General features: G+C 44.8%; 3 protein-coding genes and 1 long non-coding RNA gene across 9 annotated transcripts; 3 read left to right on the top strand and 1 right to left on the bottom strand.

The window, feature by feature from the left end:
* The first annotated feature begins 1,297 nt into the window (after positions 1-1,297).
* DDX19B (DEAD-box helicase 19B) lies at positions 1,298-22,942 on the top strand. 4 transcript variants are annotated; one of them, XM_027076193.2, is made up of 14 exons: positions 1,298-1,387; positions 1,907-2,030; positions 3,295-3,610; positions 10,878-10,926; positions 11,826-11,879; positions 12,599-12,734; positions 13,051-13,143; positions 16,836-16,938; positions 17,714-17,828; positions 20,082-20,259; positions 20,619-20,856; positions 21,408-21,570; positions 22,057-22,248; positions 22,633-22,942. In XM_027076193.2, exons 3-14 carry the CDS (start codon positions 3,437-3,439, stop codon positions 22,692-22,694), a joined length of 1,557 nt encoding a protein of 518 aa, XP_026931994.1. In that variant the 5' UTR covers positions 1,298-1,387; positions 1,907-2,030; positions 3,295-3,436; the 3' UTR covers positions 22,695-22,942. The 4 variants fall into 4 exon arrangements, with proteins under 4 accessions (XP_026931994.1, XP_026931995.1, XP_014940474.3 ...); XM_027076194.2 differs by lacking the exon at positions 3,295-3,610 and having other exon boundaries at positions 1,302-1,387; XM_015084988.3 differs by lacking the exons at positions 1,907-2,030; positions 3,295-3,610 and having other exon boundaries at positions 1,309-1,387.
* A 12,299-nt stretch (positions 22,943-35,241) lies between these two features.
* On the top strand, positions 35,242-62,564 carry LOC106986777 (ATP-dependent RNA helicase DDX19A). 2 transcript variants are annotated; one of them, XM_027076195.2, is made up of 12 exons: positions 35,242-35,401; positions 41,059-41,107; positions 43,654-43,704; positions 44,943-45,078; positions 47,426-47,518; positions 49,104-49,206; positions 49,791-49,905; positions 54,246-54,423; positions 54,804-55,041; positions 55,593-55,755; positions 56,242-56,433; positions 56,820-62,564. In XM_027076195.2, exons 1-12 carry the CDS (start codon positions 35,345-35,347, stop codon positions 56,879-56,881), a joined length of 1,437 nt encoding a protein of 478 aa, XP_026931996.1. In that variant the 5' UTR covers positions 35,242-35,344; the 3' UTR covers positions 56,882-62,564. The 2 variants fall into 2 exon arrangements, with proteins under 2 accessions (XP_026931996.1, XP_026931997.1); XM_027076196.2 differs by lacking the exons at positions 35,242-35,401; positions 41,059-41,107; positions 43,654-43,704 and adding an exon at positions 45,376-45,436 and having other exon boundaries at positions 44,954-45,078.
* Positions 62,565-68,916: 6,352 nt separating this feature from the next.
* ST3GAL2 (ST3 beta-galactoside alpha-2,3-sialyltransferase 2) lies at positions 68,917-117,660 on the bottom strand. 2 transcript variants are annotated; one of them, XM_027076188.2, is made up of 7 exons: positions 117,412-117,660; positions 83,889-85,285; positions 80,803-80,996; positions 75,016-75,195; positions 72,750-72,795; positions 72,338-72,457; positions 68,917-71,467 (listed from the first exon to the last, which is right to left on the bottom strand). In XM_027076188.2, the coding sequence occupies exons 2-7, from the start codon at positions 84,225-84,227 to the stop codon at positions 71,294-71,296; spliced, it is 1,053 nt and encodes a 350-aa protein (XP_026931989.1). In that variant the 5' UTR covers positions 84,228-85,285; positions 117,412-117,660; the 3' UTR covers positions 68,917-71,293. The 2 variants fall into 2 exon arrangements, with proteins under 2 accessions (XP_026931989.1, XP_026931990.1); XM_027076189.2 differs by lacking the exon at positions 117,412-117,660 and adding an exon at positions 113,575-114,083.
* Positions 85,454-87,891, top strand: LOC128313235 (uncharacterized). The gene is made up of 3 exons (XR_008293630.1): positions 85,454-85,740; positions 86,963-87,199; positions 87,546-87,891. It is a non-coding gene; the product is annotated as an uncharacterized LOC128313235 (long non-coding RNA).
* Positions 117,661-127,011: the final 9,351 nt, after the last annotated feature.

The following is a 127,011-nucleotide window of genomic DNA, read 5'->3' on the forward strand; positions in this document are numbered from 1 at the left end:
AAAGCTATCTCAATACAACATCCAAATTGTGTATTTTAAGAAACCTTTTATTCTGGGCTGAGCAAATAGGCCTGCAGGTAAGAATAAGTACTACACACACACTGCAGTAGAACACGGGTTGACCCTCTTGGGACATGACAAAGCTAACAGAGCTCAAGAGAGTACAACTAAAATACTTCATTTTGGAAATATATAGTCCTAGATTCTAATTCTCCCATAGCACCTAAAATATTTTATCATCGGGGTGCCTGGGTAGCTCAGTTGGTTGAGCTTCCGACTTCAGCTCAGGTCATGATCTCACAGTTTGTGGATTCGAGCCCCACATCGGGCTCTGTGCTGACAGCCGGGAGCCTGGAGCCTACTTTGGATTCTGTGTCTCCCTCTCTCTCTCTCTCTCCCCCTCCCCCATTTGTGCTCTCTCTCTCTCAAAAATAAATAAAGTGTAATATATATTAATATATATTAATGTTTTTATATATTTATTTAATATATATTAATATTTTATATATTTATTTAATATATATTTATTTAATATATATTATATAATATATATTTATTTATATATCATATAATTATATATAATATAATATATAATATATAATATATTATATATAATTTATAGGTACTTATGTAATATATATTTATATTATTTATATATAATATATATTAAAATATATATAATCTATAAAAACGGATTTAGATTTTTCATTTATTTACTATCAGGACAAATGGGAATGACTGAATAGTTTTCAAAGTGTAAGTTGTTAAGGAATCACCTGGTATCTTAAAATGCAGATCCTGATTTAGTAGGTCTAGGAGTGAGGCCTGAGATTCTGAATACTAAAGGGCTGATATCTACACTGCTGCAGGGAGATCACACTTGCAGTGGCAAGGACATAAACGAGAGAAAGAGCTTCTTCACCTATTCAGACATAAAGATTTAAAAGTTTGATCTATGTGGGGGATGGGCATTCCTCATCTATTCATTCACCAAATGAAGGTCTGTTATGCATTAGTCCCTGAAGGTCAACATTAAGGAAAGCAGACACTGCCCTGCACTCATGGAGTTTCCAGCCTAGCGAAGGAAGGAGCTGGATATTCAGCAAAAAAAAAATGACAAAGTTCAATACACAAAGGACCCTTTGCTGGAACCTAGACTCTCTGTCTTTCGCTCCTAGGGCCCCTAGGTACCCGGGCACGCTTGCCCGACGCTGGGCCGTCCCCTCCGCTGATTGGCTGGCTGGACCAGACCTCAGCCAATGAGGCTAGGGCAGTGAGTGGCCGTTGACCGAGGTAACCGCCCTGCTGAGCGGCGATGGCGGGGGCTGCTGGCCGCATCCGAGGCCGCGCCCTGGGGCGCTTTCAGCCCGCCCTATCCGTGGGCGATGTGAGTATCTTTGAGGTTAGAAATGAGACCCTTTTTAACACATTTAGGCTTGTTCCTCACTCTCACCTCTGGAGGGGCAGCAATAGTAATTATAGCTAATATGTGTCAAGCTTTCGCCATAAGCCAGCCACTGGGCCAAAAGCCTTAGTTGAATAATTGAACCGTGCAGTGGGTACTTACCATAATTTCGGAGGAGTTGGAGGCTGCCTGAGGTCACATGGGAGTAAATGCCAGGATGCTGAATTCAAATCCAGCTGCTCTTATGACCCTGGGTCCTCTATGCACCAGTTTGGAAACCAGTTTGCTTCTTAGTAGTTGTCTCCCATTGTGCTGGTGTGTGGGATGGTGACAGAGTCTAGAATCCTGACGCTAAGTTTGGGGGTTGTTTCTTAATAGAGAAAAGCAACCCATGCTAATAGCATTTATGGGAAAGATAAGCACCAAATTTAGGAGAGCTGCGGTCTCTTGGATGGCTATACAGGGGGCTTCAATCGAATGTTAACTGTTTTACTTATTAAGCCCTAGGTGGGAATCTAGATGTTTATTGTATTATTCCCCTTCTTGCCTGAAATACTCACAACTTTAAAAAGAAAATATGCACATGGAAAATGAATTTCAGAGGATAAAGTGTACACAACGAAAAGTAAGTCTTCTCCCACCCCAGATTTCTAGAGCCCCTCACTAGAAGCAGGCACTGTTAGCAGTTTTGTATCTCATTCTCTATAGTATGTACAAGCATATATGAGGTAATTTTTTTGCACAAGTGTATCCTATTATATACAGTCCTACACTTTGGATTTGTTTTTAATCTCATTATACTTTAAAACAATTTGTTAACCTCCTTTAGCCCTGTGATCAATTTAATTTTGCTGGCAAAATTTTCTCAAGATTGCTTCTGACATGATGAGATGTAGGTCATGTCTTCCCTGGATGTGTTTGCCTTTTTCTTTTTGCACATCCTCACCTATAGATTTCCAAAAAAACTTCACCAAATTAACCCTAAAGGGTGCAGAAGAAAAAGAATCATGGCAAATAGGGTATTGCCTAGAAATACTTTACTATTTCCTGAACATTCTTACTCATACTCTACAAGTAAAATTCTACAGCCTGCTACTGCTTGAAATTAATTTACTGAAGTGGAATATTGGCAAAGAGAGAGAAATGGGGATTCGTTTTCTCAGGTTGCAGGAAAATGCCAGCTTCTTTCTAGTGAAGTAATAAGGGAAGAGGACCTTGTTTGTTTCCAGTTAGGGGAAAAAGTGTGTGTCACACTTAATCCTTATTTTACCTCTTCTAAAAGCCCAAGATATTTTTTTCTTTAAAAAATTCTCCCAATCATTCAACTCTTAAACGGGAGAGCTGGGATTCCAACCAGGCACAGCTAACTCCAAAAGTCATGCCAGATAGGGAAGAGTTTCCTGGAATGAACTCATTTGCTCCTCAAGCTGCTTTGCGTGGCCCTTTGCATCTACCTCCTACCAATTTCATCCCTGGCTCTTGTCAGTACTCACAGAAATGGAAAGAAATTGTGTCCTTCAGACACAAACCTCCTTGCTCTTTCTTGTTTCAATTCTCTACCTGGAACACATTTCCCTAGCACCTTCCTTGAGTCTCTTTGAAGGTGTAATTCTTTTAGTCTGCCAAATTTTTAACCAAATGGCGTTTGATATGGCTGATTCCTAACACCTGGGCACTGAAATGACAACCTGAAGATCTCCTTGTTTCAATATGCATTTTGGTGACTACTGTATCTGTAATGGCTGTTTTGATACATTCAATCTATGTGAGCTGCTGTGGCAGCGTGCTGGGCGGGAATGTGGTTTTGCTCGTGGGTTGGACAGCCAGTTGGCAGAAGTGTAGGTGTTTTCAGACAACTACCTACCTCAGTCTGTGTTTCTGGACATTAGATAAGAAAACGTGAGCTAAGCAGAGGTAAGGGTGGGGGTCCGAAAGCGACGGAAGCTGCAGCTGGAAGTGGGCGAGGGGAGAGCCGGCGCGGACTCCGACGTCACTGTGGCGCGCCGCTTCCGGTCTCCAGCGCCAAAGCGAATGACTTCCCCCTCTGTGGGGCCGGAGCGGGGCTTGCTGCGACCCCACGGAGCCCACGATCGCGCTTCCCCAGACAGCGAGTCCGCCAGCACCAGCGTCCCACCGGCGCCTGGGACCATGGCCACCGACTCATGGGCCCTGGCGGTGGATGAACAGGAGGCAGCGGCCGAGTCGGTGAGTTGGCTTCAGCCATAAAAGGGTTAGGGGTCAGTTTTGACTGACGATCAGTTCCCTTGGAAAGACAGTTGCTACTTTGGTCAGGATGGGTATAGAGTGCGTGTGGGAATGAAGCCTGGACTTTGAGCGGCTTTGTTTATCCATCCGCCTCCTGGGTTACATAAGAGCAGGTGAGTGCTCCCAGGGATGAAGAGCTCAGCCGCCTGCCCGTCTTCCCTGAATCAAGACTGATTGTAGACTGCACTCCCCACATCCCACTCCCAACCTTGGATTGTAATCACCTTTGTGTCATTCTCCATCTCTGGATTCTGAACTTCCTGGACTCTGGGACCGTGGCTTACTCATCTTTGTGTGCTTCCTCAGCATGCTTAGTGATAATGAATGATCGACTTACTAGGCCCAGCAGTCAGTAAATCCTCTTCTGATCACCTTAACTTTTGTTCTGGGCCTCATGCACAGTAAACAAGATAGGAGTTAAACGTGACTATGTAGAATTCATTCTTCCCACCTAAACACTCTAAGTTCTGATAGTGCTTTGAACCTACTTGTTAGTACTTATTTCTGTGAATCTCTTGAGAAAAAGGACTTTGTCTTATTTTTATAACTGATAATAATTTATAAGCACATAATTCAGAGTCAAATAGTTTTAAAAACTGGTTCCACCACCACCAATTTTTTCCTCCCCAGAGACAACTAATAGTTCTCTTGAAACTGATTTATATCATTGACCTCCTTGTTCCCTTTAGGGAACACATTTGTTTTGCTAGTTCTTGAGTTTTCAGTTTTAGGTATTTACTGATTTTGATTCTTTCCTCCATCCTCCTTTCTCCACCACACATGCACACTTTCCCATTCCCTACCTTTTCATTATATTGTAATTTTAGTTAGATCAGTATTTCATGTTTCTATAATTAGTAACTTATCAATACTTTTACTTTCCTCTAAAACTTTCTGTTTTTCCTTGGAATTTATAATTGCCTTGCAGTTTTTCTGCATGTTCTTTGTATTTATCACCAATTCAACCCCAAGCTCTTTGCTAATTGTCTAAGATTATCTCAGGATGTTCAGACACATTATTCTGTTAATTTAATTTCCCCCACATCTTTTAGCCTCCTTCATTTTGGACTAGTTCTCCCTGTGTTCAGAACAGAACTCATTTTGGGGTCTGGAGGAAAACAGGGCAGATTTCCCTTCAGCTTCATTCTGGGGATTCACTCCTCTTGTATCCCCTCTCTTCATCTTTCTTTTTTTTTAATGTTTATTTTATTATTTTTGAGAGAGAGGGAGAGAGACAAAGAGTGGGGGGGGGGGGGAGAGGTAGAGAGTGAGAGGAAGACACAGAATCTCAAGCAGGCTCTAGGCTCTGAGCTGTCAGCACAGAGCCTGACACGGGGCTTGAACTCGGTAATAGCCAGATTGTGACCTGAGCCTAAGTCAGACACTTGACTGACTGAGACACTCAGGTGCCTCTCATCTTTCTTGATTTGGTGGAGCCATCCATCAGCTTTCTGGAGGTGTATGGGAAGTAAGTATTTTTAAGATACTACTGAATTTCTGGAACTATCTTATTTTGCCCTATCATTTGGATAATATGGCTGGATGTAGAACTGTAGGTTGGAAATTAATTTCCTACCAAATTTTAAAGGCATTGTGTCATTGCCTTTTAGATTTCTTTATTGGTTATAGAGATGTCTGAGACCATTCTGATTCCTGATGTGACCTGTTTTTCCCTTTGTAAGCTTGAAGAATCTTGTTTGTCTCCATTATTCAGCAAATTCATGCTAATAAGTCTTGGTATGGATCTATTTGCATCCATTTTGCTGGGCACTGGGTGGGTCCTTTCAATCTGGAAAATCTTGTCCTTAAGTTAATGAGAAATTTTCTCGAAAATTTTCATTGTTGATTTCTCTCCCTTATTTTTCTTCATTTCCTCTTTCATGAATTCTTACTAGTTGACTAGTTGGATCTCTTGGACTGGCCTTCTATAAAGTTTTTGCTTGTTTAAGAAAATTTTTTTATGTTTATTTTTGAGAGAAAGAGAGAGACAGAGCGTGAACAGGGGAGGGAGGGGCAGAGAGAGAGGGAGACACAGAATTTGAAGCAGGCTCCGGGCTCCAGTTGTCAGCACAGAGCCTGATGCGGGGCTCTAATTCACAACTGTGAGATCATGACCTCATCTGAAGTTGGACGTTTAACTGACTAAGCCACCCAGACGCCCTGGCCCTCTAAAGTTTTTAAGTCAAGTTTACTGAGATACAATTTACGTATAGTAAAACTCACCCATATTCTGTGAATTTTGACAAAGGCATCCACTTGTGTAACCATCACCACAATCAGGATGTGGAACATTTCCACCACCTCCAAAAAGTTCCCTCAAACTTTAGTCACTCCGTTCTCCCCACCCTTCTCTGGCAACTGCTGACTTGTTTTCTGTCTCTTTAGATTTGTCTATTCTGGACATTTTATATAAGTGGTATCATACAATAGATGGTCTGTTGTGTCTGGCTGTTTTCACTTAGCATAATGTTTTCAAGGTCCATTCATATTGCAGCAGGTGTCAGTACTTCATTCCTTTTTATTGCCAAAAAATATTACGTTGTCTAGATATATCCCATTCTGTTTATCCCTTCATCAATGTCCATTGATGAGCATTTGGATTGTTTCTACTTTTTGGTTATTTTGAATAATGCTGGCTATGATCATTCATGTACAAGTTTTTCTGTGAACATGTATTTTCATTTCTCTTGGGTGTACACCTAGAAGTGGCATTGTTGGATTATATAATAACTCTATGTTTAACTTTTGAGGAACTGTCAGCATTTTTTCCAAAGTGGCTGCACCATTGTATCATCCTTAAAATGATTCTTCTCTTTTTTTCTTTAGTTTATTTATTTATTTTGGGAGAGTGAGCAAGTGCATACAGGAGAGGGGCAGAGAGAGAGGAAGAGAATCCCAGGCAGGCTCTGTGCTGTCAGTGCAGAGTGCGACGCAGAGCTCGATCTCACAAACTGTGAGATCATGACTTGAGCTGGAAGAGTCAGATGCATAACTGACTGAGCCACCCAGCTGCCCCTAAAATGATTATTTCCTATGAGAATAGTATTATCTATGAGAGGCACCATTGTGTAGAGGTTAAAACCTTAGCTTTTGGGGTGCCCGTGTGGCTAAGTCGGTTAACCAGCCAACTCTTGATTTCAGCTCAGGTCATGATCTCCCAGTTTGTGGGTTTGAGCCCTAAATGGGCTCTGTGCTGACATCGCAGAGCCTGATTGGGATTCTGTCTGTGTCTCTCTCCCTCTCTCTCTCTCTCTCTGCCCCTACCCCACTCACTATCTGTCACTCTCTAAATAAAATAAACTTAAAAAAACAAACCAAACCCTTAGCCTTTGTAGCCAGACAGACTTGGATTTGTATTCTGGGTCCATCATTTACTAGTTATGTGACCTTGGGCAAATGGCTTAACCTTTCTGTGCCTCAGTTTCCACATCTGTAAAATGAAGATAATCAGGTTACCTCATTGGGTTATGGACATGCCTATTACAAGTCCTACATGCGTAATAGCCATTATTATCATTATCTATAATGCACAGTTTCTTTGCAGGAATCTTTTAAATTACTTGCCCATATTGTATGGTTTAGTTAGTTGAGCCTGGATAAGGTTTGTGAATCTACTTAACCGTGCACAGGTAAATTAGATCACAGTATTCTAACACTGAGCAAATGAGTAAAGACACCTCTGTTACCCTCTGCCTTATGGAACTGCTACTGAGGATCACCACAGGTACTGTGTGACATAGGTGACAGTGATGTGTATAGTACAAGGTTACTGTATTTTAAATATTCATTAAGCTTCATTCCTTATTCATCTTAGATAAGAAAAATTAGATTCTATTTATATTTATTTCCTTGTTCTTCAGTGGCTCCACTCTGTTCCCCTCTGTTCCGTTGGAGACTTCTTTTCAATTTAGAGGAGGGCAAACAGATTAGAAAACTGATGAGTATGACTCAAGTCCTCGACTTCACCATTTTGCCGAAGACAATCTCTATTCAGTATAGTTCATTTGACATTAAATCTTCCTTCTTCTGTCTCAAGAATCCTTTCTCAAGTGCTTTTGAATAAAATGCAATGTGTAACTGTACAATTTTCAATTATTTTAACACATCTTAAAAACAAATAATAAAGGCATTGAAAGAATGTGGATCTTACAAAATGGATGTTTTTGTTCTTTTGCTTTTTGGTTAATTTCAAAATGGTTTGTGATGAAGTTGCATCAGAAAATCGTTTCTCCTTTTTGGTCCAAGTAAATAGGGCAAAGGAAGGTATCTAAACTAACTGTATTTTTTTATTGTATTAAAAAAATCGTTTTTAATGTTGATTTATTAAATCAGTCAGAGAGAGATAGAATGCGAGCAGGGGAGGACTAGAGAGAGAGGGAGACATAGAATCTGAAGCAGGCTCCAGGCTCTGAGCTTTCAGCACAGAGCCTGATGCAGGGCTCGAACTCATGAACTGCGAGATCATGACCTGAGCTGAAGTCGGCCGCTTAATCAACTGAGCCATCCAGATGCCCCTAAACTAACTGTATTTTTAATATAAATTTCACCGTTCAGTTCACTGACACTGTACTGGGTAATCCATCCTTCACGGTCTTGCTTTATAGGCTTTGAGGTCCTTATAGCCAAGTGAGGGCTGAGGTTTTTTGTTTGTTTGTTTATTTACTTTTTAAAAAAATTTTTTTGAATGTTTATTTATTTTGGAGAGAGAGAGAGACAGAGCATGAACGGGGAAGGGGCAGAGAGCGGGAAACACAGAATTTGAAGCAGGCTCCAGGCTCCGAGCTGTCAGCACAGAGCCCTACGGGGCTCGAACTCACAAACCGTGAGATCATGACCTGAGCCAAAGTCGGACGCTCAACCGACTGAGCCACCCAGGCGCCCCTATTTGTTTACTTTTTGAGAGAGCATACAAGCAGGAGAGGGGCAGAGAGAGAGGGTGAGTAAAAATCCTGATGTGGGACTCAGTCTCACGAAATGTGAGATGATGACTTAAGCGAAATCAAGAGTGGGATGCTTAACCAACTGAGCCACCCAGGCTCCCCCTGGGTATGTTTTTAGATTCTGCTGGAACCTCTCCAGAATCCTGATACATCTGTTAATTTCACTTACATTGTTGCTACCAACTTTTCCTGCATTTCAGTTATTTTAACTATTTACTCTGTTAACTTCCATTTGAACAATATATTAGCAAGAGAATGGTTTGTTCTTTTTATCATTGATAATTAAAATGCTTTAGGGTAATAGATGTTTCTAATACTTAAATCATTTGTACCTCAGCCCTATCATTTGTTGTAGCTAGCAGTTATCACCCTAGGAGTGAGTGCTATTAACTGTTTAAATATTGCCAGTAAGTCAGGCAGTCTGTCTCTGTGCCCCTGCCCCCCAATCTCTATCCCTCTCCCTCTCCACAGCCCTGAATACTACACTTGAACTAGATTTGTTGGCAGGGTGTGGAGGAGTGCTTTAGAGAAGACTCAGATACATTGAACGGTGCCATATGTCATATGCTGCACTGGTTGCTTCATATTGACTGTTGGTGTGTTTGCTGTCATGTGGAATTAATGAAGGATTTTTACTGCTTTATGACAATTTCCTTTCTTGCCAGCCTCTCCAGTGTGTCCCTCCCACCACCCCCCCCCCCACTTCTCCATCCCCTAACAGTAAAGCATACAGAGACACCAAAAACTCCCTTTTCAGTTAGCAACAATAGAGAAGTGAGGTTCCTCCGTCCCAACTAACCACCCATCAAAATAAACAACAGTTTCATTCCTCTCTTGCCTTTCCCCTTTCTTGGACTTAGAGGAAAGACAGAATGAACCTCAAAACATAAAGAATTGCTGGTATAGGTGGCACTTTAAGAAATAGCCATTTTCGGGGCACCTGGGTGGCTCAGTCAGTTGAGCATCTGAATTCAGCTCAAGTCATGATCTCATGGTTCGTGAGTTGGAGCCCTGCGTTGAGCTCTGTGCTGACAGCTTGGAGCCTGGAGCCTGATTCGGATTCTGTGTCTGTCTGTCCCTCTCTCTGCCCGTCCCCCATCACACTTTGTCTCTCTCTCTCTTTCAAATATAAATAAACATTAAACAAATTCTTAAAAAGTAGCCATTTTCATTCTTTCACCCTTCACTAGATGATGTCCTAAGCCCCCTTAATATTTTGTGGTTAGAGCACCTGCTTTTTGCTAGATCCAAAGATCAAGTAAAAATAAAAACATTCCTGTCTTTAAGGTATTTTCTTTTCCACCCAGCTTTTACTGAGGTTTAATTGACAAATAAAAGTGTATTTTCATTCTAATAGAGGAGATAAGTCCTGCCTAATTTATAGTGTTTGATCAAAGTCCTAATAATTCTTTTTTTGAATTCTTTGCTTTCCCACTTCAGATTGCTAGGTATTTTGATTATACAGTGTGCTATGACGCCCCAGACTGTTTTCTGTTTAAAATATCAGACTTCCAGGGGCACCTGGGTGGCTCAGTTAAGCATCCAACTTTGGCTCAGGTCACGATCTCGTGGTTCGTGGGTTCAAGCCCCTTGTTGGGCTCTGTACTGACAGCTCAGAGTCTGGAGCCTGCTTTGGATTTTGTGTCTCCCTCTCTCTGCCCCTCCCCCACTCACACTCTGCTCTCTTTCTCTCTCTCTCTCAAAAATAAATAAACACTAAAAAATAGACATATATCAGACTTCCATCACAAGGAAATCTTGAATATGAGGATGCATATTGGCATGTTGTGGTCCTGTGGCTCAAACATATCTTGCAACATAACTGATGCCTACCCACAGATGCTTTTCATTGCAGCCCTCCCACCTGATATTCTCTGTCTGAAGTGTGACTGCATCTCCCAGTATCTTTTAAAATTTCCTGTTTGTAATACAAGAGAATGACAACTCAAGTGGTATTCTACTGAGAGAGTCTTTGTAATAAGGGCCTTACGCAAACCCACAAATTATAATTCTCTCTAGGGATTATAATTAGGAGGTGTGGATTTTGAGCTGTTGTGTAACCAGGTTTTTTCTATTGCTGTATTTATGGGACATTTTGTTTATTCTCACTCATTTAGTCAACAAAAGGAGCCCAGCAGAACAACCTAATGAAAAGGTCTTGAGTGTGGCTCATTTCTCCCTACCTTCATTGGGGAGGCTCTGTTGATTCACAATCTTTTAAGTGATTTTCCTGACACTTTCCCCCCCTCTCCGTATTCTCCATTTAGTTGAGCAACTTGCATCTTAAGGAAGAGAAAATCAAACCAGATGCCAATGGTGAGTAAAAGCTAGTTTGAAAGCACATGTGATTTCCTTTAGTATTTCTGCTGTGACATAACAACTGTCTGGAAAAAAAATTATATATGTACCAGGAAGGGGGCTGACAGATACTGGCAGTTGTTTGATTTGGGAATTAAACGGGACTGTTTTGCTTTGTATTGTCCTTGATATAAGCATGAGGATGCCTAATTGACTTATAAATGATCAAATTGATTGCTGTCCATGAGAATATACTGCCAAAGATTATTTGTTGTTTTTTCAAAATATTCCTCAATTTGAGATGAGAGAGGCAAAGTATGAGCAACCTGAGAATTAAACTATTGTCATTATCTAAAACCATATCTACCAAAAATCCATTAAATTTTTGTTGATGTACTTAAAATTACTGGCGGGGTGGAGGGAATAGGAACATTAACCTCATTCCAAATTTACTTACAATCTTTTTCTGTATATTTTTTGATAACGACAACATTGTTTGAACATGCATTTCTATTAATCAATAGTTTATATACATAGAATCCTAATGGCATTATAGCGTGTATACATTGATGAAATATGATTTCCTCTGTTGAACATCAAGGTGGTTTGTGATCATTGCCTGCTGTGATCATCTTTCTATAACATTTCAGAAATATTGATGATATGAGGGAAAGTCACATTTGTTTGAGGTATAGTGAGAGGACTTGGAATAGGAAAGAATTGAAATGTTAGAAACATTGTTTCATACCTTTATTTATTTAGGAACAATAAAATGTTTTTATCTGTGGCTTGGTTTCCTCATTTATTTTTCTGCTCCCCAGGCCTTTACATTTCTAGTGTCTCATAGAATTTGAATTGTCTCAGCTGTTGGGTATGGGATGTGATACTGAATGACGGCCACTTTGTGTCTGATAAAGGTGCTGTTGTCAAGACCAATGCTAATTCAGAGAAGGCAGATGAAGAAGAGAAAGGTAACACAACCTAGAGCTATACCCACAAGGTTCTACAGTCTTAAGAGAATAGATTGTTACATGGCTTTGTTTTTATGCCCAACTTGGTTTGACTTTAATGGGAGTCACAGTGCTAATAAAAGTTCAACATAGTTGTTGAAAGAATTTTCATTGTTTACATTTTAGGGAAATTTTGTTTTGAACCACTGATGGACTCCAGCAGCAGGAAATATTCCCTGAATGAGTATCTTGTACAGGGTATTATAAAAGAAATTTTAAGTTGCATCCCCACTGTCTAATAAAGTTAATGATATTTGGACATATTAAACATAGATAACAAGATAGAAATAGCTTATATGATATCAAAATATAAACTTTGTTAATTTCTGGGGTTTTTTTCCTATTGCTGTGATGTGTTTGTTAAGCTAATAATTTTTAATTTTCTCTTGAGCATAGATTGGGGAGTAAATACTTAGGTACACATAGGAAGAATAGATAACCTCCAGAAAGGAGAGTTGTTTGGAATAGATCCTGGAGAGGGATATGAGGCCAAATTGCATGATAAAGTCCTAGCACAAATACATGTTACTGCTTAAAATGCCAATGGCAAGTAAATTCAGATGAATTCATGGTGGATTTCATGGCCTTTTAAAATTCTTTGCTCTCAAAACAATGAAAATTAAAAATAAAATAAATAATAAAAAATAAAATAAAATTCTTTGCTCTTTTTTTCCTGACAGAAGACAGAGCTGCCCAGTCTTTACTCAACAAGCTGATCAGAAGCAACCTTGTCGATAACACTAACCAAGTGGAAGTCCTGCAGCGGGACCCAAATTCCCCGCTCTACTCTGTGAAGTCCTTTGAGGAGCTTCGGCTGTGAGTATTTGTTTACTTTCTGACTCTCCCCTTTGTGTTTAGATAGAGATCCTAGTTCTATTATATATGTATTTTTCATCACAGCAGAACATTTTTAGCTAATACAAGTTTAATAAAAGAATTTAGCTGCTTTGGGCTATTAAGTAAAATTGCCAGGTAATGTGAATTGTGCTCAGTTTCACATAATTCAAGTATTGTTAGTTGTAAATAAAATGTGTGTAACAACAGTAAGAAAGAGAAAAAGAAATCCCTTAGATATTTGGCTTCTTTCCTCAACCAAAGAGACAGTGACTTTCATCTTTAACTGTTTTCCTAGGAAACCACAGCTTCTCCAGGGAGTCTATGCCATGGGCTTCAACCGTCCATCCAAGATACAAGAGAATGCATTGCCTTTGATGCTTGCTGAGCCGTATGTGTCCTGATACAACTCTATCCCATTTTTAATATTCCATTTTTTAAAAATCATATTATTTTTTAAAACTATACTAGTAATACATGCTTATTTGAGAAAAGCTAGAAAACAAGGAAAAATAAAAATCATTTGTAGTCTCCACCCCTCACTAACATTTAGAGACTTCTAGACTTTTTTATGTAAACTTACATATCTATAGCTATACCTTTTTTTTAATAACGTTTATTTATTTGAGAGAGAGAGTGCACGAGCAGGGGAGGGGCAGAGGTGGGGGGGGAGAGAGAATCCCTAGCAGGCTCCACGCTGTCAGCGCAGAGCCTGATGTGGGACTCAATCTCATGAACCGTGAGATCGTGACCTGAGTTTAGATCAAGAGCCAGACGCTTAAGCGACCAAGCCACCAAGGTGTCCCATACCTTTTTTTTTTTTTATAGCTAGTTTATTTTTTATTTTATCATGTGTGCAGTTGGGTAAGGGGTAAAGGGGGAGAAGAGAGAGAATCCCAAGTCCCAAGCAGGCTTCACACCTAGTGCAAAACCTGACAGGGGCTTGATCCTGTGACCATGAGATCGTGACATGAGCTGAAATCAACAGACACTCAATTAACTGAGCCACCAGGTGCCCCTATACCTTTTTTAAAAAATGGAACCATGGGGCGCCTGGGTGGCGCAGTCGGTTAAGCGTCCGACTTCAGTCAGGTCACGATCTCGCGGTCTGTGAGTTCGAGCCCCACGTCGGGCTCTGGGCTGATGGCTCAGAGCCTAGAGCCTGTTTCCGATTCTGTGTCTCCCTCTTTCTCTGCCCCTCACCCGTTCATGCTCTGTCTCTCTCTGTCCCAAAAATAAATAAACGTTGAAAAAAAAAAAATGGAACCATATAAAATCTTCAAATGCTTTTTAAAAACTTAATTAGGGGCACCTGGGTGGCTCAGTTGGTTAAGCGTCTAACTCTTGATTTGGGCTCAGGTAATGATCTTAGGGTCATGAGATCAAGCTCCGCATCAGGCTCTGCACTGACAGCTCAGGGCCTGGAGCCTGCTTTGGACTCTCTGTCTCCCTGTCTCTCTTTGCCCCTCCCCAGCTTGTGCTGTGTCCCTCTTTCTCTCAAAAATAAATAAACATTAAAAAAATTTTTTTAGAAACACACAATAAAAAAAGAAAACTTAGATGATCATCTTTCTGTGTTGATAAATAAACATTTATCATTCATATACACTATGATTTCATTAGATGGATATATAAAATTTATTGTGTCAAATATAACAGGCAAAAACCAGTGTTCTGAAAGACCAGAATAGGGTAATTACCAAGGTTGTTTTCTGGTGCAGTGCTTTTCACTCTTGCATAGGCATATGAATCTCATAGGAATTTATTAAAATACAGATTCTCATTTCAGTCTCCATCTGAGGTGGGGACTAAAGTTCATCTTTTCTAATAAGCTTCTAAGTGATTATGATGATGCTAGTTTCAGGCCACATTTTGAGAAACAAGGTTCGAGAGCATGAGGAACTCTTTATAAAAATAAATCCCTACATTATATATGATTATGTAAAATTATGCTGCATATAATTTAAATCCTGAAACTCCTTTTCCTATGGTCTAAAAGTACATATTTTGGGGGTGTGCCTGGGTGGCTCAGTTGGTTAAGCGTCCGATTTTTTTTTTTTTTTAATTTTTTTCTAATGTTTATTTTTGAGAGAGAGACAGAGAGACAGAGTGTGAGCAGGGGAGGGGCAGAGAGAGAGGGAGACACAGAATCGGAAGCAGGCTCCAGGCTCCGAGCTGTCAGCACAGAGCCTGACGTGGGGCCCAAACCCACAAACTGCAAGATCATGACCTGAGCCAAGATCATGACCTGACTTTAACCAACTGAGCCACCCAGGTACCCCAGACATCCAACTCTTGATCTCAGCTCAGGTCACGAAGTCAGCGTTGTGAGTTCAGTCCTGCATTGGGCTCTGCACTGGGCATGAAGCCTACTTAAAAAATAATAAAATATAAGTAAATTAAAAAAAGATATTTTAGGTCTGTATTTTCTTAACATTTTCTTTGTTCCATGTCATAATAGTGACTTTTTTCATGATGAATAATGTTGCTTTTTAGCTTGACACTTTGAACATAGAGATGAATAAATGGAATATTTGTTTCATATTGGTCATTTGTGTTTAGAGATCTTTTTTTTTTTTTAAGTTTATTTATTTATTTAGAGATCAGGGGAGGGGAAGAGACAGGAGAGAATCCCAGCAGGCTCTGCAATGTCAGGTCAGAGCCCAATGTGGAGCTCAAACTCATGAACCGTAAAATCATGATCTGAGCCGAAGTCAGACACTTAACTGACTGAGCCACCCAGGTGCCCCTAGAGATCTTAATGCTTTCATAGATGCTCAATTTTTAAATCATCAATGTTAGAAGAGACCTAAGAGAACTATCTAGTACTATTCTTCATTAACAAATATGTATTGAGTACAGGTATGTAACAGATATTATTGTAGATCCTTGGATACATTAGTAAACAAAGCAGACAAAAATTCCTGCCCTATATAAGGAGCTTACTCTGGAGTATAGATCATTTATTTTTATTAAAAATAAATAAAATATACAGTATATAGCATGTTAAAAGATATAAGTTTTAAATGTAATTAATGCCACTGAATTGTACATTTACAAGCTGTTTTTAAAAAAAGGTGATAGGGCGCCTGAGTGGCTCAGTTGGTTAAGTGTCTGACTTCGGCTCAGGTCATGATCTTATGGTTCATGAGTTTGAGCCCTGCATTGAGCTCTCTGCTGTCAGCATAGAGCCTGCTTAGGATCTTCTGTCCCCCCACTCGTTTGCTGGCTCTCTCTCTCTCTCTCTTGCTCTCTCTCAGTAAATAAACGTACTAAAATAAATAAAAGTTAAAACGGTGACAAATGCTAAAGAGAAAAACAGAGCATAGTAGGGGAGATGAGGAATACCAAGGAAATGAATTGCAGTTTCCCCCAACTTTATATTATGAAAATTGTCGAACTTACAACAAAATTGAAAGGATTTTATAGTGAACACCCATATGCCATCATCTAGATTCTGTCACTAACATTTTATTATACTTCATCACATATCTATCCACCAATACATCATTCTTTAAGGTATTTCAAAGTAGGTTACAATTCTAATCAAGTGTTAGGGTCGGATCTCATCAAGTAGATGATGTGCGAGCAAAGCCTTGAAGGAGAGGAGAGTTGACATGTTGTCACCTGGAACAGTTGCCCCAGGCAGAGTATAGCCAGTGCAGAAACCTTGAGATGGGGGCATGGCTGGCATGCTTTTGGGGCAGTACTGAGGCCTTTGTGGTGGAGTAGGTGATTAAGGGAGCAGGTAGCAGGAGCTGAGAACAGAGAACCACTAGGGAGCCAGATTGTAACACAGAAGCGTTTTCACTTTTATTCTGAATGAAATGAGGAGTGACATAAGCGGTCTCACGTTTTAAAAGAATCACTCACTGGCTGCTGTGTCAAGAATAAAAGATACAGAGTGTGCTTTGAATCCCACCATAGTCTTCTCTCTGTGGTGCTTTGTTTGTGGAGCTAGGATGTGTAACTCCACTGCAGAAATCAAAGCCTCCTTCTGTAAACTAAGCCTTATTCTTCATTGTGCTTAACTAAGAGAATACTTGAGATTTACACTCCTAAACAGTTTGTTTTCTTGTGCAGCCCACAGAACTTAATTGCCCAGTCTCAGTCTGGCACTGGTAAAACAGCTGCCTTCGTGTTGGCCATGCTCAGCCAAGTAGAACCTGCAAATAGATACCCCCAGGTAAGGGCTTGGTAAATTTGGATTTTCTGCTAACATGTAGCTAGAAATTACATTTGATGGAATAAAAGCCAAGGTGCTTATTACTTTTTTTTTTTTAATTTTTTTTTCAACGTTTATTTATTTTTGGGACAGAGAGAGACAGAGCATGAACAGGGGAGGGGCAGAGAGAGAGGGAGACACAGAATCGGAAACAGGCTCCAGGCTCTGAGCCATCAGCCCAGAGCCTGACGCGGGGCTCGAACTCCCGGACCGCAAGATCGTGACCTGGCTGAAGTCGGACGCTTAACCGACTGCGCCACCCAGGCGCCCCGGTGCTTATTACTTTTTACATAAACCAGAGCCCCTTGTGGAGCACAAGCAATATGGTTGATTTTCTAGTAGCCACATACATCCTGTTCTTTCTCCGTGGTTTGCCAGTTCTGGGATACTTTTGACAGACTTGGCACCTCTACTTGCAGGAAAGTATCATCCTTTGGAAAGTTCTGAGAACTTTCTGAGTAAGTGAAAAGGAAGCTAATCTCCAACTGGAATTTCAGATCCTTGCTCATATGGGGGTTTTTATATTCCTGTGGCCAATAGCTATTTTCAACGGTCTTTACCCAGCCAGAGTTCTGACCCTTCAGAATTCTAGCTTATGACTTTGCAGCTTAAAAAATCAAATGGTGTGCACTTTAATTTACATACCCTTCTTCAGCGTCAGCTGGAGGAATAACTAAGTCCTGACGGTAGTTCCCCACTGCCCTTGAGATCTCACTGTACACTCTTTCCCTGCCAGTGTCTGTGCCTCTCCCCAACTTATGAGCTCGCCCTGCAAACAGGAAAAGTGATTGAACAGATGGGCAAATTTTACCCTGAACTGAAGCTAGCTTATGCTGTCCGAGGCAATAAATGTGAGTATGAATATGTGATTCTAATTCTTTAGGCTAACCACTTCTATTTTATTTAAAAGTTTATTTATTTTGAGAGAAAGAGCGTGCACAAAAGTGAGGGGGGTGGGCAGGGAGCGAGAAAGAGGGAGAGAATCCCAAGCAGGCTCTGAGCTGACACGGGGTTGAAACTCATGAACTGTGAGATCATGACCTGAGCTGAAGTCGGACACTTAACTGACTGAGCTACCTAGGCTCCCCTAACAACTTCCATTTTAAAAATTTCAAATCATACACAGTAGGTGAAATAATAAGGATAACACACATGCCTTTACGTACATTCAAAAACTCATCACTTTGCCATATTTACTTTATCTGTATGTGTGTGTGTGGTGGGGGGAACCATTTGAAAGTATATTGCAGATGTTGTGGATCTTTATTCCTAAATACTTGAGCATGCATCTCATAATAAGGACATTCTTCAGCATACCCACAAAACCCTTATCACAAGAGAGTTAGCAGATTCTCTAAGAACTGGTATCTAGTCCATTTTATTTTTCCCCAAAAGTGTTTCTTTGTGGCTGCTTTGTTTTTGAACCAAGATCAAATTAGTGGATATGCACTCTTTCAATCTAGAATAGTTCCTGCATCTTCTCCCCCAGTACATTTGACTTTTTGAACAGGCCAGACCAGTTGCTTATAAAATGTTGCACATTTTGGATTTAATTGCCTAGTTTCTTTTTAATGTCATTAGAAGAACGAAAAATGTTCTAGAATATGAACAATTAACTGTGGCATTTCATTTTTTTTTAATTGATTGTAATTAACGTACAGTGCTATTAGTTTCAGGTATACAATATAAGGATTCAACAATTCTTTTTTTTTTTTTTAAGTTTATTTTTGAGAGAGAGCACACAAGTGAGGGAGAGGCAGAGAGAAAGAGAGAGAGAAAATCCCAAGCAGGCTTTGCATTGTCAGTGCAGAGCCCAATGTGGGGCTCGAACTCACAAACCCTGGGATCATGACCTGAGCCGAAGTCAGACGTTTAGCCAACCAAACCACCCAGGCACCCCTGTGATTCAACAATTCTCTATTTTTCTCAATGCTTATCAAGATAAGTGGATTAAATGTAAAAGATAACCCCTCTATCTATTTCACCTTCCCTCACTCACCACCTCCCCTCCACCAGCAAACACCAGTTTGTTCTCTGTATTTAAGAGTTTTTTTTGGTTTGGAGCTTTTTTTTTCCCCCTTATTCAGGTTTCCTACTTTTATTATATAACAAATTAACAATATTTATGTAATTAAAAAAAGTCTTGTTGAAAGTTTGGCTAAGTCCTGTGAATCTTTATCACTAACCTGTAACTGTGACTGCAGAAATCTACTCAGTGTACAATGTCCTAATACCAACTTAAAATCGTTTCTAAAAAGTAAATAAGATTATAAAATTTAGTTAAAGATGATAAGACATTTAAAATTTTTCATTTTGGGTTAGAATGGCAGAGGAGTCTGAATACCTTTTGTGGGGGGCTGTAATTGGTTTGTTTAACAGAAGTAAGAAGGGGCATTTGTTGGCTTTGAATTCACTCAACATTCACATTAGGGCAAAATTTTGGCTGTTTAGAGGAAGCTTGCATGTGTCTGGTCAAGACTGTAATCAAAGGGCTAAAAATTGTAAGTGCCATCTAATTCAAAATGAAGAGCCATATCTTCTAAGTTCCAGACTGCACACACAGTCAAGAACATGCTACGGTCCACCAGGCCTTGTCTGGGGAAGCACTTTATCTAATAGAGGCATTTTGTGTTTCTTTGGGAAAGCAAAGCCTTTCATGATGAATCCTGTTTACTGACCCGGACAGACAGTGCGTAGAGGCAACCGGCTTGTTTGACGTAGATGCTAAGGTAGCTGAGGGACAGAGTGCACTGAAGAGAGTGCTGTGAAAGTCTGCTTGGGAGAAGTGCCGTCCTGGGCTGGGGGAATGATGTTGACAGAGAAGAAATAAAGATAACGGCAGAGCCTCCTTGAAAGAGAACTGGATGACTACAGAGAACGGAAAAGAACACTACTGGAGAGGCTTTCATCTTTTCACTGTGTATATCCTTACCTTATCTGTTCAGCATTATTAAATACTGTAGTGATATCATAACCTTTCCTTAAAACAGTAAGGCAAACATAAAAACAGTTGCATTAAAATACATCATAGCTTTACATTTTTCTCAGAGAGGAAAGCAGACTTTTTCATGGAAATACCCATGGAAAACATCTTGTCTCCACAGTGGAAAGAGGTCAGAAGATCAGTGAACACATTGTCATTGGCACCCCTGGGACTGTTCTGGACTGGTGCTCCAAGCTCAAGTTCATTGACCCTAAGAAGATCAAGGTGTTTGTTCTGGATGAGGCTGACGTGATGATAGCTACTCAGGGCCACCAAGACCAGAGCATCCGCATCCAGAGGTAGGAACTCTTGAGCCAAGAGGAACGTCTCAGCCTCCTGATCTACAACATCTTCTCCTTTTACTTCAAACACTTCTTCTTGCTCCTATCAGGTTCTTTACTGTAGTGCTTCCAGAAGCATTTGTTTGATAGGCCATTTGCTCGCCAGCACTGATCACGGGTTGAGGAAGGAGACTTAGGGAATCTAACACCAGCCCCCTCCCTGCCCCATGGCTGCTCTTGCCTCCTCCCTGCTGTTCTCCTCCCCCCTTTTGCCTCTTTCCCCGGCGTGTAGAGCATCCAAGCCTGGGGTGGCTGTCTTCTGTTCCTTCCAGGGAAAGACTCGGGGTCATGCCACATACCTGGGTCTTCCCTTGCAGGATGCTGCCCAGGAACTGCCAGATGCTGCTTTTCTCTGCCACCTTTGAAGACTCTGTATGGAAATTTGCCCAGAAAGTGGTCCCAGACCCAAACATTATCAAACTGAAGCGTGAGGAGGAGACGTTGGACACCATCAAGCAGTATTACGTCCTGTGCAATAACAGAGATGAGAAGTTCCAGGCCTTGTGTAACCTCTACGGGGCCATCACCATTGCTCAGGCCATGATCTTCTGCCACGTGAGTAGCAGTGGCAGCAGCAGGCCTGCCGGGGGAGGAGCTCCACTGGAGGGTGTGCCTGGCCCTCCCTTCAGCCAGCTCCACCTCAGTGCTGAGGAGGACTGGGTGTCCTCTGTGTGGCCAGAAAGGAAATGATGGAGCGCCTCCACCTGCCCCAGGGCATATTCTCCTCAGACTATAATGAGTTATGAGGGAAAGACTGTGAAGAATTGAACTTTTCTTTGGTCCCACCTCTTAGACATACCTTGGGAAAAACTCCAGATAACATCCAATGAAATGATTATATAACATTAAGAATGTAGACTATTTGAGAATGAAGATATTGGCTCCTACCACACTCTTCCTAGCTGAACACTAAGATGATTTAAGTAATGCATCCAAAAAAAATTCACATGGCTAAAATTGTCTTTGTAAAATTGGTAAGCCTACCCTGGTGGCTGAACTCAGCAGGCTTTCACGTATTTTAATGGAAACAAGCCACTTTTTTGCAGGTTTGTTTTTGTTTTTATTTTTCCAGGCATCTCCATTTAAAACCATTCTTTTCCCTCCAGACCCGCAAAACGGCTAGTTGGCTGGCAGCAGAGCTCTCCAAAGAAGGCCACCAGGTGGCTCTGCTGAGCGGCGAGATGATGGTGGAGCAGAGGGCTGCGGTGATCGAGCGCTTCCGAGAGGGCAAAGAGAAGGTGCTGGTGACCACCAACGTGTGTGCCCGCGGTGAGCAGAGAATGTGCCTGTTCGCCAGGCTCCGGATGGCGAGAGCAGGGCTCCCGTACGGGACGCTCAGATGGTTCGGGGGAGTCCAGCTGGGGTTGGTGCTGACTTTGTTTTCTGGGAGAGGCTGGATTCCCCCAGCAGATGGGAACTTTCACAGAAGCCAGGAGTCCTGATGTGGCGGAAGGAAACAGGCAGTGACTGGTTTAGAGTGAATGGTGCCTGCTCTCCTGGGGCCCCCTAGTGAAGTTTCGGCCGCATCTCCAGATTCTTGTATCTAGCAGAGGCTCTTCTAGCGATGTCATAATTTTGTTAGCACCTGCCCGAGTTCTGTTTTTCCCTCTGGATTCTGCTGCGTGCCCCCAGTCCCCGAATCCCAGAGCTGGCCTGCCCCAGACTCTTCCTCCACCTGATGCTGGCGTGTGGCAGCCTCGCCTGGTGGGTGGTGGTTTTTGTTTCCCGTCCTGACTCCACCCCTCTTTCGTGCAGGTATTGATGTTGAACAGGTATCTGTCGTCATCAACTTTGACCTTCCCGTGGACAAGGATGGGAACCCGGACAACGAGACCTACCTGCACCGGATCGGGCGCACGGGCCGCTTTGGCAAGAGGGGCCTGGCAGTGAACATGGTCGACAGCAAGCACAGCATGAACATCCTGAACAGAATCCAGGAGCATTTTAGTGAGTGCCTGGGAGTGTCCCCTGCCAGGGCCCTTTCCTTAGAGGGGCAGGTTCTCCTGGGGCCTCCTCCAGAGGCCTTTGTCCTTGTCACATTCCCCTCCTTTCCTACAATATGGAAGTTCTCGAAGAGCACACCTGGTGAGTTCGGGTCAGGAACTCGAACAACAGCGCCCCCTTGGCCAGGCTTGAAGGGCCTAGGGCTCTGTCCCGTGCTCAGGCACCAGGAGCCCGTGGGGTTTCATGAAAGTGTGCTGTGGCCAGAGGCTTGGCATGGGGGCAGAAACCTGTCTGCCTCCTCCCTCCCTGCTGTGCTGTCCCTTCCCTAGGTGTGTGTCTCCATGATAGCCCCGTGTTGATGTCTCTGTGAATTCTTTTTTTCCCCAGATAAGAAAATAGAAAGATTGGACACAGATGATTTGGATGAGATTGAGAAAATAGCCAACTGAGAAGCTCCGTCAGTCACCAGTGCCCACCCCTGGTGCTCCCCCTGCACGGGAGACTGGTGCTTTCACGGCACAGGCCTCGACAGTCGCCACAAAGAAGAGGAGGCAGAGGAGAGAGAAACTACCTACCTCATTTTAAATTACGTTTGGACTAGACAAAAATTGTGCAAATGATGGGGGAAGGTAGAAAAAAATTGTTTACACAACTCTTGAAGATTAGGCGTGAATACACAGAAATTTACCTTTTGAAATTCTGTCTTTTTTTTTGGCCAGCATTTTCTCCATCTAGATGCTGTGGCTAATCACTTGTTCAAGATCTTTGCAGCAGCCCCTGCCTATTCTCTGGCCAGGAGCGTTAAGACCAGCCTCCAGACAGAATAGAGATGAAGAGGGACACAGATAGGGGCGCCTGGATGGCTCGGTCGGTTAAGTGTCCGACTTCAGCTCAGGTCATGATCTCAGTTTGTGGGTTCGGGCCCCGCATCAGGCTCTGTGCTGACAGCTCAGAGCCTGGGGCCTGCTTTGGATTCTGTCTCTCTCTGCCCCTCTCCTGCGTGCACTCTGCCTTTCTCTCAAAAATAAATAAATGTTAAAAAAAAAAAAGAGACACAGAGACAGACAGACAGAGATCCCAAGTAGGATAGGTGATAAGCCAGCCATCATGTTTGGAGTATGGCATGAGGCCTGTGAGCTGGGGGTGGGGCACCTTATCTGAGTGTTGTCAGCCCCGCCTGCCCTGTTGCTCACAGCATGGACCAAAATGCCAACCTGGGGCTTTTGGTGTATGCAGGTTTGTGTTGCAGGACCACGACCTCGTGGTTTTCATCAGCAGGTACAGTCTGTATATAGTGCACATCTGATTACCAGTGGGTCCATTGCCTGTGCTTGAGTAAGGCCTGTGGTGAAGTCATAGTGGAGAGTTGGTGGTGGCCCTAGCTTGCCACACAGCCTGGGCTTACAGGCACTTGCAGCATCTTTTTTACATCCCAGGTGTCACCTTGACCCCTTCACAGTCCCAGGCAAATAAAAGGTGATCTAAGGTTTGGATCCTCAGTGAAAATTATGGCTTCAAATTGCTAATGACCAGCCTCAAGGCAGTTCCACAAGTGATCAACAATAGTGTGACAAATACTGGCTTTGTCTCCAGATCCCAGAAGGCAAATTTCTCAGAGCTGGGAATGATTTCAGATATTTGGGGTCTTGATTTTAAAGGGATTCTGAAAGTCTGAGCTCACAGTTCTTGGAATACAAACAATGCAATAAGGGACTAGATGGACTAGCCATTTACCTGTGTAAGGCAGGAGTAACTGCCAAGGACTTGGCTTCCTTCTTACTGAGCATCTTTGTGTAGAACATTTAGAGCAAATACTAGTAATCGACATTTCCTACCTGGCCAAGGCTGATGGTACCCACAGAGTTACAGAGCAAAGATGAGATGAAACTGAAACTCCAGTGAAAAGGATTTCTCTCCAGTTCTTTGACCTTGATACAGAACTAGGCCCAGGCTTGGAAGAAGGATTTTCTGTGATGAGAACTGCTCCAATCCCAGATTATCCTTTTAAGTGTTCCTGTGTTTTAGGACCAGATTGGTTACCTGGGAAGGGAAGGGGCCAATGCCAGCCTCCAGATGGTTCCCTTAATCTGACATTACAGATACTGCAGAGACCAACAGACTGCTAATCCTACTACATTTCCCCAGTAGGCATTTGACTATAGAGTCTTCTCTGTGCTTCTGGCCAACTCTGACCCACCTTGGGAGTCTTCTTGTAAGAAGAAATTTTATGTCTCCCGCCTCCTGCAGTGCTGTGGACCAATCCTGAAACAATTAAAAACAAAGGCAATAATTAAAGGAGTATAGACTCCTCACAAGGCTGCAGGCTGATTCCCCTCCCACCTTCTCACAACATGTATAACCAGTCTACTGTGTAGCCCTAAATCTAAACAAAATGGGAAGGGATATGGTTCAGATTCAAGAGTAGGAGTAACTAGTTATCTGGTAGAAATCTAGGTCAACAGTTCTTAATTGGTCCAAACCCCTAAGAATTCACTGGATGGGTTTCATGGAATCTATGAAGCGTTTAAATGCATTTTCCTGCAGAGAGGTCTCCCAAAGAAGTGTCTTTTAAAAAGGTAAGACTCACTGTTATGGATTCCTTCACAATCCATATTCATCCCTGCCAGAGCTTGGCTTCCAGGGCTCAGTGGCCAACAGCTGCCTCTGTGACCATGTGCTATCTTGAGCCATCAATGATCTGTTGAAAATGTACTGAGCCCATGGTAAGCTTCAGTCCAGAGAGTTTCTTTTACTCATTTTAGTACTCATGTATGGAATGATATGTCCTACAATAGAGAAACAACCTTAGCAGAAAGAGATTTTTGGCCCAATGGAAAATTCTGGATATGTTCATCATCCATAAACAATGGATTTTATTGCTTTTTTTTTTTTTTTGAGTGTCATTCTTTGTATGCATAAGAATTAGTCAATTGTTGATGTATTTGTTATTGATGTTAATTGAACTTAATTATGAAGTACATGTTACTAGGACAACATTAATGAGTATAAGAAGACATTATGTTTTTGGTTGCTGGTATTAATGATCATGTCTAAGTGGAGACAACTATGATTTCATAGGCTAGTCATCACCTGATACTACTGTTCCATTTCAGAGTTGACACTGCTCCAGCACAAACAGTTGCAATGTCTCCATAGGCCAGGGGCCCTACTCAGTTGCCAGAGGGCTCCTCACATTCCTTTTTTTCCTGCTGGTAAACCAGGGAACACTGGCTACCTAATTAGAAAGAAAGCAGCAGCCGATACAAAGTCCTTACATAAATTTTTCTCGTCCTAGGGAAGAAATACAAATAGGTCTTGGAAGCAGGTATTCTCCCTTTGTTCCATCTTGTTTATTATTTAACATGAAGGCAGTTTCAGTGTCATTAGTATTCAGAAGGTAAGGAATTCTGAGGCCAGAAAAGATTTCATAAAGGAGTGGGGTTTGCTTCTGAGAGAAAAGTGACAGAGTGCCCTAGGCAGGGTAAGGTAATATTAAAACTAAGTTTCTCCAGAATAAACCTAGCATACTGGAAAGACAGTATGGACAGCAGACTTGCCACATAAGCAGAGAAAAGTCTTGATACAAAATGAAAACTTGATTGAACAGTATTTGAGTTTAGTAGTGAATTAAAGGTTGTTAAATCACAGAAAGGCAGTTATGAAATTGGTGGGGTTGGGAGGAGTGTCCAGCACATGTACATAGGATACATTGGAGCTGGAAAAGGCGGGCATCTGAGAACACAGTTTGAAGAGGATTTCATCAGTCCCATCACACAGCAAGTGCCAGGATACCATTGATTGTACTGAAAAAGCACAAAAGAAGAAATGGGACTGGAGGGATATCACAGAGGAAGAATGATAGGGTTTCATGCCTACTTGTTATTCCAAAAAGGATTGTGGCTCTAAAAGATCCACTGTACAAAATAACTCTGGGGAGAAACCCAAAGGGAAGGTCTGGAAAGAACAGATGCATCAGGGTTGAGTCTCATACACAGCATGTAGGATTTCAGGCCTGTCGCCTTTGCAAGCAGGGACTTGGCCCCTCTTCATCAACTTGTAGATTTCAGGGGTCTTCAGGTTTTTCTTGGTCTTAGACATAGATGTCAGGTTCTTAGGAACTCCCTGTAGTTTTACCTAATTTTGCCTTTTTTTTTTTTTGCTTGAGAATAAATGTTCTTTATTCTGTTGATTGACTCAGATTGTAGCATCTCCTAAAAATGAGCTGAGGGAACCTGAGGGGCTGATGCTAGGAGGCTCCAGTCCCTTGCCTTCCTAATCCTGAATCTGGGACAGGGCTTTCCCAGAATAGCTTCAAACACCTAGTTGCAAGTCAGGCCAAGTGGGGATCTGCTTGGAGGATATTTGTCACACCCCTACATTATGTCTTCTCATTCTCCAGCCCCTGTTGCTAGATGCTTCTGCCTTGGCTTAGAAACTGTCCCACTGTTGAGTATTCATTGGAGCAAGGGGCTTCTCCATGGTAGTTCTAGTAAGATGGGGGATAGGAGTAGGTGGAGGAAAACATTAGATGAGGTCTGAGATAGGTGGCTGTTTGGGGGATCAGCGGTTCAGAACAATGTCATTTCTGCTTTAGTGATATCTCTCAGGCAGGGGTAGCAGATCTTTTGTTCATGCAGATCTATAACCCAGGGCTACAGTTGGCTTCTCTCATAAGAAGGGGTGTTTGTGTGTGTCGGGGGTGGGGGTGGGGTGTTTAGACAGAACTCTTCTGGAAGTACCAGTACACATTTTGTGAGTCTTTGCAACTAACTGTACTGTTCTATCCTCATCCATAGGCTTCCACTATCCTGGAATTGTCCAAGTGGAGAAAAGCCAAGTAGTCTCATTCTTATCCCTGAGAGCACACATCCCCATGCTTAGTCTTGAAAGGACTTGAATCTTGAATCAGCCCTGGTCGGGCATTCGGTCAAGTGTGCTAGGTGTGTTGTCCTCTGGTCTTTGTTCCCCTCAGACACCAACAGCTTCTAAATTTGCACAAAAATTGTCCTGATAAACCAATGTCATTTGAGTCCAGGTTTAACAACAGAACAGGTCCCAGTGTTCTGGCATTGCTTTAATTTCTAAAGCAAGTAGGATTATGCTACATTGTTTGATTCACCTGATTTCATATTTAACGTCCATGGAGGGAACTTCAGAAACAGCAGCAGTACCTCTAACCTCATGGTTCATTAGTCTTTTCTAGTTAACTCTTCCACTCTGTCCAGTGACCATTTTAAGACTTCCACTCACCTCAAACTTCCAACCCCATTATCTCCCTACTCAAGAGTAAACAACAGAAAACTGCCCTCAGCCCTCTGCCACCAGACCTTCCCCCAATCATACCTATCCTTCCCTCTCCCTCCTGTTACAATGGGAGAAGTCCCTATTGTCTAAATTTCTCTGCCAGTGCACCAAATTCCCTCTCCTGTGACTGTTTAAGGACCTGCTCCATCTACGCCCTCTCATATTTTCAACCTCTCCCACCCCCATTAGCTGGTTCCCTCTCCCCTCAATTTTTCCTTGTGTGTGGAGTGGTAAAATACACCTAACAAAATTTACCATCTGAACTATTTTCAGTTGTACAGTGGTATTACAACATTCATAACGTGCAACCATCAGCACCACCTATCTCCATAATTCTTTTGGATCCTGCAAAATTGAAACCATACCCAATAAACAATTACCCATGACTCACTGCCCCTAACCCCTAACAACCACCATTCTACTTTCTGTTTCTAGGATTCTGTTCTTAAGTACTTCATGCAAGCAGGGTTATACTGTATTTGGCTTTTTGGGACTCGCTTATTTCACCACAATGTCTTCAAGGTTCATCTATTAACTCTTCTTGATATTTCCAATTGTTTATACCTATCTCCTATTTAAATTCAAACTCCCTCTATTCTTTATCTTCCAGCCTTACATTTTTCCCTGGTGGCCAAAAATCTAGGAGTTGCTTCTACCCACTGAGTCCCATTCCTTATCTCTGCAGTCCACCTTCTGCCTCCACTGCCCCTTGGGAATAGCCTTCACCAAGGGCACCAATGACCTACATGTTGCTAATTCAGAAAACACTTTTTAATTATATCTGACTCAACAGCATTTAACACCATAACAATCTCTTCTTTTAACGAGTCTTCTGGTGACTAAAGTGACACACCACACTCACTGGTCTTCCTTCACTCTGGTCACTTCTCAGTCTCCTGGTTAGATTCCTTTTTTATTTACTTCTTATATGTGACTGTTCCTCATAGGACTGTTTGGGGTCATTTCTTCCTCTTTCTCTCCTGTGGGCAATCTTGTTCACTTCTCTAGCTTGCTTTCTGCTGGCAACTCCAAAATCTATACCAAGACCCAATTTGTGAGCTCCAGGGTTACAAAAAACAACTGCCCACAGGACACTTGCACTTGGGATATCTTCAAGGAATCCCGTACTCAACATATCCAAAGTTGAACCCATTATCTTGTACTACCACCAAATACTATCACTCCAAAAAACTCATGTTCTGCTTTTGGCTCTCCCTCTAATGATCTCACAAAATGGAACTATAATTGTCTATTGCTCAAGCCAGAAATCTGGATTCATCAGGAATCTTCCTGCTCCCCAACCAATAATCCCAAGGTCCTTTTGTATCTATCATCCATTGCTATGTAACACATCGCCCCAAAACAGTGGCTCAAAACAACTTAGTCTGGGTAGCTCTGCTGGTCTCTCCCAGGCTCACTCATGCAGCTGCATGCCCCTGGCTGGTGTCTGGGCTCAGCTGACACAGCTGGGCCCCTCCACAGTCTTTCACCATCATAGCATGGCAGGTGGCCTGGGTTTCAAGAAAGGAGAGGAGAAGCTGTGAGTTCCCTTGAAGCCGTGGCTCAGAACTCCCCAGTGCACTTCTGTCACATTCTTTTAGTCAAAGAAGTCACAAGGCCAGTGCAGAGATGGGGGGGAAATAAAGATCTCTTGATGGGAGGAGCTTGAAGTATCTGTGGCTATTTTTAATCCACCACAGCTATCCATTCTAGCTTCTATCATGTTAAACCAAATGAAATGCGCTGTTTGACCATTGTCGACCTATAAAAGTGGCACTTTCATATGGTTCAATTGGTGTTTCTTGAATTCACCCTGGTCTAGATCACCATTGTCATATCTACCGAATCAACTTCCCAGCAGGTGCTCCTGCCTCCAGTTGGGTTTTCCTCCAGTTCATTTGTCACATGGCAGCCAATATGATCTAATACTTGAGTCTGAGCCCAGTCTCCTGCCTAAGATCATCCCCTCCCATACACACTCCATATTTCTTAAGATAAGCCCAAACTGTGTAAAATGATTTGTACTAGGCTCTCCCGATCTGCCTCACTTGTCTTACTTTCTCCCTCATACTTTCTGCTCCACTATCACTGAAATCTGCCCTTGTGCTGGGCTATGTCTCAGAAAAGATGGTGATCCTGTAAATTCCCTCTTTAATTTCTCAAAATCATATTTCCTCCCCTAGCCCACTTTAAAGCCAAAACAAAAGTGAAAAGATACTGCTAGGACTTAAGGCTGAGGTGGAAAGGTTTTCACCTCCAGCACTGCGGCTAAGATGAGCATGAGGAAAAAGAAGGTAACTAAAAACAGGAGCCCTCCAATGCTGCAGGCAGCCAGGGAACCGTGTGGAAGGAGCTCAGAGGACACTCCTTTTGCTTTACCCTGGGGCACTGCCTGGGGCCAATGTACTGTTCCACTCCTGATCTCTTGGAAGTCCCCCCTCAGAGCATAGGAGACTGGGATATCCTGCTTGGGGAGAGGATCCTGGAGGGGGAATCTTGCCCTGCCCCAAGTTGCTCCCTCAACAATCTGTGACCAGTTGCATCCGCTGCCATGGTTATACTTCTTGGAACTCCCCTCCCAATCCTTCCCTTTCTTCTGCCCCTTCCTGGTCCTTTCTATTTCAGTGGTAAAAACCATGTCTCCAGGAAGGCATGCCTCACTCCCCTGTCATTAACTTCCATCATGCCCTGTAGTTGTTTTATGAACATTGTGTCAGGTAACCTTTTAAAGGTCTACTTGGATTAACTGGGGCACCTGGCTGGCTCAGTCAGTGGAGCGTGTGACTCTTGGAGTTGTGAGTTTGGGCCCCACGTTGGGGGTGGAGATTACTTAAAATCTTTAAGTCGGTTGAGCATCTGACTCGTGACCTCAGCTCAGGTCTTGATCTCAGGGTTGTGAGTTCAAGCCCCACAATGGGCTCCATACTGAGTGTGGAGCCTACCATAAACAAACAAACAAATAAAATCTTTAAGAACAAAGGTCTGCATGGATTAACTTATTAATTCTTCATAACAAATATTGTTCCTACCTTACAGATGAGGAACAGACACAACAGAGAGGTTAAGGAATTTGCCCTACCACACACAGCTAGGAAGTAGCAAGCCAGTCCTCACACCTGGGCAGTCTGGCTCCAGGGCCACATTCTTAACTGCTAGGCTGTATTTACCTCATATATAAATATGTCTAAGTTTGGGACTGCTTGCTTAGCGCCTGTCTCCCTCATAGTTAAGTACAGTAAGAGTGGGAAGTGGTTTTACTCAATCACTGAATTCCTAGCTGTCTGCAGGATGTGTTTTATAGGGAAATCTGCTTTGTTAATGTGTCAACAAATGAAAACATGGAATATGTTTGACATATTTTCTTTTAAAATTATCCCCATTTTCGCCTGGGTGGCTCAGTCGGTTAAGCGTCCGACTTTGGCTCAGGTCATGATCTCACAGTTTGTGAGTTCGAGCCCTGCATCGGGCTCTGTGCTGACAGCTTAGAGCCTGAAGCCTGCTTCAAATTCTATGTCTCCTTCTGTCTCTACTTCTCCCCCGCTCGTGCTCTCCCTCTCCTTCAAAAATAAATAAAAACATTTAAAAAATTTTAAATTATCCCCATTTTCTCATTCATATTTTTTGTTATTATAGTCATTAGACTTTTATGGGCCAAATACAGACTTAGTCTGGCTCCTGCCATTATTCCCGTTATTTTCTGAATCCTTCTAGCATCCCTCCTCCCATTCCCCTCCCTTGCTTCCCACATGCAGAAAGAAAAGGAGAAGTTCCCAGAGAAGAGCCACCATCCTATCAGGCTTACCCCCACCGCAGGCACAAGCAGGGAACATCCCTGCACCCATTCACTCAGAACAAATGATGATGCCACAGAGGCAGGCGTGTCCATCAGAGATGGTTACTTATTGATCACCAGTTCATTCACTGATTCGTTCGCTACCTAATTCAACAACTGTTTACTGTGCCCTTGCTCTGGGTGAGATGCTGGAGAACCACCGGTGAGCAAAGCAGATAAGGTCCCTGCCCACAGGACTCAAAAAGTGATGAAATCAAAATAATCATGTGATCAGGCAATTCCATGTAAGATACAGTTCAAGCTCACCCAGGCCCAAAAGGCCAGTTAGAAAGTACCCCCAGGAAGGGGTCCCAGGAATGCTGGCCCTGCACTCTGCCCTTAGTTTTTGGTTTTACTGCCCAGTGCTTTCTGAAATTGGGTTGCCCTGAATTTAAATCCTAGATTTGCCACTTACTAGGCCATATATCTTGAAAAAGTTGACTTCCCTGCACCTCTATTTCCTTACTTGTAAAATGGCAATAACAATAGTAATGTGAGAATTTACTTAGCTGTTTCAAGTAGATTGTTGTAGGATGCATTTAAAAAAATGTTAATGCATTATGTTATCATTGCCCAGTCTAGTTGAATCTGACTCAGGGCAGGAGGCTGTATAGCCCACAGCTTCAGAACAATGTGCCCTTCCTATTGGTCTCTGGTCTGGAGAAGAGTGGGATTCTCAGTGGCTTCTTCCTGGAAGAATATAATATATTCTCCTTTTGGAATATAAATGCTAACTGAAGGGAAAGAGATAGCCCTGTTGCCCAGAAGTGCTCTAAAACAGCCTGGCTGATTTCATTGTTCCAGCTGGAGCCTCAGCCTAGACCTCCCTAAGAGCACTCACCTGGACTAAACAAATGCCCACCAGCCTTCCAATAGATATGGGTGGTAAACTAAAGAAAAATTTCAGTAAACACCCTACAAATCCAATGCAAGCAAAAATTCTAACTTCAATTCCCCTACAGACCATATTTAGCACAACGAATTGTGTCTCAGTGGAAGCAATGTAGGAATCACCCTCCCAATGCTAGAGCAGCAGACTTTGTAATGAAATAGCAATCAAAAGAGGACAGTGGGCACCCAGACTTCAATACGGCTCTAAGCAAGATCCTCTGCCTCCAAAGAACTTACAATTGAGTCTTATGGTGTTGCTCCTTTTGCTTCTCATGAGAGTTTTCTGTGTAGATGTTTGAGATAAAAAATCCTGAGGAAAGGGTGCCTCAAAATCTATTTGTTTCTTTAGGCAATTGTTAAAATAGTAGGACAGAAGGAACATTATTCCTCAGAAAACGTATTAGCAGTCTCCCGCAGGGTTGCGCTGCCCAACATAGAGTTACACCATGGTTGTGGCTCCTCATTAACAATGCAGTTTGTCTCAACTCATTGGTGGTATAGTTGCTGGGAATTAGATCGGTCACTTGGGAAGACAATATGGCATTTGACATTCTCACTTCTGTAGCACAGTATGTGCATGCTCCGTTTCAATGAATCGTTAAGAGCTGAGAAAACATTCTAACCGCCTCCAAACCCAGCAACCACTGTTCTGATTTCTATCACTATAGATTAGATATACATACCTGTTTTGAACTTATATAAATGGAGTCATGTACTATATACTTTGTGTCTGGATTCATTTGCTCAACATGTCTATGAGATGGCAAAAGCTCTCATTTCTGTTGTTGTATTATCAGTACTTTAATTCCTTTTTTGTTTTTTAAATAAATGTTATTGAAAAGTATAATGTATATACAACGAAGTGACATTTTAAATATACGATTCCATGAGTTTTAACACATTTATGTATCTATGTAACCAGAACCCCAATCAAGATATAGAACATTTCTATTACCCAGGAAGTTCTCTTGTGTCCTGCTCAACCTTCCCCGCTCCAGATGCAACCACTGTTCTGACTGTTCTCACTATAGATTTCATTTCTCCTATTCTTGACTTGCATATAAATGGATCCTACAGCAATCATCTCTCATGTCTGACATCTTTCCTTCAACACAATGTCTCTAAAATTCATCTACTTCATCATGTGTAGTTTATTCCTTTTTACTGCTGAGTCGTGTAACAGTCCATTGAATAAACATACTATAGTTTATCCATTCTCCTGTTGATGGACATTTGGGTTGTTTCCAATTTGGGGCCATTTTGACTAAGTCTGTTATAAACATTTGTGTACAAGTCTTTTTGTGGATATATGTTCCATTTCTCTTGCATAGTAAGTGGGAGATGTGCTGGGTCAAAGAGTAGGTGTAGGTTTAACTTCCTGAGAAATTGCCAAACATGCAAACCAATCGTGCCATTTTACAATTTCTGTAGAAGCATATGAGAGTTTCAGTTGCTCTTGACTAACTTTCTTTGCTTGACTTTAGTCGGGTTCTTGAACCTTCTCCTAAACTTACCTGTGCAGTTCTTGGTGAAATCCAGTTTTAGCAAGAAACCCCTACAGGTGGCATCTGGTCACCCTCGATGTCTGATAGAGTCTTCATCTTTGCACCATCCCCCCCGTGATGTCTGATCATCCTGGCATTTTGTCAGCAAGAATCCTGTTAGGTTACTTAACCAGAATTCCCCTTACTCTTTATGTTTCTTCGTAGTAATTTTCCATCCACTGACCATGCATACCCTCCCTCCCCCGTCCTCGGCTATAAATTTTCTCTTGTTCATGCTGTATCTCACCCTCACTGAAAAATCCCACTACAGTCGTCCCTATACCTATCCTCTATGCCTTACCATCTTTACCATGTTGTTGAATTTTTTTTTCTTTAACATTCCACATTTTTACCAACACATAGAAAGTTAATCTTTAATTTTAGCGATTCTAGCAGTGTGCAGTGGTATTTCATTGTGATTATGATTTGCCTTTCCTTAATAACCAATGATTTCAAGCTCTTTTTCACATGCTTACTGACCACTAGTTTCCTCTCTTGCAAGTGTTCAAGTCATTCACATATTTTCACATAAATGTTGCTATTAGAAATGTGTCCTTAACACATGTTGAACTAAAATCTCTATTAGTCTATTCATCTACACATTAAAAAATATTTATTGAGAGGCTATTATGTGCCGTAAACTTTTCTAGGCTCACAAATTGTGACTAAGAGATAAAATCTTTGCTCTTGTTTGAAGAGTTCATATTCTGCGAGCGGCCAGGAGACAAACAGCGAAATGGAAGTAAAGAAGATGATTTTTGGTGGTATGCAGATGCTCACTGAGAATTAGTGATAAAATATTGGAAATAACCTATATCCCCACGGTGAAAGATGTAGGGGAGTCAGGTAATTTATGTGATACGAGTTTGATGTTGTATTATAATGCCATTAAGTTAATAATTACAACATGAAAAAATACTTAACTATATAATAAAAAGGTCTAATTTAAAATCGTATGTGCTTTGTTTAGGACTATGTAAAATACCCGTACTTTGATGCATACAAAGACTGGAAGGAACCAGAAGAAAAAGAAAACACTGTTGTGTTTATTTTTCGGGGTGGTTGAATTATGGGGGTCCAAGGGCAATTGCTGTCGTTTTGTTTTCTTACACGTTATCGCATTGTTAACATGCAAAAACTGGCATCTACAGCACCTTCACGGGACTTACCTTTGTGTAAAGCTTTAGCATTCACTGAGACATGTGACGGGCTTAAAATAAAACTTGGGTTACTTCAGTGTGAAGTAAGGCAATAAAATGAGGACTAAGAGTTTGACTTCGCAGAGATTAGGGATTTCAAGAAAGCACGAGGCTGCTCCTGGAAAGTCCGAAGGAGACGCACGTCGGCGGACGACCGGCGCGGCGCAGAATAGTGACGTCTTGCGCCGGGCGGGAACTGACGTCACTTTTGGCACGGCCGCTTCCGGTCCGCGTGGGGGCGGTTCTTGCGGAGATAGTGGACTCCGGGCAGGTGTTGGCTCGCCGTGCGGTGAATTTTTTCCGAAGTCAGCCTCCCTGCTCCCCGCATCATGGCCACCGACTCGTGGGCCCTGGCAGTGGACGAGCAGGAAGCGGCTGTCAAGTCGGTCAGTGGCTTCAGCTCTCGCGGGGCGAACGTAGCAGGGGCCCGAGCCGACCCTGATTCGAGCCCCGGGAGCTGCCCGGGTTGGGAAGGGTTGTGGCCCACACCTCCCTAGACTTTGCGGCGGTGAATCCCGTGGCCCTGATTTGCGCCTAGGGCGATAGAGACCAGTGTCAAGCTTGTTCTATTCATCTGGGCCAGTTAAAGACTTTTTTGTCCTGTAGCAAATTTGTTCCCGCTCTGTATGTTTTCTTTCCTTGTATTGCACTTCCTCACTGGGGATTGTAGACACAGGAAAATTTAGATGCTGATTCTCTCTTTGATCTGTTTTTCGGATGAATCGGTGCTAAACCCCTTTTTGTTTGTTTGTTTGTTTGTTTGTTTGTTTTTGGATTTTTCTTAACGTGGCTGGCATTTGGTAGCTTTTTGCAGGATAACAGATTCAGGTTTAGATTTCGTGTTTCAGTCTACTGCAAATGTTGGCGGGAGGGACTACAAATTGTTTCGTTGATGTTTAAAAGGGATATTTAGTTTCACATCCTGGTTCTTTTATAAATGAAGATCTATTCAATTGTAAGGTAATTAGTGTAAACTGGCTTTCTGTTCTTATATGTAACCGTAGGTTTGTTTAGTGATAATTCACTATTGATTTTAATAGTTTTGTCTGGTCGTCTGGAAGTCTTATGTAACTTTTTAATGCTTAAGTTAACATTTCTTCTGCAGTCATCCTTGATTGCCTTGGGAAGATTGTGAGTTTGTCAGCAAATATTGTGGTCTAAATCCAGTGGAATACAGGATGAATCTTTACAGTCTAGTTGGGAAGGTGAGGATGTGGGAAATGCTGTGAAAATGGTAAGAATAATGCGGTAAGTGATGTCTGAAAAGAGAGAGGACGTTTATGAATAGGGAATAAGAAATTGCTTGTGGAGAAGTTTCAAATGGATAATAGAGGATGAGTCATGTAAGATAGAGGTGAATAACATTTCAGGAGAAAATGCACAAAAGTGCTGAACTTGTCTAGAGAGCAAGAATCAGAACTCATTTTTGCTGCAGCTTAAGTGTATGGGTTGTAATAGAAGCTGTACAGAAAATATAGAGTGTACTTTGCAACCTCAACTGAGAACTTCAAGAGGAGAGACTTTTGTTAGTGGGTTTGGGGATTTTTCAGGATACTGACAAGATTAGATCTGAGAGCTGGCAAGATTTATTGAACACATAGAATGTTAGTGATGTCTACAGGAAAGGCAGTCAGTGTGGAAGTTACTGTAATAGTCCAGAGAAGGGCATATGTTGTTGGGTGGTGGAAGTGACGATGAACAGATGGATTTAAGAGATAATTGTGGCAATATAATGTGCGGGATTTAGGAAAAAGGCAAATGTTGTTTGCAGGCGGCATCCCAGAGGTGGTATTAGTAAAATGCTAATAACAGGACTAGAGAAGAGGGAAGATGGGCAGATTTGATTTGGAGGTCTCTGAATTTTAGACAAGGAGGACATCTTGGTAAGTACCTGTGCTGTGAGTCCCCAGGAATTGTCTAGGTTCAGTGATTTCCTGGGAGAACTCATAGGACCCAGCAGATAACTGTACTCTCAGCTCTGATTTATTACACCTCTCCTGGTGGATTTACACACAGCTTAATTAAAGTCCTATACCAGCTAATTGTAACATCACATGTGAAGTATTGTCAGGGAAGCTCATTAGAGACTCAGTTCTTAGGGTTCTTATTGGAGAGTTGTCACAAAGTCACCCTCTGCTTAGCATGTACCAAAATTCCAGACTTACAGAAGGAAAGCAGATGTTTAACGTAAATCACATGTTTTTACAATTTAGGTATAGCAAACCCCTCAGCAGTTCTGGGAATGGTGGGAACCCTTCTGAAGTCCAAGTTCCCAGGGGCCAACCTTGCGAGCTGGTTTTTCTAAGGATAGGAAACTGTTAACTGTGTTAACTGTTTTCTACAGAGCATGTATCTCACATTTGGAATTGTGGCATTGGACTTCAGAAGAAGAATCAGGGCAAGCAATGAAACTCATTATAGGGGCACCTGGGTGGCTCTGTGGGTTGTGTGTCGGACTTTTGATTTTGGCTCAGGTCATAGTCTTATGGGTCATGAGACTGAGTCCCATGTCACGCTCTGTGCTGACAGTGTGGAGCCTGCTTGGGATTCTCTCCCTCTTTCTCTCTGCCCCTCCCGGCTCACACTCTCCCTCTCCCTCTCAAAATAAATAAACATTAAAAAATAAAATAAAGTGTTAACAATAAATAAAACTGGCTATTATCCACAAAGAAATCAGAGTATTACAAAGGATGAGGTTCTGGCACCGTAGCATTTAAAATCCACTGCTTCACACAAGATCTTTTCTAAAAGATAGTTACTGAGAATTGTTTTCAAAAAAATTTTTTTTAATGTTTATTATTTTGAGAGAGAGTGTAAGCAGTGTGTGGGGAGGGGTGCGCAGAGAGAGAGGGGGAGAGAATCCCAAGCAGGCTCCACACTTGGCACAGACCTGAGCCAAAATTGAGAGTCGGACGTTTAACCACCTGAGCCACCCAGGCACCCCTCAAATTTTTTTTAAACCTATGACTCTAATCTAGCTGTGATATTATGAATATTGTACATATAGACCTAAACATACTTGGCATCTGGTTTTAACCACTCTACTTCTCAGAAGGCTGATGTAAATAAATGTGTGAAAATATTGCTTCCTGATAGCTGGGGAAAACCCTCCTCCCCCACCCCACCCCTTTTTTTTAAATTTCCATGTTGTCTTGTGTATCTTAGTTTAATAACTAATTCATAGTATTAGGTTATCATATGGCTGTGCTCTCAAGTGTACAGGTAGTAAATGGAAATGACAGAGACGAGGAGAGAGAAAACACAAAGACAAAGATCTTATATTTACACACAGGATTTTTGTTTGGTTTACGCTTATGTGAGCAAAGGTGTGTCTTCAGAGTCTTCCTTGCATACAAAAATGGGTTTGGAGGGGAAAGAGAGGTATGTCAGGGAGTTTAGTTTGGGATGCAATTTTAGGAGCCCTAATAAAAGATTCTGAGAGTTTGAATTAGTAGAAAGGACCTGATGTCAGTTCATTTGTTACTGTCATCTCTTCCAACACAAATGGCTTCCTTTGCTGCCTCTTTTGGTTGTATGACCAGTTTAATATCTTTCTTTCTCTTCCCCGGATCAGCCAAAACCAAAAAACCAAAGGCAACCCTAAGAATCTTTTGGAGACATAATTTGACCCTTTTGCGATTAGAATTGTCATAGAGGTAGATCTTGAAGCCTTTCTGAAGTGTCTTTGAGTGCCAGAGAGTTCACCCCTCCACAGATCAGGGACTCTGGGATTGATGGAAGGTTGGCCACCCTTCAGGAGCTACTCTTTTTTTTTCTTTTTCTTTTTCTTTTTTTTTTTTTTAACACTTTTTAATCTATTTTTGAGAGCCAGAGTGCCAGTGGGGGAAGGGCAGAGAGGGAGGGAGACACAGAATCTGAAGCAGGCTCCAGGCTCCGAGCTGTCAGAATCCCATGCAGGGCCTGAACCCATGAACTGCGAGATCATGACCTGAGCTGAAGTCAGATGCTTAATCAACTGAGCCACCCAGGTGCCCCCAGGAACTACTGTTAATTTGGATAGGGAAGGGATGCTTCTGTCATAACTGAAAGCCTGTGTCCAGGGTCAGGGACGCTGCCTTCTGTTGGATGCATGACTAATAATTGGAAGGTTCCTTGGTGAAGATGAATTCAGAATGAAGGAGAATGGGAGTCAATTGGCCTGCCTCTTTCCCATGATGGAGTTACCTCTCAAGACAGGAATACCAGTCTGCAGGTAGTTTTACCCTTGAATGCAGCTGAATAAATCCTGACAAATTCATAGATCTGACTATCCCCTAAGCATGTCATCTTTTGTTACCACATCTCTTTGTCAAATTATAGTACATTAGATTTGGTTATTGTTTTCTTTCTCATCAGTCAGGCTTTGAGACGACTCTAATCAACTTGGTTGGATTGGGGACTCTGGACTGTTTTATTTGTGTTTTTCAGCCCATCCCAAGAGTAGTCTTCTGTGAATCCCTGTGTATTCAGCCTAAAAATGAGGTTAATCAGTGGATAAGTTCTAGTATGAAATACCTTCTGTTAGGTACCAACATTCCTCTTAGCCTTCAGGGAAAGGGTGTCCACCTCCAGTAGTATGTTGGTCTGATTTTTCTCTGGACGACCTGGTTTCTAAAGAGATCAGATAAATATTCCTACAGTGTGAGGGTGGACTTCCAAAGACCATGAGCAGGGTCAGTTGAGGGGAGGGAGAATGGTGGAAGAAATGGTTCTCAATGCCCTCAGGAAACACTGGTGGTCATTATAAGGATAATGAATGATTGCATCAAATCAGGGATCTTGTTGGGGACAGGGCTTGGGGTCTAGGGCTTGATTTGGGGTACTCCTTAGAACCTGACAACACACCTTTATAATACCACTTCTGTGTCACACCCTTACTCTTACCAACACTTTGAACATGGGAAAATAATTCCCATGAGATTGGAGACTTCATTATGAATGTATAAATTACTGTTCTGCTTGCACTTTAATCTGCAACTTATAAGCAAGTTTGCATTGACCAGGAGTAGTGGCCAAAATCAATAAAAAACCTGTGTTCAGGTTTCTGATAAATTAAAAAAAAATTTTTTTTAACGTTTATTCACTTTTTGAGAGACAGAGACAGAGTATGAGCAGGACAGAGGCAGAGAGAGAGGGAGACGCAGAATCTGAAGCAGGCTCCAGGCTCTGAGCTGTCAGCACAGAGCCCGACAACGTGGTGTTTGAACTCACAAACCGTGAGATCATGACCTGAGCCTAAGTCGGACGCTTAACCGACTGAGCCACCCGGCGGCTCCTGAAATATTTTAAATCAGGAACATGAGTTTGTTCTTTGATCATAATAGATAACTTTTTTTTACCTAACTTGTAGTGGAGGTGGTTGATAAGACAAGAAAGAAGGCTGTAATTTATTTGCTTAGTGTTGCATGAATACAGTGTGGGTTTCGTGACTAACAAAGTTGAAATACTTAGATGATACTTTTTTTTTTTTAAGTTTACGTATTTTTGAAAGAGAGAGGACAGAGCTCAGGGGAGGACACAGAGAGAGGGAAAGATAGAATCCCAAGCAGGCCCCATACTGTCAGCGCGGACCCCAGTGTGGGGCTTGAACTCACCTGTGGGATTATGATCTCAGCCGAAATCGAAATTGAGAGGCAGACACTTAACCAACTGAGCCACCCAGGCGCCCCTGGATAGTGTTGTTCTTCAGTGTATCTACAAGGGAACTGTGTGTTTGCCATTGATAGGCTATCAAAGACATTTAATGAAGGTTAGATGTTCTAGAAAGAGCATAACTTGGAAGAAAGTTAGAGGTTTGAGACTGTTGTCAAACTTTTCCCCCCAACTACTATGTTTAGTCCACCCCACTCTCCTTTTTGAGGTTCTTGAAATTGCCCAAAATGATGTCTTCACCCAAGCTTTTAGGACTCCTGCTTGAGCAGGATAACTCCCTGAGTAAAGGTGCTGAACTAGTTCTGCTGGACTTTCACTAGGGAACTTCTCTTGGCTAAGGGACTTCCTTTGGGTCCTCTGCTTAACTCTGTTTCCTTTTATTCCCATTCAGATGAGTAATTTGCAAATCAAGGAAGAAAAAGTCAAACCAGATACCAATGGTGAGTCACTTGTAACTATTAGCTCTTCTGCTTTGCAGTAGTAGCTGCAGTGTGAAAAAGAGTTTTCATATAGTATTTGGCGAATGACAGTACGGTATTTGAGAGCCAGTAAATTCAGTTTCGTTACTGAAGAGGATACATTAGTTTTCCAGAGTTTATCTAGTCTCTAACTCCTGCCACTGTTCGCTTGATGTGTTTCTTTAAACTTTGTATTTAATTTTTGAAAAGTTAATCTGGGTTCAAAACTCAAAGTATTAAACAGGTGAAAGGCTTCCTTTCTGTTCTGCACTGTCATTTACCCAGTTCTCACTCTCTGTCTTTATTAGTTTGGTAGGCTGACATGCCAAGTATCACAAACTGAGTGGTTTAAACAATCGAAGTTTACTGTCTCCTAGTTCTTGAGGCCAGAAGTCTGAGACCAAGGTGTCAGCCTTCCTTCTGAAGGCTTTAGATCTTACATTCAAGTCTTTAATCCATTTTGAGTTAATTTTTGTGTATGGTTAAGATAGCGGTCCAGTTTTGTTCTTTTACACGTGGCTGTCCCGTTTTCCCAATACCATTTATTAAAGAGACTGTCCTTTCTCTGTTGTATATTCTTGGGTCCTTTGTCATAAATTAATTGACCAAATATGTGTGGGTTTATTTCTGAGCTCTCTGTTCTGTTCCATCGATTTATGTGTCTGTTGTTAATGCAAGTACCATACTGTTTTAATTATACAGTTTTGTAATCTAGTTTGAAGTCGGGGAGCATGATGCCTCCAGCTTTGTTTTTCTTTCTCAAGATTGCTTTGGCTGTTCGGGGTCTTTTGTGGTTCTGTACAAATTTTAAAATTGTTCTATTTCTGTGAAGAATGCTGTTGGGATTTTCACAGGGAGTGCATTGATTCGTGTTTTTGGTAATAATGGACATTTTAACAGTACTCTTCCAATCCATGAGCAAGGAAAACCTTCCTATTTGTTTGTGTTTTCAGTTTCTTTCAATAATGTGTTATGATGTTCAGTATACATGTCTTCTACCTCCTTGGTAAATTTATTCCTAGGTATTTAATTCTTTTTAATGCAGTTGTAAATAGGATTATTTTCTTAATTTCTCTTTCAGATAGTTCATTATTAGTGTATAGAAACACACCAGATTTTGTGCATTGATTTTGTATTCTGCAACTTGACTAAATTCATTTATTAGTGCCAACAGTTTTTTGATGGCATCTTTGGGTTTTTTATATATATCATGTCTTCTGCAAATATTGACAGTTTTCTTCCTTTGAATTTGGATGCCTTTTATTTATTTTTCTTATCCATCTACATTTAATATAATTGTTGACATGGTAGGTTTACTTAAGCAGTTTTACTATTTGATTTGTTTGTCTCATAGTTTCTCTTCCTTTCTTTTGCTGCCTTCTTTTAGGCTAATTGAATATCTTAGAATTCCACTTTAATTGATCTATTGTCATTTTAGCTATACTGTTTGCATTATTTTATTAGTGTTTTAAAGTTTTCTTCATTTAAATCTTGCGTATTTATTTAATTTTATTAATTTTATTTCTTGGTGAAGTATTTCATCGTTTTAGTTGCTGTTATAAATGGGAACTTTTCAATTATATGTCTGTATTTATGAAAACTACTGATTTCTATTTATTTTGTACCTAGTTTTTTTGTTTTTCGCTAAAATATGTTATTTTGTAAGGGTTTTTTTTTTTGTATTTTGTTTTGAGAGAGAGAGAACACGAGTGAGGGAGAGGGACAGAGGGAGAGAGAGGAAGAGGAGGAGAGAGGGAGGGGGAGAGAGAGAGAGAGAGAGACAGAGAGAGAGAGTGAGAGAGAATGAGAATCCCAAGCAGGCTCCATGCTGAGCAGGGCTCAATTCCGCAACCCTGGGATCATGACCCGAGCCAAAATCAAGAGTTGGATGCTTAACAGACTGAGCCACCCAGGCACCCCTATAATCGTTTTTAAGTTGATACTTAATCCTGCAGGTTTACAATCCTGTAATCCACCAAAAGTGAACATTTTACCTCTTGCTTTTATTTATTTTTTTATTTAAAAATTTTTTTAACACTTATTTATTTATGAGAGACAGAGAGAGACAGAGCATGAGCAGGGGAGGGGCAGAGAGAGAGGGAGACACCGAATCCGAGCTGTCAGCACAGACTCTGATGCGGGGCTCAAACTCACAAACTGCGAGTTCATGACCTGAGCTGAAGTCGGACCTCAACCGACTGAGCCACCCAGGCGCCCCTCTTGCTTTTAATTTTTAATACCTGTTTTCTTTCTTATGTATGATTGTGTTTGCTAATATAATAGTATATTTTAAAATAGGATAAGCAAATCAGAGGTGACATATTCTGATCCACTGTGAAGTCAGCCAACATTCCTAGAAAGTTGAAATTTTCTTGTGTGCTTTCTAGGAATAAAACCCATTAAACGTAAAGAAATGCCAAATATTTACATTTTGATCACCTAACTAAGATTTAGTTTTTATGTTGTCACACCTTTTGGGTGGGTTTGAAATTTGCCTTTCTTACTATGATAACTGTTTTCTTTTGCAGGTGTTATTAAAACCAGTGCCGCTGCAGAGAAAACAGATGAAGAAGAGAAAGGTAATTTCTCTTTAAAACTTTGTAGCAAGAAATAGAATATGACCCAAGATTTGCCCTCCTGGAGCCAGAGGCACTGGATCAAGGAGATGAGGAGGAATTACAGTGGAGTTTGAGAAGAAGCAGTCAGTGAGGTAGAAGGAGAATGAAAGAGAGTGGTATCCTTTTTTTTTTTTTAATTTATTTTGAGAGAGAGAGCAAGTGAGGGAGGGGCAGAGAGAGAGAGAGAGAGAGAGAGAGAGAGAGAGAGAGAATCCCAAGCAGGCTCTGCACTGTCAGCGCAGAGCCTGATGCGGAGCTCAATCTTGTGGACCATGAGATCATGACTTGAGCTGAAGCCAGGAATCGGACCCTTAACCGGCTGAGCCACCCAGGTGCCCTCAAGAGGGTGGTATCCAGAAACCAGAAGAAGGAAGTATTTCAGAAGTAGGTAGTTAAATATAAGTAATAAGTTAAGAAGATATAAATATTGGGGCCACCTGGGTGGCTCAGTTGGTTAAGGGTCCAACTTCTGCTCAGATCATGATCTTGTGATTTGTAAGTTAGAGCCCAGCGCTGGGCTCTGTGCTAACAGCCTGGAGCCTGCTTCGGATTCTGTGTCTCCCTCTCTCTTTGCCCCTCCCCCAGTCCCTTTCTCACTCTTGCTTTCAAAAATGAATAAACATTAAAAAAAAAAAAAATGTTACAACGTGTTCACATGCTGGTGGGAATGTTCCAGTGGAGCAGGAAACTGATCACGCAAAACAGAGTCAGCGTCAGGAGAAATATCCTTGTGGGCAAAAGGGGCTGGGACCTGTCGTACCAGTGGAGGGGTTAGCCTTAGGAGCACAGGCTGTTCATCCCAGGTTACCAAAGGGAATGTAGAGAACATGGGCGCACATGCAGGTAGATGTATAGGAATGTCACGACAGAATGGGGAAGTGTTTCTGATCACTGGTACTTTCTGTGAAGGAAGACAAGAGGTCATCAGGTGAGTGAGGATGTGAGGGATTAGAAGTTTGAGAAGAGAGGAGGAGGTAGAAGTGGAGGTCAGTGGAGAATAGAAGCATGAAGACGAATAGGGCAGCTTAGCCCTTTTGGGTTTCCCAGTCACCGTTCTAAAGGGAGGCCGGTGGGAGTGACTGTTGTTCTCCAGCCAAGCCTGGCCGCCTGGGTGCTGGTGCAGAGATGGGGAGAGCGATTTCACGAGGGTGAGTTTGCCAAACGAGCGTGAAGACAATCTGCTGGTTTCTTCCGGACAGAGGACAGAGCTGCCCAGTCTTTACTCAACAAGCTGATCAGAAGCAACCTTGTCGATAACACGAACCAAGTGGAAGTCCTGCAGCGGGACCCAAGTTCCCCGCTCTATTCTGTGAAGTCCTTTGAGGAGCTTCGGCTGTGAGTATTTGTTCTTTGAACAGCTGCTCCTTGTCAGGCCCTCCTTTGTAAAACTTAGCATTTCCAAGATCTTTGGGGAATTTTACTTTTTACTTTTATTTTTAAGAATCTTAATGTATTTGCTTCTTTGATAATTCACATGACTCAAAAGTCAGAAAGTATGAAACAGTTTACAGTGACGGTTTCCCTCCTACCCTTGTCTCTTGGCTACCCAGTTCTCCTCCTCTTGGGAGGGATTTTTAAATGCCACAGATTTATTCCTCATAGCTGAAAGTCTTTTTTCTTTTATGCTCTTAGAACTTTCAATAAAATATTGGCTGACAGGTGATTTCTGGATGTCAGGAACATTTCTTATTAGGTAAGCCCTTTTGTTAGACTATAGGGTTTACGGTTAAGAACAGTTTATCTGCTTTTATATAATCGATCAAAAGAGCCTTTGCAGGATTTCCAGTACCTACAGTGGAAAGCAGTCTTCAGTATTCCAGAATGCAAAACAAAAACCAATCCAGAACCCAGAATTAAGCTGTAAGGGAGCATATTCCTGTCATTGTGCTAAGAATGACTTCCAATATCGCTTTATTTTAAAAGCAGAATTATGGAAGGTCATACCAATTTTTTTGTTTACTTCAATATATTAGTAAAGAAATGTTTATGAATCATTGGTTTATGTACCTGGTACTGTGCTGGGTGTTATGAGTAACACAAGACATAACCACCGTTCTTGCTGCCTGCCAGGACCTGAATCATAGACAGAAAGCAGTTGGTGAATAAGAAAGTGGTGGAATTACCTTTATCAGCAAAATCTTTAATATGCCCACCGTGGGCCAATAGGGGCCACATTCCTGCCAACTGTTACCACTGCTTTAGAATAAGAGACACTTAAAATATAAGAGCTAACTTAAACCAAATCAAGTCATTAATGAAGTAACAGTTAAGAACAAGTTTTTTAAAGCATTGTTGTTCTTTAATGTTTTCAGGAAATTATTCTTTTCTTTCTGTATTTCTCCCATTGGGGGCTTCATTCAGCAATTCTGCCATCTCTGCTTCTATTCGTAAACTATATCAGGACGGCTAGATGTGCTCTTTTGTTTCCTGAAGTGACAGTTTTGCTTCCCCAAGTATAGATGGTTTTTAAACCCCCTTTCATTTAAAGGACTTGTGCTCTCAGTCTGACCAGTGAGGAATTGTCCTTTCTGAAAAATCAAGCTCTCTATGATTTAGTAGTTGTTGGCTAGAAGAAACAAAAAATAAAACCTAAGTTGCCTAATATATTTGTTTTGTACTTAAAAATTTTGAATTAATCTGCAAAATAAAAGGAAAATAATGAACCGCTGGAAGCTCTTGGATCATTTGGATCTTCATTCAGTTGTGACTTTGTTTCCTTAGCAACCATATCACAATCTGTTGAGCTTCATAGCCTTTTCTTCTAAACAGAAGACACCAAAGATTATGCTTTCACATGTCTTTGTGTCTGAGAACCAACATATGCCAGATGAATGTGCCTTTTAGAGAGCCTGTTAACTCCAGGGAAGGCTCAGAGAACAGAAGGCTTGACTTGGTTTGGCTCTTCTTTACAAATAGTGTGGTGGGATTTTTGTCGAATACCCTGTCGATGGTAGAGGTAACAGAGAGGTTATTGTAAATGCAATGAAAAAGCAACTTTAATTTGTATTTGTTGTGTAGCTACTTATATAAGCTGGTGCTTTCCTATGCTTGATTTTGACTAAACATAATAACCAAATATGAGCATTCGTGAAGTTCAGTACAGGTGATTGAACACTCCTCTTTACCAGAAACTGGCTAAATCAATTCTCTTACCTCTTGATTGTCCTGAGTGTTTGTATAGCTGGCTTTGGAAGGACCATGGAATACAAAATGACCGTGGTTCATTTTAACATCTGCACCAAGAAATTAAACGTGAATCTTGTTTTCTAAAGGGACTTCTATAGTGATACAGTTAAGCAGTGTTTATTTTTAGGTACGCCTTTTATAATTCATTTTATGTAAATTATACAATTTATACAAATTAATAAATTCCACTCTTGCAGTATCCAGGGAACATTTGCCATCCAAGACCAATCATATTTGTGGGGGTCTGCTGAAAGCATGAATTTCTCCAAGAAAGAAAACTTGTGTGTATTCTATGAATTGTGTAATAGTTGTAGATTAAGACTGAGGAGAGAAGGATGATGGTTTGGTTTCATTTTAGGTAATATTTTTTAAGGCCTAGGAAGATATGTCTGACAGAGATAGGAAGCGTTACTCTTTGCTAGATATAGGGAAAGAGATTTAGGCCTTTAAAACAATTTGAACTAGGAAACGATCCTTTCTCTCCCTGGCCTCCTAGGAAACCACAGCTTCTCCAGGGAGTCTATGCCATGGGCTTCAATCGACCCTCCAAGATACAAGAGAATGCATTACCCATGATGCTTGCTGAGCCGTGAGTATGCAGATCCCAGTGCACCTCTTCAGAATTTGGTTTAACGTCCTATACCAATACTTACTGTTCTTGAGAACAAGATGGGACATTTGGGACAGCATGTTTTCCTCAGGGAAACAGCTTGAGCAAGTACAGAGAGTCAGATGGAATTTGGTACAGCTTCTGCCTTTCCCACTTAGCAGTAAAAACTAATGGGGGCACCTGGCTAGCTCAGTTGGTGGTGTGGGTTCAAACCCGCATTGGTTTGTAGGGGTTACTTAAAAAATAAATAAAAATCTTTAAAATAAATGAAAAACAGATAAAGCTAATGTTATTCTGTGCATTTTTTAAAACAGGGTTTTTTAAAAATAGGAAATTTTGGGGGCACCTGGGTGGCTCAGCTGGTTAAGCATCTGACTTCAGCTCAGGTCATGATCTCGCAGTTCATGAGTTCAAGCCTTGTGTTGGGCTCTGTGCTGATAGCTCAGAGCCTGGAGCCTGTTTCAGATTCTGTATCTCCCTCTTTCTCTGCCCCTCCCCCACTTGTGCTCTGTCTCTGTCTCTCAAAAGTGAATAAATGTTAAAAAAATTTTTTTTAGTATGAAATTTTTGGAACTTGCAAAAAAAGGTGTCAAGAACATCTGTAACCCTATCTTGTCAAGAAATCTAGTTGACATTGGAAGCCCCCATGCACTCCTCTGCATTCACATCCCCTTCCCCAACCCAAGTAATGTCATCCTGAAACAGGTTATCATTCTCTTACATTTCTTTATACTTTTACTACATATCTACACATTCCTAAGAATCAAAGAGTTGTTTACATATTTTAAACTGTAGATAATTGGTATCCTACTTTATGGAGCAACATTTCCCATTCAGTTCTATTATTTTTCTTGCTTAATGACAAAAAATTCCACCTATTTCCATGACTGAGTTACAGGAAGTAAAATGCGAAAGTTCCCTCTAAAGCATCTGCCTGACTTGGTGTCTTGGATTTTCATAAAGAAGGGAAAAGGGGAGGGGCGCCTGGGTGGCCCAGTCGGTTAAGCCTACAACTACAGCTCAGGTCATGATCCCACAGTTCGTGGGTTCAAGCCCTGCACTGGCCTCTGTGCTGACATCCTGGAGTGTGCTTTGAATCTTCAGATTCTATGTCTCCTTCTCTCTCTGACTCTCCCCTGCTTATGCTCACACTTTCTCAAAAATAAACATTATTAAAAAAAAAAAAAAGAAAAGGAAACACACGGGGAGCCGAGTGCTGGAGACATATTACAGCTTGGCAGAAAATGTCTTCAGGGATTTTCCTTGGCACAGATTTTACTCTGCAGTGTAAATTTCCATGCGGCCCCTGGGGTACAAAACTAGGGCACCCTGGCTGTGCTGGAGTCTAGAGTGAGGATTCTTGGTATAAACCCATCTAAAAGAATCATTTTTTCCCTTAATATTTAAGCAGTTTTTTAACATCATATAAAAAATTTATCATTGTCCTCAATGCAGAAAACTTGGATTAAAGGAAGAATATTCTGTATTCCTACCATCCAGAAAGAACATTCTGGTACTTTATTGTGTTTAACCAATATTATTTTCCTTTCTGTTCCTGATCCAGCCCACAGAACCTGATTGCTCAGTCTCAGTCAGGTACTGGTAAAACAGCCGCCTTCGTCCTGGCCATGCTCAGCCGAGTGGAACCAGCAGAGAGATACCCCCAGGTGAGGGTTGGGGGATCCTGAGGGCCCTGGCTTGCCTGCCCTGGGAAAGACAGTGCTATCTGGTGGGCGGTTAGTGAGGGCACCCCTTAAGGGATCTGAACGTTTCCTGGGCCTCAGACTGTGGATCTGGCAGAGCAGGTTCATGTACTAGGCCTCTAGGTAGAGTTCATTCAGAAATAGCAGCTTTAAACAGTGGCTTCTGAAGGCATTCACCCAGCCAGGGCTCCCTGCTGAAGGCTTGGGTCTATAGCTGAAAAGTGGGCCTGGTTGGAGAGGATGTGGTTCCCTGCCTTTTTAGATGGTAGTAAGATCAGGGGTGACTGGGTGGCTCAGTCAGTTAACCATCAACTCTTGATTTTGGTTCGGGTCATGATCTCACAGTTCATGAGATCGAGGCCCGAGCTGGGCTCTGTGCTGACAGCATGGAGTCGGCTTGGGATTCTCTCTCTCTCTCTCTCTCTCTCTCTCTCATAGATAAAACATTTTTTAAAAAGTGATAATATAAGCATATTTGTTGCATTAGCGCCTGTTGTCTTTTACTAAAAGACTCTCTTAAACTCAACCTTTATGATTTCCTTGTTCAGTGTTTGTGCCTCTCCCCAACATATGAGTTGGCACTTCAAACGGGAAAAGTGATTGAGCAGATGGGCAAATTTCATCCGGAACTAAAGCTTGCTTATGCTGTTCGAGGCAATAAATGTGAGTATAAAGGGGTGAAACCTAAGCAGTGAGCAGGATAGGGTAGTTGGGTGTTTGAATTTTGAAGATGTGATGATGACATTAAACTTTCTGGTTCAATTGACCTTAGGGCCCACTGCATTGCTTTCAGTAAATCTGTTTTAAACTTGTTATTTAACAGTCCTTTCTACTCTTAAAAGATTTAGAGTTGTTAAAAAAAAATCTTTGTATGGGTCATGGAGTTCTTAAAGTCTGTCGTTCTTCACTAAGATAACAGGGTTTTGAATTCAGCATTCAGAGTTCTGGAAGCTGCTTATTAACAAGGGATTAGTAGGTCTAGGATGGCAGGTTGGGGTCATATCCCTTTGTTTCAAAACAAGCCCAGAGTAAACTAGGAGCAGATAAGACCAGATAACTTGGTCTTATCGAAACCAGAAATCCTTCCACCAATTATTTCTCCCATGTGTTCTATGGTATGTAGTGTAGAGAGTATGGACTAAAATGGTGAGGAGGGGCAGGTAGAACATGGTCGTTAGGAAGTTATCAGAGTAGGGAGCGCCTAGTTGGCTCGCTTGGTTCAGTGTCCGACTCTTGGTATCACTCAGGGTCTTGATCTCAGGGTCATGAGTTCAAGCCCCACATTAGGCTCCACGCTGGGCCTACTTAAAAAGGAAGTTAACAGAGTATATAAAACTGTAATTCAGTAAGAAAAAAGTAGGCAGTCTAATAGGAAAATGGACAGAAGAGGCCCAGTTGAACAGACACTGCACAAAAGAAGGGAATTCAGACGGCCAGTAAATATGAGATGATAAGCCTCGTTTGTCATCAGGGAAACGTAAACCTAAAACCACTGTGTGCTTCCCAGATGGGCAAAAATGAAGTCTGACAATGCCAAGTGTTGATGCAGACGAACAAGAACTGGCATGCCCGGGACACCTGGGTGGCTCAGTTGGTTGAGCGTCCAGCTATTGATTTCAGCTCAGGTCATGATCTCATGGCTTGTGGGATTGAGCCCTGTGCTGGGCTCCGCACTAACAGTGAGGAGCCTGCTTGGGATTCTCTCTCTCTCGCCCCCTCCTCCACTTGAGAGCTCACTAATGCTCTTTCCCTCTCTCTCTCAAAATAAATTTAAAAAAACCACAAAAACCAAACTAGAATGCCCATACACTTCTGGTGGGGAGTTTACATTGGTACAGTTACTTTCTGGAAGCAGTTTAGCATTACTTAGAAAAACTAAAAACAGGGGCACCTGGGTGGCTCAGTCAGTTGAGCATCCGACTTCGGCTCATGATCTTGCCGTTTGTGAGTTCAAGCCCCTGTGCTGACAGCTCAGAGCCTGGAGCCTGCTTCAGATTCTGTGTCTCCCTCTCTCTCTGCCCCTTCCCCACTCATACTCTGTCTCTCTCTGTCTCTCAAAAATGAATAAACGTTTTAAAAAAACTTTTTTTTAAAAGAAAAACTAAAGACAGACATTCCTTTGACCCAGCAGTTTGTAAGTGCCTGGAACAGTGGTTCTCAAACTTGTTGGTTTCTTATACTCTTAAACATTACTGAGGATCCCAAAGCATTTTTGTTTATACAGGTTTTATCTTTCGATATTTGCCATAGTAGAAGCTAAAATTGAGAAATTTCTTTTTTTTTTTTTTTTGAGAAATTTCTGAAAATACTTACTTTAGAAGAATATGAAGAAAGTCTGGCCTTTCAGATAATTTTAGATACTCTTTTTTGGACGTGACACCAAAACTTAACAAGTGGTAATTACTTAAGAGTTAGTTCCAATGTGGAATCTGAAATCATACTACTGAATTTTTCATACTGTTACATTAAAATACCTTGGTCATTTGGGGGCACTTGGGTGGCTCAGTTGGTTAAGCGTCTGATTTCGACTTAGGTCATGATCTCGCAGTTCATGGGTTCGAGCCCTGCATCGGGCTCTGTGCTGACAGCTCAGAGCCTGGAGTCTGCTTCAGATTCTGTGTCTGCCTCTCTCTCTGACTACCCCACTTGAACTCTGTCTCTCTTTCTGAAAAATAAATAAACGTTAGAAAAATTGAAAAAAAATACCTGGGTAACACTGATCTTCCAAATGTTGAGACATTTTGTTATACAGACTTTAAATTACCTGCACTAATATTACCACCAAATTCATCAGAGGAATTTATACACATCAAGAAACTCAAACTTAGTGGCGCATACAAGTGTTCCAAAACTCTAATAATCATTTTCTCTTGAAAGCTTAAATGTTACAGTGGCAGCAGATACAGTGGATTATTTTCATTGAAGAGACAGACTCTGTTCATCTTCAAGAAAGTGTATATCAAATTCCCAACTTCATTTTTTCTGGTTTGTCAGTTAACAGAGAGAAATGGCTAGGTCAGCTCACCACATAATCACAAAAGAGCTTTTCCTGGAGAAAACCATCATGATTCAACATGCAGCAAAACTACTTTATCCAAAAATTATTAGGTTGATTATTTTTGTGTGTTTATTTGATGCTTCAAACTGGTGGGTACGTTGAAGTAAAGCATATCACAATATTGTGACAACGTACATCTTCTTTAGAGTGCTTTGTAAATAACCTGGGACTTCATTGTGTGTGAAGGATTAATATATTAATTATATTTAATGTATTATTTTTTAAAGGTTCAATTTTGACTCTCAGGCAATGGACATTGAGAACTACAATGTGTTTCAGTTAATTCAAAATTCTTCCAATGTATAATTAGATAATTGATAAATTTTCTTTTTTAAGTTTATTTATTTTGACAGAGAGAGAGAGAGATTGTGCTGGGAGGGCGGGGAGTAGCAGAGAGAGAGACTCCCAAGCAAGCTCTGTACTGTCAGTACAGAACCGTACATGGGCTCAATCTCATGAATCATGAGATTATGACCTGAGCCGAAATAAAGAGTTGGACGCTTAACTGACTGAGCCACTCAGGCTCACCAATTGATGCATCTCTAATGAAAGTCCTTTCTCAAGTTGTAAATTTTGTTTTTGTTTTTACTTATTTTTTTTTTTAAAGTAGGCTTCACACCCAGTGCGGAGCCCAGTATGGGTCTTGAACTCACGACCCCGAGATCAAGACCTGAGCTGAGATCAAGAGTCAGATGCTTAACTGACTAAGCCACCCAGGCACCCCTAAATTTTGCTTTTAAAATAGTTAACACATTCGCATGTGTTAAACTGAAAGGATATGTGGTTGAAACTTTGTCTTATCCCCCCCAACCACCTAGTTCTCCTTCCTAAATTTAGGCACTCAGTACTAACTAGTTTCTCATGTGGCACACCAGAGATGTGGCTGCAGGCACACAGTGTGTATGTAAGTGTGTGTGTATAAATATGTACTCACACACATGTACATTTATTACATGTATTCTTTTTTGCCTCTTGTGCTATACAAACTGCTCTGTAAATTTTTTTCACATTTAAATTTTTTTTTTTTCCAACGTTTATTTATTTTTGGGACAGAGAGAGACAGAGCATGAACGGGGGAGGGGCAGAGAGAGAGGGAGACACAGAATCGGAAACAGGCTCCAGGCTCTGAGCCATCAGCCCAGAGCCTGACGCAGAGCTCGAACTCACAGACCGCGAGATCGTGACCTGGCTGAAGTCGGACGCTTAACCGAGTGCGCCACCCAGGCGCCCCTTTTTTCACATTTAATAATGTATTTTGGAGATTGTTCCCTATCAGTTCCTAAGCAGTTTTATACTTGGATTGGCAACATCCATTGGGTGTATCATATTTTGCTTAATTAGTTACTTTTTGAGGTGTGTATATCCTTGCATATATGTTATTTCACACGTTAATACACATACAGGATTAATTCCTAATAGTGGAAATACTGGTCACAGGCTCTGCATTAGCAATTTTGATAGATGGTTGTACTGGTTTCAACTTCCACCAGCTATAATTTGAAAGTAATGTGTTTTTTGAGTCAGAGAATTTGTACTTAGGAAAACTGTCTACATGTCAGAATGTCTCATGAAACAAAAACTCATTGGGCCAGGATCCTGGTAGTCACAACTACCAATTTAAGAGAAAATCTGTGATCATGAGTGAATGCATGATATGAAATGTTGAGGGGAATGAGGGGGACAACGCTGAATCAGGAGGAAGTAGGAATGAGAAATGACACTGAGGGGTCACTGCATGGGATTTAATCCTGAGCACAATGCAGTTAGATAGGTGCCACTGTGCCTGCTTTACAGTAGAAGAACCCAAGACTTTTGGATAACAATCCTGTGTGTTTTGACATCTGGAATTAACTAGTTTTACGAACTCTGAAAGGATGGGCAAGGCTTTGATTTCCAAAGCTGGTTTTGCCATGGAAATACCCACGGAAAACATCTTGTCTCACAGTGGAAAGAGGTCAGAAGATCAGTGAACACATTGTCATTGGCACCCCTGGGACTGTTCTGGACTGGTGCGCCAAGCTCAAGTTCATTGACCCTAAGAAGATCAAGGTGTTTGTTCTGGATGAGGCTGACGTGATGATAGCTACTCAGGGCCACCAAGACCAGAGCATCCGCATCCAGAGGTAGGAACTCTTGAGCCAAGAGGAACATCTGTCTTCTGACTTGCAAGTAAAGATCTTCTTGTTCACTGTGTTTCCTCCTGCTGTACTTAACTCCTCTTCTTTCTCCATCTAGGTTATTTGCTTTTAGGACCTTCAGGAGCATTTTTTGGATGGGCCATTTGCTCGCCAGCACTGATCACGGGTTGAGGAAGGAGACTTAGGGAATCTAACACCAGCCCCCTCCCTGCCCCATGGCTGCTCTTGCCTCCTCCCTGCTGTTCTCCTCCCCCCTTTTGCCTCTTTCCCCGGCGTGTAGAGCATCCGAGCCTGGGGTGGCTGTCTTCTGTTCCTTCCAGGGAAAGACTCGGGGTCATGCCACATACCTGGGTCTTCCCTTGCAGGATGCTGCCCAGGAACTGCCAGATGCTGCTTTTCTCTGCCACCTTTGAAGACTCTGTATGGAAATTTGCCCAGAAAGTGGTCCCAGACCCAAACATTATCAAACTGAAGCGTGAGGAGGAGACGTTGGACACCATCAAGCAGTATTACGTCCTGTGCAATAACAGAGATGAGAAGTTCCAGGCCTTGTGTAACCTCTACGGGGCCATCACCATTGCTCAGGCCATGATCTTCTGCCACGTGAGTAGCAGTGGCAGCAGCAGGCCTGCCGGGGGAGGAGCTCCACTGGAGGGTGTGCCTGGCCCTCCCTTCAGCCAGCTCCACCTCAGTGCTGAGGAGGACTGGGTGTCCTCTGTGTGGCCAGAAAGGAAATGATGGAGCGCCTCCACCTGCCCCAGGGCATATTCTCCTCAGACTATAATGAGTTATGAGGGAAAGACTGTGAAGAATTGAACTTTTCTTTGGTCCCACCTCTTAGACATACCTTGGGAAAAACTCCAGATAACATCCAATGAAATGATTATATAACATTAAGAATGTAGACTATTTGAGAATGAAGATATTGGCTCCTACCACACTCTTCCTAGCTGAACACTAAGATGATTTAAGTAATGCATCCAAAAAAAATTCACATGGCTAAAATTGTCTTTGTAAAATTGGTAAGCCTACCCTGGTGGCTGAACTCAGCAGGCTTTCACGTATTTTAATGGAAACAAGCCACTTTTTTGCAGGTTTGTTTTTGTTTTTATTTTTCCAGGCATCTCCATTTAAAACCATTCTTTTCCCTCCAGACCCGCAAAACGGCTAGTTGGCTGGCAGCAGAGCTCTCCAAAGAAGGCCACCAGGTGGCTCTGCTGAGCGGCGAGATGATGGTGGAGCAGAGGGCTGCGGTGATCGAGCGCTTCCGAGAGGGCAAAGAGAAGGTGCTGGTGACCACCAACGTGTGTGCCCGCGGTGAGCAGAGAATGTGCCTGTTCGCCAGGCTCCGGATGGCGAGAGCAGGGCTCCCGTACGGGACGCTCAGATGGTTCGGGGGAGTCCAGCTGGGGTTGGTGCTGACTTTGTTTTCTGGGAGAGGCTGGATTCCCCCAGCAGATGGGAACTTTCACAGAAGCCAGGAGTCCTGATGTGGCGGAAGGAAACAGGCAGTGACTGGTTTAGAGTGAATGGTGCCTGCTCTCCTGGGGCCCCCTAGTGAAGTTTCGGCCGCATCTCCAGATTCTTGTATCTAGCAGAGGCTCTTCTAGCGATGTCATAATTTTGTTAGCACCTGCCCGAGTTCTGTTTTTCCCTCTGGATTCTGCTGCGTGCCCCCAGTCCCCGAATCCCAGAGCTGGCCTGCCCCAGACTCTTCCTCCACCTGATGCTGGCGTGTGGCAGCCTCGCCTGGTGGGTGGTGGTTTTTGTTTCCCGTCCTGACTCCACCCCTCTTTCGTGCAGGTATTGATGTTGAACAGGTATCTGTCGTCATCAACTTTGACCTTCCCGTGGACAAGGATGGGAACCCGGACAACGAGACCTACCTGCACCGGATCGGGCGCACGGGCCGCTTTGGCAAGAGGGGCCTGGCAGTGAACATGGTCGACAGCAAGCACAGCATGAACATCCTGAACAGAATCCAGGAGCATTTTAGTGAGTGCCTGGGAGTGTCCCCTGCCAGGGCCCTTTCCTTAGAGGGGCAGGTTCTCCTGGGGCCTCCTCCAGAGGCCTGTGTCCTTGTCACATTCCCCTCCTTTCCTACAATATGGAAGTTCTCGAAGAGCACACCTGGTGAGTTCGGGTCAGGAACTCGAACAACAGCGCCCCCTTGGCCAGGCTTGAAGGGCCTAGGGCTCTGTCCCGTGCTCAGGCACCAGGAGCCCGTGGGGTTTCATGAAAGTGTGCTGTGGCCAGAGGCTTGGCATGGGGGCAGAAACCTGTCTGCCTCCTCCCTCCCTGCTGTGCTGTCCCTTCCCTAGGTGTGTGTCTCCATGATAGCCCCGTGTTGATGTCTCTGTGAATTCTCTTTTTTTCCCCAGATAAGAAAATAGAAAGATTGGACACAGATGATTTGGATGAGATTGAGAAAATAGCCAACTGAGAAGCTCCGTCAGTCACCAGTGCCCACCCCTGGTGCTCCCCCCTGCACGGGAGACTGGTGCTTTCACGGCACAGGCCTCGACAGTCGCCACAAAGAAGAGGAGGCAGAGGAGAGAGAAACTACCTACCTCATTTTAAATTACGTTTGGACTTTACAAAAATTGTGCAAATGATTGGGGAAGGTAGAAGGAAAATTTTACATTTTGGAAAATTTAGTCCTCCCCCCACCCCTGCCCTTTTAAGCTATGGTTTTCCCCATCTTTATAATAATCTGGTTGCTGTTGGTAATGGCTGAGCCTAGGGTCCCCTGCTTGTTTTGTTGTGGGGTGTTAGGACCCATTTCCAGTCTCTGAAGAAATGGTCAATGTAGGTGCAGGAGAGGCTCAGCAGCACAGGCATGGGAGCCCCACTGCATGGATGGAGTGTGGGGAGCAGCAGTGGGGAGACCTGGGAGCGCTCTCCCTTCTCTGTCCCTGACCGGAGGCCTGCCACCAATGTCTCCCGCCCTTGAGGCCATCTTCCTTCTCCTAAATCCAGAGATGTTCTGGCTGACCCCTTTTACCTCTGTTCTCAGTACCAGAGGATGTCCCTGCTTCTCTCTGGGTGAGCACATTGTAAACCTCCGATTTGGAGAGAGACATGGAAATCAGCGAATCTTCAGAGGACTTGGTCTGGCAAGGGTAGACGAATCCTGTGAGAATCTGGGACTTCCCTTTCCTGTGGTTGCTGTGTCTGCTCAGGCACTGGGAGTCAGTCATGGCAGCCAGGGGAGACCAGGTGCGTTTCTGACACGCACCTGGCCAAGTGAGTTGATTCTTATCGGTGGGTGTCACACCGTGCCTGGAGATGAGCAGGAGAATTTGGAAAGGAAGTTATGACCAAGTTAAAACTCTGCTCTTTCTTTATCCATAATACTGGGCCTATTGGTTAATTCATACATCACCTATATGAATAAGGACAGAGAAATTCGAGTTATACCCATCATTATGTTAAGAAATTTTAAAGTAATTATGAAAGGCTTTACTAATCATGATTTGTTTTTATTTGTATTTTTCTGCTTATTAGACTAATATATGCTCATTAAAAAAGGTGTGTGTGTGTATACACACATATATAAAGTACAAGTGCTCTCTTGTCTCCACCTCTCTGGGACAACCATGGCTAGCATTTTGGTGAACATTTGATATATTTCCTTCTGTTTGCATATCCACTTTAAAAAAAATTTTTTTTTAACGTTTATTTATTTTTGAGAGAGCGTGAGCAGGAGAGGGGCAAAGAGAAAGGAAGACACAGAATCCAAAGCAGGCTCCAGGCTCTGAACTGTCAGCAGAGATCCCATTGCAGGGCTTGAACCCACGAACCGTGAGATCATGACCTAGGCCAAAGTCGGACACTTAACCGACTGAACCACTCAGGCGCCCCATCTTTTTTTTTTTTTTTTTTTAATGTTTATTTAAAAGAGAGTCTGAGTGCAAGTGAGAGGGGGTGGGTGCAGAGAGAAAGAATCCCAAGCAGGCTCTGTGCTATGCGGGGCTCGGTCCCACGAGCCATAAGATCATGACCTTAGCCAAAATCAAGAGTTGGACGCTTAGCCAACTGAGCCACCCAGGCGCCACATATCCACTTCTCTTGTACAAAAATGTGAACATTCTATTCAGGCTCTTGTGCAACCTACCACTTCACTTACCGGTATGTTGGACATGTGACACGTGCAGCACGCAGATCTATGTCTCTTTGGATGATGGCGTCATTGAGCATTAGCTGCCCCAGCATTTATTTCATGGCTTCTCTAGTGACAGGCATGGCAAGGTTCCACTGTATTGTGCTGCCCACGGTGCCACAGTGCCCAGCCTCGCTCACCTCTGCCCTGCGAAAGTCGCTGGAGGATCTATTCCTGGAAGTACAGTTGCTGGGTCAGAGAGTGGGGACATTTAAAATTTTAATACCTTCCCGATGTCCCCTGCCGAAAAGTTTTTACCAACTTACATTGTTGCAGTGATCTAAAAACACCTCTATGTTCTTACCTGCTTGCCAATCCTCTATATTCTCAATTTTTACAAATTTGCCAGTCCGAATAGCAAAAAGAAATTACATCATTGTTTTTTGTTGTTTGTATTTAGTGAGGATTGGCAAGTGTTCAGTTTCCTGGGTATTTGTCTTTTGTCTTTTGGGGTTGCCTGCTCTTGCCTCATCGTTTTACTATCAGATTGTCAAATCCTTAATGATTTTAAGCCACCGCTATTTTAAGGAAATTAGACTTCGGTGAATGTTTTCCTAGTTTGTCTTTACAAATTGGGGTTTTTTTCTAATATTGCATGAAAGTTTAATGTTCCTCAGATTTCATTTTTAAGAAACCTGGATTTCTTGTCATGGCTAGGAGAGCTTTCCTCATCCCAGGAACATAAATCCCAATTTATCCTGTACTCCTCCCTATATTATTATTTACTCATGTTTCCTGTAGTGGCAGTAAATTTTCTAAGTTCTTGTAGGTCTTTAAATGTTTTCCCCTGCTTGCTGCCAAGTGATTATATTTGCCTTAAGAGCAGTTGGGTGGCACAGCTATGGATATGGGCTGTGGGTATGGGTGTCCTCGCCACTGAGGGGTTCAGAATACAAAGGGTCCGTTAGGAGTGGATGTAAGTGAATGAAAGGCTCGATGTCCGTGCAGGTGTCACCAGGCGCAGGCAGAGTGCCTGCAAGTGTGTGAGGGGCGGATGCAAGCTGGGGTTCAGAAGAGAAAGGTGGGTGAGAAGGGGAGCAAGATTCCAGAGAGGTAGGGGACAAGAGGGCAGAAGAGGTACTCAAGGGAGATAGGGCAAGGGAAGGAGGGAAGGGTGAGGAGGTGGAGGAGTCCAGGTGGAGCACCAGTGTTCCAGTTAAGTGATGCCCACTTTGGCCCCCAAACAACAGTGATCTAGAAAAGGTAAAAGCCAGAAAACACACTGACCCCAAAACAAGATGAATATTTCTGTGGGCCAGCAATGGAGTAAAAATGCAAAGTAGTGAGGCAGGGCTGAAGCCAAAAGCTTGCTGGGCTCCACTGCAGAAACAAGCTACTGGCTGTTAGGGCTTATGGAGTAGAGAGTACTGGAAGCACCACATGCAAGACCGGAACCAAAGTCAGGCTTACTGCTGGGAGGGAGCCGGACCAGAACCCAGCCTGCACACCCGCTGGATGACAGACTTTTATTAGGACCCAGACCCAGGCAGACGGCGGGAGGACTTGGACTACCCACCCACTCCCAATTTAGAACAGGTAATTGACACAATCCTGTTGACTGCCTGCTCTGTGATATTCCCAGATTACTGAATGTCAGCAGACCTGATTCTAGAATAAAGACCAAAGCGGCAGGAGCTGCATGGAGCCAACTGCTAAACTCACCTGTGGATTGTCAGGGGAAGAAATCTATGCTAAGAAAGAGTGCAAATAATGTCAAAACAGATTCACCCCGGGTGAAACTACTTTTTTGGAATACCCTGATAAAAGACTTCAAGTATGTTCGAAGGCTCAAAGAGAAAGAATACATTACACTAAAAAAGACCATAAGATTAAGAAGTAAATTTGGGGGTGCGTGGGTGGCTCTGTTGGTTAAGTGCCCGACTTCGGCTCAGGTCCATCATTTCACAGCTTGTGGGTTTGATCCCCATGTCGGGCTCTGTGCTGACAGCTCGGAGCCTGGAGCCTGCTTTGGATTCTCTGTCTGCCTCTCTGCCCCTCCCCTGCCCCCTCTCTCAAAAATAAACAAACATTAAAAAAAAAAAAAAGTGGGGCGCCTGGGTGGCTCAGTCGGTTAAGCGGCTGACTTCGGCTCAGGTCATGATCTCGCGGTCCGTGAGTTCGAGCCCCACGTCGGGCTCTGTGCTGACAGCTCAGAGCCTGGAGCCTGTTTCAGATTCTGTGTCTCCCTCTCTCTGACCCTCCCCTGTTCATGCTCTGTCTCTCCCTCTCTCTCAAAAATAAATAAAACGTTAAAAAAAAATTTTTTTTTTAAAAAGTAAATTTAGACAAAAACAATGGCATGCTGAAACTCACACAAGCAGTAAGTCACTGTTAATTTGAAACTGGCCATTTTGGGTGTGTTTACCACAGAAATGAGCAAAAACTACAAATTGCTTGGGTTGACTGGTTGGCTCAGTCAGTAGAGCCTGTGATTCTTGATCTCAGAGTCCTGAGTTCAAGCCCCACGTTGGGCATGGAGCCTACTTAAACAAATCAGGGTTTTATTTGTTTTTAGAGAGACAATTCACCAGCATACCACTGGACAGCAATAAAAAAATATTAGAAATTTGGGAAAAGAGGAAGATAGTCATTGAGATAAATTCAATAAATGGGAATCTTATATTTAAAATCCTAATTATATTGGGGCACCTGGGTGGCTCAGTCGGTTGGGAGTCCGACTCTTGATTTTAGCTCATGACATGATCCCAGGGTTGAGGTATCGAGCCCTGTGTCAGGCTCCACACTGAGCCTGGAGACTACTTAAGATTCTCTCTCTCTCTCTCTCTCTCTCTCTCTCTCCCTCTCTCCCTCCCTCTCTCCCTCTCTCTCTCTCCCTCTCCCTCCCCTTCTCTCCTACCCTCTCTCTCCCCGCCCACCCATCTCCCCGCTTGTGTTCTCACTCTCTAAAAAAGAGAAAAAATATATATATATTTAACTTAAAAAAAAAATATATATATATATATACATACACACACACACACACACACACACACACACACACACACACACTCTTGAGGACACCTGGCTGGCTCAGCTGGTGAAGCATTCAACCCTTGGTCTCAGGGTCATGAGTTCAAGCCCCACATTGAGTGTAGAGATTACTTAAGAATAAAATCTTAAAAAAGTAAAAAAACAAAATCTTAGTTATACTCTCATTTTAAAGCAAGAATAAAAACACAAACCAAATTTCATTAGAGTCACATAATAAAATGATTTTAAAGTCTAACATGGAAGTCTGAAGGAAGACCACAGAGGTAAATTTTCATTTTCATCACATAACAAAGGCACATATAATCAACATGACATCAGTGTGTCAGCAAGGTCGCTAATGTTGACCTTGATGACCTGGCTGAGGTAGTGTTTGTCAGGTTTTCCACTGTAAAATTACTCTTTCTCCCCTCCTGTCCATACCTTAGTCTTTGAAAGGAAGTCACTATGCACATCTAAGGAGTGGGGAGCATGCTCCCCCTCCATGAGGGCACAGTAGCTACATAAATTATTTGGAATTCTACATGGGAGATTTGTCTCTTCCCCATTTATTAATATATTGAATCATGTATTTATATAAGTATAGACTGGTGATGTTAATCTTGATCACATGGTTAAGGTGACTTTGATACTTAAAACAATTTTTTTGATGTATGCTCAAGTCTTAAAACTTAGTTATTCTTCATAGCAAAGAAAGCTGAGATTCCAGACCCTTCCCTTGAATGGAAGGGCGTATGGAAATGGGTTGCACAGGAAGAGCTCTGGAGACAAAGCCTGGGAGACTAGAACAGTGGTCCAAAGTGGGCAGGGTTCCCTTTCCTTCTATGGTTCCCTTTACCCATTTTATGACAAGTTATAAATACAAATGAAATAAATACTGCAGGAAGTCTTCCATGTTTTACTTTATATATTTATGAAATGTTTGAATTATTTTTGTAATGAATATATTATTTTTTTATGTAAAAAAAAAGACAAAGAGTATATAGCAAAGGGAGGATTAAACTCTGATCCCTCTGAATGCAGACACCAAATGTTCTCTCTACCTTCTCCCTGGAGGGAAACCATGCTGCCATAAAGAGCCTGTATTATGCTCAAGAACAGAATCCGTTGTTAGATGAAAGGTGTTAATTCTGTATTCTCAGGAACAGGCTGGCCCTGATAGCCATGGTTCAGCAAGAGTGGGAAGAGGGGGCATCTTCTTGCAGTTTTGTGGGTTGGTTGTCACCCAGGCATAGACTTGCTGGAGAAGCTGTGATTTTTCTGGAAGGGTGGTAAGAAGGAGCACTGATTCCTAAATCACACTCAGAAAAGAATGTTTTGATTTTCATTTTCCTTGCAATATTTTGATTTTTCAATACAGTTTTAGGATCCGATCTTTTCTCTCACCTAGCAAAGAAGGATGGTTCCTAACCTTGCCAAACATGTTACAGAAAGGAGCTCCTAGCCGGCTGAATGGCAGCCTGCAGCTGTTCCCTGGTGGGTAAAATACTTAACCTCTTCCTTCCCTTCCCAGGCATCCATCCGCCCCTGTCCAAACCATACATCCAAGCACTTCTCTCTGAAGAGTCCTCTGTGTTATAGACTGTATTATTGCTCATCCACACACAGTACTTCACCTAGAGAAGAGTTTCACATCTCAGCTAAACTCAGGCATGGCCATGGGACTCCGTTGGCATCAAGGAATTGTGAATAGACATTAAGAGACAGTTTGTGGTTCGCCAGATTCTCTTTTCCCTGCCCCTGAGACCACAAATCCACCACAGATGGTACCACTACCCATCTGGGTCCTTGAGTAACCATGATGAGTGAAGATCCCTGGGATGGAAATGTGGCTTGAGTGAAAAATAAACATTTCTGTTTTGAGCCAGTAGGAGTTTCAGGGGTATTTGATACCATAACATAACCCAGCTCATCCTTACCCCTTCACCCCCATGGAATGTCTGGTTCCCTGGCCAGCCACCCAGATAGCAGGTAAGCCCATCCATGTACAAAGTTCCCAAGCAGTTTCTTGATCTACTATTTCTGAAAACAATCTTCAATTCCGAATTATTTCAAAAGCCTCCATCATGACAGAGAGGAGTTAAATAAGCAATCACGAAGAGCCTACTCTGTGGAGACAGAGGGAAACCAAGGAAGGAAAAGGTGTCTACTAAGTATATGATTAAACATTGCACGTAACCTAGCTTTCCCACAACCCCTACAACCTATAAGGAAAAAATGAATAAGGGATAAACTCCTATGGACAAATGAAATGGGGGCAATTACATCAGTAGAAAAGGAATTTAACAAAATGTTTGGAACACACAAACAGCATGAAAAAGTTCCCATTTTTAGCAATACAGGGAACTATATAGAGCATGAAAAAAAATCCCAATCCAAAACCAACTACAAAGCTGATATTTATCTGTTTTAGTAAATTAAAGAGCTACCATATTTAGGGTTTTATTTTTTTACATTTAGTTCTGATTCACTTGGCATTTTGGTGAATGGTTTAAGGTATGGACTGTAATTGTATCTTTTTCCAAATAGTTATCTAGTTATCCTGATAAAATTTATGTAAGCATCCCTCTTTTCCTAAATGATTTGAGAGGCCATATTTATTATTAACCACGTTTCCATATGGGCTTAGGTCTAGGCAATCAGGCTAAAGAAACAGTATCCAGAAATAGACTCAAGTGAACATGAATGTCAGGGCAGTGATCACCTTCAGAGACAGGAAGGGGGTTGTGCTTGGCAAGGAAGATGGAGTGGGGAGGCCTCTGGACTACTCCCACAGCCTGGGTGGTGGCTATGAGTGTTCATCTGAAAATGACTTGTTAAGGAGCCTCCATACTGTTTTGCATAGTGGCTGCACCAATTTGCATTCTCACCACAAGGGCTCCCTTCCTCTTCACCCTCACCAGCAATTATCTCTCATCTTTTTGATAATAACCACCCTAACAGGTGTGAGGGGATAACTCATTGTGGTTTTCATTTGTATTCCCCTGAGGATTAGTGTGTTGTGCACCTTTTTATGTGTCTCTTAGCCATCTGAATATTTTCTTTGGAAAAATGTCTATTCAGATCCTCTGCCCACTTTTTAAATGGTCTATCTATCTATCTAATTAATTATTTGCTATTGAGTTGTAGGAGTTCCTTATATATTTTGGGTATTAGACCCTTATCAGATATGTTTGGCAAATATCTTCTCCCATTCCAGATGTCATTCATCTTGTTGATTGTTTCATTGGCTGTGCAGCAGCTTTATAGTTTGATGTGGTCCCACTTGTTTATTTTGCTTGTGCTTTCAGTATCATATCCATAAAACCATTGCCAAGACAAATGTCAAGGGGCTTTCACCCACATTTTCTTTTAGGGGTTTTATGGTTTCAGGTCTTACATTTAAGTCCTTACTCTATTTGGAATCATTTTTGTGACTGATTTAAGACAGGGATCCAGTTTCATTCTTTTGCATGTGAATAGAGAACTATTATACAACCTAACAATTCCACTTCTGGGTATTTATCTGAAGGAAATGAAATCAAAGAGATATCTCCACCTTCATGTTCAATTCAGTATTTTTTACAATATACAAGACATAGAAAAACCGAAGTGCCCATTTTTCAAGGGAAAAATGGGAAAAGAAAATGTGGTGGTGTGTGACGGTGGGGGTGGGGCATATAAAATAGAGTATTACTTAGTTATAAAAAAGGAAATCCTGCCATTTGTAACAACAAAGTCCATGGATGGACTGAGGGCATTTTGCTAAGTGAAATAAGACAGAGAAATACTATATGATCTCACTTTGGGTGGAATCTTTTTTTTTGTTTTTAATAGGTGGAATCTTAAAAAAAACAAACTCATAGAAACAGATTGGTGGTTCCCAGGGGGAGGAGGTGGTGGGGTGAAGGTGGTCAAAGCTACAAACTTCTAGTTATAAGATAAATAAGTTGTGGGGATGTAACGTACAGCATGGTGACTATAGTTAACAATATTGTATTGTATATTTGAAAGTTGCTAAGAGAGATTTTAAAAGTTCTCACCACACACACACAAAATGTTAATTATATGAGATGACTGATGTGTTAACCTTATTGTGGTAATCATTTTGGAATATATACACATATAAAAGCACGATGTTGTATACCTTATACACTTACACAATGTTATATGTCAGGTATATCTCATTGAAGCTGGAAAAATATACAACCTTCTAGTTTTTCTAATTCTTCCAAATAACATGTTCAACTACCTCTCTTCTCCTTTTCCTCAGTCCATTTTGATAATGAAATGGCAGTGGAAGTTGCTTTTCTTTACCATAGAAATGTTACCTATTTATCTATAAATTTTGCCAAATAAATTCCCATTATGGAGCTTTAAAAAAATAATTCATGAAATTATCTATTTTAGTACGCTGATCTTTATGCTCTTTTCTGCATATTGATTATATCCCACATCAAAAATGGTTTAAAAAATTAAAAAATGCATTAGTGATTGGTGTGTCATCTTTGATGAACTCTGTTGGCTGTCATGTGTAAGTCAGAATGATGTGATCCCAACATGATAAAGTCCAAAAAGACGTGCCTACTACTTGTGGTGGTGGGCACATTACCACAACAGACCACAGGATGATAATTAGAGTTCTGACCTACAAGGATTTGGGACAATAGTTAATGGACCATTAGGATCTCTAGGAATTAGATGTCAAGCAGGCTACTAAGGTTCTGCTTAACATGCATGGGAGCAGAAATTCAAAGATTGCTGAGGAGCCTGGGTCACAGTCTTGGGGATTCACAGCTTCTCACCCAGTTCCCAGACCTAATTCAGGTCACACATGGAGCCTCTTTTTCAAGAGGATTCCAGGGTCCTTTGAGGAGTGACTCTCTAACATAGCTCAGGTGCGGAACCTGAATCTTCCCCCATGTCTTTCCTGAGGGACCTACTTCCCAAAGTGACAGTGCACTAGGGAAAGGGAAATACCCAGAGCTTCAGGAGTTATCAGATACAAGCTCTCACATCCAACCAAAGTGGTCCACCAGTTAGAGTCAGGCTTATTATGGCAAATGATAGATGGAGCTCTGACCCAAGTTCATTTAATGGTGGGTCCAATAAGACCACAGACCCATTTTAAGGTACAGGCATACCTCTGAGAGATTGCAGGTTGGGTCACAGACTGCAGCAATAAAGTAAGTATCACAATGAAGCGAGTGTAATGAATTTTTTGGTTTCCTGGTATATATAAAAGTTATGTTTACACTATACTGTAGCCTATTAAGTGTGCAACAGCATTATGTATAAAAATGTTTATGCCCTAGGGCACCTGGGTGGCTCAGATGGTTAAGCCAACTGCCTCCGACTTCGGCTTAGGTCATGATCTCACAGTTTGTGGGTTCAAGCCCCGTGTTGGGCTCTGTGCTGACAGCTCAGAGTCTGGAGCCTGCTTTGGATTGTCTTCCTCTTTCTCTGTCCCTCCCCCACTCACACTCAGTCTCTTTCTTTTTTTTTTATTTTTTTTTTAATGTTTTAGTTTTGAGAGACAGAGAAACAGAACCTGAGTGGGGGAGGAGCAGAGAGAGAGGGAGACACAGAATCTGAAGTGGGCTCCAGGCTCTGAGCTGTCAGCACAGAGCGCGATGTGGGGCTCAAACCCACGAACCGTGAGATCATGACCTGAGCTGAAGTCAGATGCTTAACCAACTGAGCCACCCAGGAGCCCCATACTCAGTCTCTTTCAAAAATAAATTAAAAAAAATTAAAAACAAACAACTTTATTGCTAAAAAATGCTAACCATCTTCTGAGTTTTCAACAAGTTGTAACCATTGATCACAGATCACTATACCAAATATAGTAATGAAAAAGTTTGAAATACTGTGAGAATTACTAAAATGTGACACAGACACAAGGTGAGCAAATGCTGTTGGAAAAATGGTGCTGATAGACCGGCTCATTGCACGGTTGCCACAAACCTTCAACTTGTAAAAAAACTCAGTATCTGCAAAGGGCAATAAAGCAAACTGCAAAAATATTAGTCATGCCTGGAATTTCCTGTCCCAAAAGGGAAGAGACATTCACTACCTGGCGAAATCCCCAGATTGACAACCTTACCCATGGAATGGGGGTGACTACGATAGATGGATCAAACAGAAGTCCCTGGGACCATGTCCAAAGTAGTAAGTGGGAAAAAAAAAAAAAAAAAAAAGTCAACACCACACTCTAACAGCATCTACAGAAATTGGTGCTACCATCAAACTTGAGTTATACAGGGGTGGGTGATTTTTTCCTCATCCCATTTACTCACCATTTGACTCTTAAAAACTGACAGTTTATTGCAAATGCAATCGAATGGTAATGCTGACCTGTTGTTCTAGATATGATATCTTTGTGGGATCAAAGCAACACAGCCCTCGGCCAACATTAAAAAAAAAAAAAAGATACACAATTTGGTGGAACTCTTGATTGTGGAGGCAACAGGTACAACATTGGGGAGTGCTGCTCCAACCAATTAGTGACCTGGAAGGCAGCTGGCTTTGAGTTGAGTGGGGCCCAAACAAGAAATGGTTCTCGGAAGTCTAGCCTATGCGTACACTGTCCTGCCACCAGGCTTTAGGACCCAGGCAACCAAATGCTAACAGTGTCTGTGGTAGAGAGAGAAAGATGGAAGGAGTCTCTGACAACTCCAAGTAAGAGAAGTATAGCCCCTGTTCTAGGGTTTTAGAAAAATACCAATACGCTCCTCTACCAAAAGTTATTCTCCAAGTGAAAAGCAACTCCTGGATTGCTCTTGGGCACAGGCAGAAAGTGAATTGCAGGACACCAAATGACTTTAGACTCAAAGCTGTCTGTTGTGAGATCCATAGTAGTTGGTCCATTGAACTAAAAAATTGGATGTTTGGTGGCATTCCATTGCACAAAGTAGACTCTAGGGGTCCAGATGGTCCAAGGAAGTGCCTCGGATGCCTGTGCAACCTGCTCCTCCCATTCTGTCAATTTCCTGCCAACCCACACCTACAGCATCACAGGGAGTTCTGCAGAACCTGGAAATGTTGTGGGAAACCCCATCCTGGTGCCTGCTCGATCTGCATGCTGTGGGGCCCCTGGCAGTGGACAGTCTCTGCCCTGCTGATCCACTCATGTGTCCCAAAGGACAGTGGTGAAGAACCACTATTTCAGAGGGCTGGTGGACTGGGTTGGGAGGCCTCGTGTAAACGGGGGCAGGTGTTTGGAGTCATGCTCTTTTCTCCTTCGAACCTTCCACCCAATGTTCTTAGTCATTACTTGGTCATAGCTCCCGGCTGACAGAGATTTCTTCTTTCCACAACCATACCCATTTCAAATAGACAAATAACTATATAGTTCTTTTGTTCTTTTTAATTCAGAAAGAGAGAGAAAGGGAAGAAAATAAAAAACATTTGTTTAAATAACTATTGCAGAAAAGGAGATCTGGGCTGGATGCTGGGACCTACCTCTTCCAAAAAGGGGATTTATTAACGTTTTAAACAAAACAAAACAAAAAGAAAAAGGAACAGAAAAGAAATAAATTATTCTGCTCAATACTGTTTGGCATAATCGCGTTTTTTCATCTTCTAAACACTCCAAACTGCCTCTTCAGGAAGCACTGAGCTGAGACTGGCAAGAATGGCTGGTGCCTTGACTCTCTAAAATGATGGGGTAGGCCCTGAGAGAGGCATTCCACTAAAGGCCCCCCAAATCCACCCTCATGCTCTACTCCTCCTACTTTTGGAATTGGAAAGGAACAGACTCTAGCTACGTTCTCAATATATTAACTTTTAGGGGTGCCCACTGCCCTGCCCCAATCCTCTTCTAAAATACTCCCTGCTGGTCCCTGTTCCCCCAGCCAGCTGCAGGAACTACACCAATGGCCAGGAGGCTGCTTGGTGATATCAACTCACTAAGATAAAGGGTGGTATTTGTGTTCCTCACTGTTGGGAAGGGGGATCCTATTAGTAGTTTGGAAACTTCACAGAAGCCCTTTCCCCCCTCCGAAATTTCCCCAGCCTTGTAAGGTGAGAATACCATCAACAGCTTCCTGTCAGAGCTTTAGCTGGGTTCAGTCATGCAGGTAAATTCCAGTTGTAACCCGTTTGCTGGTTTCCCTGCCCTTCTAGATTTGGAAATGGAAAGTGGGTTAGAGCAAGGAGGCAGGAAGTGAGCATGGGGGAGAGGGGACACAAGGGCAGGAGAGGAGGCATGCAAGGGGGCAAGTCTACTCCTCCCCAGCTAGAATCCCAGCTATTTGCATGGCCAACGTAGAGTTTTAAAAAAATCTTTGTTGGTCAGCCATCCCTGGTAACCTCAAGTTAATTAAATTACGAGACCAAAGCAAATTCCACCCCCAAGCAAAGGTTTCCTACTCCTCTTTGGGGTGATGGATGAAGGAAGAAGGTGCATGCACCAGGCAAGCTGGGTTCCCCAACTCCAGCCTTCTTTCCCACGTGTTGCTCCCTCTCCCTAGAGCAGGCCAAACGCGCGCGAGTGTGTGCGCGCGCTCGATTATTCGCGCGAGCGGGCGGGGGGGGGGGGTGGGGGGCGGGTAGGGAGTGAAGATGCAACTGTGTCCCCCAACCCCCAGGGCAAGTTTTGATTTTTTTCAGGACAGGTAGGCTGGTGAGGAGGCCCAGGGCCTAAGAAGAGCCACTGAAAAGGTTTTGGATGAACAGTAGGGGCCGAGAGTACACGAGAGTGAGAAGCACCTTACATCTGAAGTGACTGGGCTTCCTTGTCCCCTGCCGTGTTCCTTACACCTGTGTTCCAGAGTTAGGCCCTAGGCGAATTCCGCCCGTTAGCAACGGGTGAATACAGTTTTAGTTTTCTGGTGAGATGCTAAATGCCCTGGTCAGAAAGGCCATTCCATAGGGTGGCCAAAGGTGGGGATGGGGAGAAAGAGGAGGGGACCCACAAGCCACTGCATTTCTTTGGTGGGTTTACACTCACCCATCTGGGCCTGACAGAAAAAGGAAACGTGGGGTCCAAAATTCTCTTGAGTCTGAAGAGGTTTGAGAGGGCTCCAGCTTTTACCCTGGGATGAAAGCGCGCTCCCCGGAAACCATCTGATCTCCCCTAGACCACCATATAGGAACGGTTAACGCCCCACCGCCCACCCGGAGGTCAAGAGGGACACCCCCGTCCCCCACCAGCCCCGGCAAGAGAAGCCGAGCCGCCGCTGCCCCGCACCTTCCCCACCGTCTCCTTCTCGGCGCCCCTGACCGAGTGAGGTCGACGAGCGGCGGGCAATGCTCCTACAGACACTGAGGAAAGTACCTCACTGAGGCCGGAACCAACCTCTGTTCCTTAAAAAGCGTGAAATAAAATTCTACCCAAAGCATAGGGGAGAGGGGATTCAGCGGCCGCCGGCCCGCCTCCGAAGGCCATTGATTGGAAGAGACGGGCCCAGTGCCGGCAGTTCTCCTTGAGTCGCATGATTGGCTGGGAGAAAAAAAAAAAAAAAAAAAATCCTCCGCTTCGACTGCAGCGCTGATTGGTGCCTGGCCGGCTAGTCCCCAGTCTCATGATTGGCGAGGGACAGCCAGCGCTCGCTGGACTTGCAGCATGATTAGTCCAGACCGCGCCCTGACGTCGCTCCTAGGGCCTGGAAACGCCCAATGGGGCGCCGTGCCCACGCCGAGGCCACCGCCCTCCGGCTGGCCTGGAGTCCCGGCTAGGAGCCAGCGCCCGAGGTTCGCACCTGGCCCGGAAGGGTCGCGGGTTCAATTTCCTCGGTAGACCTCGATCTTGCTGGCCTTGGCCAGCATGTCGATGATATGGGCCTCGAAGTCGGCGTCGTGCACCCCCGTCTTCCGGAACTCCCCCGCGTACCGGTTATTCTCCCAGTAGTGGTGCCAGTTGCCCCGGCTGTCGGCCCCGAACCCGTACACGTTCACCTGCAGGGGAGGGCGGCGCAGGTCACCCCGCGTCGGAGAGCGGGAGGACAGGGCAAGGGAGAGCCTCGGGTCGCGGTGGGCTAGGAGAAAGGGGCTGCAGCGACCCGACTACAGCTAAGAGACGCGCAGTTCGTCAATTCGCAGAGCGCGGGAGGCAACGGGAATAGCGACACCCAGGCCTGGAGCTAAGGATACCGACTGGCAAGACTGCTGCTCCCTTTCGGTTCTTCCACCCGTCTGATCGCAGCGATACGCCTCGGTCTGGGGCTATGGGACCTCTCCCACCGTTGCTAACGTTCCTTTTTTTTGTTTTGTTTTGTTGTTGTTTTTGTTTTTTAATGTAATACTTTTATATGAAAGCTAGTCAAGCACCCAATACCACACACTGAATTTACTGGCAAAAGTGGGTGTGCTGGGCGTGAGCGAGTATGGCACAGCAGCCCTGCTTGCTAGTGAGATGCGCTCCTGGAACGAATGACCTGCAGTGTTAACACACAGAGGGTAGGCCTAGGGCCCACAGCGGTGGGAGAAGACCATCCCACTGGAACTTAACTTCATTACTTCCGTTCTATTTATATTTTTGATGATTTTTTCTTTATGACAAGTAATACCAATTATGGTAGTAATGTTCTGTTTCCTTTTTAAATAAATTTAACTTTTCACTGAAGTGATTTCAGGTTTGGTAAAATCATGAGTAGTAAGTTTGGGAAATGAAGATGTATACTTTACAGCCTAGAAATGCAGGAAATCAAAGCCACTTGGTTTCTGCCTACAAAAACACGTTCCTCTTGCTCTGCTAAGCCCTAAGAAGGGCTAATCCCCTCTGTTCCATGGGTATCCCTATTTTACCCATAACACCGGGTTACCCACCTCATCACACACATGCAGGGCAAAGAAGAGCACCAGCATCCCTGTAGAAGGGTACCGCCCGTGATGCTCTGTCCACCGGTCATGGATATACTTGAAGAAGGCTGGGTTGTAGATCTGAACCTGGGAAGAGAAAAGGCAACAGACACATGAGGGGTGTTGGGGGCCTGGAGACTCAGGCCAGGCTCTAAGTAGCTTCTGCCAGTTCCTCCATGCTTGCCAGCAGACCTGTTTTTCCAAGTTCCCTAGTTCCTGTGGCCTCCGAGGGGGTCAGGCATACCAGCAGATGGGTGGACTCTGAAGGTTCTGGAAGGGCACTGGGGGACACCTGGGCCACAGGACTGGGCACACCAGTAGTCAAATCTGCACCATTTCTAATGAGATGGGGATGAACAAGGGAGAGGTGGGAGCTTACCTTTTCTTTGTCCACTCGAAGGAAAGACTTCACTGGTGCATAGGTGCTGCAAGCAGAAAGAAGAAGATTTAGATGGCCCTTGGGATCTAGAAAGGTCCACAGATGCCTTTCCTCCTTGTCAGGCCTGAGTGATGACAGCCTTACAACAGATCCCCTGCTTCCAGACTGCTTTCCCAGAGCACATCACTGCAGTACCTTGCTCAGAAAACTTCAGCAGCTACCTATGTTCTTTAGGATAAAATAAGGATGTTTTAGACAAACATTGGTGCCTTCTATTATCCAGCCCAAATGTTTCTTTCCACAACACTCAGCTGTGAACTCCCCACTTAATTTAGCCAATCATCTCACACCCACTATATTTGTCTTAGTTTTGCCTACAATGACCCTCTTGCTACTATCCTCATATTTGGTACAAATCCCTCCTTCCCTATTAGGCAGCCATGGCACCCGTAGTCTATACTCCTTTTCTAAGCAAGGGACTTAAACTCAAACTTAAACTTTATCATAAGATAAAGTCAGGAAACTGTAATTTATATTTCTGTGTTTAAAAAATACATAGTGACAAAATGCAGGCAAATAGCAGGCAATATGTGGAAACAGCTTAACTGTCCACTGATGGATGAATTGATAAAGCAAATATGGTATATCCATATAGTGGAATACTATTCAGCCTTTAAAAGGAATGAAATCCTGTACATGCTACAACACAGATAAACCCTGAAAACACTACACTAAGTGAAATAAGCCAGGACAAACACTATGACTCCACTTACATGAAGTACCTATAATAGTCAAATCATACAGACAAAAAGACTAGTGGTTATCAGAGGCTAAGGGTCGGGGAAATGGGGAGTTATTAATGAATGCAATTTCCACTTGAAATTATGAAAAAGTTCTGGAGTTGGATAGGGTGGCGTTTTGCACAACAAAGCGAATGTACTTATTTAAAAATTTTTTTACATTTATTTATTTTTGAGAGACAGAGAGAGACAGCACAAGCAGGGGAGGGACAGAAAGAATGAGATACAGATTCCAAAGGAGGCTCCAGGTTCTGAGCTGTCAGCACAAAGCCCGACGCAGGGCTCAAATCCATGAACTGTGAGATTATGACCTGAGCCGAAGTTGGATGCTTAACTGACTGAGTCACACAGGTGCCCTGAGTGTACTTATAATTTTGGTGGAGAATGTGGGCAGTGATCTGAGAAAATGAGTTTGTATTTATTTATTTGTTTTTAAGTAATCTCTACACCCCATGTGGGGCCTGAACTCACAACAGTGAGATCAAGAATCACATGCTCTAGGAACTGAGCCAGCCAGGCACCCCATATGTTGTATACATTTTAACACACACACATACACACACACACACACAGTGAGACAGTAGATTAGTGGTTGTTGCCTAGGGCTGGGGTGTGGGAGTAGAGGAAGTGAGGGTGATGGCTAAGGGGTACAGAGGTATCTTTAGATCTTTAAAGATCTTCATCTTTAAGAAGATGAAAGGAGTTCTAAAATTAATTGTGGTGATAGCTACACAACACCATATTTAATAAAAGCCACTGACTTGTATACTTTAAATGTGTAAACTGTATGGCATGTGACTTGTACCTCAATAGAGATGCTAAAAAATACTTAGTGATGGAGTGCCTGAGTGGCTCAGTCAGTTAAGCATCCAACTTCAGCTCAGGTCATGATCTCACGGTTCATGAGTTCAAGCACCATGTTGGGCTGTGTGCTGACAGCTTGGAGCCTGGAGCCTGCTTCGGATTCTGTGTCTCCCTCTCTTTCTGCCCTTCTCCCACTTCCCACTGTGTCTCTCAAAAATAAATAAACATTAAAAATAAAAAAAAATACTTGGTGATGAAACTAATGTAATGTTGTATGTCAACCACACTTCAGTAAAATAAAATAAAAAATGACATATTAAATTTCCTCAGGTTCCCAGCTGTGATTGAGAAACTGTCTCTAAAGAAAATTCTCAGAATGCAGAACTCCCACAGTCAGGAGCCACCTCCTGGAAAGGAGACCAAAACCTTGCTACCCTTTCTACCTACAGGAAGCTGGCTGTCACTATGTAGGAGTGACACTGAACAACCTGTGGCCCCAGCTAACGCACCACTTTGGGCTCTCCCTACTATTGCCTCCCCTTCACCAGCCCCTCTCGGTCAAAATATTCAGTTAAAAGAATTCTAAGAGCCAATCCTTGGGGAGACTCCTCTCAAAATGCTCTGTCACCCACATTCCACTCCCAGTCAACAGAGCAACTTACAATCGGATCTGCCCCGTGGACAAAGCGCTGGCAATCCAGAGGAGGTCCAGGGCTTTGAAGGGCACCAACACAAAGCTGACATTGGCGGGCAGGTTCTTGGCACTCTCGGGGTACATGAAATGATGAGTGGTTCGGCTGCCAACATCCTGCTCAAAGCCCACGGTTGGCGCCTGATTCATCCTGTAAGGACAAGAGGGTGACATGAGAATAAACCGCCATAGAAAGTGGTACAAGATTTTTATCTTTTTTAAAAGTTTATTTCTTTCTTTCTTTTTATTTTATTTATTTATTTATTTATTTATTTATTTATTTATTTATTTATTTATTATATGAAATTTATTGTCAAATCAGTTTCTATACATCTTTCTTTATTTTTAAATGTTTTTATTTTCTTTTTTAGAGAGAGAGAGAGACAGAGCGTGAGCAGGGGAGGGGCAGAGAGAGATAGAAACAGACTCTGAAGCAGGCCAGGCTCTGAGCTGTCAGCAAAGGGCCCGATGCGGGGCTCAAACTCAGAACCGTGAGATCATGACCTAAGCTGAAGTAGGCTGCTTAACCGACTGAGCCACCCAGGTGCCCCATTAAAGTTTATTTATTTATTTTGAAAGACAGAGAGCAAGAGAGAAAGAGAGCAGGGGAGGGGCAGAGAGAGAGAGAGAGAGAGAGAGAGAGAGAGAGAGAGAGAGGGAAATCTCAAGCAAACTCTGCGATGTCAGCACACAGCCCCATGCGTGGCTTCCACGAACTGTGAGATCATGACCCAGGCCCAAACCAGAGTTAGATGTTTAACCAACTGAGCCACCCAGGTGCCCCTGTACAAGATTTTTACAGGACAATTTGGTTCTAGCCATCAAAAATATAAATGGGTGTACACTTTGATGCAGCAATTCCATTTCTTTTTTTTAATTATTTTTTTATATATGTGTTTATATTTGAGAGAGAGAGGGAGAGGGAGGGAGAGAGAGAGAGAGAAAGAGACAGTACATGAGCAGGGGATGGGCAGAGACAGAGACAGAGACAGACTCTGAAGCAGGCTCCAGGCTCTGAGCTGTCAGCACAGAGCCCGATGTGGGGCTCAAACTCACAAGCCATGAGATCCTGACCTGAGCCAAAGTCAGATGCTCAACCAACTGAGCCACCCAGGCACCCTGTGGCAATTCCATTTCTAAGTATCTATCCTATAAAAATGGTTCCATAAGTCTGCAAAGACATGCACACAAAGATATTCACTGCATTATTATTTACAGTAGTGAAAAGAAGAATCAATTTAACAATTAAGAACTGGTTGGGCCTCCTGGGTGGCTTGGTTGGTTAAGCGTCCAACTTTGGCTCAGGTCATGATCTCACGGCTCGTGAGTTCAAGCCCTGCGTCGGGCTCTGTGCTGACAGCTCAGAGCCTGGAGCCTGCTTCGGATTCTGTGTCTCCCTCTCTCAGCCTCTCCCCTGCCCATGCTCTGTCTCTCTCTCTCTCAAAAATAAATACACATTAAAAAAGAGAACTGGTTAATACATTTTGGCACACTCATATCATAGAACACCATGTAGCCATGAGAATGAGTGAAATAGATTACACGTGCTGGTAAGAAATAAGTCCAAGAGGTACTCAGTGAAAAAAAACAAGTAATGTGAGGTGTCTATCCCATTACCTTTTGAATACTACTATGTGCTGCAGGAGGGAATTAAGACAAAAGGAAAACTTGAAACAAGATAGTGTGATACCATTTTTTTTGTAAAAAAAGAAAAGGAGGCACAGGGAGCAAAAGGAAGAAGGAATAAAGAAAAAACATATTTTTATATATGAATAAAAAAATCTGGAAGAGTATTACAACTGGTAACAAAGGTTACTCTTGGGAAATGGGATGGGGAAGGGTAATTCATCTTTTAGTATATATATTTTTTTCTTTTAAAAATGTTTTAATGTTTATTTATTTTTGAAAGACAGAGACAGAGATAGAGAGCAAGGTAAGGGGAGAGAGAGAAGGAGACACAGAATCTGAAGCAGGCCCCAGGCTCTGAGCTATCATCACAGAGCCCGACGTGGGGCTCAAACTCATGAACTGTGAGATCATAACCTGAGCTGAAGTGGGACGCTTAACTGAATGAGTCACCCAGGCACCCTCTAGTATATATATTTCTGTGTTTTTCCCCCAATAACAACATATTTACTACTCTTACAATTTTTTTTTTTTATTAAAGAAAAGAACAGCCTTCTACAGCTTCAACCTTACCTGGCTGTTCTGTCTTCTTTCCTAGAAGACGGTGGAAGCAAGATAAGAAGCTGAAGCATTCCCTCAGCTCCTAAGCTGCATGGCAGCCTCTATTCCACCAGCACCAGCCCCTCTGTCCCTGTATGTCAGCTTCTTATCTGCCTTTCTTTTCCAAGGCCAGGAGGGATGCTCCAAGTTCTGACCGTGCCCACCTTGGCTGTCTGCCGGTGATGTGCAGTGTGGATGTGTCTCTCCCATGCTGCCATAGAAGAAGTCGGAAACCCAGAGTGGGCTCACCGTCCTCCTAGGTATAACAAGCCCAGGAGGCTTCTACTTCCTTTCAACTCGTGCAAAACATAGGATCAATAAAATCAAAGCTCCCTCTTTTGGTGAACATCTTCAAAACAGGTGATCCAGCTGTAAACACAAACCTGTTGGTCTTTTCGCTATGACCATCTATGAGAACATTCCTGTCTTGTGTGGACCACCTTGCAGAATCATGACTGCCTAGATAGATGACCATAACCTTGCCCTCCAATGGGGAAAAGGGGCCTGGGAGAGAGGGAGAAAAGTCTCCATGTGCTTTCCCAGCTTTTTATGCCTATTCTGTAAAACCAGGATGAAGGTTACCTGTACTTAAAGTGGCTGGCACCACTCAGCTGGGCTGAGTAAAGACCTCCTGTGTCACTGGGGCTCCCACAATGCCTTCCTCCTGCCCACCTCCCCCTGATGGCACGATACAGTAGGAGCACATCCAGGAGGCCCCACTGCTGCCAATCATATTGCTGTAGCTCTCTCGTTCCCTTCCCTTGAGGAATTGGAGGATGTTTGGAGTTGGAAAGCCATAAAGCCTGAGAATGGCCTGATTTGGAACTAGAGAGTGAGTCTTTGTTCTTGGCCACTTCAGTTCTAGTCTGGCTCAAGCAGAAGCCTAGAATCTTTTCTGTAGGACCAACTGTGCTCTAGCCTCCATTTCTTTAGGTTAACTGCCCCTGTGCCTCCTGTCTGGGCACCCCTCCGTTTTCCTGGTCTTTAGGATTCAGAGATATTACCTCTTAGAAGAGCCTAAAAGTATACTTTCCCATTTACTAATGACAGTTTTCTGGGGCTACTAGAGCTCTACACACAGCACTGGTGTCCTATGGTCACCAGAACCACATCCAGATCTGCCTTCTGTCACATCAGCCCTGGGGTCTGTGAGGAACAGATCAATTGGGATGGTGTTTCTCAGCTGCCTGGGATATGTAACGGGGTATCAGGAAGTGGACGATGTGGGTTGGTGACACTCAAGTTGGCTGGGGCCTGGACTGGGCAGGAGCTGGGGTCAAGGTCACTCTGGCGTGTACCTAAGAAATAACCTCCTCTCACTTGACATGGAGAGGCCAAACTGGTCCCACAGATCAAAGGGCTACAAGTGTCCCAGGTTGGCCTCTGAAGACAAACCCACTCCACCCCACCCCCATTATCTGTAGCCACAGTCTTGAGGAAGTCCCTTCTTAGACCTGGCAGGTGGTATCAGTGCCTCCACCTCCCTCAGGTCCCTCTCACTTGCTGGGCAGGCACCAACTTTCTAAAATGAAGGAAGGAACATGGCATGATTTTGAGGGCAGGATTTTGCTTTGAGGTTCTGATTCATTCTGGAGAAGCCAAGCCCTGGAAAGGGGCCAGACAGGACACAGGTTGAACTACATCTCCATGATTCAGGGGAAAAGCATTCTAGAATTCTATCTGTTTCTGGTTGACTCTGCACCTGAGGGCAGAGGCAGGGGAATGGTGGATGTGCATTCATGCTTAGAGTTTGGTATCTGGTCACCTAGTCTCTTCCATTCACTCATGTATTAAGGTGAGCCTACGACTGCCAGGTGCTTGTTCTAGCTCTGCTGGCTGGCTGAGGCAGGACCAGCTCAACTCCATTTGAAGTTTTCAGCAGGGCTCAGAAGACATACAGGAGGAGGAGGCAGCCGGGGGGTGCGATAGGGAAATATGGGTATAGCCATCATCTCACTGTAACTCAGCTTGGTGGGGTCTTATGTTGGTCTTGCCTCCAGGGACCAGGGAGGCGTCCCCAGTGGTTCCAAACCAAGACATGCCTATAAGGAAAGAGTCACCTCCACTACCATCAGACTGTACACATCAGCAAAAAGCCAATTCAATCTGGGTCACCCCTTACACAAAGCAATTCTGGGGTCCATTCCAAAACGCACATCTCCTAACCTGGTCTCTGTGAGTGAACATCTGTGAATTCCTTTCTGTAGCCTGGCCTGACCAGGTACCACTAAGGTGTCATAGCGGCCAAGCCTTTTTGTCTGCTTCTACCCTGGAGCTTCCCAACCGCCACTGACATGCATAATGAAAGCATCCACTTAGCACAGGGGGCAGGGCAGCAGAGGCAGGAGCTTCAGGCACTCAAGACCATTTCCCTGGGCTTCTTGAGAGTCCCAGGGCTGCACTGAAGTGATGGATGCCTCCTTCCACACTCTCGGCCACTGTCTCAGGGTAGAGAGAGCCCCCTCTCCAGCAACCAGCTTGCCTCCCTTACATTCTGAGTGCCAGAAGTTGGAGGATAGAGAGAATCTCAGGTGGTTCTGGGTTCCTGGATGGGGCCTAGCAGACCTCCTCCCCCACCCCCCCTACCCCCCCCCCCCCCCCCCGCTTTCTCAACATGAGAAAGGTTTTGCAAGGAATGGTGAAAGCCTCAGAGACATACTGCTGCCTGGGTGTTGCCATGGAAACAGCAACAGTTTCTAAGACAAAGCCCTTCCTTCGCCTCCTGGGAAACCTGGTCTTTCTGCAATGCTCATCATAAGAGATGCTTAGTGAAAACTCGGCATTTTCAGTATATTTACTCTCAAGTCTCTTTTTCCACCAAGGAGTGGGATGGAAGGATCCCCAGCATGGCATTTCCCATCCCCAAGTCTAAGGAGAAAGTCAGAAAACAGGATGAAAGTCAGGAACAGAATGAGCAGTCCATGTTGGAGTTTTAAGTCCACCATGTAGTCCCTGTTCACCTCCAGGCTCATAGCTCTGTGTCTTTGTCTGAAATGAATGCCTTTCCAACCCCTCTCCTTTCCTTAAGGCTGGGCAGAGATGTCTGGTAAATTAATCTGCCCCACATAATCTAAACCTTATCAAATAAAGGTGAGGGACAGCAGCCCAGAGCAAGCACTGAGCAGTTCCTCTTCCTGCCCAGGACCTCCATCTTCTGTGAGACTGCCAGGAGGAACCATCTGTGGCTATTAATCAAGACATTAGTGTGGGGCCTCACTCCTGCCTCAGCACTGAGGGGACCAGGCAGGTGGGAGTTCTCACCAGAAAACAACCAGTGGTCTACTCTCGGTTCTTTTCAGAGGAGTTCAGGACTCGAAACTGAGTGCAGGCCTCAAGCAAAGTACAGAATGGGAATTCTGCCTCCCCATCTACCCAACAAATAAGAGTGAGACACTCAAGCCTTTACAGAAGGTTCTGGTATGGGAGGCTCACAGCAGCAGGCAACTCCTACACTGCCAGACAAGTCTATGGAGGCCAGTGCCTCCTTCTGGAGGCCTGTCCTGGGCCCACCCTTGCGCTCCCTGGGGCTCACCTCATGATGAAGTTGTGCCCATCCACATCCGGACCGTAGCCAGAGCCCCGCAGGTTGCCTGAGTTCCCCACCACGGCACAGCGCCGGCACTGGTGGGGGTCCCGGAAGCGGTAGGGGTTCTCGCCTGGCACTATCTGGAACAGCTTCTCCAGTACCTCGTTGGTATTGTGTGACTTGAACTGGGGCTGCAGCATCTGTGGACAGGAGAGAAGAAGGAAGGAGAGGGGCGGGTGAGCAGGGAGGGATTCCTGCCTGTCTCGCCTCCCTGCCTTCACCCTCTAATCTCAGTCAGGGAAAGGGAATTCTCTCTCAACAGTGAGGACATGCCCCCATTCCCACACAGTAAAGTTCCTTTCTGAGGCTAGTGCCCTTCTCATCAGGCGCATGCTCTAACGCACTGGAGGGGACTCGGGGGTCAAGGGGTACCGCAGAGCAGAGAAACTTCCTGGGCTCGTCATGGCTGCAGAGGCCCCTGCTCTGCTGTCCTCTCAGGGAAGCTATGAGTCACAGGAAGAGTCATTTTGAGGTGCAGTTAATGTGGAAAACCCTGCTGGGCTTCAAGGGCTCATTCCCAACCCGCCTATAGAGGGCGCCTCTGGGACTGAGCCTGAGGACTCAGGGTTAGGAAAGCTCCATCTTGACGCAATATCCACAGGGATAACTGGAGTCACCCCCTGAGCCCTAGGGGAGAGGAGAAGAGCAGGCAGAGAGGTACAGGAATTCTTTCAAAGTCAGAATGGCTGGAATGAAACTGGTTCCCTGTGCTTCCAACCACCAGTAACCGTGGAAGACCATGAAATGAAGCTGGGGCAGCCCTCAAATGCCAACACGCCAGGCAAGTAACTGCACAGGAGTAAAGTGGCAGATGGGGACTATGGCAAACAGGAGGCCCCATCAAAAAGGAGTGAGCTGACTGCTGCTGTGTTGTATCGTGAGCTCAAAAGCACCAAATTTTCCAGTTTTTCAAGAGAAGCTGAAAATATGGATTTCACGTGAAATATCCCAATTCCTAAATGTTAACTAATGCAAATATTTTAAAGTTTTTTTTTTTAATGTTTATTATTTTTTGAGAGAGAGAGAGAGAGAGAGAAACACACACACAGAGTCCAAGCAGGGGAGTGGCAGAGAGAGAGGAAGACACAGAATGCGAAGCAGGTTCCAGGCTCCGAGCTGTCAGTACAGAGCCTGACACAGGGCTCGAATTCACGAGCCATGAGATCATGACCTAAGCTGGAGTTGGGCACTTAACCGAGTGAGCCACCCAGGCGTCCCACTAATGCAAATATTTTAGAAATATTGAGCAGGGGCACCTGAGTGGCTCAGTCGGTTAAGCATCCAACTCTTGATTTTGGCTCAGATGATGATCTCACGGTTTGTGAGTTTGAGCCGCGCATCGGGCTCTGCACTGACAGTGTGGAGCATGCTTGTGATTCTGTCTCCCTCTCTCTCTGCCCCTCCCCGGCTTGCTCTCTCTCTCTCTCTCAAAAACAAATAAAAATAAACTAAAAGAAAATATTGAGCAGACTGGACTTGGGTCACAGACCACAAATCAGTAGGGTAGAAACTAGGGCCTTAACACGCTCTGTGGTCTGAACCATAATATGGGGAGTGTGGCTGAGCAGGAGCTGCTCAGGGGACAGAATAAATGAAGCGAATGGAGTAGGCCTGCTTCTCTGCCTCTTCTCTTAGCACAGGAGCACAGGAAAGGCTCTTGAGAACAAGAATACGAACTGAGTGTGGACAGGAAGCTAAGCTTGAGATAAGAATTTCTAAGTTCACAGCAAAAGGGAGTGACTATGGGGAGCCCGAGAGAAATGGCTTCTGTGTCTTGGCTGAAGAACATGCTTGGTGCTTAAACAGCCCCGAGTTCCTTCCCTAAGGGAGGGAAACCTGGCCTACCCATGGGTCTACTTCTGCCCAGGATCCTGCTCTGGTTCTAGGTGGCCACCACCTCAGGCAAGCTCTATGCACTATCTGAACCTTGATTTTCCTCACAAAATGAGGGCTGTGACTATGATTAACAGTGCTCCAGGCTGCCACAGGAATGGCCCCTGGGGCTCCTGGTGATCCTTGCTCTGTAGACCTCCCCATTCTTAGGGACTTGGACAGTCTGAGCCAGGAAGCAGGATCTGTGAGTTGTTCTGATAAGCCTGATCACAGGAGCTCCTCCTCACTGTCTCCCTGAATGTGAGAAAGAGCGGGGAGTCATCATCTTCCCCATTTTCCAGCTGGGGAAACCAAGAGCTGACTCCCCAGTCCCCCAGCGGGGAATGAAGGTGGCCTGAGGGCCCTTGGGCTAAGCACTGACACTGCTCCACCTGACACAGTATGGCAACCAGATGGCCCAGGAAGAGCCTAGGGAGTGACATTCCAGAGATGACAAGGATGAGGTAAAGGGAGTTAAAAGGAGCAGAAAGGTGACAGGAGCCAGAAAAGCAGGGAGCCTCGGGCATACCTGTCCTCTCATCCCCTGCCCCTCACCTCCCTTATCTCCCAAAGAAACTCACAATGTTTTCTTATCCTGGCCCAGAAGAAAGCCTCTTCCAGCAATTGTAGAAAACTAAGTGAGTGGCCCTCACGGTGTTTAAAATTCTTGTGAGCCAACATTTACAAATTAGGATATTTAGCAAAAAACTGTGGACTTCCAAGTTCTCTTAAGGGGTCAGAAGATCCAGCAGTGATGGGTCACATCCCTGCAGAGCACAAGTTTGCTATAGCTGAGAGGGGTTGCCTCCTTTATAAAGGGCAGACATTCTCCCCGCCATGGTCCTTACCTCTCAGCATCTTCCTCCTTGGGGCCTGTATCTCCTGTGTTATCTCCCTGGCCTAGTAGGCATTTCTGGTGTTTGCTCAGCCCCTGTAGGCACTAAAAAGTGGTTCTCTCTCCTTCCAGGCCAAAGCTCACTCTGCCTTTCAGAATCTGTGACCCTACCAGATGGCTCTGGTCAAATGGACCGAATACTTTGTCAAGGCTCTGGGGGCCAGAAGGCAGAATGCCCAAATCCAAGAGGGGCTTGAAGAGTGACTCCCAAACCGGGGGACCAAGGGGGCAGCAAAGGGGAGGCAGGAGGGGCTGTAGCTCTCACCATCCACCACCTCTGGACATCTGGAGGCAGATCCATATTCTCTCGGGTCCACACAGGGGAAATGTTGCTGTTGAAGTGGCTATCGAACCAGTCAGAGGCTCCAGTGTCACCCATGCAGCGGCGGCAGGCACAACTCTTGCCGGGGAGCCCCTCCTTGCTGAGGCGCTGCAGGCCAGCATAGCCAGGCACCAGCTTCACCCGGTGGGTCCCACCCAGGGTCCCCGAGTCCAGGTAGGGCAAGGTGGCCATGCTGTGGTGGGAGTAGGTGAAGAGCAGTGACATGATGAACACCAGCAGGAAGGCCACAGAGAGGAACCACACCCGTAGGGAGCACTTCATGGTTTGGCGCCCCGGGGGGCCAGACCACCAGCCTGGTGGGCAGTGGGGTGTCACCGTGGCCACTCCTTTCCCAGCCCACTGATGGGCCAGCCACAGCGTAGCCTGCCTCTTCTGGCACCACGTGCAAAGGGCATAGGGGCACGTGCTGAGGAGGGGACAGAGGCAGGGGTCCCTCACCACACCCGCCCTCTACGCAAGGAGAAAGCACGTAGGCAGGAGTGGCTCCCCTGTCCCCGGGCCACTCGGGCCCCTGCTTATGGCTTCATCAGGTCTCTCTGTCACTAGCTGGGCCACAGAGGCTCTGATTCTCCCACTGCCCTGGTGAGGGGCAGGTCAGTCCATCCCAGCCCTCTAGTCCCTTGGGGTTGCTGGCTGCCAGCTCCGGGGGCCCCCCTCTTTGGTGGCTCGAAACGGTCCAGTCTGGAGCATTCGGAGTCCTTGTGGTTCATGAGCAGACACGGAGGCGGCCCCTCGTCCCCTGCAGTGGGGAAGCCTTTGAACCTCAATCACAGCAGAGAGCACATGAGCTTCAAGTGGTCTGGATTCCATCCAAGAGTTGTCCCCGCCTCAGCTGGCCCTCCTGGGCCAAACCCTTCACCAGGGGAGGGAACGATGCCCCAGTCTTGAGAGAAGAAACCCAGGAAGCTCTGTGGGTGTCAGAAAACTCGCCTGCAGAGACCAAGATCCTCCTTGCATTAGGTTCTGCCCTTCCGCTTCCCATTCAAGGCGCTGCTCCCTTCTCCCAATGGTCACAGACCCAACTGTGGTCGAAGAGGGTCTCACAGAGCTCCTGCTCCTGCTGAGAGGTCCTCCAGGGCCTGGGGACAGCTGCTGCTCAGTGGGGATCTACTGTGAATGCCGTCTGGGTCAGCTGAGCGTGTGCCGAGCTCCCTGCCAGGGCCCAGGCCTCCTTGGTGCTGCTGGCCCAGCCTCACAGGCTGCTCTGCCCATCCCCACTCCCCTGAGGCCTGCTGTCCTGCTGTTAGCTCTCGCTAGCAGTAATCCCCTGGCAGGTTCCCCCTAGCTCTCGTCAGGCGCCAAGCTGCCGCAGCATGACCCTGAAATTGCAGAGAGGAAAAGTAATGTGCAGATAAATTGCACTCGCACACGCACGCGTGCATGCACACACACACACACACACTCACTCTCACTCTCTCTGTCTCTCTCTCTCTCTCTCTCTCTCTCTCTCTCAGCCCCACCCTCAAGTCCCAGAGGGGACAAGTTAGCAGGAGAGGAGACGCCCACTTAACCAAAGGGTGAACAAAAGAAAGGGCTCTCTCCTCTCACCACCCACAGATAGCTCTCAAGGGCTGCAGAGGAAGAGATTAGCCTACTCTCCTCACTTATTAGCCAGAAAGTAAACAAGGACATAAAGGGATTTCCCTGGAGTCCAAGGCGAGTCACTGGAAGAACCAGGTTCAGAAAGTTCCTAGTCCAGCTGTGTGAGGTTAATTCCAGGTGAAACTGAAGAGAAAATGGCCCAGAGAAAAGATCACAGGAGACTTGCCTGCAGGTATGACTCCCCACCCTGGTGCTCTCTACCCTCTGAGGAGTTGTGAGAAACCCTTCTGGGCAAGAGAGGGGTCCATGGGGGAGGGCTGGGCCTCTGCCCTGGGATTTGCCCTCTTCTCTCCCGGGTGTGGGCTCTAGATGAAGCATTCCTGGGTTAGCTCAGTGAACTATTAACAATCCTTCCAGCTCTGGTGTCAGGATGCAGGGGTGTTGGGCTCAGAGCCCCAACCACACAGTCATCTAGACAGTTACCTTCATCTGTATGTTTGGATGAAGTGAATGCCAGGGTCCTTGGGGACATGGGCAATCTGAGGCCTTAGGCTGCCCTGGTGGGCAATAGCAGGAAGAAGAGGCTAGCAGTTTAGGGAGGGGCCCTAAGGAAAGGAATTTGGATCCATGCCATGTGCAAGGGAGGCTAGGCAAAAGTCAGGGACAAGGTTGAGAGTGGAGGCCCTGGGCCCTGGCTCCATGCCATAGGGATCACTTAAATCTGGCTGCCCGCCTGTCCCCACCAGCTCTTCTCCAAATCCAGTTAGCCCCAGTTCTGACCTGGCCCCTGGGCACCACAGCCCTTTGCTGAAAGCTCCAGCTCCAGCCAGCCCTTCCAGGGTCCTCTGGCTGCTGCCAGCAGCTTCAGAGAAGGCCTCTCAGACTGTGTTCAAGGACCTTAGCTGCCCTCTCCACTCATGGCAGCTCAAATTTCTGGAGCCGAGCCAAACCACAAAGCCATCGGGGAATGGAACTAGCACATTCCAATAAGGAAGACACGGTTCTGGGTGAGGAAACAGTGATCACAGAAGTAAAGGAATTTGCCTAAGGTCACAATCTTGTGAGTGGAGGTGATATCTGTGTCCAGGTCTATCTGATTCCAAAGCCTGTGACCGGCCAGGGCACAGAAAGAGGCCTGTGACTTCTTCCAACTACCAAGGGGTTCCGGGACGAGTGACAAGCAGACACAGAGGTGGTTTCTAGGGCCTAAAGCAAAGCTTCCCCAACATGTCTCACCCAGGGTGACTGGCTCTGATTCCCAGGGGGCCCAACAGCACGGGTTCCAAGGTGCTTTGCTTCTGATGTTTTGTTACTGCACCTGTTTGGAAGGTGAGATTCCAGGCATAGCCTTTGGCTGATTGTCTGTAAATAGGAAGCCAGGTCATTGTCTCTTTCAATTCCCTCTTTGCCCCTTTCTATGCCCAACATCTGAAGAAAAGCACTTGGTTTTACAGGGTCCTGCTCCTAACATCCTGTGACCCAGCGAGAGCCAACCACAAAGCAAGTGGCTAAGGTAGGCAGTGACTTTCCAAGAGACCTCTCCAGGGAGACCTGGTTTCTGGTGGGCAGCCCATGGTGGCCATTGAAGGTCGGGGCTGGGCAGAAGTTGGCACAGGAGGCTCCAAAGGAAATGTCTCCCTATTGGAGAAGTAACTCCTTGGGATTCCAGCTCAACAAAGGGGGCATCTGAGGTAACTGGCTACCTTGTGGGGGAGAAGAAAAGTCCTGGTTTCATCAATGTGTTGGGGAAAGGCAGAGAAGTGGGGTAACCAGCAAAAGCCCTTGCTTTGCAAACCCCATGGCCAGGCTGTTCCTGGGAGCTTGAGCAGCTCAACATGTGTTGAGGGCAGAGACACAGGGAGGAATTGTTGCTACCTGGAACTAAGAAACATCAGAGGCCCCTCAACATGCACCCCAAACCCCAGAAGTCACCCAGTGCTGACCCTTGAGAAGTACTTTCATGCACCTTGTTTCCTCCAGTGGACTCCGCGTGCCCTTCAGGTGCTCACTGCCTAATTCTGATTTCTTCCCTCACAGCTGCTCTGATCTTTCCCGTGAAGCCCAGGCATACACACACCAAGAGAACAAAGTTGGAGGGAAGGCACGTGCTCTGGTACCCAAAAGGGAAGTAGACCATTCTTCCGGACTCACCTGGCTGCTGGGGACTTGTTTGTTCATTCAGCAGATACTTAAAGGGCTAGTACTGGGCATGGGGACAATGCGGGACAGGACACACCCATCCTGTCCTCACAGAGCTTCTGGTCTAGTGGCAAATACAAAGGGAAATTACATGGAGCCAGGACAGAGAACAAAGAATGCAAAGAGAATGAGGAGGAAGCAAGACTGACCTGATAAACATAGAACAAATGGGCCCATGAAGCAGGCGGGGGTGGTGAGGGTGTCAGAGACGAAGGCACAGAAGGCTGAGGGTGACCACAGAGGGCTTTGAAGGGATTAGGATTTATTATGAATCTGATGGTAGGGTTTGTGAATCATGAGCTGATTTACATTTTAAAATGGGCTCTTGGAGGAATTAAAAAAAAAATCTATTTCAGCACCCCCCTCTGGTAACCAGTTTATTCTCTATAGTTAAGAGTCTGTTTCTTGGTTTGTCTCTTTTTTTCCATTTGCTCATTTGTTTTGTTTCTTAAATTCCACTTATGAGTGAGATCATATGGCATTTGTCTTTCTCTCACTGAATTATTTCACTTTTATCCATTCATCTATTGATGGACATGGGCTGCTTTCATAATTTGGCTTTTGTAAATAATGCTGCAATAAACAAAGGGGTGCATGTATCCCTTTGAATCAGTGTTTTTGTATTTTTTGGGTAAATACCCAGTAGTGCAATTGCTGGATCATAGGGTAGTACTATACACACACACACACACACACGTATATATGTGTATATAAATGTGTGTTTGTTTGTTTGTTTATTTATTTATTTTAAGTAGGCTTCCTGTGCAGCACAGAGCCCAATCTAGAACTTGAACTCACGACCGACCTCAAGACCTGAGCTGAGATCAAGAGTGGAACCTTTAACTGGCTCAGCCACTCAGGCAACCCAGTTCTATTTTTAACTTTCTGAGGAACCTCTATACTGTTTTCCACAGTGGCTGCACCAGTTTACATTCCTACCAACAGTACATGAGTGTTCCTTTTTTCTCCACACCCTTGCCAACACTTGTTTCTTGTGTTGTTGACTTTAGCCATTCTGACAGGTGTGAGGTGATATCTCATTGTAGTTTTGATTTGTACTTTCCTGATGACAAGTGATGTTGAGCAGCTTTTCATGTGTCTGTTGACCATCTGTATGTGTTCTTTGGAGAAATGTCTGTTATGTATTCTGCCAACTAAAAAAAATTTTTTTTAATGTTTACTTATTTTTGAGAGACAGAGAGAGACAGAGCACATGCAGGGGAGGGGCAGAGACAGGGAGACACAGAAGCTGAAGCAGGTTCCAGCCTCTGAGCTGTCAGCACAGAGCCTGATGTAGGGCCCAAACCCACCAACTGTGAGATCATGACCTGAGTTGAAGTCGGAAGCTTAACCAACTGAGCCACCTAGGTGCCCCTGACCATTTTTTAATTGGATTATCTGTTTTTTGGGTGTTGATTTGTATAATAAGTTCTTTATGTATTTTGGATACTAACCCTTTTAGTTTTGTTGATTGCTTCCTTCATTGGGCAGCTTTTTATTTTGATGTAGTCCCAATAATTTATTTTTGCTTTTATTTCTCTTGCCTCAGGAGACATATCTAGAAAAATGTTGCTATGGCCAATGTCACAGACATTATTGCTTGCACTGTCTTCCAGGATTTTTGTGGGAAAATTAAAAAAAAAAACCTAACAGTACCAAGAATTGGCAGAGGATGTGGAGTATTAAGAACACTCACACATCACTATTAGGACACTAAGTTGGTACAATGCTTTGGAAGATAATGTGGTACTACCTAATAAAGACAGACATAAGAATATCCCAGTGGTGTTTTATGTTTTTTAAAAGAGAAATTAAAAACCATCTTTCTCACAAAAAAACATGGTGTGGGAACAGAATGCAAGAGTAGAAATTTTCCTCAGTTGTCCTGGGCTAATTTATTTTATGACTTCCTTTGTGTGAGTATCTTCAGAGATAAATCTTCCTGAGGTATGGGTGGGAATGAATGCTTTCTCATTGAAAGGCTAAATATTTAGAATCACTGAATAACAAATCCAGGGAATTTGGCCTGCTTGTCATTTTAAGCAGATTTAAAGCTTAAGGTGAAGCCTGACAACAGGTTAAATATACTGTTTCATTCCCCCCCCCTCCCCAAATCTCACTCCCACTTGGGACGATCTATTTTTTCCACTGGGGTTTAATTCATATCCAATAAAATGCAGTGGTCTTTCAATGTAAAGCTTGATGAATTTTTACCTACGTGCACATCTGTGTAGCCACCCATTAGAAAACAGAGAGCAATTTCTATCACCCCAGAAAGCTCCCTTGTGCTCCTTTCCGATCAATATCCTGCACTCCACCACTTTTCTGATTTCTGTCACCATATGTTACATTTAATTGCTCTTGAAATTCATAGAAACACCTATTATGTATTCTTGTATGTCTGGCTTCGTTTGCTCAGTGGAGTGTTCTGGAGGTTCGTCCATACTGTACGTATCTGTAGTCTGTTCTTTTCCATGTTTGGAAATTTGAGTTGCTTCCAATTTGGGGTTGTTATGAATAAAGCTGCCCTGAACTTCTTGTATACGTCTTTTTGTAGACACTTACTCTTATTTCTCTTGGGTAAATACCTGGGAGTGGAATTACTGGGTCATAGGGAAGGTGTATGCTAAACTTTACTAGAAATTATCAAATAGTGTTTCAAAGTGGCTGTAGCATTTTACATTTCCACCAGTGGTATAGGAGAGTCCCATTTGTTCCATGTTCTTGAAATTTTCTATCTTTAAAATTTTAGGCCTCCTGGCAGGTGTGTAATCAACTCTAGTTATTTCTACTACCAGGTACATATGGACATGTGCACCAAAAGACATACAAGGATGTTGAAGACATCACTTAATAACCGAAAAATGCAAACAACCCAAATGTCCCTCAGAATAAAAAGGGTAAATTGTGGTACATTCATGTCATATAGAAAAAAATGATTGAACTCTAGTTTCAGACGTCAATAGGGATGAATATGACCAAAAAATGACTATGTTGAGCAAGAAAAGTAAGTCATGGATGAATGCCAGTAGTAGGAGTTCATAAAAAGTTCAAAAGTATGCAAAGCTAAGCATATGCCTCTCTCTATATATAGAAGATAAAACAATAAAGAAAATCAAAGAAAAAATGTAAAATTCGGGAAATTCCTCTGAAGGGACAGGAAGGTAGGTAAGATCAAGGAGGGGCTTACAGAGGCTTCAGAAGTATTGGGTAATGTATTACTCCTTAACTTAGGTGGTGGAAACAGTCTTTTTTATTTTCATTCTTTTTTAAAAATTTATTTTGAGAGAGACAGCAAGAGAGAAAGTGCACACGAGTGAGCAAGCAGCGGAGGAGCAGAGAGGGAGAGAGAGAATCCCAATCAACCTCCATGCTCAGTGCAGAGCCTGATGCGGGGCTTGATCTCATGAACCATGAGATCATGACCTGAGCTGAAATTACCAGTCAGATGCTTAACTGAGCCATCCAGGTGCTCCTATTTTCATTCTTTTTTTTTTTTAATTTTTTTAACGTTTATTTATTTTTGAGAAAGAGTGGTACAGAGCATGAACGGGGGAGGACCAGAGAGTGGGAGACACAGAATCAGAAGCAAGCTCCAGGCTCTGGGCTGTCAGCACAGAGCCTGACCCACGCAGGGTTCAAACCATCAACTGTGAGAACATGACCTGAGCTGAAGTCAGACACCCCTATTTTCATTCTTTAAAGACAGAGAGAGAGAGAGAGAGAGCGAGAGAGAGCGAGCGTGTGTGTACACACATGATATGAAATTTCCAGAATAGGCAAATCCATAAAATAGTAGTTGCCTAGGGGCAGTTGGGGAGTGACTGCTAATGGGTATGGGGTTGCCTTCTAGGTGATGAAATGTTCTAAAATTGTTTGTGGTGATGGATGCATAACCATGTAAGTAGACTAAAACCCACTGAATTGTACCCTCAAAATGAGTGAACTGTATGGTATGTGAATTATAACTCAATAAAGGTGTTGCCAGAAAAAAAAAAAGAAATTAAGAATGGAACGAAGTGGAATGGGGGTTAAGTTGGGAGATACTGCAGAATATTTGTATGCTGGTAGAGGAAAAAGTTAATGCTGCAGGAAAAAGAATACAGTGGAGAAGCCAAATCCTTGATAGTAAGAAGGGATGGGAGCTGGACCTACACGGAGAGGGTCTGCCTAAGAAACAGGAAGCAAAGCAGAGTCAGGGCACAGACACAGGGAGGGATTCGGCAGTAGGAAAATGAGGGTCTCTTCATTGTTGGGGTTGGAGATTTACAGAGACCAGATGTGAAACAAGCTTCTAAGAGAGAAGGGAAGTCACATGAGAAATTTAGTAGGTGGCAGAGCAATGCTGCCTGGTTTGCGGTCACAAATTAGCATATTTGGTAAGACTGCTGAACAATAAATGTCCCCTAAATGGCTGACCGAGCTTAGGATGCTGAGAATGAACTGAGGAACTGGTGACCGGAATCCAGAACATCAGGGGCAGCACGGGCCTTGAAGAATGGATGGTCTCCCTCCCCTACACCTTCTATCAATCAAGGGATGCACGCTTGAGCAACCAATACAAGCTAAAGGGGGCCTTTAGTTTACAGGTAGAGGAGAGGAAAAGCAGGTGTATGGGATTGAGCAGCAAAGGCTGCTCCAAAAGGAGAACAGGGAGGATTGGCTTTTGGAGGCTAGGGTGGTTTTAGAACCTCGCCTCTGGTCAGTTCCCAGGAGACAAGCCATCGAATTAACCTAATGAAGCACAGGATAGCACAGCCTCAGACCAGCGCAGCTGAACACAATCTTCTTGGCAGGCAGAGAAAAGAAATGTCAAAATAAGGCTTGGAGGATGGAAGGGGGGGGGGGGGCTTGAATCTGGAAGGAATGGGGAGAAGGAAAAAAAAACCCAGCAAGACGCTGACAAAGTACCCTCTTTCCACCCACTGTCACACAGCCTGAGGACGTGTCCCAGAGTCTTAATATGAAGGCATCAAACCACAGATTACTCACACTGCATGATGCTATATGAGTTTCTGAGCATTTGGGGGCATAGCCTCTCATTTAGTATTCACAGAAGTCTCAAGACTAACTGAACGAGGTCATCCAGACAGTAAGTGACGGAGTTTTAATGCCAACCAGGCCTGATGGCTCCAAGGCCAGTGCTCCTGCCACAAGCACCCACTGGCTACCAGAGAGGCTCTTCCCACTAACTGGGGTACAACAATTGAAAGGTTCCCCGTGCCCCAGATCCCGGCCAACCTAGCAACCCAGCAAACTCCCTGCCTCCCTGCCTACCCTGGCAGAAGGTGCCTGGGGCAAAGGGGGGCGGGGGCAGTCATTGTTTTGAGGAAGAGACCTGATAGTCTCAAACCCAGTGACGGATGCCCTTGAAGTGCCTGAGAACTGGTGGCTTCACCTTCCCGTGTTCAGCTAAGTGAAGTCATCTCATTGCAATAGCCTGGCACCAGCCTCTGGCACAGGCCCATCACAGTTATCCTAGTGACTCAGGCCCTCCTTGCACCCCAGTTATATACCCTAGGGCAGCCTCTGTCTCTTGAACGCCTCCCTTCCTTGACTTGACATCCAGTCTGGGCTCGGCTCCGCTGGTGCTGCTGCTGCTGCTCAGAGTTAGCAGTCAGGAAACCAGAGCTCATGAGCGAACAAATTTCCTCAAATCCACAGCCATCACTCTCGCTAACTTTAAATTAGGTCCTAAAAAATAAACCACCAGTCTTCATGATGAGAGGACCAATGTTGCCCCTTAAGAGGCAGGCTCTTGGGGGAGGACTGCTGGGCTCTGAGGTGTGGCAGTGGGTGGGGCAGATGGAGCACCACGATGTGCTCCACTCTGGCCCAGCTCTGCTCCACACTCATGGGGTCCCAATGTGGTTTGTTTTCATCAGGGAAAAGTCCAGGAATTCACTATACATATCCATACTAAGGAAGAAAGAAAAGTCTAGAAAAACAACATTATCTCAAGAGCTGAGCAGACAAGGCCAGACATAAACAGTTGGGGAGAGAGGAAAAGATGAGGCAAGGAACAGAAAGTCACTTAAAGAACAGAACCACCTGGTGACAAAGGCCAAAAGCCATTCCTGATAAGGCCCTGAGTCTCACTGATAGGCGTCTCCACGCTTTTTTTTTTTTCCACTTATTGCTTTTTATCCAATATGATAGAGGTTTTTTTTTTTTTTTGGAAACATGAATGTAATCCATTATATTTATGTATTTGGACTTCTGTTATTACCTTACTTTGTGTTCTCTCTTTACGATTTCTTTAGTTCTTTTTTCTTTTCCTGACTTCTGTTGGATTGGCATGCTTTGTTCTCCCTGATCCCCCCATTCTTTTTCCTCCTGGCTTAAAAATTATATTTCTCTTTTTTTAGTAGTTAAATTGTTAGCATATATACATTTTTTAAAAAGTGAAGTCTGCAAGTTTTTAGCCACGCTATCCCCTTGAACAAGGCAACAATTTGGTGTGATTTAACAATGAAATTCCCTACTTCATTATACCTTATTCTTCCCTGACAATGTGGTCAACAATTTTAACTTTCTTTTTTTTAATTAAAAAACAAATTAGACACTGGATTTTTGTGTGTTTCGTCATCTGTGGCAGGCACTGCTGGTTGCCTACCAGCAGCTACTCCCCTTTTTTCTTGCCAACAGAGTCCTGATTTTGTTCAGGCAACAAAGGAGCCAGTCCCAGGAGATGAGGCAAGCCTAGTCAAGGCCAAGCACAGTAAGTCTGTTCCCTTTTATCTGGAATTGGTCTAAGGATGGATCAGCCCGGGCCAATGAGACATAAGGAGATGTCTGCAGGGGCTTTCTTGGAAAGGTTCTCTTTCCCAACAAAGAGGCACATTCAAAACTTCCTCTTAGCTAGCATCTCCTTGCCTTCCTGCTTGGGATGCTAGAGTAATGACACAATGCATGGAGCTGCAGCAGCCATCTGAAAACCATGAGGAGAGAGATCTTTCACCCTGAGGATGGCAGAGCAGAAAAACGGAATGATCTAGGGTCCTTCATGTCAATACTGGACTACTGCCCCAACCCTGGAACTTCCTATCTCCGTATTTCTCATTATAAGCAAATTAAGTATTTTTTTAGAGTTTAAGTCACTGTGGGTTATTCTTTTACTTGTAGCAGAAAGCATCATGATATACTGTCCTATAGTTAATTTATCAACATTATGTGTCAATTTCTGTGCTCCATGATGGCACTAACAACCTGCTCCTTTTCCCAGGTTTACTTTTCTTCTTGATGAAGTATACCTTTAGTAGATCTTTTAGCAAAGGCCTGTAGGTGATAAAACTGCCTTAGCATGTTCAGAAATACCTTTAATTTTACCTCGTTCTTGAATGATAGTGGGGTGGAGAGTTCTAGCTTCCATAAGATACCCCTCTATCATCTTCTGGTGTCTAAGTTGATGTGGTGTACATTAGCCTAATTGTCATTCCTTTGAATTCTTGTTTGCTCAGGTAGTTTTTAACATTTTCTCTTTATTTTTGCCTGCTGTTTCACTATATTATGCCTAGATATCTATTTATTGTTTGGTACTCATGCTGTCTCTTCAGTTCTGGAATTTTCAGCCATTTTCTCTTCAAATATTAATTCCTTGCCGTTTTCTTGACCCATATCTGGAATTCCTATTAGGTACATGCCAAGCCTGTCAATCTGTCCTTCATATCTACGTTGTATTCTAGATGGAGTCCTCAATATTATCTTCCAATACATGAATTCTGTGTCCAAGCTAGAGTTCTATCTATTGTTTCAAATTCAAATGACACTATTTTTCACTGCTAGAATTTTTAGTACTTTTCATACTGACATCTTCCTGTTTCTTTTTCCTTTTGTAGCTTCCTTTATTTTCTTTAATGGATTTAACGTTTCCTTATCTCTTTGAGGGTCTCTTTTTTTTAAGTTTGTTTGTTTGTTTATTTATTTATTTATTTATTTGGAGAGAGAGAGAGAGAGAGAGAGAGAAAGAGATAGAGAGAGAGGAAGGGAGGGAGGGAGATAGAATGTGAGCAGGGGAGGGACAGAGAGGGGTGGGGAGAGAGAATCCTAAACAGGCTCCACACTGTCAGCACAGAGCCCAATGCAGCGCTCGATCTCACAGACTGTGAGATCATGACCTGAGCTGAAATCAAGAGTTTGCGGGGCACCTGGGTGGCTCAGTCAGTTGAGCATCTGACTTCGGCTCAGGTCATGATCTCACAGCTCGTGAGTTCGAGCCCCGCGTCGGGCTCTGTGCTGGCAGCTCAGAGCCTGGAGCCTGCTTCACATTCTGTGTCTCCCTCTCTCTCTGCCCCTTCCCTGCTCATGCTGTGTCTCTCTCTGTCTCAAAAATAAATAAACATTAAAAAAAATTAAAAAAAAAAAAGAGTTTGCAATTGGGGGTGCCTGGATGGCTCAGTCGGTTAAGCATCCGACTTTGGCTCAGGTCATGATCTCAAGGTTTGAGCCCCACATTGGGCTCTGTGCTGATAGTTCAGAGCCTGGAGCCTGCTTTGGATTCTATATCTCCCTCTCTCTGTGCCCCACCTCTGCTTGCGCTCTGTCTCTCAAAAATGAATAAATGTTTAAAAAAATGTTTTTTAAAAAAGAGTCCACACTTAACCCACTGAGCCACCCAGGCGCCTCTAAAGACATTCTCTAATTACTCTGTTATTTTCATTTCTTCTGAGGTAATTTTTTTTTTGATTTTTATTGGTTCCTTTTTTCTCATTAGTTTCCCCATATGTTTCTAAACTTTAGTGTATAAATTCATCTTATCTGTTATACTTTACTTTTGCTTCCCTGTCTAGAGGTTTTCACCTTTGTCTCCCCAGGTCCTCTGGCTCTAGGATCAAATCTTATAGCACTCACTCAGCTTAGGTCCAGGATGTGAGGTTCTTTCTCCCTAGGCAAGCATCTTTATAAGTCGTAGCCCCAGAGTAGGGTTGGAAACTTTTTTTTACCTACTTTTCCAGCCCCTGAGTTCAAGCAGTGTACAAACTCTAATTCTATGCTTCATGTGGAGAACTTTATAGCTCTGTTACCCCAGATTTCCAGCTGCTTCTGCCTGCTTCCAGACTCAAAGAGCAGCAGGTCTGCAGCTTCAGCCCTGGTCTCCTCTTTGTGTTCCTGCCCCATTTCTCATTACAGGGATGTTTGTGGTTTTGTGTGTGGGGAAGGAGGGGGAGTGTATGACTATGTTTTTAGAATTTTATCTTTTTGTATATTACTGCTATGTGTTTAGATATAAATTTATAGTGCCATCTTGACTTGGATGAGTTGGATTAAACCATCTGTACCAAGTAACTGAGGATCCCTGCCAATACCAGTCTCCTGGGAAGGCATATCAAACCATCTCTAACAAGATTCACAGAACTCCAGCCAGAACTCTGAAGGAAGCAGACTGAGAGAGCCTGAGGTAAGCTGATCAAGAGTCCCAATTAAAATTGTTCTCCCATCCCTGCCCCATTTTCAGTACAATCCACCCTGAGGGTAGGGATGGGGTGTGCAGACATGCAAACAGGATTTTTCAGATGTGGTCTGACTAGGCCTTCACAGGAGAAGGCCACCCAAGCCATCAGCCCCTCTTCCATACCACGTGACTTTCACAGTCTTTTATCTGGCCAGAGAAAAATGCATATTGGCCATAAGGACACCATTGATGAAAGGCCCATCTGACTCTTTTGAGTCCCCAGCCTGCCTATAGTAGGCCCAGGTTTTTGTTTCAATTATATCAGGAGAGTAATGGGTTGGGGCACCTGGCTGGCTCAGTCAAAAGAGCAGGCGACTTTTGGGATGCCTGGGTGGCTCTGTAGGTTGAGCCTCCAACTCCTGATTTCAGCTCAGGTCATGATCTGTTTGTGGGATCAAGCCCTGTGTTGGGCTCTGTGCTGACAGCATGGAGCCTGCTTCGGATTCTCTCTCTCCCTCTCTCTCTATGCCTCTCCCCTACTCTTGTGCACTCCCTCTCTCAAAATAAATAGACTTAAAAAAAAAAAAAGACAGAAGAAACTCTAATATATAAAAAAAAGAAAGGGGAGCCTGGGTGGCTCAGTTGGTTGAGTGGCCGACTTCAGCTCAGGTCATGATCTCACAGTTTGTGGGTTCAAGTCCCATGTCAGGCTCTATGTTGACAGCTCAGAGCCTGGAGCCTGCCTTGGATTCTGTGTCTCCCTCTCTCTCTGCCCCTCCCCAATCCCCACCCCCACCCCCGCTTTCTCTCTCTTAAATAAAGAAAAAAGAAAAAAAGAAAAAAGAACAGGTGACTCTTGATCTTGGGGTCATGAGTTCAAGCCCCATGTTGGATGTAGAGATTACTTAAATAAACAACAAAATAATAAACTAAATAAATAAGTGCATAAATAAACTTAAAAAGAAGAAGAAGAAGAAGAAGAAGAAGAAGAAGAAGAAGAAGAAGAAGAAGAAGAAGAAGAAGAAGAAGAAGGGCAGCAGCAGCAGCAGCGGATTCAGGAGCCAAATTCTAGTCCAGGCTGTCACCAGGCAGCAAGCCACTTTTTTCTTTTCAGGCCCAGATTCTTTTTTTTTTTTTAATCCGAAATTTATTGTAAAATTGGTTTCCATACAACACCCAGTGCTCATCCCAACAGGTGCCTTCCTCAATGCCCATCACCCACTCTTCCCTCCCTCCCAGCCCCCATCAACCCTCAGTTTATTCTCAGTTTTTAAGAGTCTCTTATGTTTTGGCTCCCTCCCTCTCTAACCTTTTTTTTTTCCTTCCCCTCCCCCATGGTCTTCTGTTAAGTTTCTCAGGATCCACATAAGAGTGAAAACATATGGTATCTGTCTTTCTCTGTATGACTTATTTCACTTAGCATCACACTCTCCAGTTCCATCCACGTTGCTACAAAAGGCCGTATTTCATTCTTTCTCATTGTCAGGCCAAGATTCTTGAACAATCCGATGAAAGCAATCCTCCTTCCACCCTCTTCCTCTCTGAGATAGAGAGGATTGCTGTCCACCACTTAGTAGTGGTGGACACTCACTAGTAGTCATCGCAATCTACTTTCTTGAATCAGACACTTGCTTGTCTCTTTCAGCTTGTAATGCATCCCAAAGGTTCTGCCCTCAGCCCTTTTTGCTTCTTTCCCCCACCCCCTTCCAAATCCGTTGCTGCCTTCTACTCTGAGTTTTAGACCTACATTCTCAACTGCCTCTTCAGCGTGTCCTTACGGCACTTCAGACTTAACAAACTCATCATCCTCCTGCGTTCAAAAACATATGAGATAGGGCGCCCATTAGGGCCAAGATCAGGCTCTTTAGCATAGCATTCAGAGATCCCTAAACCAGGCCACCCTCTTAAGCCTCATCTCTCCCTATACCCTACCCTCTAGGGGTTATGAACTAGTTTGGACCACAGGCCAAATATGGCCCATGTTTATTAAGATCAGATAAAGAGCCTAGAAAGATATGTACATGTCTATCTCCATCACTCAAAATACAAACTCTAGTTGTACAAAGACCATGTTTTTAATTGATCATTTCTGTATCACTGTAGGACCTAGCACTGGCCTACATCAAAAAAGTACTTGTCTAGCTGAGTATCATCTCCATATGCAACCCCAGGATTATAAGAATCAGAGGAAGTCATGGTAATGAAGAAATGCTTTGAAATCATTTCATAAATCATTATATAAGTATGCAGATGGAAGTGATGATTATATTCTGCCCCCACTCTTCCAGTTCTAGAAGTGAAAGCTTTCTCCAACTTCTTGTGGACCACCAAGAAACATGTGGCCTTAGGTACAAACTAGATTTAGCAAGTCAGAGGCAATGGAAAAGATGCATGTATAAACGGCCAAAGTCTTACGTTTCTGTCAGCAGGGACATACCGGGACTGCTAAGATGGAACTCTCTTCAGTCATTCCCCTGGGCACTGCAGGCCATCAGCTGCAGTTATCCCTAGCCAAGTCTCCAAAGATCTCCCATCTGTTTGCCCCAGCTCAAAGGCCCTTTCCAGTGAAGCCTCCCAAAAGAAGAAAGCGCCTGGAAAAACTTGGACTCACATTCTGGCTTTGCTCACATTCTTGTCAGTTAATAGCTGACAAGCAATTAACCATTTAACTTTTCTGATCTGTGTCCTTATCTGTCAAATGGGAATCTCATCCATCTCTATAAGGGTTTTTGTAAGGATGAAAGGAGTAAAGCTTCTAGCTCAGAGCCTGTGCTCCTGGGTTGGATATGTTTAGAGCCACAGTTCTGTCAGTCCCAGTTTGGGGCAACTCTTCTGGGCTGGAGCCCTATGATGCTGGGTGGGCATCAAGAGGATAACCCCCACTACACAGCCCTGGCTCAGATTCCTCAGCACCCTACCCTGCCTCCAGCCTTCCCTGGGTCAGCACCACCAGCGTCTTGCTACAGAGCTTCCTTTCCCATAGGCACTGCCTCTTGTCCCCATAGTGTCAGGGAGCAGCTTCCAGGGAGGTGGGGTGGACATGTTGACCTGAGGTCTCATAGTCAGGTCTGCCCTGGCTGACCCTTACCCCAGACTGTGCGGAGAGGAGCGCTAGGTCTATCCTGTGGCAGAGCGTGCAGGTCACACAGGGCCTGTCACATCTTCCCCGGCTGCCGCTTCATTATACCATATGGAACACAAGGCCTGCCCTGAGCTGGTTCTAAACAGCTCCCTTAGGCCCAACCATACTTGTCTATGGGCTCTCTAGCCACAGTCAGCAGCAAGATTCTACCAAAGACATGGTTAAAGGAGTTTCTCCATAGGGCTGAAAAACCTCAGACATTAAGAGAGGCAGGAGACAGGCAGAAGACCCTGAAGGTAGGAGTTTAGAAAATAAATCAGTTTCTCTGGGGACTTTTGGAGGAAGCAGGAGTGGGATAAATGAATGGTAGCCCAGGGCAAGCCAGAGAGAAGTCTGGAAAGCTGGGAGCTTAGATCTTAGTGCCCAACTCTGCCTCCCTGGGACAATTAAATTTGACCATATCACCTCCCACGGAACAGGGGACTAGGGTGCCAATAATCCGGCTCTGATTTTCTTTAAAGATAACAAAGTGCCAGGTGGCTTGGCCATTCATCACTGCTTGTGGTTCAGATCACAGTCATACCATAGATGTATAATGAAGAGCCACAGAAAAGCTGTCAGGGCTTCCTTTTCCTTCTGCACTTGTCTGGATGTCTGGGGAATGCTTTGAATCTCAAGAGAAAGGCGGAGGATGCATTCATTCAATAGATATTATTGCCACCAGGGAGTGGCCAACAACATGGAAAAGGACCCCAGTCCCTCTCCCTCCTTGTATAGCTGCATCATTGCCCATTAGCAAAACCCTTCATTCTATGGCCTTGTGGCTCTTGCTCTGTCAAAAAGCAGAGAAAGGAGTTCCTGTTTTGAGGACTCCCTCAACCTCTCCAGCCTACCTGCCATGCATGGCTCCTTGATTTTTCTCACCAGGCTTATTCTAGGAGGGCTGCCCTGCCACGGGAATGCCATGAGGCAGCTGACCTCAGAGACTAGCATTCTAAGTCCCAAATGTAGGCCTCGCCCTCTAAAGAGGTGGGATCTGTTGACGTGTTTCCACAGTCTATCCCAGAGGCCACTGGAAGTGCAATATCTACCAGCCAGAGCACCCGTGGAGGACTGAGCTGAGGGCTCCAAGAAGGAAGAGATGAGTCAATCTTCAATTTAGAGCCGCCTTGGGGAAAAGGACCATGCTCTGCATCAAACTCACTCTTACCAAAGACAGCCTTCCTTGGGGCATCTGGGTGGCTCAGCTGGTTAGGCATCCAACTCTTGATTTTGTCTTAGGTCACGATCTCATGGTTCACGAGTTTGAGACCCGCATCCGGTTCCATGCTGACAATGAGGAGCCTACTTGGGATTCCTTCTCTCTCTGTTCCTCCACCCCCGTGTGCTGTCTCAAAATAAACAAATAAACTTAAAAAAAAAAGAAAAAGAAAAAGAAAAGGGAGCCTCCCTGCTCTTCTCAGAAACAGGTATTAATCCAATGCTCCTCAACACTGGCTCCCAGAAACATACACACTCCCTCTACACTGGGGTGCAGGGAGTGGGTCTAAGAGAAGGTTTAGGAGAGAGTCTCTTTGCACTCCATCCCCCTTCCCAGGGGGAGCGAAAGGGAAGAACGTGGTTTCTCCAGGTAACGTTCAACCCTCTCTTCCCCAACACCTGCACCCGTGTGGCAGGGAATCAGCCAGTTTGAAAACATGACTCAGCATACCCAGACAGCTTCCTGAAACAATAATCCTAGGCAGGAGCCAGCAGACTGAGAAGGAAGCTCCAGAGGCTGGGGACAAAGGGCAAATGCTCCTAAAGGAGCTATAATTCAGGAAAAATGGTGGAGAGGGGCAGGGCATTTCCCTCTCTAACTCCCAACCAGTGCTCTTTCTCCCAGCCCTTGGAGAGCAAAACCAGAATTCCTGACCACTTTCTGGCCACTTTCCCTCACTTTGGGGAAAGGAACAGGATTGGCATTCCTGCTTTCTGCCATTGCCCTTTCTTGCCCCTTTCCAAGCCTGGACCACGGCAAGGGGTTCTGCATGGGGTCTCCCTTCCCTGCACCTGCAAGAAGGCTCAGGCCACTACACCCCAGAAGGGGATGATGGAGAAGGGGCTGAGTGAGGGCACATACAAGTCTTGCCAGTGCACACCTAGAGAAAGAAGAAGCTATTCTTCTAGAAGTTTCCAGACCACAGTCTCTGTGGTTCAAACTCCATCTAGGCCGTGGCCCAGGCTGAGTTGAAGGACTTCACTTAAAACTCTAGCATCTATCCCCACATCCTCTCTGGGATGGGAGGATAGGGGAGAGAATGCCAGAAAAGAGGTCATAACCCAACTGCCAGTACTGTAGACCTGCAAGAAAGAGGCCCAGGAAGCAGGGTGACTGACTGCTTCCCTGGCAAGAAGGTCTGCACAACAGGTATGTACTGTCATCACATGGGCACAACCCACCAGGGTTCCAGGCCCTTGGCAAACCAGAGGGAAGCCACTAGTTCTTACTGGGTGGCATTATGGGATGGGCTTGGCCTAATGCTCCAATGCAGAGAACAAGCTATGACCCCAAGAATGATGACAGAACTTCTGGGACAGGTGGGTCCGGAAGCACTGCTCTCTCAGAGTGCATCAGCACCTGTTCTGGGATTCTCCCCTCTTCCAGCTCAGGGGCTGGAAGCCAGGAGCAGAATGCCCACTCAGTGAGGGCTCACATCATGCTTGAAGGTACAGGTGAGAGCAAGGCTCTGTCATCTGCCCCAAGGATGTGCCACACCTCTTCCACTGGGCTGGTAGGAACTCTAGGTTTTCAGTCCCCATGGCCCAGCCAAGCTACCCAGGTGGAATGTCTGCCAGAGCCTCTGGGGCCATGAAGGTGACAGCCTGGGCTGCAGGCATGGAAGCCTACTTTGCACGGGGCAAATTTCTCTAAAGGGTTCCAACCTTAGCAAGGTAGGACAGCAGGCTGTAACTGATGACAACCTCCCTTTTTCTATCCATCTTGCCCCCACATTCCCTTGTGAGGTGTGGTTCTTTTGATTTTTTGTGTCTCCATCTGAACATTTGGTATGAAATGGGAGCATCGTACATGCTGGCAGGCAGCAGTTTGGAGTGTGGAGACCTGGCCCCTGGGCATCACTCATATGCCAGGCGGGACACAGAGGCAGTGCTGTAGGCTAGAAATGCAGCTTTATGACCAGGCCCACATCTACTTCCTGCATCAAGACTAGATGACTTCAGTATTTTTTTGGTTCTTGTTTTTAAACCCAATCTATTCCTTAATCCACCCAAAAAACTCCCATTGACCAGGCCCACTTCTTATCAGTTTCTATTCTTGTAGCCCAGTGGGAGGAAGGAACCAGGCAGGGAGACTTGTACAGTTCCCGACAAGATCAGATGTTGGAGGACCGCCAGCCCTTCAATGGCAGCTGTAGGCTAAGCTGGGGCATAAGCACTGTGTCAAGAGATGGGTCCTACTGCAAGGCTTACTTAAAATAAGACAGAACTCCTACAGGGTACAGTTATGTAGGTGCTAATCCCCTGGGACCTAAGGATGGAGCCAGCAAACCCTGGATAGAGAGGAGGGTGGGCCAGGCACTTGATCAGGAGGTAGTCTAGCTCTCTTGGAGGAGATCCATGGTAGTATGGGTCCTAAGGGCTGCCTTACACAGGAAGGCAGGTCAGAGCTAGGAAGCCGAGACTCTAGCAGAAGGGCATGCAGAGTTATGCTGGCCTGGAGATAGGATCTCCTGCGGTGGAGTACTCTGAAAACCCTAAAAACAAACCAGTCATCTGCACTTTGTGAGCCAGGCTGCTTTTATTCTCTATCTTTAGCTTTGTTTTGTTCTTCTTTTATATTTAGTAATGTCGTTTGGAAAGGTCAGCCTATGGCAGCTATGCTAATGGAAACCCAAAGAAGGTGTTTGTAGCCATGCTTGGACAGGAGATTAAAGGGAAATGATGTCCTCTCTCTCCCCTGGGAGTGGAGGTAGAGAGAAGTGGAGTAAAAGGATGGAGGAGCCCAGAGTTGGGCCCGTTGCTTGGTCACTGTGTCTTCTGGATGCTGCCTTTCCAATAGAGACCTTGGAAGTTCCACTTACAGGGCGTGAGTCTGTGCTCAGCCTGCTGCCATCAGAGATTTCCAGCACCAACTCCACAGGCAGCTTTGGGAAGCACCCCTACCCCGTCTCCCTGTTTTTCCCTGTGTCACTTCAGGAGGTAGAAAGCAAGTGGCCAGTAAACTGGAGAGCCCAGCTCTGGACTGCGCCATGCCCAACAATTGCTGTCATTTCTCCCTTGCTCTGCCTGAGCAATCTTCTTTACTGAGGAGTTGATACTATGCTGTGACTGACTCAGGCAGGGCCCCCGGGATACAGAACATCTCTAAGGTTGCTGGGTGATACACTTCATCACCTCTGGAAAGTAGCAATATCAGCTGGTACCTTACACTGCCTCTGATGCTCACTCCCAGGTAAGTGGAGTCAGGGGTGTGGGAGCAAGGCGCCCTCCCCAGTCCTATTCTCCAGAAGTGACTCATCCCCCTGGATCTGGCTAAGATGATATCCGTCATGATAAGCATTAATAATGTCAACTTCAGGGGATGTGGAAGGGAGGAATGCACAGATCAGGGTCCAATACAATGGTCCCCAGGGAGCAGTCTCTATTGTCTGGCTTATTATGTATTTTGTCGTTATACAGGGATGCACTAGTTTAGGACTGAAGCTATGCAAGGTTGATCCGGGGGCTATGAATAGGGGGTCCCAGGGCCTGCTTTCAAGCCCTTTGCCTTCTTTGGTGAGACTGGGACATCCCCACCCCAACATGTGCCTATGAGTTAACATTTGACAGTGAACTCTGGACTAAATTCAGAGGACCTCAATTCCAGAACTGGCTCTGCTGTTAGACAGTTGGGTCTTTGGGCAGATCATATCTCTCTGGGCCCCAGGTCCTCCATCTGTAAAATGAGCATGATAATGCCTGCCCTACTTGCCCATGATAGTCCCTGCCAAGATGAAATAAGCGAGGACCGTAAGCTGCACGATGTACCTGAGGTACCATGGAGTTTCAGCCTCACCGAGAGGAGAGAGGCAGGGACAAGAGTAGACACTGTGGCTAAGCCTAAGGGAACAAGTAGGTGTGAGCCAGGCTGGGTGACCACTTAGAACATGGCCCCAGGCAGAAACAGGCTGACAGGGGGCCTCCAGGAGGCGAGCATGAGGCGCAGACCAAGCACGCTAGTCAGTTTGGGCTGGCAGACAGTTCAGGAGGGAAGAACTAACTTGCTATCCACAAATATATGAAGGGCAGGAGGAAAGATGTACGATAAGATGGTCAGAATGAAAGAGGAATTCAGTCCCAAACTCAGAAGAGCCCCACTGCACTCTCTGAGCCCTTAGGAGTTGGTGAGAATTGCCCTCAAGCTCTTCGGACCTCCAGCATTTTGTTAATATATCATTCACGCTTTAGAACTCCCCTGAAGCCCCTCATGGGGACAGCCTTCCCTCTCTGGATCAGAGACTCAGGGACGTGACCCACCCAAGGCAAAAAGCCTGTGCCAGAATGAACATAAAGGCTCCTGTAAGTTGGAGGCTCAAAGCCCAGAGCTCTTTCTACAACACGTTGTTGCTGGCTCTGCCAAGCTGGGTCAAATACCTATTCCCTCACAAACTGGAGGTAGAAGTCAAAACTGTGCTATTTATCTATCTCTTCCTGAAACTGGCACCACAGTCCTGGGTGTTCTCTTCCAAGGGAGAAGACAGAGGGGCACAACTGTCCCCAGTAGGAAATAACCCAACATAATCCAGAAAGCACCACAGCCCTAGAGCTACATCCTTATCCAGGCCCCACCAGGAAACAATACGGAGGATGGTGAACACCCAGGAAGCCACAAGGACAGACGAAGGCAGCACCAGGGCGGAAGCCTGAGAGTTGGGCCAATGCCTCCTCTGTTTACTGGGACCAGTTTGATGCAACAGTGAGGGTCTTCCTCTTGTCAACAGACCCCTGCGTAACACTATCCACCATGCAGATGGCCCTGGGCCACCACGAAGAAGGGACCTTTGGCCATAACCTGCCTATGCCTGCTCTTTGACCTGCGGTCCAAGGGATGAATCACTCCTTGTGGCTAGGCAGTTGAAACAGTGAGAAAACACCTAAAAAAAACCCCACTTCAACACTAGAAAGAGCCCCAGTCTACGTCAGATGAGCTGGGTTCTTTCACCTTTTTTTTTTTAATTAAAAAAAATGTTTATTTATTTTTGAGAGAGACAGAGACAGAATGTGACTGGGTTAGGGGCAGAGAGAGAGGGAGACACAGGATCCAAAGCAGGCTCCAGGCTCCGAGCTGTCAGCACAGAACCTGATGCGGGGCTCAAACCCACGAGCTGAGAGATCATGACCTGAGCTGAAGTCAGACACGCAACCGACTGAGCCACCCAGGCACCCCTGGGTTCTTCCACCTTCTAATTTGAAGGCAGTGGGCAAATTTCTCAACTTCTACTTCCTGGTCTATAAATGGAATGGTTCGATGATTTGAAATTCCATTCTACATTTTATTTTTTTATTATTTTTTAATGTTTATTTATTTTTTTAAATTTTTTTTTAAATTTTTTTTTCAACGTTTATTTATTTTTGGGACAGAGAGAGACAGAGCATGAACGGGGGAGGGGCAGAGAGAGAGGGAGACACAGAATCGGAAACAGGTTCCAGGCTCTGAGCCATCAGCCCAGAGCCTGACACGGGGCTCGAACTCACGGACCACGAGATCGTGACCTGGCTGAAGTTGGACGCTTAACCGACTGCGCCACCCAGGCGCCCCAATGTTTATTTATTTTTGAGAGAGAGAGACAGACAGAGCATGAGAGGGAAGGGTAGAAAGGGAGGGAGACACAGAATCCAAAGCAGGCTCCAGGCTCTGAGCTGTCAGCACAGAGCCCGACACGAGGAACTCAAACCGTGAGATCATGACCTGAGCTGAAGTTGGACGCTTAACTGACTGAGCCACCCAGGCGCCCCCATTCTACATTTTAGCATTTAGTTCTTAACAAGGAAAATTAATAAATGGCAATAAATCCTTATCAGTTTGTCCACAGTGGTGTTTCTGACATGTAAGTCAGGCATAGAACTACTGCAAGATCTCCCTGAGTCCAAACGCACACTGTGCACTGTCAGCTGCCTCAACATGTGGAGTCTCTGTCGTGGATGACAACCCTACTTTCCTTTGGGGAACAACCTCTCTTCAAATTTCCATTTCTGTGCCCTGTAACCCAGGCCTGGCCAACGAGAGCATGAAATGCATTCAGTCACCATAGCGGGGGTAGGGCCGGCCCTGCTGGCAGGCCAATGGGAACTGAGAGTGGCGTCATCACACACAGTGGTGGCACGGTCACACAGTGACATGGATGTTGGTTGAGCCCCACCTCCCATCTTCCCTGCATGTGGCCAGCCACACCCTCCTCAGCTATGAGTCAACCTGAGGCTGGATGAGTTGGATTTTTGGCCTTTGTAATTGAAGAAGTCCAATGATACAATCTTGCACACTTGTATAGCCAACTCCCATTTCATTTAAAGGAATTTTTAGAAAGCCACTTACTATATAACTTGCCATGTGACGCAGAAGGACTGCCCTGAACCTGTCCCTAAAATCCCGTCCCCGATAGGTCAACCCAGCTGAGAGGCCACACAAACAGAAACGGTCCTGGGATTCCCCAGCAGTGGCCCAGTTCTGGCCAGGACCCTAGTCCTTCTCCAGCCAGAGACACTGTCCAGATAAGCTGATGGTGAGGGAAGCTCTGACACGCATGGCCTTCCTGGATGGTCCGGAGTCAGCACTGTCCACTGCCAGAGTCCCTCAATCATATGGAAGACTCAGCAGGGGAGGGTGTCATGCCTTTTGCTGCCTGGAAAGGCCCTGAACCAACTGAATCAGGCAGGAGAAGAGAATAGAGACCCTGGCTATGGGATACAATGGGAAGTCAGGACCCTCGATCCCATTCCTCTTCTGACAATGGATTTGGGGGGATCCCCTTCCAAACCTGTTTCCCAACCTGTTAAGGGTCACATCTGGCATTTCAAATGTTGTCAAACTTCCCCCTGAATTCTAGACCCATCTATTTCCTTCATTTCTGGATGTCACCCCTTGATGATATGCCTTAGAGGTGCCCCAAAATACCTCAAACTCAACCTGCCCCAAACCAAACTCATGTATGCTCTAAGCTCCCAAACCTGGTCCTCTTTCTGTGTTCCCAGTTTCTGGGAAAGGGACATCATCCATCCAACCCTGAAACCTAGAAGCCATCTGTGCCCCCCTTTCCTTCAATCTCCCTCAGTCAACCTCATACCAAGTCCACCTGATTTTTACCACCTAAATCTCTCATCTTTCTACTTTTCTATGTGTCTATCACTATCACACTATCCAGGGCACTGTCAACCTTCACCTACAGTAGCCCCCTGACTGTTAAAGCCCCAGACCTACTAGAAACCCTCCTATGCATTGTCCACAGGGGAGCCAAAATGATCTTCACAAATGCAAATCCCATCAGATCCCCATCTCTGAATCCTTCTAGCAAAAGAGCCAGGGTTCCCAAACACCAGAGCTGGCTGGGTGAATGGCAAGGTAATCCTCAGACCAAAATGGACCAGGCAGATCCAGAAGATGATGCTTAGTCCAAAGCCCTGGCCCCACCTTAGGGTGGCTTCCCACCCTGGGGTCAGGCTCAGAATTGGCTCCGTCTTGCCAGGATTGACCCCTCCCCCAGTGCAAGCCTCATCTGACCACAGATGGAAACAGGAGCTGGCGGCCAGGCAGGGGAAACCCAGCTGGGCTGAAGCCAGAGACTGTATTTCAGGAAGGAAAGGAGATAGACCAAGAGCAGTGCCACAATAGACTGTCAGTATCTGTGGGGCCAGCTGAGAGAAGGCAGCTGTCGGGAGTATAAAACTCAAGGAGTCTATCTCTTCCCTCTTATCAGACTGACCCTTGGCAGCCTCACAGCCTGTGGAGAACAAACAGTCATTAACAACTCCGCCCACACTTCCTGCAAACACAATCCTTGTGTGACCAGCCAGTCCTACAAGAAAGCCTGTTCCTTCCTGCACCAAGGTGGGTCTTCGGGCCCATTTCTTGGACAGACTCCTCCATCCTGGCCCTCCTTCTTGGGCAATTATCCCAAAACCTTATGCTCTGTCCAAACTGGTCTCCTCAAGGTATCTAGTTGTGCCCTGCCCTTTCAGTTCAGGCCTTCGCATCCTGGAGAATATGGGCTTTTCCTCACTGCCCTCCTCTCTCCTCTACTATGAAGCCCTCCCCCACCTCGTTCCAGACCTGCCCTGTATCCATGCCACTGATGTGCCCCTTCCTGTGATCAGCCTGTGATCTCACCTCCCACCCTGGCTGTGGAGGGAAAAAAAGAAAAAAAAAAAAAAAAAAAAAAAAAAAAACAAAAAACCCTGGCTAGAGCAGAGCTCAGGGCATAAGAGGGTAGCATAAGAGAATTGGGAGCAGAAAGAAACAGGAACCTATAAACAGTCACTCTGGGGCCACTCTGGCCAGTATAGGAAGAGAGGAATGTGATGAGAGACCAGATGGGTTTTTCTGCCTGAATTCAGGACAGAATTAAAGTACAGGTTAGGAGGTGAAGATGAGAACAATAGGAGGCCTGAGGACAGATGTCCCGGCTCTAAGAGCCCAATTGTCGAGAGATGCCCCAGCAGGCTGGCTGCTGTTTAGTCAATCCAAGCAGGTTAGAAGAAAAGTCAAACTGATTCCCATAAGGGTCTAGACCATATAGTGGCATCCTGGGCCCCCAGCATTGCCTCCCCCCTGAGGACATGGTGTTCCTCTGTTGGGTCTACCAGATGGTTTGAGAGCAAGTCCTTGAGTAGGTCTTTAAATTCTGTATTTGGACTCTGAGGCCTCAGGAGAGGCAGGGACTTGCCCAGGGTCACACAGCATCAAACCCCCTGTGGGTAGGTAAGGCAGCAAGAACCCTGTATGTGTGCAACCAGACTGGGCCCTGGGCTGTGAAAATCATGGAGGGGGTCCCCTGACCAAACAAGCTGCTTCCCCTTTAGAAAAGCTAAGTCGGCCCTGCCCTGAAGCTCTGCCGTCCTCAGCCAGCTCAGGCCTCCATGTTGGCCTCACTGGCTGCCAACAGTGAAGGCCTGGCTGCTCCCTGTTTTGCATAGGATGAAGAGCAGGGGAGGCGCACAGGTCCCGGGTAGGTAGAAATTACCAGGATAGGTGGCTCGAGTGGAAGAAGACACCTTTCAAAATACCTCACCCAGGTTTGAAAGGAGGTGAGGTGTCTTCTGTGTTATGTACAAAAAATGCCACTTGAGAGATCAAAATTCACATTCATCCTACAAGTTTGTCCACTGCTGCTTTTAGGGTCAAGTGTGAATTACTCTTCAAGCACTGAGGAAGTGCCTTCATCAGGCAGCTGCCACTTCGGCCTTTGGCTGAACCTTCTTGATGTAAATTGTTTACTCCCCATTTCATAGCATCTTCCTGCCTAAGGAAGGCCTTGACTCCTCTCCACTAGAAGAACCTGAACAAGCCCCCCATTCCTCTCCTCTTCCCCTTCACTCTTTCCTGTGGTACCTAGGCTCTCTTCCTAAGCGATGCCAGAGGCCCCAAGAACCCAGAGGCTAAACAGGCATCAGTCCAGGGAAACACCAAGCCCTCTGGGACAGGACAGGACAGAGAGATGGCCAACCCCTGGAAAATCCCTCACGGCCTGCCAACCCCAGACTCACATGGCTCTCTAGAGAACCCAAGAAAGACAGGAACCAGGAGCAGCTCAGGGGCTCTCTCCCTTCTCCTGCCTTGCCGGCATAGCCTCAGTCCCTTTGGCTGCTGTTTTATTTGCACAGCCAAAGGACTCAGCCCACAGAGACTTTCATTTCCTCCTAACTCTGGTTCTAGTTCACCATTAGCATCAAAGGATTGGTATTTTGTCTTTAACTGAACTTGGGTGGGAATGAGGGTTGGAGGGAACTCCATTTATGGGTCAGGGGAGATTCAAAGTTCTCCTAATGTCCCTTTCAACCCAAAGAAAGCCTGCAAAGAAGGAAGGAGGGAATAGGGGAGGAGCTGTGGGGGTGACAGGAGAGAGGAGGGGGCATCTCCAGCCCATCCCCCAATTCCCCCACCTGTGTCTCTTCCTACAATCCACCTCTCACCCTCCCCTCTTCACTATTTCTCCAAATTCCCTTTAGCCACACAAATAAATAACTTGTTGATTTTTCCTCACCAGAGCAGCTCCCCCTAGACCAATTAGCTATTTGCATTCATTACTGATTTTCTTCCTCAGAAGGCTACTGATCTGTTCAGGCTGGGAGGTTGTTGCCTACTGGTGGTGCTAGGACTTTGCAGCAGAAGGATTCCAGAAAGGGCAGAGCAGGATAAGGTCCCTAGGTCATGCCACAACACCCCAGGGTCCCCTGCCCTCTCTCAAGCCCTGCAAGGCTGCTCTTTCGGAAGCAGGAAGGGCCTCACCCATGAAATGCACAGAAGTGGGGCTACTTTTTGTGTCCTTCTGGTATGTTTCCTATCCTGATTCTACAGAAGAAGAGAAGGAGAGAAGAGAGACCCTAATGGGCAAAGACAATAATTCAGGAAGAGATGAAAAGCAAAGGACTACAGGACAGAGAACAAAGCCCCTCAGGGCAGGAGACTCACTGGCTCTGGCTCCCCTCCCACCTCAGCAGCCCGTAAATGGCTTTCCCTCCCTGGGCTTCCTCTCTTGCAGAGTCACATTCCCCTTGAAGGAAAAAGCTGAGTTGAAAATGCTTTTAACACTCGATTCCAAAACTATTTGTTTTGTTTTAACACTACTATACACAAATAAAAATTTAGCATTGATATCAAAATTACAATTATATTTTTCTCTAAATTTCCCTTGTCCTTGGTTCACCTTATTGTACATGATACTATGCACTACGTTTATAGATTGCAAAATATCACATATATTTGAATGCCAACAGCTGGAGCTGAGGTGAACAGTCCTCTTCACTTCAGAAAGATGACCTTCTCTCTGAGAATCTGTGGGGATAAAGTACCCTCTGGCATAGCTCCTCCTGCCCCCCACCCCAGAGAAGACCCTGATCTCTCCTTCCTATTCCTGTAAGAAAAAATTTCCCCAGTTGTCAGCTAGAAAGTTGGGGGGGGGCCCAAAGCCCAGCCTATGCCCTGGAGCCTTAGAGGAGATCTGCAATGGCAACATGAAGGCTCCACTGACAATATGCTGTAATTACAATAATGATTTATAAATCAGCACCAAGAAATCCTCTAGAATGGCTGGTTACAGACACACACAGGCATCCCTGGTGAGCACAGGACAACAGGAGGAAAAGCCTGCTCTCCCCAGATAACAAGTTCAGACCCTCCCCTTCAGAAATGTCACTCGGAGATGTCTGCCCTAATAGCAAGGACTTACTGTTACCAAGCACCCTGAGAAGAAAAGAAGCAAAACCTGAAAACCCAGGTCCCCAGAGATGTGAGGTAGGCCCTTGAGTTAGTAAGGGCTCAGGTGTGCGAAACTTGGGGCAGGGAACTGAGAGTAGGAAAGGGGAAGGAAAGAGAAGCCCATACTGGGCTCATGTACGCAGAGAGAAAAGACCCAGGCGTGCTCAGCCTGTGCCATGGAGCCCCAGCTGCTTTCAGGAGGTGCAGGGCTTCTGTGGCTTTAGGGCCCCACCTCCTCAGGGCTGAGGGCCCAAATTTCAGGAAACGTTGAATCAGGAGTAATGAGCTCACCAGGGTTCCAGACATGCCATCAGCATCCTCTGTGCAGCTCCTCCAAAGTAAGGCCACATCATCTTCTCCTGCAAACTCTTCCTCCTCCTGACCTCTCTGTGTCTGCTAAAGGGACCGACCTCATCACCCAGGTACTGAAATGTCCAACCCCAGCCAATCAAGTGGCTGTTCCACAAGACAAGATCTACTTTCACAATCTCTCTAGAATCAGTCTCTTCTTTTCCATTCTTACTGCCAAATTCCAGCTTTCATTATGTCTCACCTAGACCCTATCTACTTAGTTTTCCATTTCCTCCCTCCCTTCTTTTCTTGTCCCCTTATGACCCACTATATCCTGTTGCCAGTCTGCCCCTTGCCTGCTCAGACACTTGTCAGAACTAAGTGTGCCATGTGCTAGCTGCCAATCCAGGTCCTCATCTAGTGGCTTTCTGGACTGATCTCCTGTAGTGTCCATTTCCTCTTCTTCTGGGGACTTTAACTTTTGGACACAGTCTGGGTGTGGGGGGGGGGGTGGGCAGGATTGCCTACCATGCCACCAGCCCTCCTTGCCAGGCTGGGCCAACCAGCCATTTCCTCCCTGGGATGTGAATCCCAAATTGTGGTGACACAATTACTGAGTACGGTTGCAGCAGATTTATCCTGGCAACAGTGGTACCTTGAAGTCAGCTGGCCTTTGGTTCCTGCTGTACCACTCCGAGACCCTGGAGGGGACATGGGTGTTGAGTCATCTCTGATTCCAGGAGTCCCTACAATCTTCTAAGAAGTCCTTTCCTGCCAAAGTTAGCCAAGTTGTTGCTTGTAACCAAACAGGATTTTTTTAGTGCTTTTTGACATACCTTTCCTATGTTCCAGCCAAATGGGAAAACTCCCTGTATATAAGTGCCATTACAGCCTCCCTCTGGACCTGTTGGCCTGCACACCTCTCCATCCCACAGGCAATGCTGGAGTTCTACTTGCCTGCACAGGGCCCATCTTCTGAACCTTCTACAGGGATGGCTTCTGCTTCCTGTAAACCAACAAGCCACTAGCTGCTCCTTCTGCCTTCAACTGTAGACGACACTGGTGTACTTGGCTTAGCCCCTTCGAGAGGACAGTGACTTACTTGGTCCTTATCTCCTCCACAACACCCAGAATGGTTTTAGGTTCAGTAAAATTCACCAGACTCTGGGGGCAGATAACCCAAAGGACAATTAGAGGCTTACTGGGCAAAGCAGACAACGAGTGACAAAGAATGTAGGGTGTGCCATCAGAAAGACCCGAGTTTGAATTCCAGATCCTACACTTAAGAGATGTTTGAGTTTGGGCAAGTCTGGTAAGTTCCACAAGTCTCAGTTCTTCATCTACAAGGTAGTTACCATGATGCCAAACTTGCAATGTTGCTGTGAACATTTGACAAGCTAACATGTGAGAGCATCTAGCACCATGCCTGGCTAGTAGCTAAGCACACAGGAAACTCCAGCCATCATTCCAGCTATTAGTAGCTGGTTTAGTGAAGCTCTATCAGAGGGCTGGAGTCGGGAGTCCTAGGGCTTGTTGGGTGACCCACAGTGCACCTCTCTCTTCCACTGTAACCTCACTTGGATCTGGATTGGCCCTATAAACCTCCTGAAAAACAACAGGAGGAAAATGCTTCACAAAGTAAAATCATAATGTAAGGGATTCCTCTTTTCCAAATTTCAGAGATTCCCAGGTGTCCTGTCAAGTGCATGGCCATGACAGGACTCCAACTGGCAGATACTCCAAGCTGCTCAGTCTGAGAGGCAGAGTCAGGGAAAATGACGGTGTGGTTCAGCGTCTGCTTTCTCATGTGCACACAGCCATCCCTTTTCCAAAGCCTCGGTTCCTAAATGTCCTGCTTTTGTAGGGCCTTCCTTCAAATAACCATGGGGTGGTGTCCGCTCTGTGGTTACAGCAGGACTGGGAGCCCGGGCACCACAAGTCACCCTACCATTAACCTAGCCAACAATAGGCAGTAGGAGAACGAAAGGAAAGGCTAACCCAGTGCAGCAGCCAGAACAAACCCGGGTTGGGAAGCAAGGTGGAATGAAGTGCCTCTTAAGATTTGCATCTGCCTGTATTAATCTCCCAAGCAACTGTAATAGCCCAAACCAGTGATTCTCAAAGCGTTATCCCTAAGGAGCTGAGCAGAAATGCAAATTCTAGGCCCCACCCAGAATGACTGAATCAGAAAACTCTGGGAGTGGGGCCCAGCAATCTGTGCCTTAAACAGCTCTCTAGGGGGTTCTGATGCCTGCTCCACCATGAGGAATCTTGCCTTAAACCTTTAACCACAAGACCCTCCGCTTTAACTCAAACATTTGCTGAACACACATTTGAAGACCTTGCACAGTCTAATGGGGGCCCAAATCAAATACACAAGGCAGGATGTGGCATAAAAGAAGTCAAAGGAATCACTTTCCACTCCTCTTCCCAGACTCCTACCCTTCAGACCTTCTCTTGCCATGACTGGGGAAAAGAGAACACAAGTTTTGGAAACCCATCCCCAATGCTGCTATTTCAGACACCTCAATCACAGGTAGCTTTCTTAAGAAGAGTAATCCTCACCCTGAGGCATATCTCAGGTCCAGAAGCTTGGCATGTGGGGAAATGCTCCCACAAAGCCACGACCAGTGGTTCTTAGGGGCTTGGAAATTGGCCCCATTGGGGGGTTTGGGCTCAGAAAGTTCCTAGAGGGCCATGAACAAGCCACAGCACATCACAACAATGCATTCCTCGGCAGAGCCACTCACACAGGCCCCTGGCAAGCTTGCACACGAGTGTACAGATGCAGACATAAACACACACACACACACACACACACACACACACACACACACACACACACAGTTGGCCCCTTGGCCTCCCTTCCTCTAATCTCAAGTTACAAGGTTAAAGGCTTCCTATTCACAGCCAAAGGGGAGGGATTAAAGGGGGGTGCTGGAGCATCGAACCATCTGGTTCAGATAAAGATTGCTCATTCAGGACCCCAGCAAAGTCCCAGAGCCTCCTGAGCTTTCCTGATGGCTCAAAGACTTTCCTCCCTCCCCCTACTTCCCACAGAGAAACCAAGGGGTGATCCAAAGGCAAATTTGCCAAAGGAAGACTAGAAAACAAAAAACTAAATTAGGCATGTCTGTGCCACCTCTCTGAGCCCTAGTTCCCTCTTCCCTTCAGATCCTGAACACCACGACTAAACTTGAGATCACCGCCTACAGACACTGTGCCTTCCTCCACAAAGAGCTCAGGGCACCTAGCAGGCATCCTTCCTTGAACCAGCAACCCCCTCCAAAGTTAGCAGCAGATTCAAGATAAGTTTTAGGGGTGTGGTCTCCCGGATTCCTCTTATGGCACCAAGGTAAGAGGTTTCCTCCATCTCAGAGGGACTTCAGGGCCCCAGGCATAATAAGAGGGAGGGATGACCCACCAGCTTCTAGACAAAGCTGGGAGTGTGAGTTACTGGCTAGAAAGGACTGTTTCCCAGAGACTCCAGAATGCCCTGAACCCCCCTCAGTGGCTTTGGCTGGAAGAGGCTGCCAGTCCTTTTCTGCCACCACCACCCCCCCCCTCCCAATACCTTAGACTCTGTTCTTCAGTGCTTTACGCAGCTGTAAAGCAAGAGGCAAGATGGGAGATGGATGCAGTTGGCAAGAAATAGAAATTGAAAGGCTAACTTGAAAAAACAAGCCATTGGGTGGGTGACTGTCTACAAGCAGAGAGGGCCCAAAGTGGGATTTGGAAAGGAGAAGGGGGTTAACAGAAGTGGTAGAAAGCTAAAGGGTAACCTAAAGTGAGCTTAGCCCAGAGCTGCAGCAGGGGGCTGGGAAGTTTGGTCCAGTTACAGAGGAATGGCTGGAGGAAAAAAAAAAAATGACTTCCATTCCAAGGCATGGGCTCGGGCCAGCCCCAGAAAGGGCTGGAGCATGGTCTTGGCCAAGTTCCTGGTTTATGTCATGCCTCAGTTTCTCCAAAGTGGGAAAGAGGTCAGCTGTTAGATCTTATCGGAAAGAACTGGGCCATTGGGGGTGGCTAGGGGGCAGTGCCAAGTAGGGGAAAGAGGAGAGAGGTGCTGATGATGCAAAGACAGCCTGTGGCAAAGAGGTGCGGGGCAGGGGTCTCCAGATAGCGCAGAGGCCGGGAGCGCGCGGGGGGTTGGGGGTACGAAGTAGCCAATGGACAGTAAGTCAGGACTGGGGCAGGGAGCGCTTCCCAGAGCTGGGGCTGGGGGCTGCCACCATGGAGTGGAACAGTCGCGCCTCAAAGGCTGGGAGCGGCTTGAGGTGCAGAAGCAGAAGGCGGGGATGGGGATTGAGGCCAAGACAAGCGGACCCCCGTCCCCATGGGGGAACCCAGAGCTCCGACCCCGGAGAAGTTGCCGGGGTGGACCGGGCCGGTCTGGGCCGCTGGGCCAAGCCAGCTGCCCGCGCGGAAGGGGTTCGGGCAGCAAGGGGCCCGGGGCGCCCGCATCCCGCCCGCCCTCATCCCGCCCGCGCACCTCAATCAGCGCCGGGCGCAGCGCGGGCCATGCTCGTCGCTCCTGCCGCCGCCTCCGCCCGTGCAGAAAGCCGCCGCCGCTGGCGGCGTCCGGACCCGTTAGCTCCGCGGCTCCCTCGTCTGTCCGCAGCGGGCCAGTCCCGCCCTTGCCGGCTCTGCCCTCCCGGAGCGAGCCGCCGCCGCCGCCGCCTTAGTCCGGCCCCTCCCCCCACCCCAGCCCGGCTTGAAGGGAAGGGTGGGGGAAGGGGGCAGCTGCCCCCTCCCCACTCGCATCCTCCCCGTCTCTCCCCTCCCTCCTCCACCCGCACGCGCGTGGGCATGCTGGGATATGGAGTGCAGCCGGCGCTGAGCCGCTAGGGGTGCCCCACATCCAGGACTACAGCTCCCAGAAGATAGCGTGCGAGCCTTAGGGATTGTGGGCTTTGTAGTTCGACTGGAACCCGGAGGGGGGGCGTCTACCGCGTAGGAGGTGGGGTCAGGGGGGGATGGGAAATCTCCATTCCCAGAAGGCTGGGCTCCCCGCGTTTGAAACGGAGGATGTGGGGGTCTGCGGTGCCTCGCGCCTAGGTTGAATACCTGGATCCCCAGGGAGGCGCCAACTGTAGCCCAGGATGCCTCTCAGACGCGGCTGTGGCCAGCTGCGGCCGAGCCCGGCTGAAGGGGAAGCCTCCAGGCCCCCGAACAGCGCCTCGGGTACCGTTCCCACTCGCGCTCCCAAAGAGCTATGACCTGAGACCAGCTTGGCTTCGTGCCCGGGCTCTGCAAGCCGGAGCTGCGGTGGGGCCTCTGCGCCCAGGCCGGAGGAGAAGGGACTCCAGGAGCTGCGTGGGCGTGGGGTTTTCCCCACCCGGGAAAAGGGAGCCGAGTGACTGTGGGTTTCGCGGAGCGCTCGCACGCTGGGGCGTCTCATCCCAGTCGTACTCTTTTTTGTCAGATGCTCTTAGCTCCCTACTTTTTAGGGTAAGGTGCGCACATTTTAAAGATTTTTTTCCATGTCTTCTCTTATCAAGTCTTTTCCCCAACTTCCAAACCTAACTCAGATCCGTCCTGAAGCTCCAGGTCGACTGCGGTTTCACCTCCTCTGGCAGAGCAGAAGGCTGTAGGTCAGTGGTTCTCAAACTTTGGCGTGTATTAGATTCTCCCGAGAGCTTGTTCACATACAAGGGGCTCCCACTCGCAGTTTGTTTCATTAACTCTAGGGTGGACCTGGGAATTTGTATTTCTAAGAACGTTCCAGGTAATGTTGATGTTGCTGTTCTGGGGAACCACTTTGAGAACCGCTACTGTTGTTGTTTGTTCGCTGGACTTCTGGCATTGTCCTTCAAGGATGGGCCTGCTGTGGAATATTGGCCTCTGAAGAGCCAGACCATAGGAAGGCAGGGTCCTAGTGCAGTTTAACATAGTAATCCTCTTTTTAATTGTAATAAATAAACAAACCAATTCATCCAGTAAAGAAAAATACAGTGTGGGCCATCTGACTGAAAGGTGTTCCAGACCTTAGCCCTTGTCGTTTGCTCTAAAGCTGGGAAGGTTTTCAGTTGCCAAAGTGGCAGCTGAGGTGCACCTGGTGCTACCTCCCCCTCCCGCTCCCCCATGGATGTAAGCCAAGGGGCATGATCTCAATCCCAGAGGACACTCTAGAATCCATGGCCTCTGGGTGGGCTATGACCTAAAACAGGCCCCCGAGAGTGAGAAGTGGGGAGGTGGGTTCCTGACCCATCAGGTAGACTCTCCTTACCACCTGCTGTCCTGCGGTTCTGGGAACTACAAAACTCTGGAGACAAAACTTGATGTCCATCACCTTCAGACATGATCCTAGACTCTTCCAGCTGTTAGGTGACAATGATTTGCTGCTTGACCAAACTTTGGCCAGACTAGTCTGAGCTCTCTTTTCCATTAGGCCTCAACCTTGGCCTATAAAAACTACACTCTCAATACAAATTATTTCATCCATCCTCCTTCCCCCACATTAAAGACTTAAACACAATTAACGGTTTCGAACGGCTCAAAGCCACATCCCTAGGAGGACCCTAGCCCCTTTAAAGTACCTGTCAGAGAAAGCTTAAGGCTACCGAAAGAATTTACTGTTTGTGCTAGCCATTCCCTGATGATAGGTGACTACTCCTACTTAAGCATTTACTAAAAAGGGCTTGCAACTGTGATTTCTTCCTCTGTCCCTTTGAGATGTATATGTATCTCCTAGAGCTCTGGTGTGCCTTTCCCAAAGACCTGAAAGCCATTCCTTTGAAATGTAATCATCAGGAAGGATAAGGCCTCGGTCTCCCAGTCTCTGTGGGAGGATAGAATCCTAACTTCGATAATTGTCAGCTAACAGGCACAGCTGGCCTAAGCATTTACACTGACCAACCCTTTGTAATTTTTCACTTCCCTGACTCTACTGAGCCCCTGCTCACCTCCCTCTATACTCCCTCATTCTCTCTTTAAAATACCCTGTCACCTCTACAAATCCAAATTGAGTTCAGTTCACACTGGACTTTTTTCCTTATTGCAGTAGTATATTCTTGGTTGAAATCTGTCCTTACCACTTTAACTAGTGTCTGGCTTTGTTTATCTTTGACAAAGGGGGTTTGTACTCAGTCCTCAGGGCCCAGGCTCCAGGCTTCTGCCTATGCACCAAGGGCCAAAGGGTGAGTTATTCCTAGGTCCTTGGGTAAGTAGCCACGTAGCCACCAGAGGCATTGGACTTTGACTAAAGTTAATTCTGGAATGCTTTCCTGTTTCCTTTAGATTTGTGTCCCCTACACAGACTAGGTAATCCACAAGCAACCTCTGCACCCCAGTCAAGTGCAATAGAAACATTCCCTTACATGCAGAAGGTAAGTGAAGGTTTTTGAGTTTACATCGATCTCCCAAATGTCTGTTAGCAGATTATTCAGGGAGAATTAAGATGCCCTTTCATGGGCAGGACAGAAAGACCCTCTCTAAGCCTCAGCTCCAGCAGGAACCCTCACTGTCACCCTTTACCACCTCCCAATTAGATGTCAAAATAGTTCACCCATTTCCCCTTCCTGGTTCTGCTTTCCCATCCCCTCCACCAATCCAAATTCTGCCTGACTGTCCAAAGTCTACCTTGAGCCTTCCTTACTCCAGAAGGTTCTCCCCAACTGCCTCAGTGTGGCATTTGGATTTGAATCATTTACTGAAAAGCCTAGCTTTGCTGGTGAACTATCCAGTGCAAGAGAGGCAGTAAAACAGGTATTCGGGAGTTGGAAAGTGGCAGATAAAAGCACAGGGCTTTGGAGGCAGACAGCTACTAATAGCAAGGTGCAAAGAGGAGCTGGCTCCCTCACTCCCTGGGTTTCTGTTTGGGGGACAGAAGCTTAAAGTTGGAGCGGTCTGACAGCTCCCACCCCGAATGCTGTGTGTGACTTGGAGCAAGTTACACAATTCTTTCATCTGTAAAATGGGAATAATAATAATGAAAAGACCTTATTTTTTAGATTTGTTGTAAAGATTGAATGAAAAATACTATGATCTTAGATAGGAAGACTATCCAAAATAAATCAAGTTAATCTGTAAATTCAATGTGATTCCATTACCAATATCAGCAGGTTTTTTTGTTTGTTTGTTAATTTTTAGAGGTGGGAGAGAAAAGTAGATACACTGATTTTTAAAAATTATTTGGGAGGCACGTAATTTCAGCTCAGGTCATGATATCGTGCTTCTTGAGATCAGCCCTGTGTCCACTTCTGCACTGACAGCAGGGAGCCTGCCTGGGATTCTCTCTCTCTCCCTCTTTCTATGCCCTTTCCCCACGTTCTCCCTCAAAATAAATAAACAAACATGAAAAAAGAGAGAGAGAGAGAGAGACCTCATTTAATAGTATATACTGAAATAATATTTATGGAATGATAAGATGTCTGGGGTTTACTTCAAAATAATCCAGGGTTGGGTGCAAGTATAGATACAAGGTTTACTGAATTGATCATCGTTGGAGTGGGGAATGATTGTTACTTGGGGTTCATTATAACAGCTTTTTCTACTTTTGCCTGTGTTTGAAGCTTTCCACAATAAAATGGTTTAAAAATTTTTTAGTCAGATCTCTGCCATATGTCTAGCTAAAAACCACCACCACCACCAAAAAGTGAGTTAATAGAAAATGGGAGATGGGAACGCAAACTGGTGCAGCCACTCTGGAAAACAGTACGGAGGTTCCTCAAAAAACTAAAAAATAGAACTACCCTACGACCCAGCAATTGCATTACTAGGCATTTATCCACGGGATACAGGTGTGCTGTTTCGAAGGGACACATGCACCCCCATGTTTATAGCAGCACTATCCACAATAGCCAAAGTATGGAAAGAGCCCAAATGTCCATCGATGGATGAATGGATAAAGAAGATGTGGTGTATATATACAATGGAGTATTACTCAGCAATCAAAAAGAATGGGATCTTGCCATTTGCAACTACGTGGATGGAACTGGAGGATATTATGCTAAGTGAAATTAGTCAGTCAGAGAAAGACAAAAATCGTATGACTTCACTCATAGGAGGACTTTAAGAGACAAAACAGATGAACATAAGGGAAGGGAAACAAAAATAATATAAAAACCGGGAGGGGGACAAAACAGAAGAGACTCATAAATATGGAGAACAAACTGAGGGTTGCTGGAGGGGTTGTGGGAGGGGGGATGGGCTAAATGGGTAAGGGGCACTAAGGAATCTCCTGAAATCCTTGTTGCACTATATGCTAACTAATTTGGGTGTAAATTAAAAAAAAAAAAAACAAATTAAAAAAAAGAAAAAAGAAAATGGGAGATATTTTTGCAATTTATTTTTTATTGTTATTGTTATCTTTTTATTCTAGAGAGAGAGTGTGTGAGTAGGAGAGGGGCAGAGGGAGAGAGAATCTCAAGCAGGCTCCACGCTCAGCTCTGAGCTTGATGCAGGGCTCAAACCCATGACCCTGAAATCATGACCTGAGCTGAAATCAAGAGTTGGACACTCAACTGACTGAGCCCACCCAGGTGCCCCCATTTTTGCAATTTATTTTAAAAGGTGAGGAGCTAATACAAAATGCTTTTGTAAATCAGTAAGAAGACCAAGTAATCACTAGGAAATGTAAAAATTACATAAAAAGAGAGTTCACAATAAAATAGAAAACAATGGCTCTGACATGAAAAGATGCAGAGCTTTATTTTCTAAAAAATCGTGGAAAACTATACATGAGATTTACCACCTTAACCATTTTAAGCATACAGTTCAGTAGCGTTAAGTAAATTCACATTACTGTGCGCCCATCACCACCATCCATCCACAGAGCTCTTTTCATCGTGCAAAACTGAAAAGTTCTATACCCATTAAACAATGACTCCTCACATTCTCCCCTCCCCCCAGCTCCTGACAACCACCATTCGACTTTCCGTCTCTATAAATTCGACTATGAAGTCATATCAGCATGAGGACAGTATTTGTCCTTTTATGTCTGGCTTGTTTCACTTAGCATAATGTCTTCAATGTTCATCCACATTGTAGCATGTGTCAGGACTTCCTTCCTTTTTTAGGCTGAATAACATTCTGTTGTATGTATGTACCACATTTGATCTATTTATTTGTCGTTTGACACTTGGATTGCTTCTATCTTTTGGCTCTTGCAAATAAAGCCACTATGAACACAGGTGTACAAGTTTGTCTTTAAGTCCCTGTTTTCAATCCTTTTAGGTATATACCCAGAAGTGGAATTGCTGTATCATATGACAATTCTGTTTTTAATTTTTTGAGGACCCATCATAACATTTGCCATAATGGCTGTACCATTTTACATTCCCACAGCAGTGACAAAGGTTTCAATCTTTCCACATCCTCACTAACCATTCTTTTCTCAGAGCTTCACTCTTAGTAAAAGAAATGCAAATTAAAACCACACTGAAATATCATTTTTCACCTATCAGATTGGCAAAGACCAAAAAGCTTGATAACTATCTTGGCAAGAGTGTGGGGAACAGGATTCTTATACACTGTCAGTGTGACGGGATATTGGTTCAGCCTGGAAGAAGAGTGACTTGGTAATATCTTCATATTATACGTGCACACACCATTTGACCTCGCAGTTTTTTTTATTAAAAAAATTTTTTTTAATGTTTATTTTTGAGAGAGACAGAATGCGAGTGGGTTAGGGGCAGAGAGAAAGGGAGACACATAATCCAAAGCAGGCTCCAGTCTCCCAGCGGCCAGCACAGAGTCCGACGCAGGGCTCAAACCCACGAGCTGTGAGATCATGACCTGGGCCAAAGTTGGACGCTTAACCGACTGAGCCACCCAAGCACCCCTTGACCTTGCAGTTTCTAAGAAAGTGTCCTATTTACACATTTTCTTGGTTACAACATTACTACAACATTTGTTACAACGTTGTAAGAGCAAATATTAAAAATGATTGGCACCTATATGTTGGGGCACCTGGGTGGCTCTGTTGGACGAGGATCCCACTCTTGATTTCAGCTCAGGTCATGATCACAGGGTTGTGGGATCCATCCCTGAGTCAGGTTCAGTGCTGAGCGTGGACCCTGCTTAAGATTCTCTCTCTGTGGGTGCCTGGGTGGCTAAGTCAGTTAAGTGTCTGACTTCGGGTCAAGTTGTGATCTCAAGGTTTGTGAATTTGAGCCCCAAGTTGGGCTCTCTGTTGTCAGCATGGAGCCTGCTTTGGATCCTCTGTCCCCCTCTCTCTTTGCCCGTCCCCTATGCTTGTTCTCTGTCCCTCTCTCTGTCCCTCTCTTTCTCAAAAATTAAAAAAGAAGATCTAGAAGTTGATGATCCAAATTAAAGACTAAAATGAATAGATTGAAGCAGCTTCAATTGATAGTGTCTTTTGTTATTATTTCAATGGATAACAAACTACTGGAGAGCAGCAGACTGGCTTTTGTAGGTCAAAACAGACCTTCAAGAAATATTGATTAAATTAATGAAATTATTTTTTAGTCTCTGGCAGAACTGAATTGGCAGGCCACTCGGAGAGGTTAAGTGGCTCATCCAAGGTCATTCTTATATAATATATAATACCTATTCCTTGTGTGCAAAGCACAGTGGAGAGCACTGTGAAATTGAAAAATTGGACCCCACCTTATAAAAGCTTGAGATTTAGTAAAGCATTCTGGCAGACACCATTAAAAATATCAAGATGGTGTGTGTGTGCGTGTGCACGTGTATGTGTTTAAAGACTTTATTTTTGAGTAATCTCTAACTCAACATGGGGCTCAGACTCACAACCCTGAGATCAAGAGTTACATGCTCTACTGACTGATCCAGCCAGGTGCCCCCAAAATATCAAGGTTTTTTTTTTTTTATGGTCCTTTCAATTATATCGATAGAGACCATTGTTCTGATGGATAAATTAAGGCACAGATCAAAGAAGCAGTTTCTCAAAAGCCATATGAAGAAACAGAAAGGTGCTGCTGACTATAACAGAGGTCATCCTCACATTTGTGGCCCATCCTTAGTGTTCTAGGGGATTCATTTAGGGGAAGCATTTCTCATCAATGTTCCATGCACTGCATCAGCCTTCTCAAACGTGTCCATGTCCTGTGAGATGCTCCTCTATGAAAGGATTCCATAACCTGTGTGTGAAATGTTTTAGACATCAGTCTTAAGGTTCCCCATGCAAATAGGTACTTTTTCCCTACCTTTGTCCACTGAGAAGGCCTGAGAGCAGTGACGCCCCATTAGCAACAAGTACGTTGAGCTTGTTGTTGTTGAATTGAGGTGAAAATCAGATCACATAAAATTAACCATTTAATTTTTTAATTTTTATTCTACTATTTTTTTTGGAGGGGGCACCTGGAAATTAACCATTTTAAAGCATACAGTTCAGTGTATTTAGTACATTCACAATGTTTTGTAACCAGTACTTCTATCTAGTTCCAAGACCTTTTCATTATCCCAAAAGAAAATCTCGTACCCATGAAGCAATCACTCCTCATGCTCCCTCCCCTTAACCCCTGGCAACCACTGTTTTCTGTCTCTATGGATTCATTATTCTAAATATGTCATATAAATGTGGGGCGCCTGGGTGGTTCAGTCGGTTGAGTGTCTGACTTCAGCTCAGGTCACGATCTTGCAGTTTGTGAGTTCAGGCTCCACACTGGGCTCTCTGCTGTCAGTGCAGAGCTCGCTTTGGATCCTCTGCCTCCCTCTCTCTCTCTGCCCCTACCCCGTTCATGCTCTCCCTCTCTCTCAAAAATAAATAAACACTAAAAAAAACCATATTTCATATAAATGGAATCATACAAAATACGGTTATTTGTGTCTCACTTTTTTCACTGAGCATAATGTTTTCAAGATTCATCAATGTTATAGCATGTATTAGCATTTCATTCTTTTTATGACTGAATAATATTCCACTGTACAGATATACTATATGTGGTTTATCCAGTATATTGGTTTTTATAGTGTAAGAAGAAAATAAACTTGTCTATCTTTGTTTAATGGCTCCACCCACCCCCTCTGCAGCAACACTTGCTAACATCTTATAGAAGCACTCTTGGGAAAATACTGCACACGATATTTGCTAATGGCAATGGTCAGGCTTTGGGGAAGAGGATCCACCTAATGATGAAGTACAGTTAATAGCTCTCCAGAAGGGGTTCGCTGTTTATCAAGCCTGTGTTTTAGTTTTTAAAAACCATACCAGTTGTTTCATTTTCTGCTTAGAAGACTCAGCAGAAGAGTTTAAGTTCTCCTCTCCATTTTCTTCACCTCATTCCCATCTCTTCACCAGTTGTCCTGTAGTAAATGCTGCTGGTTAAGTGCCTTTACAGGGACGGTGCACCCATTCTCCACTAATGACCCACAGCTTCACCTTTCTCCTGAGACTCAGTCCACTTGAGCTGCCTCATCCAGGCATGCCAGGGAAATTATGCTCCTCCTTTCCCCACCTCCCAGTGGCCGACAGCCTACGAATGACTGATGTGGGGTACAAAGTCCAGCTCACTTGCTTCTGAGAGGGATAAACCTTGTGGTGCATTTTATGCCTCAGAGCTCACTGTAGGATCAGACTGAGGCTAGACATCTTTGCTTGATTTCTTCTCCTTCTCTCTCCTGCTGGCCGTATCCTTGTCCTAATAAATCATTTGCACAAGAATCCCTGTCTCAGGCTCTGCACCTAGGTCCCCAACTTAAGCTATTACTGTGGGTAGTCCTGGCTCCCAGAGCGACTTCCTGCTACCAGCAGCAGGCATACATCTTCATCTAGAGCCCTGCAGATTGTACCTCCTCCAAGAAGCCCTCCTGGACCTGGGCTCTCACTCTCTGGCAGCATGTTTATTTAATAAGGAAATTGGATGCCTACTCTAGCCAGATACTGTGCTAACCATTTTATGTATATTAGCACATAATCCTCTTAACAAATTGATTAGGTAAATACCATTGTGCTCTTACAGATGAAGAAACTGAGGTTCAGATGAGGCTCAGAGAGGTTGAATGTCTTGTTCACATAGTTAGAAAGTAATGGGAGCTAGGGAGGATTTGTCTGATTTCACACCCTTGTATTTAACTGCTATACTCTACCCTGTATTATAGCATCAGAACTTTTTCTTTATAGGTCTACCCCAGACAGTGGGACTACGTACAGAGCAGAGAGCTACAT

The sequence above is a fragment of the Acinonyx jubatus genome, chromosome E2 (genome assembly GCF_027475565.1).
Source record: "Acinonyx jubatus isolate Ajub_Pintada_27869175 chromosome E2, VMU_Ajub_asm_v1.0, whole genome shotgun sequence".
Classification (NCBI taxonomy): domain Eukaryota; kingdom Metazoa; phylum Chordata; class Mammalia; order Carnivora; family Felidae; genus Acinonyx; species Acinonyx jubatus.

Bases quoted from the DNA above. Each gene is read 5' to 3' on its own strand.
- LOC106986777 (XM_027076195.2), top strand. From the start codon at position 35,345: ATGGCCACCGACTCGTGGGCCCTGGCAGTGGACGAGCAGGAAGCGGCT. The intron at 55,042-55,592 runs GTGAGTAGCAGT...TTTTCCCTCCAG, and splicing joins AGGCCATGATCTTCTGCCAC to ACCCGCAAAACGGCTAGTTG. The intron at 55,756-56,241 runs GTGAGCAGAGAA...TCTTTCGTGCAG, and splicing joins CACCAACGTGTGTGCCCGCG to GTATTGATGTTGAACAGGTA.
- DDX19B (XM_027076193.2), top strand. From the start codon at position 3,437: ATGACTTCCCCCTCTGTGGGGCCGGAGCGGGGCTTGCTGCGACCCCAC. The intron at 21,571-22,056 runs GTGAGCAGAGAA...TCTTTCGTGCAG, and splicing joins CACCAACGTGTGTGCCCGCG to GTATTGATGTTGAACAGGTA. The intron at 22,249-22,632 runs GTGAGTGCCTGG...TTTTTTCCCCAG, and splicing joins CAGAATCCAGGAGCATTTTA to ATAAGAAAATAGAAAGATTG.
- ST3GAL2 (XM_027076188.2), bottom strand. From the start codon at position 84,227: ATGAAGTGCTCCCTACGGGTGTGGTTCCTCTCTGTGGCCTTCCTGCTG. The intron at 72,796-75,015 runs GTAAGTTGCTCT...TTCTGCTTGCAG, and splicing joins TCCACGGGGCAGATCCGATT to CACCTATGCACCAGTGAAGT. The intron at 72,458-72,749 runs GTAAGCTCCCAC...TTCTCTTCCCAG, and splicing joins TTCGAGTGGACAAAGAAAAG to GTTCAGATCTACAACCCAGC.